Source organism: Physella acuta, unplaced genomic scaffold (assembly GCF_028476545.2).
Source record: "Physella acuta isolate Inbredline_101_S28 unplaced genomic scaffold, ASM2847654v3 ptg001366l, whole genome shotgun sequence".
NCBI lineage: Eukaryota > Metazoa > Mollusca > Gastropoda > Physidae > Physella > Physella acuta.
This window is the reverse complement of record NW_026732881.1, coordinates 1-144,179: the sequence shown is the minus strand read 5'-3', so window position 1 is coordinate 144,179 and position 144,179 is coordinate 1. Positions and strand designations below refer to the sequence as shown.

General features: G+C 37.3%; 5 protein-coding genes across 7 annotated transcripts; 2 read left to right on the top strand and 3 right to left on the bottom strand.

Moving 5' to 3' along the window:
- Positions 1-4,388: 4,388 nt before the first annotated feature.
- Positions 4,389-5,426, top strand: LOC131927037 (thyrotroph embryonic factor-like). Its single transcript, XM_059282694.1, has one exon. It carries the CDS (start codon positions 4,389-4,391, stop codon positions 5,424-5,426), a length of 1,038 nt encoding a protein of 345 aa, XP_059138677.1.
- An 11,657-nt stretch (positions 5,427-17,083) lies between these two features.
- LOC131927036 (uncharacterized) lies at positions 17,084-17,494 on the bottom strand. Its single transcript, XM_059282693.1, has one exon. It carries the CDS (start codon positions 17,492-17,494, stop codon positions 17,084-17,086), a length of 411 nt encoding a protein of 136 aa, XP_059138676.1.
- Positions 17,495-69,981: 52,487 nt separating this feature from the next.
- On the bottom strand, positions 69,982-117,200 carry LOC131927035 (regulator of G-protein signaling 22). Of its 3 annotated transcripts, XM_059282690.1 has the most exons (31): positions 116,980-117,200; positions 108,887-108,975; positions 107,762-107,946; positions 107,258-107,398; positions 106,350-106,486; positions 105,277-105,496; positions 104,585-104,661; positions 104,079-104,148; positions 103,144-103,372; positions 102,174-102,322; positions 101,042-101,227; positions 99,363-99,454; positions 98,295-98,496; positions 97,483-97,500; positions 95,229-95,306; positions 94,280-94,437; positions 93,151-93,310; positions 90,129-90,239; positions 88,107-88,308; positions 87,185-87,282; positions 86,614-86,760; positions 85,696-85,858; positions 84,666-84,794; positions 83,515-83,880; positions 81,256-81,399; positions 79,146-79,337; positions 77,113-77,211; positions 75,913-76,096; positions 75,239-75,384; positions 72,805-72,819; positions 69,982-71,890 (listed from the first exon to the last, which is right to left on the bottom strand). In XM_059282690.1, exons 1-31 carry the CDS (start codon positions 116,996-116,998, stop codon positions 71,756-71,758), a joined length of 4,341 nt encoding a protein of 1,446 aa, XP_059138673.1. In that variant the 5' UTR covers positions 116,999-117,200; the 3' UTR covers positions 69,982-71,755. The 3 variants fall into 3 exon arrangements, with proteins under 3 accessions (XP_059138673.1, XP_059138675.1, XP_059138672.1); XM_059282692.1 differs by lacking the exon at positions 72,805-72,819; XM_059282689.1 differs by lacking the exons at positions 72,805-72,819; positions 97,483-97,500 and adding an exon at positions 74,777-74,815.
- Positions 117,201-118,374: 1,174 nt separating this feature from the next.
- Positions 118,375-123,542, bottom strand: LOC131927033 (histone acetyltransferase KAT8). Its single transcript, XM_059282687.1, has 4 exons — positions 123,278-123,542; positions 121,558-121,765; positions 120,461-120,664; positions 118,375-119,604 (listed from the first exon to the last, which is right to left on the bottom strand). Exons 1-4 carry the CDS (start codon positions 123,496-123,498, stop codon positions 118,957-118,959), a joined length of 1,281 nt encoding a protein of 426 aa, XP_059138670.1. The 5' UTR covers positions 123,499-123,542; the 3' UTR covers positions 118,375-118,956.
- Positions 123,543-123,645: 103 nt separating this feature from the next.
- On the top strand, positions 123,646-138,301 carry LOC131927034 (UDP-galactose transporter senju-like). The gene is made up of 7 exons (XM_059282688.1): positions 123,646-124,015; positions 129,990-130,107; positions 130,494-130,540; positions 131,335-131,474; positions 131,973-132,146; positions 132,840-132,978; positions 134,481-138,301. Exons 1-7 carry the CDS (start codon positions 123,841-123,843, stop codon positions 134,873-134,875), a joined length of 1,188 nt encoding a protein of 395 aa, XP_059138671.1. The 5' UTR covers positions 123,646-123,840; the 3' UTR covers positions 134,876-138,301.
- Positions 138,302-144,179: the final 5,878 nt, after the last annotated feature.

Below are 144,179 nucleotides of genomic sequence, written 5' to 3'. Positions count from 1 at the left end.
CTGAGATTACTCGCCTTGCACTAACATTACCAGAGCATGACGAGTGGCTTCCCTTGGCGGTGGCGGTCGAACGTTCTTTAAGGTCTACCTGAGACCTTGAGTTGGTCACGGGCTGGACTGGGGGGGGGGGGGGGGGGGGCGGGGCGAGGAAACACTGACCTGGGATCAGGGCGAGCCCTGGGTCAGCGTGACCCAGCGGGCTGGCGTGCAGTATGGAATGTTGTAACACGCGGTGCAGGGGCATGGTGTGGTCATTACGTGCGGTTGTGGGTGTGGGGTAAAGGGGGGGGGGGGGGGGTGAGATAGGAAGGTGTACTATGAAACGACTTACAGTTTTTTAAAGAAAAATTTCAGCATCAGATAAAACGTTTAGTCTTTTATACAATAAGTTATACCATTCTTACATACTTGCGAAATACATGGAAATTATATATATATATATATATATATATATATATATATATATATATATATATATATATATATATATATATATATATAGGATAATCAATAAGCGATTATATTATGATATAATTTTTCTTTTCATTGGCAGTTTATTCCGGTATTACAAAAGGGCTTATATCTGTTTAAGGATTAGATATTGGCCTGCTAAGTTCCTGTATACATATTCAGATTATCTCAACTTTTGTATAACCTAAATAAAGCTAACTCTTAACGTCTCGTGTTTATTTGTAAATTGCATTTATAAAAAAAACTGCTTATATGACAATATTTTAACAGTGCTTTTAATTCACAAAACTCGTAAAAAAAATCATCCCCAAAAAATCAAATAAATGCATGTTACCTTAACTTTCATAAAAATATGATTTTAATTCAATTAAATATATATAGAAACCCATGTATCTGTTACATGTCTTTAAATATAGATGCACCGTATATTGTAGGTAGTGTATGTAATAAAAATATATGTTGGGTTTTCGTATTTACTTTATAATATTTGCCTGACGTTACAGACGGACGGACATAACTTAAGTGCTGACTCTTCGCGGGCAAGTCCATTTCACTCCCCCCCCCTTCCCCACCTCTCCATGCACAAGCAAAAACCGACTGTCCAATGGCCAGTGCAGTCCATTCACGGCCCGCGCAGTTTTCTCGGCCAGTGCATTGTGGTCCCCCCAAAACTGACCACAGCTCCAGATCTGCCCAACACACACACCACACACGGACGCAGTCGGCTTGACCGCAGGTTGTGCACAACTTTAGTCGACCTACCAAGTCACCACAACTCATCGGTCAACGCCATCTCAACCTCCACGTCTTCAACAAGATTCTTATCCAAGGATTTTAAAAAACCTACCATGTTTCCATAACCGTTTTTTGGTTTTGAAAACTATTGGAATATAAAGTGCCTTAAAATTAAAATATAAATATTTTTTTCGAAATATTGTGTTTTATAACAAACTTTAAGAAACGCTCTAAAGAATCAGACAACGTAGAATGATTTCCGTTGCATCCTGTTGCAAAGATAATTGCTTAAATTTCACACTTCACCCATAATGTTGTGGAGGAATATTAAAGACTGATCACGTGATAACCGTTGGATCTCTTTAACTTTGGGAACATCAAGATTTTAAATTTGTGGTGATACAACCAGATTTTCGGTGTTTCGCTAAAGCTTCTTCATTAGCCCAAGACAAAAGTAAGTACAGGCTGGATACATTCATAAATGTAATCATTACATTGTAATGAGTTGAAGTTCGAATCTCTTGAAAATGTAATCCGTTTAAGTTAAAATATCTTTAAAATGTAATGAGTATAAGTTTGAATCTTGTTGAACTGTTATGAGTAAACTTTTAGATCCTCTTAAAATGTTATGAATACTTGTTTAAAGGGGTTTAAAAATGTTAAATTTATATTGCATGTGCTTTTATAAAGCCGCATCATTAACTTAGCTTTCAAAAGAAAGTAACATTTAAATTTTTTAATCCAATTCGCACTTACACACACACGCACATGCATACACACAAACACACATACACACACATACAACTTTTTTCAATAAACCTAGTTGGTTATTATTTATTATTTCCTCATGACACTATAACATAAGCCGGTCACCTATAATTTAATTTCTTAGAATGAAGTCAATTAACAGTATTGTTTTGCTGTAAATTAATGTAAACTAAAGTTTTACCAAAATGTCAAAGAAATGAAAAGGTTCAAATATCTTTTAAGTTAATGTTTCAAAGACTTTTTTCTGAAAATATGCATTTACAGTATAACAGAATTCTGCGTTCTAAAATCACCAGCTTTATTAAATAACCTTCGTTGGCCATTCTCACTGTATAGTCAACTCAATCCTATTGAAGTTTTAAAAACGCGAAAATCCTCATTTATAACCGTGAACACTTTTTTCGCGATAAAATATTAATTTGAAACGCATGTATATTTTCGCCGCGAACCTTAATCTAAGCCTAGTCTGTCACCCTCTGCATCACCTACGGCATGCATGAATCTAATTTACATTGCAATCAGCGAAATTAGCATAATGAAATGAGCTACACTGAACCCATTTAAATAAGATAAAGTAAGGGTCAAAGGGTAAGATGGCCATGGGCCTGGGGCATGCCGTACTGAAATGTTACAGACGTATTATTGTAATAATCTAACGAGGATTAGTAACTTGTTAATCTTATAATCTAGCGGAATATAAAATAGCTGAACTTTACAGCAACAACTACGGCTATGTTTAAAATAAAAAATCAACAGTTTATTTAGGCGTGTGATACGAACTCTTCAGATCAGCGGTCTATATTAAAGAATAATGTATGAATATCAACATTACGATGCATAATGGTAGAGTTAACACTTTGATATTCTTTTTATTTCAAAATCATTCTTGCTATGGATTGTGCTAAACAACTGAATGCTAAGATAGGGGGCGGTCTACGAAATGGTGCGGCAAAGAGAGGCAACAATTATATTTGTTATTCAGCAAAGCAGTGCTTCTTCCAGACTTTTTCTCCGGGGGGGGGGGGGGGGCACTTCAGCAATTTTTTTTGGGGGGGGGGGGGGGGCAGACTCTGCTAAAAGTATATATTTTCTATATAAATTCTATTTCGTTCCCCCCCCCCCCCCCCCCCCCCCCCGAAGAGATGCATCGAAGAAACTCTGCAGCAAACTTCTGTGGTACTACTCTTTAGCATAACCAAAGCCACCCAGATCTCCGTTTATGTATCGTCCGCACCCCTCCCCCAACGTTGTACTAGCCCCACCCCTCAGCACCACCTCACCCCCCCTCTGCCCTTGACGATCACGCCACTCCCCGCCACAGACTAAAGCCCCCCCCCCCCCCCCCCCCCCCCCCGCGCCGACTTGCAAGATTTCATCACTCCACCAACCAGACCTGTCCCACCTCCCCTCCACACCTCCCTCCCCGCGGTAACCAACCCTAACGGTTTTATCTTTCCTGTGGTCTGCTAGTAAATGACCTTGAAGCTGACCTTTGAAACGTGTAACCTAGCCTCGCCGAAAAAAAAAAATTGTCTTACGCTTCGCTTACTTTGTGGGAGTTGGGCGACTCGACCGAGACTAGTTGGCGAAAAAATCGTCATAAGCACTTACCATATCTACGATCTCACCTCAATTTTCGGACACAACTGTAAAGATAATGGTCAGCCAATGTCCATTAGCGCCGTCTATTCGGCGGGCGTAGATTTGATCGGCCGGAGATAGTCAAAAATAGCCGGCCGTTCGCAAACGGTCAAAACTTACATCGCGAAACGTACACCGTAAGCATTGGCAGGCTTGTGTTATAATGTTTTAAGATTTCTCATGTCTATTGTACAGGCGTATTTGCTGTACATATAGTGTCTAGATGTAAAGGCGCAATGGTTTTGGTTTACAATAGCAAACAATACCGCTTTACAGCTGTTGGTAAAGAATCGTAGGATTGAATCTTAAGAAGTCGCTACACTCGAAATACATTCCTTAGAATTGTATTTAGAATATATGGGGAATATATATATATATATATATATATATATATATATATATATATATATATATATATATATATATATATATATATATATATATATATATATATTTATATATATACTTTTAAAGTTTTGTTTGCCTGAAGATTTTTATATTAATTAGGCTACTTATTGAAAAAGATGTTGTTTACTTATGAATTTTTCAGCCTGGATACCTTGATGAATTTCAAATAATTATAACTGTTTAAATTTAGACGGCATGAGATAATAGTCTGGTTTTGGGAAGCGGTACATTTATCTGTAATGCTACGCCAGTGTTAAATCTTCTCAAACTAACACTGTAATTCCCTATTTGTTCAAATATATTATATATAAAGTTCTCTGTATAACTTATTGTTTAATTTCTATCTGACAGGACCCTCAATGACAATGTCGGACGGAGTCCTAGACCTGAGCGTGTCCTCCTATGGCGTGGCGGCCAAACGCACCCTCCAGCCCTTCGAGCACTTCAGCAGTGACTCGGGACGTGCGTCCTCAGACAGTACGTCATCCGAGACCCACGAGGACGTCAAGCCCCGCATCAGGGCGTCACCACTCACTATGGCCGCGCCATCGCCGGTGAACCCCCCGTACGACACGTCGAGCTACGCCACCGGACCTGTGGCATTCCCTACCTCACATTTACGAGATCTACCCCACATGGCGCACATGCTACGTCCTGCGTCTTCTTCAGCCAGCCCGCCCCACCCGGCTAATCCAGTTACCATGGCGGCCATGTCTAGCTTAAACTCTAACCCAAACTCCCCAAATCAAGCAACCTCTCTCATGAGCGATGATCCTAGTAAACAAACACTCACAGACAGAACCGCGGACTCCCGTCTAGCAGCGATGAGACAATTCAAAATGTTCCCAATGGACCCCTTCAACATGTACAACAACCCCTTAATGTCGACCCCCGCCGGGACTCTATCCCCGACCCCTGCGGCTCTCCAATCCCTCTACGACACCGTCTCCCCCTCAGGATTCCCCAACTACCCCCTCACGCCCTTGACCTCTCACCTTCTACAACGGAAACGACGCAACGACAACCGCGACAACCCCGGCTCATCCAGCACAACCCCCTCCAAACCCCCCAGCACCGCGATGGCTGACGGGAACGGAAGTTCGGGGGTCAGCACGTCCAGTCCTCAATCTCCCAGAGACGAAGATTCCAATGGTAGCGACGGCGAGAAGAGGAAAAAATCCGGATCCTCTATAGATGTAAAGAAAGACGAGGCGTATTGGGACAGAAGGAGAAAAAATAACGAGGCGGCGAAGAGGTCTAGAGACGCCAGACGACAGAAGGAGGAGGAGATTGCCATGAGGGCGGCGTTTCTGGAACAGGAAAACCTGAAACTACGAGCCCAAGTCGCCATATTAAAAAACGAGACAGCGAAACTACATTATATGTTATACAACAGACTTTAGACTGACTTTGTAGTTTTGAAATGACATTTTAGAAAAAAAGGTTTACAATATATCTTGATAAATTGCAAGATTAATATATAATCGGCTTAATTTTTGTTTTAAACTCGAATATATTCGAGGTAATAGGCTTATATAAAGTGGGAAAATATATATCTAAAAATATTAGTAACGGTTTGAGGGAATGTGCAGGTTCGTGTTATTTGAACGTCCCGGAGTCCACCCAGTTATAATGGGTACCTGACCCATGTTAGGGAAAGTAAGTAAGGGCTGGCCATAGTGCTGACCATACTATCCCTTATTATTCAGATGTCACTAAAATATGTGAACTCTGCTTCAACGGTCCCATGGACCTTCAGGTTCGATATGGTACTTTTTTAAAATTAAATAAAAGCATAAAATAATAGACAGATGAACTAGTGCCATGACTGAAATCTACCTACTTTCCCACTGATGTAACAGGAAGTAAACAATAGCCATCCAACTGATGTCTACTGCATCAAAGTTTACCACCATTTTATGGGGTTAAAATGTCATATTTGTATTGCGATATTTAAAATACTAAGTTCAAAAATGGGATTTATATCTCTTAGTTTATGCTTGATCTTATACCATCTCATAAACTATTTTTATATAATTTGTACATCGAAATTTTTTATAAAACATAGCCCTATCTGACAGGGTTATTGTTCTTACTTATAAAACTGCTGAATCAGCTGATTTTTATATACCTCATCTTCAAGGAAGTTTTTTTTTATCTTGACATGCTACGGGTATTTTATTGTTTATTCTATGGTAACATTTTACTTACCATACCGTAATTTTTATCAAGCGATGTTTTTACTTGACTATACAATTATATCGATCTTTAAAAATCAATACATTAAAATATTATTGTACGTAATTATAACTTCTCAGGACTTGGCCTATTGATTTTATTGGGTATCGATTTTTGCTGGCTTTAAATGAATCACCTACGTGCCACTGCATAAAATATTGATGTTCTTGTAAACCGCATGCATTTTATTTTTATACGTTATTTACATTAATAATTTAGCATATGATAATTGTTTAATTAAATATCTGAATGTTAATTACCTCGTCCACGACAAATAGTTTTATTGTTGACTGAAAATATCTAGGTACATTATAGCGCTACATTAAAACTCTATGTAACTTCTGTATTTTTTTAACTGAAAGAAAACTCCATATGATAATTGTTTAATTAAATATCTGAATGTTAATTACCTCGTCCACGACACATAGTTTTATTGTTGACTGAAAATATCTAGGTACATTATAGCGCTACATTAAAACTCTATGTAACTTCTGCATTTTTTTAACTGAAAGAAAACTCCATATGATAATTGTTTAATTAAATATCTGAATGTTAATTACCTCGTCCACGACACATAGTTTTATTGTTGACTGAAAATATCTAGGTACATTATAGCGCTACATTAAAACTCTATGTAACTTCTGTATTTTTTTAACTGAAAGAAAACTATGTTCTAAATCTTAAAGCAAAATCATTATTTGCAGATTTTTTATAAAAATAAATCTAATTTTTTTTTGCACTGAACATTAACCATAAAACTGTTATTCATTAACCTTATTTTTAGTTATAACATTAATTGTTGAGGATTTATGTCCTAAATTAAATTGTTGAATGGGAAGTCATTAATTAAAATGCATGTTAAGTCATAATTAAAGTGTTGATTGTTAAGTCATAAATTACATAATTAAACCCTGTGACACTATAATCAAGTCAAAAATCTGGACTTGACTTCAGTCAAACTTTGTACCTGTGAACTTTGTTTATTTTTTTCTTTACAGCAATATGTTATTCTTATGTTATTTTTATGTTATTCTTATGTTATGTTAATGTTATTCATATGTTGCATAATATTCAATGAATTGTATTAAGTTATTTGTGTTATTTTTAAATTGATATCTTCTAAACTGTCTATGATACAAAAGGAATGATACAAAAGGAACCTAGCTTTGGGATAATTGTTTCTTGTTTTTTTAAGTCGATGTATTTCAATTAACACGTCTTTAATTCTTAATCTTACTTGTATTTGACAACTCAAGCTTGTAGTATACTTAATCGGTTTAAAAATATATATTTACCTTTTTTCTTTACTGTTATTTTTCTTCATAAGTATATTTGCTAATCTGATTTTTTATGTGAAATATTGTTACGGTTGTGTTCATTTTCACGTATTACAAATGTTATTATCTGTTAATTTATTCATGTTATTTGTGTTTGTACATATTTTGGTTATTTTTTTTTTCATTGCTTAAATCTTACCTGATTAATTTTAACTATGACTGAACCGATATTGAAAAATAAAAATAAAAAAAAACACTAAATTTCATCTTGTTTTTTTTTTAATTTCATGGTATGATGTCATACATTTTAAGCTAGTAACTTTTCTTAGTAAATAAAAAAGATATGGATTGGTTAAAAGATTGAGAAATGAATATACGAGGAATTGGGGCTACTTCACTTTCTTCCACTTAGGTGAGTTAATCCATGTCTGAACCCCAATCAGCCGTAGATATCTATCTGGATAATCTGAACACTTTAGCTAAACTATTTTTTATACTCGTGTATTCAGCGACAAGACAAATCTTTTAGAAGATCACTTTACAACGAATTACTACATGCTTAACTAAACATGTCACAAATTACACTCATACAGGCTTATTGCTATAGTCTTGATTAAGTAGCGATATTATTTAATCAGGTTAATTACTCGGACTTACTCTGATGATTAACACATTCATAATCATTACGTAACGACATTTCGCGGAAGAGTGGCGTAAATTCGGTTGGGTTTTTATGAGTAAATCAGGTCGGTGTAAATTGCGAACTGCGAAGTTTCGTGAACAATGTATCTATCTGTTCAGTGGTCATTAGAGAACAAGGTTTGTCTCCCTTAATTTCGTTTATCGCCCCTTGTAACTGACGTAATCAAAGCGTTCACGCATGCGTGTCAACCACGCCGGTGAGTTCACGCTCACTGCACGCGAGCTTTGAAGGTCTGGCGTCACAGAGATAGGTCAACCAATAAATCGTGCTGGTGATGTCACATGATCTAAGACAGCGAATCACTGTTGTGAACTGTCTATCCTTTTGAAGTTTGATGTTTGCCATTAACATCCTAGTATTAGACTTTAAAACCAGGTGGCCAAATGATTCACACATCTTAGGGACACACCTAGCTGCGTAACTAATTACCGCATTTTATGGCAAAGTGTGTAACATTGTTGATTGTCAGCAGTTTCTACTGGCATTTCTCAAGGTGAGGTTATGGTGGGGGGGGGGGGGGGGGGGGCGAGGGTAAACGGAAAAAAAGTCACAGGAAAAAAAAACACAGAAAAAAAAGTCACAGTTTTTGCTAGGAAAAAAAGTCACAGAAAAAAAGTCACAGTGGAAAAATTTTATCGGAAAAAAAGTCACAGAAATAAAGTCACAGAAAAAAAGTCACAAAAATCTTTTTAGAAATCTTTTTATTAATTTGATAAAAATTGTAAAATTTTGTATGTTTATTGTTGTGGGTTGTATTTTTTGATAGCATACATTATTTATAGACGTTACAAACATTATGATTTATAACAATTGTAAGTAAAAAAAACTCTAAGATAATAAACACAACAATCTCAACATTTGTTACGTATTTAGATAAATACGCGGTAGAAAAGTTAATTATAAAAGAAATTTAGGCACATTTTGCCGTAGGCTATTCTCTGGTCGGCCTCTCCTCAGTAGGCATTGTCCGAACATATTTTGTGGTGTTGACGTTATGCGTCATCGACAGCCTTTGAGCCTTGTCGGCTTTCTGTTTTGATCCTAAGTTTTGTTATGTAATGAGCGTGATAAATGTGGGCAGTAAAGGTGGTTGAACTAATCATAACTATTGTTGCCATGAGTTGAGGGCAGCAAGTCAGATGAACTTACCATTTCACGGTAATTTAATATTGGTATTTAAAAAAAACACGATGAAAAACGTGGACTCTATTAAATGCTACTAATCTTAAGTTTAAAATAATTACAATCTACATACTTCATAATAAATATATTTAGATGAATTATAAAAATTCCTATGCGTATACAGCCTACACACATTACATTACATTTAATTAATCCTAAGTTAATTTGCACTCTCTAAATATTTAATACATAAAAGGATAAACAAATATCATGCAAATATATATTTGTGACTTTTTTTCCTGTGACTTTTTTTCCTGTGACTTTTTTTCCTGTGACTTTTTTTCTGTGTTTTTTTTTCCTGTGTTTTTTTTTCCTGTGACTTTTTTTCCTACAATCGGGGCGAGACAGTGCTCACAAAAAACACTGTCCTGGACTAAAATAGAAAATAAATCTAATTTATGTAGAAAATATACACTTTAATCAATGTTCACCCCCTCGGAAATTTTCAGTGCGCCCGTCCCGGAAGTTTCATGTAAGTATTGAGTATAAAACTGGAATAATCAGCAGCTCTATTGAGATTTAGGTTATTGGAGGAATACAACGCGAAAATATGTAGATTCTACTACCAAAAGAAAACACACATAAGAGACCTACGCAAATATAGTACTATTCGAAATAAAATGTGTTATTTAAACTAGTGACTTTAAATAAAATAAAAACAACAACCTTTAATGACGCTATATATTTTTTTTTTAGTTTATAAATCTGACCAGCATTAATATTTTTAAAATTTCAAGCCAATCGAAGAATCAAATATTCTAATAAATTGGCTAAAGAGATTAAAACATTTAAAACAAAAAACATGTCAGAAATGTATGTTTTTGGGGATATTTACTTAAGAAATTAATTTGGAGTCCCGAAAGACAATCAGAAAAACAAAAACACTTTAGCCTCTTCAAGAGGAGGTTTGATCCCATTATATTTTCGGAAAATTAAAAATATATGTCGCTTTAAACAAACGCCAACATTTTTAGAAAGATGTACATAATGCTTTAACCCTATACAACAACAACAGCTGTAGTTAAGGGAACGGAAAAAACAAAATGTCTTTTTAATTAAATAAGTTTTAAAAAATGTATCCAAATTTGGTAAAAAGAACAAAAGAAATCTCAATGTACAACTGCAAGTATTACATGGTTATTCAGTTAGTGTGCTAATACACTCGTTGCTCTACGTTGGCCATCCTACACAGCACGATGACCTAGGTCATGCTGACCTTCAGCGTGATATAACCAGTGATGCGCAAACCGCAAGAAGCCCGGTGGTGGGGGTGGAGGGGAGGGGGGGGGGGGGAAAAAAAAAACCCCACCAAGTCGAGGTCAGACATTAAAGACGGGATGATATAACACGCTAACAGTTGCCGGTCGGTAAATGGGAGGGAGGGGGGAGGAAGGAGGGAGGGGAGGTGAGGAGACAGCAACACGAAATGCGTGGGTCTGTTTATTGTCCCGTAAGGAGGGGCGCGGTCAAGCGGTCATTTGACGTGGACGGTAACCTGATATGTGTGGTCAACATTGGTTCCTGATGTCATGACTGCAATCACTGCAATAATTGTTTGTTGTTAAATGGTTGGTTGTGATCATACCATTGCTTTGTGATCTAATTATTGTTAGTTATTGTTTGTGGTTTATGCATCAATATTGCCTATACAAACAACACAAAATACATCACATTACACACAGAATACATCACATTACACACACAATATAAAACACACCTCACTTCACTTCCCAAACTAAACACCACACATGTAACACCCCCACATCGGCCACCCCACACCACAACACCCCACTGTAAAATAAACTGACAAAAACGTGCTAGAAAGAAACTCGACCAAGCGTTATGAACACGTGTTATCCCATAACACATCGCCGACCAGCACTTTAATAATGCCGAGTCAGCACATTTAGTGTGGCCGATTTTTGTTGGCTGTGAAATGTGAATAATTTGATAGAAGCAAATGTGATATACTCAAGTAGTTCACACTTTCCAAATGTTAACAAAACATACTTTTAAAAGATAAACTAGTGTATGCTTCGTTTGTAAGGAATAAGAAATTACATAACAGACTTTGTAAATAATAGTTTATGAATATTGCTTTTTTTCCAAATTTCACAATTAGCACGGACTATATTTAAATAATAATTTTTAGAATGTTTGTTCATAATCTATTTGTTTTATGAGTAAACATTCACTTTAAAAACATAACATATTATTCATAATATATTTGCTTTGTTTATTTTCTAAATAAAACATTTGCTTAACAAACACAACCGAATGTTTATTTTAGCTTTCTCAAGTCACTGATGAAGGTCCACATAAGACAAATTACTTTGGCAAACAGTAAAAATGTAGCCTTGAGAACAAGAATTGACGCAAGTCGTAATTTCAGTCCACCGCGATTAATAGTTACCATTTACACTTTCGAATATGGCGCTCCTTGGGGCAGATGAAGTAGAGTTCATCTGTTTCTGTACCCTTAAAGAAACAGCGTGGTCAGCACTTTGCCATGCCACTTTTTGTTTCCCAGGTACCGCAGGTAAGTAGATTTAAGGGACGTTCTACAGACACAAGCCCGGGATCCGAACTCGAGACTTTCGGTAAGCACCCGTGTGCTCTACCACCCGACCACACCGTGACTTACATAAACACTAAATGTCGGAATAGTGAAATTCAGTTCCTGTACCCATTGAGAACAAGTTCAATAACACACATAAAAAGGTGACGTCATTCAACGACCTAACACAAACTCCCCCACGGTGGTCCACCCCTTCCATTGACGTCATCTCTACTCCTCTAATGGACGCCCGACTGTCAAGGGGGGGGGGGGGTGCCATGGAAGTCTGTTATCTTCCTAAGATTAGACAAAACTACCCGAGATTCACTAGACCATGACGGGGCGTTACACAACCCACCCCGGCCTTGATGCGCCCGAGACTGCGCCCCGTCCATTCATGGGCGATCACAATCTCCCCTACCTGGTCGTCTAGCTCGGCTCAGACGAGATGATAATCTTCCGTTTCCGGTGAGGGCTGAATTGATCTTTGGTCAATGGGATCAGGGGAGGGAGAGGAAGGATTTAGTTTCTTATAATAAGAAAGGGCTGTGATGTGTTAGTGTGGGTTGGGGGGTTTATGTTGTAAAATTGGAAGGTGGTGTGATGTATTTGTGATGGGTGGAGGGCGTTATGTGTTTAAAACGAATATCTTGAGTGATGTATTTGTGTGAGTTGGGTGATTTTATGTTGTAAAATAGGAAGGCGGTGTGATGTATTTGTGTTTGGGTGGGGGGCGGGCATTAGGTAGTTACGATGAAATCTTGTGTGATGTATTTATTTAATGGGAGAGAGGGTTTTTCCATAGAAAAAATTACATGTGGTGTATTTGTGATGAGTGGGAGGCATTATATATTTAAAACAAGGTCTTGCGATTTGTATTTGTATTGCTGTATTTTGTTCAGCTCTGCGATTTGTGGTGGGGAAGGACAAATGAACATTTAGTGTTTGTTTAATATTAGATTTGTTTTAAAATAATCTTCAAATGTTTTGATTTTTTAAAGTCATTTACCATAAAACATTATGCAGATACTAAAGCACATTAATTGCTTCTTACATTTGAAGTGTTTAGCGAATCTTCGCTCCATCACCTCCATAAAAATGTTTACGCACCCCCCCCCCCCCCCCCCCCTCGGAGCTTCATACACTAACACGAGCACAACAAGCCTCCGTTTTATTTTAAACATTTCTGGTTTACGATTGTATGTCGAACAAAAATAAAGCAGGATCATATGATTGTTTTAATTAATATTACAATAAAATTTAGCTTTTCGGGGAGACACCACACACATGTCTATTTTTTTTAAAATTCTGCAAGTATAAAGGCATTTAATATATCCATATATTAATTATAAGTATTTTGCAGACAATTAGAGATTGTGCTAATCTTACATGATAAGTAAGATTGCCATGTGAATGATGAAACGGTGTGAAAACAAAGATCTCTATAAATCTCAACAACTCTGCTTACTAAAAAAGAAAAATGTATTATCATATTTTTATTTCTTAAACAACACAATAAATTATTACGTTAGATTCTTGTAATGGGTAGTACACATTTTTCAAACACTCATCTCTATGTAAACAAACTACGCATTTCATCTAAGAAATTTTCAGTAATGTGTTTTATAAGTTTTATTTCTGTTGGAGCGTTGGTAAAGAGAACACCGCTTAAAAATATAAAAACATATCAAAGAGTTTATTGAAGTTTTAGTGTGAGCTATATAATTATTTTTCTGATAACATTTTTTGTTAAGAGGTAACCATTTTAAAATAGCACAATAGCACCTCCACATCCAACCCTCCCCCCCCCCCACAAAGACATTATTCCAATGTCCAACATTCTCAAATTTATCACGGAATAGTCAGAGGCACACAATAGCTGACGTGTCGGTGGATGAGCACGTGCAAATTTTAACTCTCACGTCCCGTAAACCAGACTCACGTGCAAGCAAACACACACACACACACACACACACACACACACACACCGCGCGCACACACACACACACACACGTGCACACCATTCGATGCCTGCGCCCTTTATCTCCTCCACGCAACATCTCACACCGGTCCTCGTTTGTTAAACAACGTCGCGTTATCGCCGCGATGATGTGAGCGAGACGTGACCTTTGACCCGACCGCTCACGTAACCCACTGCTCACCCTCGTGCATGTTTACCCCATCCCCCCTGTCACTCCGTCTTCACGAGTTACCAGCAGACGTAACCCCCCCCCCCCCCCTTTAACTTTCTCAATCCTAACACATCCAACGAGCATTTCTGCAATCCTGCGTCTTCCTCGCCCGCGTCTTCACATTTCCGTGACGCAATAATTATCATGACGCAGGCTGGAGCGACACCAGATAACACAAACCACTGAAGCGTGAAGTGAGTGATGAGTGAACAGACCCGAGCCCTGAGTGAGGGAACCGCCAGTTATGTGCCCGCAGCCTCCAGGAACCCGGGTCACGTGATAGAGTTATTGTAAATATTCCCGACCTGGCATTTTTACGACGTAACGTTATCAGCCGACCGTTAAAGTGACAAACATAGATTAACCCCCCACCCGCTGGTGAGTACTTGAAACCAGGTTCATTTGTTGGTTTAATGAAATGTGCTCACTCAACCGTGTCGTAACGATAATAGATCTAATAAATTAACTTTCATTTTCTTATAAACAAATAATGTAAAGAAAGAACTTGATACCCAGTTAATATTTAACATAAAGTATTTTACATGTTATAAGCTTAAAGCGAGGCAATAAAAATAGAAACAGTGATCAATTAAAAAGAAAATTAAAAGCGGACTGTCTATCACTGGTTTGAATTTAGTTTGAACAGAGAGTTTCTTCCAGCCATCTCTCCCCCCCCTCCTCCAAAGAAAGTCTAGCGCCCCCCACCCCCGAACGAGATGGAATTTATATAGTAAACACATACTTTTGCTAGTGCTCCCCCCCCCCCTTCCCCGGAAAATGTAGACCGCCTACCCCCTGAAAATTTCAAGTGCCCCCCCCCCCCCGCGTAGGAGAAAAAAGTCTGAAAGAAACACTGAACAAGAAAATGAACAAAAGTAGACAAACGTCACTGCCATGATGTTAACTGTATAACTTACGACATTACTAAATGGACTAATGTCCAACGTTCTCTTTAAGTGGAAAACACGTGTTCAGTGTTTATTTTGTGCGCGCGGTGTTATAAAAGTCTTATACAAAGAAACATATATTTTACAAAATGCGACCTTGCAGTTTAGAGGGAACATTGCTCATATGATATGACAATGTACGTGTTTGATATATATCTCTATTGTATTAACAACAGTAAGTTCTTCCTAAACACGAACATATTTCACTAACCATTGACAATCAGTTTCAATGGAGATATTTAACACACCAAAAAAATCAATTTAAAACATTTACAATCATTAATTTCTCATGTGTCGTAGATCCGTTTGTACAATACTATTTTAACTTGTCTAAGAAGAATGAGAATGCTAATTAATTTATAAATTAAAGCTCAACTCACATATTCTTTGTCAGTATTTTCTTTCTTTCTTGCAACAGCATCCAACTTCTGTATAACTTACAAACTGATCAAATTTAATGCGTTATGTTTTGGTTTTATCATAAACACAACTCACTAAATTTTATTCAAACTACTCACATAATTCTACCAACTTGAGCATAACAATAACATCTACAATCTCTTGTACGATAAGGTTTAGAGATTATACAACAAAGTCGTTGATTTTTTTTTACTAGCGACCTCAGTAATAGCTGTTATCAAAAACACATGCCTCACCCCTCCCCCCACCACCCTCATAGCTTTTTAAAGTGTGTTTAACCAAGGTGTGGACAATATTGACCTAATGCCCTAAACAGGCTTGTCCAGGCTCTATTCACCCAAGCGTAACACAAGAGAGGGGGGAGGATAATAGTGACCAATACTCGCGTAAGATGACCAATTTTTTTCCTATCAAGTACCTAATCCATCTTTCCAAGTGGCGTCTAAGGCTCTGATGGTCCCACAATAGCAGGGGCTCCCCCGTGAAGGTTTACAATACCCCCTTCCCCTCCTTCTTCCCTCCGCCGTTTCGTTGATGGAGTATTACGTAGGGTTCTTTAATATGATCGGTGGTTCTTTTTGTGTGGGTGTGCGCGGTGTGGTGTTGGGTTGTGGTTCTTGGGGGTTATTGTTAGAGGCGGCTGGTCAAGTAAACGTTAGGTTAAAGAAGTGGGTGGGGCTGACACCTCGTGGGGGACTGGGGGGAGGGGAGGCAGCCTGATGATAAACTGCTGGTTAAACCAAACTGGTTACGGTGGTTATGTGGTTAGATAATGATGGGGGAGGGGCGGTGGTTTATGTATTGAAGTCGACGATATGTGTTGTTTCTTTCCGTAACGCCATTCACCTAAGCAAACTTTGTTTAGTTAGGTTAGTGTCCGCATGTAACACTAACCTCAATCTTAACTTAACCATACCCCAGAGGCTCAACAACACAGGATTAACAGCCCTGTATTTGTCTCATTATTAACCATCTCTTTTGACTGGATATAAAATCTTGCTCGTAACATTTACTTCTCTCCTTCATTGAGCTTGTTCCACTCCAACTGGAGCATAAATCGTCCACAGCATCCTTCATTGTTTGTATGTTTTTGCAATGTTTCTTCCATTACTCTCCATCTTTTCCCCCTACTTTTCATCTTTTCCCATACTTTCCATCTTTTCCCCATACTTTCCATCTTTTCCCCCTACTTTCCATCTTTTCCCCATACTTTCCATCTTTTCCCCATACTTTCCATCTTTTCCACGTACTTTCCATCTTTTCCCCATACTTTCCATCTTTTCCACGTACTTTCCATCTTTTCCCCATACTTTTCATCTTTTCCCTCTACTCTCCATCTTTTCCCCATACTTTCCATCTTTTCCCCGTACTTTCCATCTTTTCCCCTACTTTCCATCTTTTCCCCATACTTTTCATCTTATCCCCGTACTTTCCATCTTTTCCCCTACTTTCCATCTTTTCCCCATACTTTTCATCTTATCCCCGTACTTTCCATCTTTTCCCCATACTTTCCATCTTTTCCCCGTACTTTCCATCTTTTCCCCCTACTTTCCATCTTTTCCCCATACTTTCCATCTTTTCCCCGTACTTTCCATCTTTACGCCATACTTTCCATCTTTTCCCCAAACTTTCCATCTTTTCCCCGTACTTTCCATCTTTTCCCCGTACTTTCCATCTTTACGCCATACTTTCCATCTTTTCCCCCTACTTTCCATCTTTTCCCCATACTTTCCATCTTTTCCCCATACTTTCCATCTTTTCCACGTACTTTCCATCTTTTCCCCATACTTTCCATCTTTTCCACGTACTTTCCATCTTTTCCCCATACTTTCCATCTTTTTCCCGTACTTTCCATCTTTTCCCCCTACTTTCCATCTTTTCCCCATACTTTCCATCTTTTCCCCGTACTTTCCATCTTTTTCCCCTACTTTCCATCTTTTCCCCATACTTTTCATCTTTTCCCCGTACTTTCCATCTTTACGCCATACTTTTCATCTTTTCCCCGTACTTTCAATCTTTACGCCATACTTTCAATCTTTTCCCCATACTTTCCATCTTTTCCCCGTACTTTCCATCTTTACGCCATACTTTCTATCTTTTCCCCAAACTTTCCATCTTTTCCCCGTACTTTCCATCTTTTCCCCGTACTTTCCATCTTTACGCCATACTTTCCATCTTTTCCCCCTACTTTCCATCTTTTCCCCATACTTTCCATCTTTTCCCCATACTTTCCATCTTTTCCACGTACTTTCCATCTTTTCCCCATACTTTCCATCTTTTCCACGTACTTTCCATCTTTTCCCCATACTTTTCATCTTATCCCCGTACTTTTCATCTTTTCCCCATACTTTCCATCTTTTCCCCCTACTTTCCATCTTTACGCTATACTTTCAATCTTTTCCCCGTACTTTCAATCTTTTCCCCGTACTTTCCATCTTTTCCCCATACTTTCCATCTTTACGCTATACTTTCAATCTTTTCCCCGTACTTTCCATCTTTTCCCCGTACTTTCCATATTTTCCCCATACTTTCCATCTTTACGCTATACTTTCAATCTTTTCCCCGTACTTTCCATCTTTTCCCCGTACTTTCCATCTTTTCCCCATACTTTCCAACGTTTCAATGAGACTGATCCTGGTGTTTTTTTTTTGTATTCGCGTTCATTATTTTCTACTCACATCATTAAAAATCTTTCGCCTTTTATGAAGAATACTAGGCATGCTGCCCAGCTTCGCTTAGGCTTTCGAAAACATTGAGAATTTGAATGCTTAATTAATTCGCCCGAAGGTCGGTCTACGACCTCAAGAGTTATGAAGAGGTTCCTCCGTGGACATTTTTTTTCGATTTATAGCTCATATAAGGTACCGGTCAGTCGAGGTCAGTTTTGACCCCCACATCGTAGACTTTTCGGCCAACCGGCCCCCGTGTTCTGTCGCACCAAGGCAAGATCATGCCAAATTTGAAGCGCCTGCGGCGCCGGGAAGTGCCCTATCGGACACCCGACAATCTAGATCTAGAGCTAGATTCCTAAAAGAATTTTTTTTTAAGTTTAGCCCGAGCATAATAAAAAAGAATACATTAACTAAGCTGACTTGCTGTGTCTCGAACCCGCACCACCTGCGTGGTTTAATGTACACTAACATCTCCGCTATTTAGGCACCTTATAAAATACGGAGAATGAAAGACGTATTTTAAAATCTTAACTTACGCGAAAATGCCTATTCTTTCAAATTAATTTTTTATCCCAAATTAGCCAGTTCATAACAAAGATTTTGTATAAAATAAATAAGTCTTGAAATAGTTTAGTCCTAATATAGAAATTTATTTTTGGAATTGATTTTAGAGAAGTTAGAGTCTAAATCTAGATCTTAGCGTCTACGTCTAGATCTAGTTATTGCGTAGATTTAGATTTAGATTTAGTCTAGATCTAGAATCTCTAGATCTAGAATCCAAATACATAAAATAAATTTTATGAGTTTAGGCCGGAAAAATTGTATTGTATACATTTCATAGTGTACGTAGATCTAAATCAAATTTGAATGAAATAGTTCATTTCTTTTCATTCTAAACACGGCAGATGACGTCATTAGTTAATGTATAAGCAATAGTGACGTCACAGTTTTATGCGTTCTTTTTCACATATATTAATGCTTTTCCGGTTGCATAAATAATACTGTTTCTCTATATTCGAATACGCCTTTATTTTTTATTTTTCTTCTTTAAATAATTTTGTGGTTATACATTTAAAACATCTAACATATTTTTTTCAACAAAAGTCCGTAAAAAGTTCTCGATATATCGCTGCCGATTCTGACGTGATGTCCGGCGAAAATTTTTTGAGAGAGAGAGAGATGTGCGAACGTGGGGATTTATATATTAGGATATTTGAAAATAATTTACACATATAAGAATTTACTTTAATTTATACAATTGCACCAGAAGATTAAATGTTTCGAAGTTGAAAAAAAAAGCGATATATTTTTGTTAACAACAAACAACTGACTTCCAGTGAGTTTGTGCAGTAACACTAATCAAACTAAAATCCAAAACAAAAATCTAAAAATAAATCTAAAAGAAATATCTATTATGTAACGAATTATATTATTAAGTGACGGAACAACTCTTGTCATTAACTTTTTTTTTCTAAGACGCAAACAAAATCACAAAAAAAAAAAAAATTAACAAAAATAGTTAAAAATTAACAAATTAATGAGTCGACACGGTTATTACAAATACAAAAGTGAAATGAAAAGCTTTTACATTTTCAAATTAATTTCACAATTTTACCATTTAATGTATTTGATGTATTTATACATTTAAATCAAACTGAAATAGCGTGTTCTATTAATTGCTTTGAACAGAATAGCAGAAAAAATCTTTGATCAAGTAAATGTTATCTGATGGTTGCTAATGTTTCCCAGTACGTGAGTTCTTGTCGCCATGTCTTACATCAAATACATCCTTACAACAACACAGCCTTTTGATCGAATCCTATTCAAGTCAAACCAAATCCTATGTGACGCAACTCTATTCAGACGTCCGCGAGTAACGGTAACCCTATCATTAGGATTATCCCCCTTGTTAAATAGTCGTTAAGTTGGCAAATGACCGGGTTACAGGGGCCAACAAGGGCGGTATGGGTGGGCGGTTGTGCTGGGTGAATACCCGGACTAGTACTTGCTTAACAACAAACTGTGAGGCAGTGAAGAACTATCTAGAACCATCTAGATCACGGGTCAAGTGATCTCCAGACACGGGTCAACTGACCACTTATCACTGGTCAAATTGCTGGACTTAGCTTACATTATTTCACCCAGTGAAGCACAATGTACAACACCCGAGGTGTTACAAATGTTCTCCCCCCCCCTTTCTAAAAAAAGTTACGTTTTATAAAATAAAAAATCTTAATATTTTAGATTCTGTTGGTTGGACGCAGAAACCAAACACATCACAAACAGATCACAAACAGATCACAAACACATCACAAACACATCACAAACACATCACAAACACATCACAAACACATCACAAACACATCACAAACACATCACAAACACATCACAAACACATCACAAACACATCACAAACACATCACAAACACATCACAAACACATCACAAACACATCACAAACACATCGCAAACTCATCACAAACACATTACAAACACTTCACAAACACATCACAAACACATTACAAACACATCACAAACACTTCACAAACACATCACAAACACATCACAAACACATCACAAACACATCACAAACACACCACAAACACTTCACAAACACATCACAAACACATCACAAACACATCACAAACACATCACAAACACATCACAAACACATCACAAACACATCACAAACACATCACAAACACATCACAAACACATCACAAACACACCACAAACACTTCACAAACACATCACAAACACATCACAAACACATCACAAACACATCACAAACACATCACAAACACATCACAAACACATCACAAACACATCACAAACACATCACAAACACATCACAGACACATCACAAACACTTCACAAACACTTCACAAACACTTCACAAACACTTCACAAACACATCACAAACACATCACAAACACATCACAATCAAATCAAAAACACATCACAAACACATCACAAACACATCACAAACACATCACAATCAAATCAAAAACACATCACAAACACATCACAAACACATCACAAACACTTCACAAACACTTCACAAACACTTCACAAACACATCACAAACACATCACAAACACATCACAATCAAATAAAAAACACATCACAAACACATCACAAACACATCACAAACACATCACAAACACATCACAAACACATCACAATCAAATAAAAAACACATCACAAACACATCACAAACACATCACAAACACATCACAAACACAGCACAAACACATCACAAACAGATGACAGTAGCATCCCAGACACATCAATACACACAGGAGAGGCACCCAACTGCCTATTCCAAACAAACCCAATCACACTAGGAAATGTGCACATGTACTTCAGAAACATCACAAATAGATCATAGTCACCGCAGAAACATCGTAAAAAATCATAGTAACTTGAGAAAAATCACTAGCACATCACAAACAGAGCAGAGTCACTATAGAAACATTACAAACAGATCATAGTAACTTCAGAAACATCACAAATACATCATACACAAACGATCGTCACTTCAGAAACATCACAAATACATTACAAACAAACGATAGTCACTTCAGATAGCCAACCTTACCAACATATCACAAACAAACTACATACACTTTAGAACCATCACAAACACATCACAATCACATCAACCAAACCCCATACAATAATTCAAAACGTAACGCCCCTCCCCCCCCCCCCCAACCTCATGCAACATCTCACCAATTTGAAACCACGTAAGCCGCACTAAAAGCCCATCAACCTACTACTTAGCACCGGCTTCACCAAACGCACACACCATCTTTAATACTGTACACTCCTCCGCCGACAACTCCCTGAATGTAACCGACCATAACCGCGTCTTTCATCTCCCAAGGGCTCCCCATTCACCTATATGGCTACTCTTAGGTCAGTAATGCCCAGTTTAATAACAGCAAGGTCTATTCGCGTTCGACGGTTTTTTCTCGCTTCGTTTCAACTGTAGTGGTGTGGTCAGGGGCGAGTAGGCCCGGGGGTGGGGCGCCGTGTTCCGCCTGGGTTGCGGTGTGAGATGTATCTCTTATCTCATCTGAGGTAACAAACAAACCTGTCTCTGTGGGGATTGGTCATTTGACAGCAAGAGGCTAATGGGGCGAGGGGGACATCGCTGTATACAAAACATACCCCTTTCTCTTATACTCATAAAACACCTCTTTAGATAGAACAATGTCATCCATTTATAAAACACCTTGTTTAAAAAATAGATTAAAGCCAAGATGGGGAGGTGTGGGAATGAAACACGATTTTTTATAATAGCCAACCCTGGTTTGTGTGTGAGTGTGTGTGTGTGGGGGGGGGGGGGGGTAGTCAACATACGTTATAATCGCTGAAGTTTAGTTTATCACACAGGGGACCTTACCTTTATTTATATGTTAATATCAATAGTAGATAGCATTTTCAATTTTAAAAGTTATGATAATTTAAACCTTGTTACTTAGTTAAATTAAAACCACCCCACAAATGAAATTAAACCTTTAATTAAACCCTATGCAAATTGAAACCCTCATGTTGTATAAATCAAAGCCTCCCGTACGCATAAATTACAATTCACCGCATCTAAAAGCTTACCACGAAAGGTAAGCACATCTTTAAAATGATAATGAATTGAAACGCAAAATTCACTCGAGTTCCCCACAGTAAAATAGAAATTAGAAACCTTAAATAGTTGGTATGAAAAAAAAATGATAACTAATTTAAAAAAATCCCATGCCTTTAATTCTGGACAGACTTGCCCCTAAACCAGATGAAATACGTTTTAAATATTCCCTAGTTGGGGATTTAAAAGAAAAAACATTAACTTCTCTTTATTATATTAATATAAAAAAATTTATTAAGACCTTTTCAAAAGCCATATTTCATTGAAGAAGCTTTAGAAATAATTTAATTTGCTATGAATAATTTTGTTTATTCTAAAGTAATATTTATTTCTCTATTTTATTCCAATTGATTGGAAAATTTTATCAAATCACTATTTTTTAAAGAATCAAAATTATTTAGGTAAATTCCAGTTAGACCTACTCCCTAATTAGAATGTAATTCTTTCATTACGACTTATTACACATTTTCACTATGGGGAAAGAATAAACAAAAAAAAATAACAAAAACAACAAAAACAAAAAACAACTAGAAAGCGTTTCTACTCATTAGGTCATCGTGACCTAATGATCCAACCTGACGCCATCTTGTGTAAGCCACGTCAGCGAGTGACGTCACGCCGAGGTTACGGCCGGGGCAAAAGGTAACGCCGTATAACGGGGCAACCTCTCGGACACCGGCGCGTTAAGGTAGGTCAGCTCTATCACCGCTGGCGTTAGCAGCCCAGGGCTAAATTTGGAGTTGTTCACAGCAAGAGTTACCTGTGCTTGTGTCGTCACGTTTACTACTTACTCATACACGCACACACTCATACACGCATACACTCATACACATAGAGATACTGCCGTTTTGCAGCGTATATGCCAGTGTTTGCATCCTAGTGAGTTTTTTTTTTTTTTTTTGGTAGACCGTTGCGTAGCATTCGAACATTCTGTGTTGTCAATATATCAGTTTTGATTATAAATTATAATCCGGGGTTCATGTCTGTTGAACGTTCCGTAGTCCACCCAGCTCTGATGGGTACCTGACTCAAGTAAAGGCAGCTGGGCATAGTGCTGACCACATTTTCCCTTCATTAAGTCGATATCACTAAAACAGCTGAACACTACTTTACCAGCTCGTCAGGTACGATAGGGTACTTTACTTTACTGTAGTTATAAATTGTAAATGTATTTAATGCCAAAATTACGCAATTGGTGGTAACAGACTATTTCAAAATAAAGATTTAAAAAAATATGATAAACATATTCATCATTTACAGCAAATAATTGAATTTAAAGAAACGACATATTTTTTCGTGTACTAACAAACGGATATAAAACGGTACATCACCTTATTTTAACATTTACCATTTATTTAAGTTAAGGGCTACACTTTTGAAATCTGTCTTTAGTATAATAACCATTCCATTAAATTATATAAAAAGTACATGATATAAAATTTTATATGCTTAAATAATTTCTTAATTAAGCAACGAATCGTAATTTAATTCTATTTGCAATGTAGTTTTCACTATCATTAGGATATTATGAATTTTAGTGATAAGTTTTTTCCCCTGTTGACTTTGATTTCGTAAAATGGGAAGTAACACAGACAATTTTTTTTTCAAATAAACAATTTGGAAAATCACTTTAAATTCACCAATTTAATTCAACGTGTTATATTTTATCCTGATATAAATTTATTTATATTCACCAGTCTTACAATGCCCGTAATTTTTTTCAGCAAAGGTTACAAAACATAATACAGTCATTAACTGCAAGTTTAAAATCTGGAGATTCCATTTTGTCATACGGTTCTACAGAGTCCCGACATGCTGCTTGACTTAAAACCCGCCATACAAATACACGCAGTGGCATAGCGAGGTCGGATGTCACCTGGTGCGGCAACTTAATGGTGTCACCCCTCAGAGGCGTAGCGACCCTTCCAGGGGACAAACTTTCAAACTTTCAATTTTCGATTAGCACCCCCCCCCCCTCCAACTTTCGATTTGCACCCCCCTCAAACTTTCGATTTGCACCACCCCCCTTCAAATTTTTCTCTATATATTTTGCTATTTTTTGCCTTGGTGTCACCCCCCTAAATGGTGTCACCCGCCCCCCCTCCCCTCGCTACGCATCTGAATACACGTATTTTATTTTAGTGTTTATTAGGCCACATTATCAAAGTGAGCTCATCTGATGGTTTTTTAGTGTCCTAACAGAGATATACTGAATGTCCTATAGAGTCCTACCAATATTATATGTTATGCATATATTTAGAGATCCAGCATGGTCCTAAAAGTAGTTAACGTGATGTCCTCTAGTATACTACCCATGATATGCATGATATCCTGTATTATCCTAACATTTACCCAGAGGTCCTAAATTTACTTTATTGGATGTCCTCTAGTATCATACCCATGATATGTATGATATCCTGTATGGTCCTATCATTTATCAGTAGGTCCTAAAAGTACTTTGTTCGATGCCCTGTAGCATCATTGCACCAGTGGTGTAGGCAAGGGGGTTGGGGGGGGGGGGGGGGTTATAACCCCTTCCATGGACCCTGACCCCGTTATATATATATATATATATATATATATATATATATATATATATATATATATATATATATATATATATATATAGGATTATATACGTATGGAAACATTTTTGAACCCCTCCCATGACCAATTCCTGGATACGCCACTGCCTTGCACAAAGTACCACCCTTACTATACAGGTTACCTACAACGATTCAAAACATTAAAAAAAAAACGTATGCCATCTCAAGGTTTGTTTTATCTCACACCCCATGACCCCCCTCCCCCTCTCACACTCGCATGATCAACCAAGCGTGAAATACCCAAATCCTTTGGAGCGCCAAAATTAATGACCATCAACGCTGACCACCTAGCGGGAAAATTTCCCTTACCCCCAGCTGTAGGTCGTTAATTCCCGCCGCCACGCTGGATGACCGCTGCTGCCTTCTAGGGGCTGGCTGTGACCGCTCCTTACGCAAAATGCCCGGCGCTTGTTCAACATTTATCCCTGGTGTAATACTGTACCCAGTGGGGGCCAGGCACTAGGGGGTGCCCGTATACATCAACGGTCTCAGTGTGGTACGTTCACCACACAAGATTTATAGACCAGTCAGTCCATTTATAGAGAGTTAACTGCGGGAAAACTCATATCCAGCATATATTGTTATAAAATTAAAACCATAAATATACTAGTAAGTTTAGCCCGTTGTAGAAACAAATATACGGGATTTTAGGAAGCTTTCTATAATACACGTTTTTAGACCGTAAGGATGTTTCTTTTAATATAAACTTAAGCCTTATTATAATATTTAGTAATTTACAATTGTATTAGCTTAGTGGACACTTAGTTAAAACGTATCGCTTTGTAAATAGTAACATTTGAAATGCTGATCATCACACTGCAATACCGTTACAAATGATGTTATTGGCTATATCCATTTTAAATATTTCTTACCAGGAAGTCGCATCTTATAAAAGTGTACTTTGTCACACACTTTGGTGTTACAGCTACGAATACACACGTCTTAGGTGTAACTGTAACGAAGATGTAAGTTTAACAGTTACGGTTATACTCATATTTTACGTTTATATATGTTAACCTTATGGCCTAAGGATAGATACCTAAGGGATACTTTGGTTTATTGTGGTTATTAACAATTATCATCAAGGTATAGTTGATGAGAATGGGACCAGTTCATTTTATTTGTATTACTCGATTTTTTTTTCAGGTAGAAACTTTTATTAGAGGTTTTACACTAGTTACAGGTAGAAACTCTTAATACAGGTTTTACATCATTTACAGGTAGTAACTTCCGGTATAGAATTTAACCAGGTACATGTAGAAACCATTAAACTAAATATATATATATTTTCTTGTTTATTTTGCATCAGACATGTAATTTACAGCATCAGTTTGCCTTGCATGTTTGCTTTAGTATTACAGATATTACTGATACAGATTTACAATAGTAATACTTCTTTCTTACTTGTAGCCTACTTTCTTTTATTTAAGATGGTTTACTTATACAAAGATCTAATACAAAAGGTCTAACTACAATTTTATTTAAAAAAAAAACAACCTGAAAATGTAAATGTGTAATTAAATGATGATTCAATGGATTTTTTTTCCATCGACGTGGTGGGCTGAGGGGGGTTTGGGTTTTAAACAACCGGAAAGGTTATGTTGATAACAATGAGAAACATTGAATCAAACATTCTTCCCTTACACACATCTAGAATCTATATCTACAGCAGTTAATATAAAAATATTACTAGATTTATTAATTTAAACAAGTAATTAAAAGAGTCTAGTGACAATTTTAGCGCAATTTCCTTATGTTATCTAAAAATAGCTCTGTCGTAGCGTAAATCAAAAGCAGGGTTAGTAAAACCATTGGTTAGTTATTAAAACGTTTTTTATTCATTTTTTTTTCAGTATTTTACATGTTTTATTTACAATAGAGTAACATGACTAAAAACCATTGCGCGCCTAGCTACCGAACGTGATGTCGCAGGCATTGAATGTGATGGCGCAGCTATTGAACGTGATGACGCGTGTGTTCGGTTGGATAAAATGCCTACTAATTCGGTCCAAATTTTAATTAATTCAAAATTTTTTTTGTGACCGAACGAAATGATATTTTTGAAAACTTTCTTCGGCAATATTGTTCTAAATTATGGCAGGAATCGATTGGTACATGTTTCAAGTCGCTAAGTGGTCTGGTTGCCGAGATATGGGCCAAAAACTGCATTTTTTTCTAGGTTTTTTTGGCTTTTCCGGGAAATCCATGAAAGAAACCCGGAATTTTTTTTGGCCTATGTTCATTCTGGTAACTTGCTTAACATATTTGCTTTTGGAACTAGTCCTCGATATTGCTTCATTGAGGAGGAGATACGACTTAAAGCTGCGAACACACATCCATCCATCCATTCCCAGAAAAGACGAGTTAATAAACGCAATTCTCCAGAATGGAAATTGCGCTAAAAAATATTTTAGGATAATTGCTAGAATGTTGTGGACAATTCCACACTATGAGTTGTTGACAATAAATTCAATGGATTAATATTTTAGTTATATTACTTAAAAAATTGATTATTATAATGTTTATGTAAAACGGTTATTTTGAGGATAACTTAAAAACTATTAGTACTTGCTCATATTTTATGACCAAATGGATTTTAAATGTTTATGTAAAAGGATAGTTTATTGAGAACTTGATTAGTAGCCGTCTTTGGTAGCAATCTGTCTGTATCCCTCCAACACGCTCACACTATCCAGTTGTTTCCCTTAGTCAACGCAGTCGAGTTCTTTCCCTTAGTTGACAATGGGGGTTGTGAACTTTCATGTAATTACATTTCACGTTGTCGTGATGGACGGCTCCACCTCTGACCCTTCACTGGCCCCGACTACCTACACCTGTCTAAGGCCAGGGAGATAAACCCTAGGGGTGGGGGAGTGGGGGGTGGGGTGATTAACCCAGACGTACATTCTGTCTAGGTAAGGGGCGCAACGTTACACCGGGGTCACGGAGTTCACCGCCCCCCACCTGATAACGTAAGCTTGCGTGGCTGTGTTGTCCGGACGACCGGACGACCGGCCCCAGGGGAGCCGGTAATTAGTTGCTTGTTTGACCGCGGTGTTTTACTTCTACTGATAGGCTATTGGCCTCAACATGGGGGACAACTCATCCATCACAACCCTTCCTCCTACATCTTACGGAAATTATATACATGTATATTTATATTTTATATATATATATATATAATATATATGTTATTTGATATATATATATATGATATATATTTGTAATATATACAAATATATATTTGTATATGAATTATATATATAAATATATATATATATATAAATATATATATAGGATATAAAAATATAAATATATATATATATATAGGATATATAAATATAAATATATATATATATAAATATATATATATATATATATATATATATATATATATATATATATATATATATATATATATATATGTGCGTGTGTGTTTATGTATTTATATTCTTAATATATACTTATATACTACTTATATACTACTCATTCTAACTAAATAGAATTGGGTAGAGTTCATGTGTTGAAACAACATAATTATTGATATACAGCAGGGGTTTCCAAACTTTTCAGACCGAGGGCCGCATTAACTATCAAATTTCAGTTCCGGGGCCAGTTTATTCCAGGCATGTTTTTGATTTCTCTGGGCAAAGTTCCTCAGCCATCACCAACAAACGATTTTTCCTTAGACAAAAAGATCTCCGCGGGCCGGATGAGAGGACTTCGCGGGCCGGATGCGGCCCGAGGGACGTAGTTTGGAGACCCCTGATATACAGCATAAGACAGTAATAACTAGAGAATGTTAATAAGCGTAAATTTTAATGACATAGCTCATTATCTACGTCAGTTGGTCTTAAACAATTTCATCCAAACATTATCTGCCCCCTCCCCCCTTCCAGACACCCCACTCACGCCTCCGCCTCTATTCAGTTGGAAATGACTCACGAACGAAGAACAGTAAACATAAAAAAAAAAAGTGTCTCACCAAGTCGCTAGCCTTGAACCCATCAGTAATGTATCATACTTTATATACTGTAAGCAAGAAAAAAAAACAACTTAACCCTTAAAATTGTTTAAACTTAGCCATGAGGCCAGGGTCACGCTGACCTTTGAGGTGCCAGTCTAGCAGTGACCTTGTGAACTAGCGGCATGGGGGCCGGGGGGTATGACTTTAATGATGGAGATGTTGGCCCGGGGAGTGTGGGGCTGGTATCTACGTTAGATAAGCACCCAGACAGTAGAGGGGATGTATTTTCATAAGTCACGTGATACGGGGGTTACTCGCTGGTGTGTGTGTGTGTGTGTGTGTTTAGGGGGGGGGGGGGGGGGGTAGGGACCATTTCAATGCTGGAACGACGGACGAAAATTATGTTTGACCGACTGGCAAAAATAATCTTGGACCGACTGGCAAAAGTAATCTTGGACCATTTGCCCAAGACCAATTTTTAAATGAAAGAAATACATAAAAGACCATATTATGTCTGAGAGATAATTTTTTTTTTTATAAGCTATTTACCAGGCCCACGTTTTAATTAACATTCACCAAAGCGACCATTTATCTTAATGATATTAGGATAATTATGTATGCATCGTTTTTGTTTTTAATTTTTATTCGTTTATTCCCTAAAGAGCTTCAAGGGTGAAAACAGATATCGGTTTTGGAGTTACTGTTTTTAACACTTTATTGAATTTGCGAAAACTCGTCTTTGTAAATGTTGTAAAACAGTGTTGTAAATGAAACTAATTTTATTGGACAATATTGTAAATGAAATTAATTTTATTGGACAGTGTTGTAAATAAAATTAAATACAACATTTTGAACATAATCCAACATAACGACATGATTAAGGTCTTTATCTATTTTATATCTAGTCTCAAATAAGGCGGTCGGATGGTAGAGCTCACGGCTGTTAAGTCTTGAGTTCGGACCCGGGTTCGAGTCCCAAGTCTACCCCGTTGGGATGGGTCGTGCTAACCACACTACCCCCCCTCACTTTTTCAACTGACCCATGTGTCTCGGGCACGAACTAAAAAGGTTGGTGATACCACATCAGCTTCTTGTGACAGAATCGGTTAGCAAGACGAAAAAAAGTATTATCAGCAAACACAAAAAAAAAGCAATTTACAAAAAGCTCTTTGAAATAAGATCCCGCACGCCTTCCATACATTCCTCACACGATTCCAACCACCCTCGAGTGAGCGGTGCTAACGATTCCAGACAGCATCAGCACGTGCAATATGTGCCGTCACAGCAGCCGGGGTCAAGCGGTCAGCGCGGCCAGAGCCAGGCCCGGTGGTGTAGATTAGCAGCAGATAGCCGTCTGCTATCGTGGACGTTTGATGTATGTTGGACGCTACAGCCGTCTGCTTAAAGGTGGACCTACATCGTCCAGTTAGGTCCGGTAACGGGCTGTTTGAAATCCAGAGAATAAAGACCTACCGGGCAAGTGAAGTTTATGTCAACAGATACTTAACATATATTATTTATATACATATAGAGAAAGATATGGGATAGTACTGTATACAACAAATAATCATCACAGATACTTAACACATGGTATTTGTATACATATAGAGAAAAATATGGGATAGTACTGTATACAACAAATAATCATAAGTCATCAGAAAGATATAGGATACAATAAAATTCTATGTGACCATTCCATTGTATTATTCTGAGTTAGATACCCCCGTGGTCATACATATTTCTGATGTACATAAATAAACAGTCATTAAACAAAAATGCTGTACATAGCAAAATAGCCATCGCATATAACTTGTGTAGATATACCAAAAGTCTTCCTTCAATCAAGATAGCCTACAGAAAATATTGATATGAATTTCCAGAAGGCTAATTCATAATACAAATGTAAAAAAAAAAAAATGGGGCAAAAAAGCTTAACTGATAAAATAAGAAAACTGAAAATTTTCTTGTTTATTAAAGTGAAGAAATTAGCGCTAATATTAATCAGAAATTTCAATTTTTTCCAAACATTTTTCCTTCACAATTTTATCAAACTTATAGCTGTAATTTCATAATCATTATTGGCACAATTTGATTATCTTTCATTAAGAACCTAAGAACGGATTTATTAGATTGTAAGCTTATCTTAAACGTATCTATTTTATAAAAATTATAACATAAATAATTATAAATATATTAAACACTATAAATATAAAAGTTACTCTATCTTTGATTTTTTAAGAATTTGTTAACTAAATAAAAATTATCAGTTGTTTAACTAAGGGAGATAACAGTGTTTTTATTTTCAGTCAACAGAGTATTCGCCCTTAGACACAAATGTTTAAAAAAATAAAATAAAAAATGCCGGAATAATTTGTTCATACAACATCTGGTGTAATAGGTGAATAGTTGCGAATAATTTGTATAAAATAAACGCGAACATACAAGTTGATATATAAAAGAAGTTACCAATTGACATTGGTGTAGAATCGTTTCCCACTGGTAATGTGAGGTTCACAGACAGTGACCACACATATCAGATGGTTAGGAGACATTTAAAAAAAAAATTAACAAGAGACAAATCTAACACAACAATGATAATTCAATGCCCATTATGTATATTGTAACAAAATAAAAATGACATTTAATAAACAAAATGACATGAACTAATCCTTAACATTAAAAAAATCTAGTACACTACTAAAATATATTGTGCTTTAACACAAAAAAAAAAAAGTTCAAGGTCCGCAGACAAACTATCATCTCACGACACAAGCTGCCAATCACACGCCAACACAAAAAAACACCACTTTCTACTGTTTACCACCACACAAAAAAACCTCTAAAAAAAATCCCACCAGCGAATCCATTCACATCCTCACCTGCAATAAATCGTTCTAAAAAAAACAAACCAAAACCGCTTCCACACTTCACATAAACTAATATCACGATAGACCACTCCGAGCTGAAATCTCCCCCTAGTTAACTCCCCTGGACTTATTAAAGAAACATGTATCTTCGTAAACCAACAGAGGGCTTTTAACGTCTTTGTGTGGCCGATCCTTCAAAGGGACAATACCATCTTCACGCCGCCCGACACACCACAACTGATGCGTCGAAATACAAATCTTCCATACAATGCATCAGAAAAGTCTTTGACGAAAAAATCGTCTTCAGGTTTACCAAAACGGCAAAAAAAAAAAAAAAAATTAAAAAAATTTCCCACAATGCATCTAATGTGCATACACTACTCGAGGCTTTTTATTGTAACTAGTCAAGGAGCACTTCTTTAGTTTTCTTTTTTATTTATAACGACGCCTTCTTAGGGCGATCCCCCGCGGCCTGTGGTCAGGTTTCAATGCTTGTACTCACCAGTTTACATACTATTATGTGCCGAGGGGAGGACAATTGTTTCGTTGTTTGTCGTCGTTTAGACGGACAGATGATATCTTGTTTCTAATAACAGAAGAAAAAAAAAACAATAAAAAACACATAACAATAGATGTATTGAAATCTAGATTGAGGAAAAAATACCACGATAAAAATAGTCTATTATAATATTAGACATGGGCGGCGTGGCCTAGTGGTAGAGAGCTAGACTGGTAACCGAACGTTAGTACAATGTCACTGAGTCCACTCAGCTCCGATGGGTACCTAACTCTCGTTAGGGAAAACAAATGCGCCTGGGCATAATGCTGAAAACACTATCTCTTCATATGCCGAGGTAACAGTGTTTCTTCCAGACTTTTTTCTCCGGGGGGGGGGGGGGCACTTGAAATTTTCGGGGGGGGGGGGGGGGGAGTAGACTTTCTTCGGGGGGGGGGGGGGGGGGCGGACACTGTTAAAAGTATAAATTTTCAGTATAAATTATATAAATTTCATTTCGTTCGGGGGGGGGGGGGGTAAAAAATTTTCGGGGGGGGGGGGGGGGGGCAGTAGACTTTCTTCGGGGGGGGGGGGGGGGGCGGACACTGTTAAAAGTATAAATTTTCAGTATAAATTATATAAATTTCATTTCGTTCGGGGGGTGGGCCCCCCCCCCCCCCAAAGAGATGCCTGGAAGAAACTCTGCGAGGTAATCTGAAACAGATGAGCTCTACTTTACCTGCCCCATGGGCACGAACGGGAGTAGATGAAGATAATATTACATATGCTTTATAAGCGATGTACTATACAACATTAATACCATTAAAATATAACAAAAAACTACAATTAAAATTTGACTAAATTACAACACAAGCGTTCAAATTTTAAAGGTTTTTGGTTTTAGAACCATTGAATCTGGACTACAAGTTTTACAGCATTGTTCTGAACGATACAATTATTATTTCTGCTTTATTTTCTACTGATTGCTCAGCCAAAATGGGTACCTAACGCAGGTTGGAAAAAAACCAACGACCGACTTGTCATTTTCATGGCCGAACTAGCATGTTAGAAACACGTACACTCTACTTCGTCTACCAAACAAACAAACCTTCAGACAATTTAGCTTCAAAATGTTTAGTATTTACACTTAATTATAACAATATAATGTAATAAAATCTTGACGAAAGATAAGCCTCACCAAAAACATATATTATTTTTACATAGCGTGATGTATGAAATTCTACTTTAAAGTCACTCCTGTTTTTTTAATATAGCAGTTGCACCCTCTTCCCCCTTTCATACCCCTCACCCCCCCCCCCCCCCCCCCCCCCCCCTTACAATCCTCCCACACTACAATTTTCAGCTAAGCATCGCCGATAATTATATTCAAGTAATCTACCTGTCCACGCCTAGCTAAGACTCAAGGTGAAACCCTTACCTCTAGCAGACGACCGCACCCCACACCCCCCCTCTCCCCCACCTCAACCTCTGACAGCTGCGCCATTCACACCCCACTGCACCTCTTTCTCGCGGTCACCCGGCTGACCCCTGCCCTTCGACCCCCGTTCTCCTGACGTCTTCTTCACACGCCCTGCCACCTCTTATGCGCATGCGTGTTCAATACTGCGACAAGGGAGGCAACGATCACACAAAAAAAGCGAGACAAGTCGGACACATGCAAGTTGTTCAGACAAGGGGACAGCACTCAGATTTACATTAATAATGTATTTTTGCGTTGTGGTTTATAGCCATAGAAATCAGGTAAAAGAAAAGCGGTATTTTTCATCCCTAGAGACTACCTAGGTCTCGCAAAAAAACAAAAAAAAAAAAACAAACAAAAAAAACATAATATTTTCTCATGTTTCAAGAAATTATGTGTCGGATGTATACAAAATATATATATATATATATATATTGGAAATTAATGCAAAAAGAGTTTTTTTTTTTAAATTAAAAAAAAAATACAGTAGATTTCAAAATGTATATTATGAAAAATATTTATATCTGTAATATATATTATTATGAATTCAAAATAGTAATAAGGGAAACAACCATCAAATAAACTCATAAAAGTCTTTAAAGATATTTTGAAATAGAGCTGTAAACAAACGAAAATAACAATCGTTATTTACGACACAAAAAATGAAATCATTATAAAATTAATATATAATTCTTCTTACTGTTATATTATTTTTAAGCTCTGCTATTATTATAGATTAATATTTTAAACGTGTAACCCTTATTGAAATTTAGTGTGAAACGCATCAAGTAATGGATTTGTTTAAATCAATTAATTTGTCTGCACACAATAGGTATTGTACTATAACCAATTTTGTTAAAACATATTGTTTTCAACTCATCTTTTCTCATTCGTGCCCAAGATACAAGTGGAAAATGAAGTAGAGTTCATCTGCTTCATAGTCCCCGGCATATGAAGGGATAGTGTGGTCAGCACTATGCCCTACCACAGGGGTCGGCAACCTTTTGGGACAGAAGAGCCAAAAGTTACAACTTACAAAATTTCCAAGTTTTTAAAGAGCCGCCAATATTTTTATATTATTATTATTAATATTGTGATCTTTAATTAATTAGGATTTAGTATATATTATGTATATATATATATATATATATATATATATATATATATATATATATATATATATATATATATATATATATATATATATATATATATATATATATATATATATATATATATATATATATATATATATAATATATATATATAATATATATATATATTTGTGCAAAAAAAATAATCTCGCAAGGGCGGCGCCCCGGGGGGGGGGGGGGGGGTAGAGGTGCGATTTTTCTCTATATACGGTAAAAAAATTGTATGCGGTTCGACACAGTTTATCCGAGTGCCATGAAACTTTGGGGAGTAAATGAAAATACTCTGCGAAAAAAAAAATTCTTATGGTCGGCGCCCGAGTTAGTGCATTTTTTTTTTGTCAATACATGTTTTGGCGCCCAGAGTTCCAGAGCGGCTATGTTAGTACTTGGCATCCGTTAATCGGGCGTTCTGCATTGCCAAGTCGTAAGGGGTACTACTATATTCAGCGGCAAAACTGCAACAGACACAACCGCCGGCACCTCGTCCATTTTACGACCGAGGAGCCCCGGGCTCACCTGCGAGCACTATAGCGCCTACATTCGGTTTTTTTTAAAAGTCTGTACACTATAGACACGATGGGCAACAATACGTTCATTTTAAACAGCGCGATAGGCTATGGATACAATGGATTGCTATAGTCGATCACTAAATTGAGTCACTGCAGGGTGCGATTTGGCGCCCAGTGCTATCCCGTGAGCACTAAGCGCCTACCTTAGTTTAAAGGAGCACACTACAAAACGACATTCCGACATTCGATAATTTAAACCGAGCTAGGGGCCGTACGCGGCGACCCGGCGGTAGTGTTCACGAGAGCGCCACTTACCGTCGGTAGTGATTAACGGTGATATTACGGTGAGTGATTAACTTACACTCAAGGCTTTCATACAGCACGCCATGGTGGTAGGCGGTAGTGTAGGAAACCAGTGCCCCGATAAATATGATCCAAGCACAGGCATTCTTTATATTTAAATAGCTCACGTTTAAGGAAACAAGTAAGTAGTTCTACATTGAAATATCGAGTAACTAAATGTTCTAATATAATAGCGAGTATTTAATGTTTATATTTATTATTATATCGTTCATTACTGAGTGTTGAAGACTAATACATTTATGAGTTTTAAAAATAAAATAAAATAATTATTTATGTTTGTGCGTCGAGCTGAAGAGCCGCATCTTGACACCTAAAGAGCCGCATGCGGCTCGCGAGCCGCAGGTTGACGACCCCTGCCCTACCACTTTGGTTTTCCCACACGTGAGTTATGTACTCATCAGGGCCTACTGGATATTCTACTGACTTGAACCCGGATTCGAACTCGAGACTTTTTAATCGTCCCATTAATTTTCGCTTTGATCTTACCTAAAGAAAGAGAATTCGCATCAACGATTTAACTAAAATAAATTTGTTGACATTAATTATGTGCTGGGGGACTATTTGTTTTCACAAAGTAATGTTGGTTTATAAAACTATTCTTGAAATAGAATTGAAACCAAACATAATTATCTGTTCACAATAAGAATAAATACATTTATTTTATTTACAATTACTCAACAAAGCAACTGAAAATATTTATTCAGCGTTTTGTTGATTATATTTAGGTTAGGACACACGTTATACGGGACACTTTTACCAACAGCCAAGGGCATCAAATGCTATACGTCATGCCTAATGGTCAACTTCTTTAACAATAGATCTTAATTTTAAGGATTCGCCTTTATCTCCCACGAGTAATAAAAAATACCTTACTCCAACGAAAAGTTGGTTACTTAAAATATTGATGTCCTTTTATTGCAATAGGAATTTTGGTTATGAAAATGTTTGCGAGCAATGAATGGCAACAAAAAGTTGCCTGTGAAAATTGTTCCAATCAGGCAATCGCGACAAAACGCTAAAGCACGCACGTAACTTCAGTTGGCCGTTTTACAATAAATAACAACAATGTAACACATATCAGACCTACTTAATATAAGAATGTAAAAAAAAAATCAGTAGTATTAGGCGTCAAGGTGGAACGGCGTGGCCCAGCGTTAGAGCGCTAGACGGCTAATCCGAAATTCTCGAGTTCAAATCCGGGTTCAAGTCAGTAGAAAGTAGGCCTAACGGATGGGTACCTAACTTCTGTTAGGGAAAACAAAAGCGGCGGGGCATAGTGATGACCACACCATACATGTATGTGCCATTGTTGTGAGCACACGCACACTCCTTATGGGTGATCCGATGCGTAGCACAACATATAAGACAAACAACCACAAACGGGTTACAACACAAGACTGAATGAAAACAAAGGCTCGTTAAAAACTAAAAGATTTTAATAGTATATACACTATCTACACCTAACACAGTCTAGTCTAAACACAAAATACACAAGCTAGTAAAACTACGATACAGTGGCTAAATACTAGTAGAGACCTAACCTGTACTAACCTTGGAGATCTGGACGAAACTGAGGCAATCACACACGTTTACATACACCTTACATACCCTTTCATAAACTTGTACAAACCGGATTATTACAACTCACGGCACGAGAAATGAACAGGGACAAACGGAATAGGGTAACAAGTACAAACAACATTCACCCCCATTCATCCCCTTCACTCGTTCACTACAGCCAGATCAAGAAACATGCACTCTACTTTATCTGCCCTATGGATGGCTAGGTCTGAAGAGGATTCTTTACTGTGCGTCAAGACTGCTGTCAACTACCACTGGAGAACACACTAGATGGTACGAATGTGAAACTTTACAGATCCACACAGATCCACACAGATCCACACACAGCCACACATAATCCACACAGATCCACAGATCCACACAGATCCACACAAATCCACACACAGATCCACACATAATCCACACATAGTTTAAGAGAGCCACACAGATCCACACAGATCCACACACAGCCACACATAATCCACACAGATCCACACAGATCCACACAGATCCACACATAGCCACACACAGCCACACATAATCCACACAGATCAACACAGATCCACACAGATCCACCCACAGCCACACATAAGCCACACAGAGCCACATAGAGCCTCTCATTCAAATAGTCACCGAAAAAGTATCACCCAATAGAGAGAATCAGCCAATCTCACTCACAAACGGATTAAAGAATTGCCCGATTCTGGCCGGAAGAAGATGCGCATGCGTATGTGTACTAGATCTAAATGTTGTTAAAATGTCAGACACATTTCCGTTGTTTAGATATAGGTTTTGGCTTTCGAGTAGTCACTTCGAAAAGACAATGGTAAAACCAGTCTTCGTAATTTTAGTTTTGAGACAGTACGGTATGGTGTGTAACAGCGACGATAAAAGTTAAGACAGAGACGACAACAACAGTTGGGAGACGAAGAAATCAGAGAATAAAAACATTACAACACACACACAAAATAGAGAGACTGGCGCTAATTTTGACAGACTTTACTAAGGCTATTACAAAAAGACACAGCAAAATCATGGCAGGATAGCAGATAAATCCACGTATATTGGCTGCATAGTTTTATTTCAAATGAGTAACTTTTTTTTTTCTATTCCATATCCCGAGTCAATTTTGAAATGATGACAGCACCATGCATTTCTGTGTTGGTAACTGAACATTATAAGAGCGAAGACGTTATTAAAATGTTTTAGTGTAAATTAATGTCTGCATAATACGATACAAATACTTACTTGATAAGGGTCAGCTGTCATTGACGCAGAAGCATCCGGAATATGGGTCCTACTTACAGGAATCGCAAAGAACCGATTGCAATAGAGAGGAGATTTTGCGTTTTTATACTCCAAAATGGGTACACGGGATGATGATAATAAAGAAACAAATGGTGACATTTTGTATTGGGTTTGAACCATCAATAATTTAGAATATCAACTTAATAATATATTATTACATAATCTATATATATAATTCTCTTCTGGGAGACGCTAGAAAACAAGCTGCAAGCGCGCCTTGCAGTCCCCTCTCTCTCTATCACTACCCCCCCCCCCCCCTCCCCCACATGGTCTGGTGAGCTGTGGTTCACGCTAAATGTTTACATCCGGGTTTAGTGACGGCTATTAGGGGCAGATAATTTAGTTTGAAACTATTTTAAACTTAAGAGGAGGTAACTAAGAGGAGGCTGCTTTCACGGGGGGGGGGGGGGGGGGGGTGTAGGGTAGGGGTTGGGGAAAAGGGGGGTTAGTGTTTTAAAGCAAATATTTTCAGTGGCAGCATTGGTACTGTCGAATTCATAAATTGTGAATTACTGAAAAGTAGAAAATAAAACAACTAAATAGCGGCGTATGATACGCCGCGGGTAGGCTCGTAGTGTATATTTTGTTATGTTAAATTGTTGAATAAGTCAAATGCAGGTTTATAAAACACAGCTCCATATTGGCACATATCAAACGTATATACTTAATTAATGTAATACAAAATCACATCACGCATTATGAACAGGAAACTACCTCCCTTTTATGCATGAAATCAGAGTAAGGGAAAGAACTTGCTATTAAATTGCATAAAGTTAGTAGATAAGATTTGACGTTGATAACACAATAAATTTGAAATATATATCTACAAGTGTTTTAAATTTTAGGGCGATGATTATTATGTATATTCATAAATAACAATACAATGAGTAAGTTTTGTAAAATTAAATTCTAAATGTTGTAAATATATGATTAAAAACACATTAGTCTTAATCTGTTATCGTTTATACAAATAAAGTATATTTTCTTTAACGTTATTGTATGTCTGGATCAACTGTTTCAATTTTTTTATAATATTTAAAAAAAAAAAAAAAAAAGAAAAAAGAAAAAAAAAAAAAAAAATTTCTATATCTGTCAAAAAAAAAAGTATTTCTATTCTGTCCATGGGTGGCTACAGTGTGAACTGTAGACCTCGCAGTTGAGGATGAGGCACAGTGAGCTAGGCAGTCGGAAGAAGACGAGTTTGCACACTTTAATTTAGTCTAGTTCTTATGCCCTTTTATTTTCTCCATTTAATTACTATATATACAATTGATGTTTTCTCCATTTAATTACTATATATACAATTGATGTTCATGTCTTTGAAGCTGTGTAAAACCATCAAATAAATTATTATTACTATTTTAAATGTTAAAAAAAAAAAAAATTTAAAAAAAAAAAAAAAAAAATGCTATCTCTCATCAAAACTTTTTCATTTTTCTAAGATCAAAGTGTAGTATCTGTTATGGATCTACATAAATCTTAGTCATTTGGTCGGCTAGCCCTTTTTAGGGCTGGCTGCCGGGGCTGAGAAGTTGGTCATCGAGGCATCGAATGCAAAAGATCGTGTGGTGTTGCGCCCACACATCCCTCGATTGCACATAGCTCTCGAGAAGAGTCACCTAGTACTTGTACTATGGTGGCTTCAATGTACGAGTGGCTAATAATCAATTCTTTTCAGCTAGACGACGCCTACCTAGGAGCAATCTTAGGTAGGATGTTCCGTCCCGACACCATTGAACCTATACTGAAAGCTCTACAGGAATCAATAAAGAAATGATAAATCTAAAGAGAAAATAAAGAAGCATAATTAAAAAAAAAATAAAGAAGCAAAATTACAAGAGAAAATAAAGAAGCAAAATCATTGAAGATACTGAAAGGCAAGAAAAGACAAAAAGAAGGAAAGTAAAGACAAATTGAAACAGGAAGTAACAAGAATCAAGACGGAAAAGCAGATTCAAGAAAGGAAACTGAAGTCTAAAGGCAAGAAAGTAAAGACAAAAAGAAACAAGAATCAAGACGTGAAACTGATTGTACATTGTATGCTATTTCATGTAATTTTCATGTAATAAAAATGCGACCTATCCGCACAGTGAGCTCCTTGCTCGAGTGGAGTACACTGTGTTGAGGGAAAATTAAAAAAAAAAAAAAGTTCAAGTTATTAAAAAAAAAAAAAAAAAAAAAAATATTGCTTTTCATTAATCCCACATTTATTTCAGCCCTACTTACATGTCCCTCAACCCTCCACGCCGATAACAAAACAACCTGAACAATTATTTAATGACACGTTTGTATTTCAAGGCTTAAAAATAAAATTGTAATTTGACGTTTTGTATTAGATCTTTGTATAAGTAAACCATCTTAAATAAATGACAGTAGGCTACATGTAAGAAAGAAGTATTACAATTGCAAATCTGTATCAGTCCTCACAAGCCGATGATGAAAACTGTAATACTAAAGCGGACATGACAAGGCAAACTGACGCTGTAAATTATATGTCTGAGGAAAAAAAAAAAAACCTACGTTGCTATGTAAACTATTCGTTAAAGTTATATACAAAACGAGCCATTATTATATTTAAAGAAAATACTTTTTTTTTACGTTTTGTTTGTAAAATAAAAGAATGTTATTTCAATTTTTAAAAATTAATTGTTTGTTTAAGTCTCGAGTTCGAACCCTCGGGCAGATGAGGCTCGTTAGCTGGGGACAGCCACTCTTCTAGGAGAGACAACTCCAAAATTTAAAAACAACTGCTGCCTTGTAGTTTGTTCTTGGGTGGACAAAGGCTATGGAAGCTTTTCCAAAAACAAAAGCAGGCTGAAATCGGAGTCAACGGCCTCAATGGCGCATAACCAGTTGACACGTAACGCTTAATTGTGTTGGAGGCGTGGTCGAGTCGGCAAAAAGCTCATGGTTGATAAATTCGACAAAGTCTCGAGTTCAAACCCACTGCAGATAAATCTCGATCCCCTTCAACACTAATAATTAAGAACGAAGAAGAAGAAAGAAGAATTGTTTGTTTAATACACATAAAAAACCGACCAATTATGAAAAGTAGACTTTGTAAAAAATAAATGTGAAATAACGTTTTTTTTAAAATAAATGTGGGGTTGGTATTGAAATGAAGTGGTAGGGGAACTACAGATCAACACTGATGTCTCTATCAAGTGATATCTTACACAATAACAAAAAAATACAATATACCACAATACACCACACACACTACAAAAACACAATACACCATAAAAACACAATATACCACACACACCACAAAAAACAATACACCACAAAAAAACACAATACACCACACATGCAACACACAAAAACACACCACACAACACACCACACTATACACCACACAAGCAACACACAATACACCAGTCACAACCCCACACAAAAACACACCACACATTACACCACACAAAAACACAACTCACCACACTTTACACCACAAAATAAACTATACAATACACCGCACACTATACCAAACGATACACCACACAATATGCCACACACTGAACCAAACAATACATCACTCAACACACCACGCAATACACCACACAATACACCACACAACACACCACGCAATACACCACACAATACACCACACAATACACCACACAAAACACCACACAATACACCACACAATACACCACACAAAACACCACACAATACACCACACAATACACTACACAATACACCACACAATACAACACAATACACCACACAATACACCACACAAAACACCACACAATACACCACACAATACACCACACAATACACCACACAATACACCACACAATACGCCACACAATACACACCACACAATACACCACACAATACACCAACAATACACCAAACAATACACCACACAATACACCACACAATATGCCACACAATACACCACACAATACACCACACAATACACCACACAATATGCCACACACTGAACCAAACAATACACGACACAATACACCACACAATACACACCACAATACACCACCCAATACACCACACAATACACCACACAATACACCAACAATACAGCACACAATACACCACACAATACACCACACAATACCAAACAATACACCACACAATACCAAACAATACACCACACAATACACCACACAATACCAAACAATACACCACACAATACACCACACAATACACCACACAATACACCACACAATACACCAACAATACACCACACAATACACCACACAATACAGCACACAATACACCACACAATACACCACACAATACCAAACAATACACCACACAATACACCACACAATACACCAACAATACACCACACAATACACCACGCAATACACCACACAATACACCACACAATACACCACACAATACAGCACACAATACACCACACAATACACCACACAATACCAAACAATACACCACACAATACCAAACAATACACCACACAATACACCACACAATACCAAACAATACACCACACAATACACCACACAATACACCACACAATACACCACACAAAACACCACACAATACACCACACAATACACCACACAATACACCACACAATACACCACACAATACACCACACAATACACCACACAATACACCACACAATACACCACACAACACACCAAACTCTATCCGACACTAACCCCCACCCCGCACCGAATCTCGCCGCGTTGTGTCATTGGCAGGTTTCTAGGTCACGTCATCCCGCAGTAAAAAAAAAAAAAAAAACCCTCTTAAAACATAACCTTTTCAAGCTTCACGGGCAGAGGTACCGTCCAGCAATGGACGGCAGATGGTCAAGCCAGTCAGAAGAAAAAAAAACACTGCAAATGGACAAAGGGATGCACGTTTGTGCTTTTTTCCGATTCTACTTTTTTTCCACCCCCCCCCTTCCCTCCCCCCTGCAGTGATTGAAATGATGCGAGTGTTGGGTCAGCCGTTGGTCAGTCTTGGACCGGTCACGGGACCATTTGTAAACGTTAGCAAGCTTTTTGTTCGTATTTTTTTCTCCACCTCCCCTCCCTCCGACCGTATAGTTTTTTTTTCTTCTTCTTTTACGCTATTGCATTTGTAAAGGGGAATAATCCAATCAAGTGCATGACGCGGCACGGGCAGAGTGTAAGGGCCGATAATCAGCTTTGAGCACCGAATCAGAAAATGGCATCTTGTGACCCCACGAGGTCATTTTTGCTTTTTGCCATTGGTTTAAGTTTTTTTTCTTTTCGAAGGCAGTTGGTAGCTGAAGAGGGGGTGGGGGGATGAAAAATAGTTTTGAGTGTGGGGTCAAGTCTCTCATTAATATCACCAAATGACAAACTATGTGTCAAATCGGTATTAATGGTCGGTGCGTATCAGCGCAAAACGTAATTATTTCCCATAAAAAAATAATTCTATGGCTTTTTTTTTTAGTACTCCAGTACTTTTTTAAGGTAATAAAAAAACAGAATCATAGCCTTCTATTTCTACGAATTAAAATTAATCAACTTTAAAATTAAATATTTTGCAAAATTATTATTTTTTTAAGACGATGTGTCTTCTTAATTTATTTTCATAATATTTTGTTAATACTAATATTTATTAAGTAAATATCTTTTGCTTGTCTCTGCATTATGTTAAGCTGTTTATGCATAATTTATTTGTCGCATTTTGTCTTTGATCACGTCAACATTTTGGGAAAAGAAACTTACTTTTAAGCAGAGAAACTATTGAATATTAAATATAATCTTTTCGTCATGTTTTAAAAGGAAGTTGAAAAATCGAAAAATCACTTGCCGAACCGAATCAATACAAGTCTTATTTGAAAAGAAACTTGACTTAAAGAAACCTTCAACTTGTCAAATCAAATATCGGCGTCGATTAATTATTTTAAGGAAATGGCGTCGTGATCTCACTGATAAAGTAGCATGTTCGGACTCCCAATGACTCTTCTAGTGATGCTTGTGAAATAAAACTGAGACGCTTTTTCGTACTATATTTTTATGGCTAGAGCTTATAAATCAACTTTCGGAATCGCTAAAATATGTTGTTTTTTTTACTATTTTAGAATACTGGTGTAATATTTTGATTCTAAACGGATAATCTTTTTTATTATTAATAATTGATAACTCTCTCTTAAGCTGATTTTGGTCGCGTGTGAAAGTCTCATATCTTCACCGACACCCCACCCCCACCCATTCAAGACACCCCCACCCCCATCGCCCCACCCCGTCACGTTTGTCGATAATTTGACACCTCTAGTGTCCAGTCCGTGCCTTTTTTGTTTCAAGTTTTTTTTTTTTTATTGATGCACGTGTCGCAATCTGGTACCATGTGCGCTGCAGGTTTGTTTGTAGCATATAGTGGTGCAGGTTCGCCAGTAGCATTTAGAGTTGGGGGTTCGCTAGTAGCATTTAATGCTGGGGGTTCGCTAGTGGCGTTTAGTGCTGGGGTTCGTTAGTAGCGTTTAGTGTTGGGGGTTTGCTAGTAGCATTTAGTGTTGGGGGTTCGCTAGTAGTATTTAGTGCTGTAGGTTCGCTAGTAGCGTTTAGTGTTGGGTGTTCGCTAGTAGCATTTAGTGTTGGGGGTTTACTAGTGGCGTTTAGCGCTGGGGGTTCGCTGGGGGTTCGCTAGTAGCATTTAATGCAGGGGATATGCTACTAACATTTAGAGCTCTAGGTTTGCTAGTAGCATCCAGAGATGCATGTTTGCTAGTAGCATTTCGAGCGGTAGATTTTCTTGTATTTAGATAATTAGGATCGGTTAACTCTATAATACTTTTTGTGATGTCTTTGTCAGATCTGAATCGATTCAACTAGACAATGTAAACAACTATTTGATCTTTTGCCCATTGAGACAAAATTAATCATAGAATACAAAACAAAAATAAACCTTTACAATTTTTAGATGCAGTTTTTTCTTTACTATATTTGGTGGTTCGGCTGTCATGACAATAATTCAGAACATACACGTAAATTCTGCTTCTCCACCATTTGCAACGCAAAGGAATCAAAAATGTTTTAAGGAGCTAACGATATTTATCTTTTACTTTTGGTACGGTCTATTTTGGCCTTCCTCTTCTTGAATACTATCCGTTGTTTTTATTTGTGCACATCAAAAATATATCCAAGACAACTGCGCCAACAAAGATCGTCTCCCCTTATCGTTTCCCTAAATTTGATTGGTTAATCTTAAAGGTCACGTGTGTAAGCTGTGAAAACATGGGATGCTGTATCAATTTTCTGCTTCTGGTAGAAAGAAAAAAAAAAACCTAAGACAAAACCGCCTGGTAAACTGTTTTCTTCATTAGCCCGTCCGTCAAACCCCTCCCCGGGCCTCCCGTAAACAACGTCCACTCCCCGCGTGCAGCCAGTCTCGTGCCCAGCTCACGTGCGAGCTAAATTATCCCTTAAAACAACTGGACCTCCCTCGCAAACACCCTGACGCGTGCTGTCTTTCTTAGCCATTGTTTTTTTTTGTATCTTTTTTTTTCTTAACCCTTGACCCGCCCGTTTTTTTTTTCTGCATGTTTTGATACATGGATGAGTTAGGGGTCACGCTTCAAAGGTTATGGTCATTGAAAGGTCAAGCTACAGCAAGCAAACAACTCGTGGAGGGGAGGGAGGAACAACGTATATTAAAAACAGTGTATCAAGCGTGCTTTATTCACGTACTCATTTTTAAATTTGTTTTTCGTCTTTAGTCAAAAACTTCTCCAAAGCACGATGCTTAAAAAAAAAAAAAATAACCACACGTCCAAATTAAATAGGCGCTCATCTTTGTTTTGTCTTGGTATTTCTGCATGCAAATATTGGATGCACGAACACCCTTATAGACATCTTAAGATATTTTTTTCTACTTTACTTTTGCATGCTTAAAAAAAATCAAAATCCACCTTTGTGGTGAGTCGGTTGGTTTTTTTTTTCTTATTTCTTTTGATACCCAAGGATAGCTCGGTACTTTGTTCAAAGAATGAAGCGTGTCGACAGCCACTCCGCTAATTTGACAGCAGTCCCCACCGCGAACTCGACACAAGAATAGGGGACATAACTAAGGAGAAGTATCCATCTTTTCTTACAGAGTACCGCGCGCCTTAATTGCAGCCCCTGTAAAGCCGATGAATGGCGCGGTGATCTATAGCCATACACCCGCACAAAAAAGGATAGACTCATATTTTCTAAGATATCGCCTACAGAAAGAGATGTGGGCTTTTAATGATAGTCATCAAGTGAACGTGTCGTTAGAAGAAGGGTGGTCAGCGTGGACATTGGTCAGTAATTAAAGACGTGTGCGGCCACGTGCTTTGGCACCTGCTTAAGGAAAAAAAACGGGTGGGGGGGGGGATTCTTTTCTCAAAATAATAAAGAAACCTTAATAAGTTGGTGAAACATTGTCAAAAAACTTACAAGACGAAGGAACAAGAAGCCGCGCCAAATATGCACGTGCGCACCGTGCAACTCGCACTGACGCGCAATTTCTCTTTGTTCGTTCTATAAGTGGAAAATATGCATTTAGCACATCTTTGTCCTGTATTGCTAAGTACTTTGTTTCTTTTCTTCCTATACCAACCATGCGTTTAAATATTTCCAGAACTCCCAAGACGACGCGCCGAATGGACTTTTCTTAAGTGGATAGCCCCGCTATTTTGTGTAGAAAGATGGGTCTTCACAAATATTGACCCCGGGTTGTATGTAAATCTCGCGCGCCTTTTGTGAAGAGACACAACAGCGGTGATTGGGCCGCGATTGTTGCTGACTATTTATGTACATTTTAATAAAATTTCGGAGGAATTCTTTAGACAGGTGTCCAGTTTTGGCAATTTTCTTGACCTATGTTTGACCAATGCTGTTGACTGACCATCTTCTGCAAGGGGAGATAATTTGGGAATGTTGTTTGGGGAGACAACCGAGGGGTAAATGGGGATGGCATAGAAATTTTAGAATTATCTGCCCCTGGCTGGATTGGAATCGTTTCACGGCCGTTGAGTATAAAAGGTTATAGAAATATTTTGTAAATTTTAAGATTTAGACGAGTTATAAAATTAACATTCTCCCCATAAATACTATGCATACATATGAGCTATATGTGAATTTAATTTCGTTCAATTACTATTTGCAAGAAGAATTTAGTACCAAGTCCAGAGTTTCTTTCACACATTCATCTCTTCGGGGGGGTAGGTGGGGGACGTACGAAGGGGGGGGGGGGGGGTGGTACCCTCCCTGACCACTTCTACCGACCCCATCCCCGGACGAAAGATATATTTAACCTTCGTTTATCATTCATCTTTGAGTGAGTACCAAATAGTGGCTGCATGCTAATTCAAAACACCGTGAGTTGGTATCAGTAAAATTCCCACCCCTCAGCTATAACTTTTTACAGGGACCTCAAAGTCCGCTGTTTATAAAAATACTAATTGTAATTATCGATGAGATTAACAGTAGTCGTACGACGGTGGGGCTTCGGTGAGAGGAAAGGGGGGGGGGTTGAATGAATGATATAACACAATTTATTTTCGGTATTTTATAGCAAATAAAAGAAATATCTATGATTCTATTTTGTCAGGGTCCATTAACCAGATGATGTAAGATGTAGTTACTAATAATGAGAAAACACATTTTTCCCCCAGAACTTAAGTTTTATTCGAAAGAAGCAAAATCAATACACCGATAGGAAAGAGCTATTTAAACAGATTCCAGACCTCCTCTATCAATCTATGTATCCAACAGTAGTAACAACTACAAAGCTTCGTCTAGACATTGTGACGAACAGTGGACCATGTCCATAGTGCGACTCACTAAATCAACGGATTACATGTGACGTCATTTGTGCACGTCATTTGACTTGGTTGTCTTTACGATTAGGATTAACACGAAGTAAAGCCGACAAACTTAATTCCATGTTATCATTAAACGTTACTAATATTGGCATTGTTTTATTGTATGCATCTGAATTAAAAAATTGTAACTAAATACACACATACATACGTGTTTTTATATTCACGTACACATATACATACGTCTTTCCAAATACACATAAACGTGTATTTTAGTATCTATCTCTGTATAGTTTATTTTCATACTTTTTGTTTCATTTTAAAAGCTTGTTGTTATAAAGGTTTTAATTCTTGCATTTTCATCTAACATAATTTGAAAGAAATCGTTGCATTAGAAATGGGTTGTCAAACGCATCCAGCTTCCCACGGACATTTAGACACAAGTAAAAAAAATGCAAAAATAAACTACTTAATTATATTTTAAAGCAACAAAAAGAAATAACAGCTTTACAAATAAGATACGTCAAAAAATCTCTACTTTCATAAAATCAAGATTTAATGTTGAAAATTGTTTTTATTAAAAAAAATATTTTTATTTGTTTGAGCTTTTGCTAGTCAGCACTTTCTAAATTTAAACGTTCGGGTATTTCCAGCAATTATTTTTCTATTTATAAACCGCGTTCTGTTGTGTGACAATACGACACAATACAATGGGATTTTCGCCATCTCGTTTTCTTTTTTCTTTAATTCCCGTCTTTTGTTTCGCTATTGTTCACCACCTGCTTTTTTTGGGATTCCCCGCGCAGTTTCGGTAGCCGTTTCCGGTGCGTTTCTTTATCGTTTTATTGAAGGTTTGTAAAAAAGAAGGAACTGACTCCCCAAATGAAACGAAACGGCACAATCGTTTGCCAATCATACACCAGCAACTGCCTCCCGTTTTTTTTCCCTTCTCAAGTCAGTTGCAACAATTAGTAGCAGACACCATGCCCGGGATGTGACACCAAGGGGGGGGGGAGGGGGGGGAGGGGGGGTCAAGTGGTGGAGGGGACCCAAGTTCAGGGTTGGGCTATCTAAAGGTTGGAGGGTGGGTGCAAAAAAAAAGATTTTTTTTGGTTAGAAAAGGTCATTAAAAACAGTGCGTGCAAAAAGGAATAATAATAAAAATGAATGGTGGACACAGGGTGGGGCGGAATATCACGGCACAGCCCGATGTTGCACTCAAAGAAATCGTCTGCTTGCAGTGGACTAAATTGGGGCTCACATCTGTATTTGATTCTCGGCTGCGGAGAGGGCCAGGGCCCAGGAAATGTAAATACTGGACTCTTTAGTGCTCTGGCCAATCATAAAGTCAGTTTTTGTAATTATACAGTTTAGCAATGCATAGAATTACACAAATCCAAAACAAATTAATTTTTTTTTGCATGGCAATAATTTTTGCTATTTATACATTATATATATATATATATATATATATATATATATATATATATATATATATATATATATATATATATATATATATATATATATATATATATATATATATATATACATTATATATATATACATTATATATATATATATATATATATATATATATATATATATATATATATATATAAGGTGTGTAATGTAAATATTTTTTACTGTTAAGCATATATGTATGTATGTATGTAGTATCAATAGCAGTACTTGCAAGCTACAGTTAAAATTGGATACAACTCAAGGAGTTACCAAGCTCCTTGATGTATTTATCTTTGAGTGTGTACCACACTGTGTGACGCACTCGTTGAAAACATTTGAGTTCATACCAGTAAAATACCCACCCCCATGGGAATAGATTTGTACGGGGGTTGTAAATACAGCAGTTTATACGCTGTGTTTCTTTCAAGCATTTCTTTGGGGGGGGGGGTAGAGGAGGTGCGCCATTTTATAACGGCGTGGCCTAGCAGCAGAACGCTAGACTGCTAACATGAAAGTCTCGAGTTCGAATCCAGGTTCTAGTCAGTAAAATGTCCAGCCAGCTCTGATGGGTACCTACCTCACGTTAGGCAACGTAAAAGTGGCTGCGCATAGTGCTGAGCACACTATCCGAGGTCGTGAACTCTACTTCACTTGCCCTATGGACCGTCAGGTTCCAAAAAGGAACTTGACCTTTCGTTACTGTATAATCTTCACCTCAATACTTGTTATAGATATGCAGAAACTTTCTACCATGAGACCAGTAGGTTCGAATCTAACGTGTGTAGTTTGTTTTTCTCTTTCCATGTTACCCACTCCCCACGAATATCTGAGGAGTACCACGTGATCATCCCCCAAGTGAATGCCGTCCCACGCCCCCACCCCCCTGCACGATTACCCAAACTGTTTCTCTTCTTCCATTTCCGGTCAGTCACCAGACCTCATTATGCAAGTCGAGGGTGGGGGTGGGGGAGGGGTGGGGGTGAGCACCTGCCATCAGGGTCAACGGTTCTCACGCACGGAATACCAAACAGCAGATTACAAAGGTGAAGGTCACTCTCTGGACATGCAGGTTCTGACCAGTGGTCACCGTGTTTTTATCTCTGGGTGCGGTCACCTGGTCTGCTTGAACAACTCGGCTAATCAAGCTAATTAGTTCATCTCATAATCACCTAAAAAAAATAAACCTCTTTGGCAAGATAAAACTACTATTTCGTAACTTTTAAAAAATAAATCACATTCGTTTCAACCACCATGAAATAATAACAATTCAATCAAATCAAAAGCTTTTCTTTACATATTATATCTCAAAAGGTATGGTAAAGTAAAGAATCCTCTTTAGACCTAGCGATCCATTGGGCAGATGAGATAGCATTCATTTGTTATTTGTTTCTTGTTCTCGGCATGGAAGGTATACTAGGTGGTACATAGTCTAAAAGAAATTTAAAGTCTATTTTAGCAACCGCTTTCAGTCTTTTTTAGCAAACAATTTACAAATCAACTTAGGCAACCTATTTCGAAGTCTATTTTAACAATAAATTTCAAATTGTGAAGTTTTATTTAGCAACCAATATCAAAGTTTATTTTAGCAACTAAATTTAAAGTATAATTTAGAAACTTAAAATAATATATATTTTAGAAACCAGTTTCAAAGTAGTCTTATATTTTAGATAAACATTTCAATGTATTTTACAAACCAAATTCAAACGATTGTTTTTAAAAACCAAATTCTAAAGTAGGTTTATATTTTTTGAAACCAAATGTAAAGTATATTTACGAAACCAAGCCTAAAGTATATCTTGGAAACAAAATTTAAAACACATTTTGGATATGGTGACGAAAACCATATGTTTACAATGCTATCATTTTTTATGCTTTATTTTCCACAGCTGCTTTGAAAGGATTTAAATTTTATTTCACTGCGCAGGCCCAGGTTCTGCCAACCTACGTCACTTCCGTTTCACACGGTGAACTTCCCCGACACCGGACACCTTTGCCCTCACCCCCCTCTGTGCCTCCCCCCCTCGCCCCGTCAAGAATCTAGCTAGTTTTCATCATCACCGGTCATAATCTCGCCCTTGGACTGACCGCTTGACCACTGCGAGATAACCCACGAATAACAACAGAGACATCTGCGAAGTTACTCCCCCTGTGCAGCAAGTTTTCGCATCCGCCATTTCGAGTTATTCCCCTTTCCATTCATTCCTTCTTTCTTTCCCCCGACCGTTCATTTTTTTGTTTCTCCGTCCCCTGGGGGTAAAGATAGAACAGGTTTTGTAACAAAAGGACGCAGGGTGGGGGTGTAACAATAGTTGGTGTAGCGTTATGGGTGAGGGTGGACTACTGACGGGGCTATGATTGCACAGTATCTCACGTCAAGTTCTGTGCCGTGCATGACAGGTAAAAACCTGGGGTATTAGGTTGTCGTGTATTGCTAAATCTGGGTTGTGGGTTGATATAGTCTTCAGTTCAGGGTTTCTTCCAGGCATCTCTACCGCCCCTTCCCCCCCCCCCCCCCCCCCTCGAACGAAATTAAATTTATATAATTTATATAGAAAATATATACTTTTAACCATTTAACAGAAGAAAGTCTACCGCCCCCCCCCCCTCCCCCCGAATATTTCAAGTGCCCCCCCCCCCCCTTCCCGGAGAAAAGAGTCTGGAAGAAACACTGCTTCAGTTAAAGCTGGGTTGTAAGATAATAGAGTCATCTTATAAATATGGGCTGTGGGCTAATAGAGTCACCTGAAAAATGTGGGCTAATTTAGTCTCCTGATAAATATGGGGTGTGGAGTTTGGGTTAATATAGTCACCTGAAAAATGTGGGCTATGGGCTAATATAGACATTTGATAAATGTGGGCAGATAATTCAGGGTAATTGTAGTGTTTAAAAAATAGTATGTTTATGTGTTCATGTTTGTGTACGCTGCTCTCTCTCTCTTTCTCTCTCTCTCTTTCTCTCTCTCTCTCTCTGCCTCTGTCTCTCTCAAACACGTGAGTACACACATACTAAAATACGCACGCACACACACACATGCATAAACAGTGGCACTGAAGCACATTTGTTTTGACATAAAATAAATTTACCCCTCTCCTTTCTTTCTTCGTCATCTTGTAAACCTCTTCCTCCTCCTCTATTTCCTCCCTACCTCTGTATTTCTCTCACTCCCTTCACATTCTCCCCCAGCCCTCCCTCCTCCCCCCCTCCTTCCACTCCCCCCCCCCCCTCCACCACATCAACGGAACGACAACTCGGACATCTCCCAAGTGACCAGATATGTAATTAAGGCACCCCTCTCCGCCAGATTGCAGGTAATACTTCCGGTAGCCACCCCTCAATGACGCCGATCATCTTCTAACCCCGGGGGGTTTAAAAGGATTTCACTTCTGTCCGGTTAAGGTTAGGGTTAGCCGTGATGCAGTTTTGGTCAAGCTGACCACTGCATAGGCTGCCTTTCGCCACCGGTCGTATGCTTTTCATCACCCCCGTCCTAGGCCTTCAAGACATCCGACACTACAGACTCCAGTGAAACCTGGTTTGGCTGAGTAGCCGTTTTCAGCGAAGCGATGAATTTTCAAGAAATGTAAAAAAAAATATTATATTTGGCTTTTTGTATATTATTACACTCTAATTACACACAAGCTAAATACTTATATTATTTTTTGTGTCGATGTCCAGAAATAAATTAGTATTTTTCATGCTAAACATATTTTTAAAAAATCGGCAAAGTACTTTTCTGAAAGTTATGTTTTTTTTTACATGGACTGTTGTAATGTAAAGAAAAAAAAACATAATAGTATTATTTTTAAAAAGTAATTCAGAGAATTTAAAAAAAAAAATTATTTTGTCAAGAGAAAATAAATTTCTCTTTTTGAACCAGGCAATCCATGGGGCAAGTGAAGTAGAGTTCATTTGTTTCTGTGATCTCGGCATATGAAGAAATTTTTAAACAAAATCCTTGACATATGATCGGCACTATGCCCAGCCGCCTTTACTTTCCTTAACATGAGTTAGGTACCCATCAGAGCTGGGTGGACTCAGGGACGTTCTTGAGATATTCAGTTTAGCAGTCTAGTAAAGAAGCTCACAAAAATTATTAGCTGAAAGTTTGGAATCATATCGTAAAAAAATATATAAATCATATGTTAAGTATAATTTTTTTTTCCGTTTTAGCTTAATTAGAGAAAAAAAATAAAATTAATAATTATTAATTAATAAATGTTCACTGTTGTTAGCGCACAAACACTAGTTATTATTTTTCTTAGATCCAATAAAATACTTGACACGCTATTTTAATTTCTTCTTAAAATTCACGATTTTGTAAAAATAAAATATTTTTACATTCGCTAGTTCGGCGAGCGAGCTGTGCTATTACCGGCAACGAACGGTAATTACGGGCGAGTATCTCACCGGCCGTTGCAATAAAGTACAAGAGTTATCCCCTTTGACTGGCCCGCCGTTCACCCGGGGCCTGCACATTGGCTTGCATCTTCCGGCTCGTATGCCGGGACCCCAGAATAGATTTTAATAGTGGGATGACGCGGGGGTCGGGGAAGGAGGGGGTAGGGGAGGGGTCGGGCGGTCATTAGTTTCTTCTATTTCCGCCAACAAAAGACGGCTGTTTGTTAAGACGATTTCCTGTTCCGACATTCATTTTTTTGTTTGTTCTTTCGACTTTGTTCAACATTTTCTTCTATTGAGTAGCGGCCATTGTTGTAGGGTTGAGACCTTAGGATGAGGGTGGGGAAAGGGATGGGGTGTGTGTGGGGGAGGGGGGGGGGTAGAGACTGGTCGGGTAAACTTTGGCAACTTCACATTACACTTTCTCAACGACCAAAGAGGCGACATTTGCATTTCCTTTCTTTAGTATTTAAACAAGTCACCGTGCTATACTTTTCAATTTGAAAGTTTAAAGCATGCCGTTTTATACTTGGCAGAAAAATATAAATAATAAATAAATAACTAAAAATAGGAAAAAGAAAAATAACAAATTCAACTGTACTATTTTAGACAAAATAAATATATTTGCTTTGAAATATTTTTTTTATTAAAGTACATTTTTTTTAAAAACTCAACCAATAAAGCTGAAGAGAACTTATGGCAACAATATTTATCAAGAATCCGTGTCAGTAAAAGTAGGTACCATTAAGCTGAGTAAACTAAAAAAAAACATGATTTATTTTTATGCTTTCTTTAATTGTTCCTAATTTATTTTTTATTTTAATTTTTAAAAATTGATTTTCAAATTATTGTTATAATTTGAAGTAAAAATCTCTTTATTTTAGTATGAGATACGTTGATATGGTGTTTGGGACATAAATGTTGATTTCCAGTGTTTAGTAAATTTGCGTGTTTGAAATTGAGCTCGGATCATTGTTTACCTTATTCACTAGCTAAGTTTATGAAACGTCAAATAATTCACGTAATTCTTTCTGGTTTGTTTAAGTATTTTTTTTTACGTTTGTGTGCATGTCTGTGTATGTGAGTATCAATGTATGTGTTTTTATGTCTGTGTATATATGTTTGTGTGTTTGTCTATGTGTTTGTGTGTGTCCATGTGTTTGTTTGTGTGTCTATGTGTTTGTGTCTATGTGTTTGTGTGTCTATGTTTGTGTGTGTGTCTATGTATTTGTGTGTGTCTATATGTGTTACTACCTCGCTTGTTATGTTCTATTTTGTTTAAATAAACAACAGAATTAAAATATTTCTCTATTGCTATGTGCTCAGGTTTCACATCACTGCCTATCTGAAGCCAAGATTGGAAAACAAAACCCAAAGTTGGGCTAATTCTTATAGTACCTACCGTAAATACTACACAATTTTACCCCGAATTTCTAATGATATTAAGTTAAAACTAAACATTTTGTTTCATCATCAATAAAGTGATGGTACCGTGAAGATGTCGAATAATTAAAAAAAAATCTGTCCGTATAATTAATTCATGCATTGTTGATTTGCAATTAAAACCCCCGACCACCGAGAAACGGCAGGTTGACCCGCAGGTCACGAACTCTCCGCCCTATGACACCATAGCTCGCGCTCCTGTCCCAACATTGTACTCACCCCTGATCCTTATGGCATGTGCGGTGCTATATTTAGATCCTGGCACCCATACTACAGACATCCTGGCAGAAGTCCCCGATTCCAACTGACGCCCACACAAAACTTGTCAAAATATTGGAACCTCGAAATCTTCTGGGAGTTACATTTTCAATCCCCGGCACCCCAACACCCACCCTCCCAACTATTCAACCCACGATTCCAGAATAGTCTTATTCTGGAAAAGGCCGCTTTCAATTATCAATTAGACCGGAATTATCAATTATCTTCCAAGTGTCGCACAACGTCTGCGTCGTGTAGTGGTAACATGCTTTGTGTTACTGTCGGGTTCTTCCGACGTGGAGACCCCAACTCCAAAATTTTGGATTGGCCGGCAGAGGAAACCGTACCCGGTCGCTAGTGTGTCTGCCGGTTTGTCATTAGTTTACCCTCGGCTCGCCATTGTCCGGCAACACAGGTGGTCGGTTGGGTAATGCACGTGCGCAATTTTAGTCGTGGAGTTACCCGCGAGGGTCAGAGGTCACGGCGGCCGGGTGATGTATTGTCTTGCGGGGAGCCCTATTGTCCGCGGCCAAGATGTCACGAAGAATCGACAGATGCAGTTCCGTCGTCGCGCAACCCGGCGGTGGAGTTGAGCGCGGTCGTCGAGAACTAGACGGGTAATAGTGTGGTGAGCAAATACACACGATACTGCTCAAACACAGAGGTGGGGGAGGGAGAAATTGTTCGGGTCGAGGGGTTTAAAGACGTTTTCATGTAGCAAACCATATCCGTCTGGTCGTTGGTGAACCTTGACCTCACGATTCTGAATAATTTGAGAAATGTGTTCACACTATAACAAAAAAAAAAAAAAAAAAAAAAAAAAAAAATTAGATCGTTTAACGAGAGAACAAAAACAAATCATATTCTAACCAAATTAATAAAGATGTTAATACACAAATAATTTAGTTAAAACTTATGCTTTTGAAACTACCAGTCCATGTGTCAGGTGAAGTAGAATTCATCTGTTTAGTGACTTCGGCACATAAAGGGATAGTGTGGTCAACACTATGCACGGCCGTCTTAGCTTTTCCTAACCTAGGTACCCACCAAAGCTTGGTGGACTTAAGTACGCTCTACAGACTCAACCACGGGATCGGAACTCGAGGCTTTCGGGTTTAAGCGTCGTGTGCTCTACCACCCGACCCCGCCATTTGAGCAAGACAAGTAAAAGTGTGTCAAAACTGTAATAAATTATATCACATCTATTATATCAGAGTCTCTTGTTGCGTGGTGGAAATGCTTTTAAATCACAAACTTGTGGTTGACAGACCGTAATACTAACATTAGCCATATATTTGGTTTTGATCAACACACTGTAAAGACAATATAAGATTGATACATTATACGGGGAATGGTAATAGATTACACTGCATATCGAAATGTATTAAGTCCTTTTTCTTGTATTATAAAAACAAAAAAAAAATTGGTTTCAATTAACTGGGTTGAATAAGTGAATGTTATTTATAAATACTTTAATATTGTATTTCCGTTTTAAAAACAACTAAAACGAGCGATTATTCAGGAATTTAAAAAAAAAAAACGGTTTCAATATTTATTTACTACAAGATTATGAAATTGATGTTTGAGAACTAAAAGAACAATTTACCAATAGAAGGACAACAGGGCGTCAGATGTGCTCGCTACAGCTTCACTGTCATGTGTCAGTGACTACAATTTAAACTGTCATTAACGACACGTTAAGTGTGACTGACGGCAAACTAAACTGTCAGTGACTGTCTTGCCAGATGCTATTGACAGACAGGTACCTGTGAAACATGTCAGATGTTGTTTTCAATTAAGACGCCCATCCCTTTACGCCCCCACCCCCCCATCCCATACACTCCCCCCACCCCCGGGCCCCCACCACTCTTCCATATCACCCCCGACACTCATTGTTCACGTGCGATATTCTTGTCCACGATTGACCAATAATGTCGGCTAGAGGTCATTAGCCAGGTCACCGTGACCGCGGCGTCTGCACGCCCGTCTTTGCAAAATAATGCTTGATTCCCCAACAATAGAATACAATTAGATCTCGTTCTATGAAGGTGCACGGTGCAGGTGAAGTAGAGCTCGTCTGCTTCATGAGAACTTTTGCGAGCATAATTAGGGAAGTTCTAGTTTTCAGAAACAGGTGAACTCTACTTCAGTTGCTCCATGAACCGCCAGGTTCGAAAACGGAGCTTAACTGTTAAAAGTGTCAGTGTTTTCAAACTCTTGAGCTTTTCTAACATCCTGATCGAGCTTTGAGATAAAAAAAAAATAATAACATCACTCTAAAATTTGCGTTAAATATTTGTCTACATCAGGTCGTAAATTGGGATCACTTTAAGCCGTATGTCTTATATACTACCTTTAGACACACGTATTTTGAACAATATATATATAGGTTTGAATGCAAGTTTAGACTTTCCCGTATAGTGTATTTTTAAATCTTTCATTCAACGTGTCTCCAAGCTACCCAACCAAGCTACACCAAGACTGGAACAAGCAAACAAAAAAAAAAAACTGACCAATTGTTTGTTTTTGAACGAATATGTGGTGTTTGGATATACCACAAGACAACTGAAACACAGCAACTGTCTACCCCTCCCCCGCCCAGTTAAAAACATATCCCCCGCCTGTCACGGGGACACCGTTACTCCCCAGGGGGGTGGGGGAACATGTGCTCTACCTGCTATCTAACACCTTCCAAAATATTTGCGATGGCCCGGGGATGTGAGGGGCGGGTGTGACCAGACCCCATAACAGAAGGTATCTGTCGTTGTTGATAAGATGGGGGGGGGGGGGGGGGGGGTGAGGAGGAAAAAGGGGGAAAGGGGTTAATACTGTCATGCGGGGGTTTATGTGGTGTTGAGAATCTTTCTCACATTTTCCTGTTGGTACCTAAGGCACACGGGGCAGACGAAGTAGAGTCCATCTGTTTCAATGATTTCGACAAACAGGGGGTTGTGTAGTCAGCACTATGCCCAGCTGCCTTTTCCCCCAACGAGTGATAAATCAACCATATTTAAGTCATGACATCTAGTTTCAGCTAGGCATATTTAAGTCATAAATTGGAGTGGTGATCTAGCCATATTTAAGTCATGATTTAACGTGACAAGCCAGCCACAGTCAAGTCATGACTGCACGTGACAGATACACGAAAGGTCCTGCGCTGTTCAGGCAGAAATAAACATAACGGAAGTGCTGGCCTAGGTCAGCGTGACCTCGTGACGTCAAGGCCTGTCTATAAGTGACCGGTGCTGAGATTATTTTTAGGCTGAGCTGAGAGTTACCGCGGGAGAAACCAGCGCATCACATTCGTACAAGGGAGGAGGGGGTTGTCGGTGTGGGAGAGAGGGGAGGGTTGATGATGTGGAGTGGGAGTAAGGTGGGGGAAGGGGTGATGTGAGTGGGTGTGGAGTATCTTTTAACAGACTGCTCGTAATTCAATTCCAGTATTTCGCGACTCAAGGTCAGGCCTCATTTAGCACGGTGAGCATACTTTAAGCTTGAGGTGGGGGGAGGGGGAGGTAAGGAGGATGGACCTGAAAGATGAAAGATGTGAAGTGATGGTCAAGTATGAGCATGATCTTTTTATAATAACCATACCAACAAAATTGAGGCCTTATGTGTCTTGGGTACAAAAGGAAAAAAAATGCTGATATCAGCAAAAAAATGTTTTTTTTTTAAATGTAAGTAACGGGTGTAAAATTGCTGGTCAGAGGAGGCACCTTAGCAGGGGAAAGCACCCCATGTATGAGAGACAACTCCAAAATCAAACAACTGCTGCCTTGTCGTTTGTTTGTTTTTGGATGGTACAACCAGCCATCGGGGGCATAACAGTTGATATTTAATTAATTAAGTTAATTGGAGTAGATGCGGACTAACATTAAAAGTTAAGAACGAAGAAGAAAAACATAGAGGATAAAAATATTTATTATTTTAAAAACTTCTTCCCTTCAATTATACCCGTAGTTAGACTTACGTAAGGGTCGGCTTGGTCGTGTCGGTAAAGCTCATGGCTGCTAAACCAACAAATCGTGTTCAAACACCCGGGCAGATGCGGCTTGATAGCTGGGGACAGCAACTCATCTAGGAGAGAAAAATAAAAATAAAATAAAAAAAACAACCCACCCAGCTGTTTTCAGTTAGTTACTTGACGATCAAAGGAGTCAACGGCCTATACGGCGTACAACAGACTGAAACGTAATACTTAATTGTGTTGGAGGAAATCCCGTCTAACATTACAGCTAGGAACGAAGATGAAGAAGAAATAAGTCATACTTACATTTTACTGTCGTGGCAACATTTCTACCATAAACGCCGTATTTACAAGAAACTTTAAACAAAGCCGATGTTAAGCCATTTAAGCTTTGAATATATAAGAAGGATTTCCGATATTCTAATATATCGATATAAATAAACCCCAACATCCTAGTCAATCAACAAGCCATTATGTGTCTGAATTATCCTTGTATTTACTTTAAAACCGGTACCACGCTAAACACACTCTAGACATAATGTGTTTGTGTTCGTTTAAATGACTCTATAGAGACACGTTATATGACTTTACATTTTGACATGGAATATGACTTTATATTGTGACAAGTTATATGACTGTATTTTGTGACAAGTTATATGACTGTATATTGTGACAAGTTTTATAGCTGTATAGTAACAAGTTATATTACTGTATATTTTGACAAGTTATATGACTATATTGTGACAAGTTATATGAAAGTATAATTACAAGTTATATGACTGTATAGTAGCAAGTTATATGGCTGTATATTGTGACAAGTTATTATGCCTGCATATTTTATCATAATATATGACAATACTATGTCCCACTGAATTATCAATCACAAGTAAACTGTATGTTTTTGTTTTTTGTTTTATATTTTATCCCATTCTAACAGTTTCAAACTCAATAACAACGAATAAAGAATCGTCAATCTAATTTTAAAACAATAATTTCAAGACATGGTTTTAATAGATTAAATTAATCTTGTTATATTACAAATTGTCAAAATCAGGAATAACGTCTTCATGTGCTGTATCTTAATCTGTAGAAGATCAAATTTCCCCCAGACAATACCCCCAGGTCATCGCTTCCTTCGCGTCGGCTCGACTCACACTTAATCACCCGAGAGGTCACCAACCTTTTAAACTTGCTTACGTCACGCCGCCATATTGACCGTGAACCCGCTGACCCCGGGGATTAACAAAGCTGGACAATCCCCGGGCTTTTAATTAGCGTCCGCGCCAAGTCGAATCTTCAGAAAAATCTGGGATTCAAGTCAATAGCCTCGCGCGAAATGTGTGATAAAGTTCGGGAATATCCGGACTCTAGGAATAGACTGCACTGTGGGAGAGACTAAACAATAAACAAGCTTGAACTGTGTTCACGGGAAATAAATACAAACCTTATAATAAAACAAAATGCAGATTAAAGGAAGAAATATATTTTAAAAAATACCTTTAGTGCTCTTAAAGTAATAATTTTTATTTGACGAAGGCTAGTGAGATACAATTTAAAATAGATTGTACCTAAGTTTAGAGAATACATCCAATACAGTATATATATATATATATATATATATATATATATATATATATATATATATATATATATATATATATATATATATATATATATATAGGCTGCATATATAGTCCCATGTATATATTTCAAGGCTCAAACAATAAATTAACAAAATTAACTAACCCCGTATAAAATAAGGTACTGTCTTTTTTGTCTTTTCAAATCTATAACAATGCTAAGTTACTGTTTTTTTTTGTATGTTTTTTTTAACCAGTTCTTACTTCATTAATTGTGCCCAATGGTGAAATTCCTCAACTTGCATCTCCTTAGAGAACTTTCTTTTTCTTTGATAATTTTCATTTCCAGCTAGCAGATTATGTTCGATGTTTATCATAATAACTGCACGGATCAGCGTTCAGCTTTCTACAAGTCTTGAGGCTCAGCTAAAGATTTATTTATATATCGTAAGCGTAACAGGGTTTTTTTATAACTCAGGGGAAATAATCACAATTTCCGACTTAAAATAGAGTTGATTTAGTTTAGTAGATATAGCTAAAACACATAGAGACAAGAAGATTGTAGTTATACAGTAAATGAATATTTAATTAAGTTAAAGTTATTCTTAGATGACGTCATCTATCATTGTTTTAATTCTTTTATTTAATTAGCGTTATCATTATATAGTACAACCCATTTCATGTTTGCTTTAGCAATGTAAATATATAACATAAACCATTTTAGCAACATTACTTCTAGACTTAGCCAAATTTTCATAAGCTGTTTGTTGTTATTTTCAAAAATAAAAAAAAGTTATTTTTAAACTACATATATTATTCTATGTGTAAGTAAACCATCTGAAATGAATGAAAGTAGTCTACAAGTAAGAAAGAAATATTACTATTGTAAATCTGTATCAGTCCTCACAAGCCGATGATGAAAACTGTAGCACTAAAGTGAATATGCAAGGCAAACTGACGCCGTCGATTACATGTCTGAGGCGAAAAAAAAAAAAATATACTTTTCAAATTCTACTTTCATAGCTAAATGAAACATAATTAACCAAGCGTTTGATTATTAACACTCTTACTCCACCGTTGTCAACGGATTATCTTTTGCGTTATATAATAAAAACCTTTCAGGAGATCCGGTGACGTAAGATAACATAACACGGTGACCATAACCACAGTAAATACGGTGCCGCCTGCAACTCTGGCCGAGACTTGCACGTTCTCTGCCGAGATTTTCAGCATCTTCTGCGCCGACTGCTCGCTCCTGACAAGCAGAAGATTTGCTGTGATATCCAGGATGAGATTATCACGGTATGAAGTACACCGGAAGTAGAGAGAGTTGTTCTGGAACCTGCAGTTGCAGGGGCATAGATGTTTGGGTGGGGTGGAACTTGACGTTGTGGGGGTGGGGTATGTCAGGACATTGGTTGTTGTTGTTCGGGTTGGCGTTGGTGATGATGTGGTACGTTGGGTAGTGGTAGAAGTAGTAGTGGAATTTGGTTGTTGTGAGGATGGTAGTTTGTCTGCTGTTGCAGATGTGTTTAAGACAGCTGATGATGTGTTTTTGATAGATAACGGTGATTGCCAAATCGTCGATATTGTAGAGTCGGTTGTAGTGGTTGAAAAAACATACGATTGTGAAAAAACTGAATACGTAGTCCCAGCCAATGACGTTTTTAAAATATCGATTGGTGTTTTTGAAACATTCCGTATTACAATTAGATTTGACTGTGATGTTGTTAAATACGCCAATGATGTTAAGACATTGACAGATGATGTTGTTGCGAGAGTTGAAGATGTTGTAGAAGACTGTCCGGTAACAACATCACTTGATGGTTGAGATGATTCTGCGGCTGTTGTTAATTTCCCTGATGTTGTTTTTGGTATGGTTGCCCACGCTAAAGATGGTGTTGATTGAGTAAATGTTGTGAACGATTGAACATGATTTATTGACCCTTCTAAGGATGTTATCGAAGTTAATGAAGAAGTTATAGAATATGTTAATGATGTTGTTGATGCAGCTAATGTTGAAGATGGTTTAATTGTTGGTGTTATAAAAGACGCCGCTGATGTTGTTAATAATAAAGGTGATGTTGATAGAGATAATGATGTGGGAGCTAATGTAGGTTTAGTCACTACTGTGGTTTCTCCAGAGCTCATGTCCTGAGCTAAACTGTATAAATCCCCACTTTGGTCAGTAACGAAGGTCGAATACAGACTAGACTTTTCCAAGTCTGAAAACGTTGCTGATGCTTCTAAACTTCCTGTTGCCAAATCTGCAAATACATCGCTAGTTAGTGAAGACGTAGACTTTTCAAACGTAGACAGTGATGACGTAGACTTGACAAACGTAGACGATATTACCGTTGATGATTGCACAACCGTTGACATTGAAGAAGACGCAGGCGTTGTTGAAATGACTGAACTCGAAAGTTTAACTTTTGGTGGATCTGGCCCCCACCCTAAAGCCCATACCGTGACTTGCCTCACGGGAACGTACACAATCCCAGTGAACGTGCAATTTATCGCAGTGAAATTCACCCACTTGCCGAGATTAGAAATATCCTTGTCCGCAAAACTATAACTTCCGTTTCCGATAGCTGTCCATTTTAAGTTCGTGACTAAAATTCCGTTCAGTAAAATACTTCCGGTGCAAGTTGATTTTGAAATTAGCAACACGCTTGTTGAGTTGGAGGGCACTGTTATATAATTTGATGCCCAGTTTTCAACGGGCACCATGATTAAATTATCAGCCCCGCCGTATATAACTTCCACAACTGTCGGTTTGTCCGTGTGTATGAAGGCCGCGCCGTGCTGTTTCATTGTGTAGTACACACTACTCTCCAGCTGAGATTTCAAGGTCAGATCTCTCGGGTCAACGGTCACGGTCGTGTTGGGGTCACTGAAAGTCACTTTGACGTACGTCGTCGCTCCTGTGGTTGGACAATCGATTACGATGTAATCGTAACCGAGCAATTTCGCGTTCGGCAAATCTTGGATATCGTACTCGGTTATTGCGTTGTTCGATACGGTGACGTCACCGGATAAGACGGCGACTGGACCGGATGCTTGAACCTGACTTCCGGTCATGTCGGTGTTGGGCGCCAGAATCTCTATGGACTCCCAGGCGCTGAGGTTCTTCTGCAGTACATCGCCATTGTAAAAGGTCGTGTTGTCAAAACTCACGGAAGTTGTCGTTGACCTTGAACTTGAACCTAGCCAAAAGGTCAATGTCACGTTATTCGTGTATTCCCCATTGGTTATGATCACGACGCACGTATTTGAAGGACATTCCGTCACCACAATGTACTTCACAGGAGACACACTCGACGGTATAAGTAAAAAGTAATCGAAAAAAGTAGTCCCGGAGTAAGAATGAGCTAGAACGACGATATCACCGGAAGAGGTAATCCGCAGCACCGGAAAAGGTAGAGTTGACAAGGTCGAGGTCAAGGATGTGTTTAGACAGTCGGCGAAGCAAGCTCTTCGCGAGTCCAAAACTTTCCTCAAAGAGTTCAACAGCGTGCCGTTACTGTAGATGTAAACGTTGACGACAACGCTGATGTTGTTGCCGTTAGACATAGACAGGTATTGTAGGTAGGGGAGCTGTAGAGGGAGGCTGCTAGGGAAGGCTAGGAGGAAGTCACGCCCCTGTGAGGTGGGGAGGGTGCCTCTGGGGAGTGATGACGTCAGGAGCGCGAGCAGCAGAACGGTGGTGCCGGTGACCTTCGGACGTGTCATCTTGTTAGAGGTTGGCAGAGAGCTGGAACAAGGACCAGAACTTGAGAATAACAGCTGGAGTTACGTACCCTGTAATTATTATTGATACAGCATTGAGCTAGTATTTGAAGAAAAGACACTTACTGTTGATATTTGATCATATTAAGTATATATATATATATATATATATATATATATATATATATATATATATATATATATATATATATATATAATTAATTATTTATCAAACAGCCTTTTTAGTAAAGAATATTATGATAGATTTTCAATCATAAATGTTAGTTCAGTATTTTCAACTCTACAAAAAAAAAAAAAAAAAAAAAAAAAAAAAAAAACTTTTATTACAGTAACAAAAAAATGTATAAAAATAAATTTCACTCACCCAAATATTTCTGAGACTTCTACCTTGTGCAGTGTGGAACCCCACTCACGCAACTATTGATGCACGTGCTGACGGCCAGTACGAAACAATGACCTCACATCCTGTTTGACAATATGATGTACTTCCTGCCACAGTGTCATTACCAGAAATTAAAACAAAACTGTCATGGATCTCAAACACAAGAAATAGAGTATCGAACCTTTCTTCTTTGTATCGAACCCGTCTTAACATTCATCATTTCCAGTCACTATTACATACAAAAGAGAATAACGATTGTAATGATGTATACCGTTCTTGAAACTTGTAGCCAAAAGGTTGTCCAAAGCGTCAATGTTGTCTAAACTCGGTTGTTAAACACAGATTTATATCCTCCAACACGGGTCGATGCTCTTTTTATTCTTCGCAAACATTTGTCCACATCTAGAAATCGATTACACTGTACGAGAGTTTAAATACCGGAGACTTGAAGCTGTTTGTTTTGGAGACGCGGGAGATGGTATCGATACCGCCCCGGTCTTTGATTGTGAACAGGAGTGGAGCACGTGCAATTAGCGTGTCATTGTTCTTATAGGGTGGTGGTGAGGAGGGGGTGGGGGGGGGGGTGGTGGTTTGGAACTGACAAGAACTAGCGTCAAGTCAAACTTAATATTCAGCATTCAACATTTAACATTTTAGCAACGGATAGTGAAAATAAAAAATGAAAAAAAATAAAAAATAAAAAATAAAAAACACAACCGCTCACTAATTCAATGCTGAAGAGAAAATAATAATAATAACAATAAAAATAACAATAATAATCATAATAACAATCATAATAACAATAATAGCAAATTTATAACGTTAACAACAATAGACACGGAGGCCTTTTTCTCACAATGACCGTTATTTAAAAAGAATAATTCCAACAACATTTTAATAAAACAACAATTAACCTACATGTTAAAGACATAAAGGAAAACTGCATTTTAAAATGTGGAGTAAAGCAATAATATTTACATAGCTATAATACACAATAGAATAAAATATATGAATAAAACATGTTGCAATGACTAAGTTTAGCAGGTCAAGAACTAGCTGTACATTTTGTGTTGAATATATTCTCAGTTACATATAGCTTATCCTGGTTGGAAATGATGCCCCAAATTAGAACCAGAGGAAAACAAGTTGTATATGGGATGTGTAAACTATGACGACAATTTAATGTTGTGTTGTAATAAAATAGGTCTGATAAGTACGAAGGGCTGATTCGTGACACATTATATATATATATACGAGTTGCTTTAGTACTATATTTTTACCTATTGGAAGATAAGCCAGTCATGATAATAGAGGACGCTGTTTTGTTTTGCTGCCGCTCCAAACTATAGAATATGGTCTATCATGCCCCGGATTCGAACTCGAGAACTTTGGCATTCTCCTTATTTTGATTTGACACGCTTTCTTTGAAAAAAAACCCATATCAATGTTGCAGATATAAATCTATGACTTGCGCCTGTTTCTAGTTCGATTCAATAATGGAATCTTATTAAAAACGGGGTGTTAGGTCATCGGTAGTTAACTAAGTACATACACGCCTTGGTATAAGGGGTCATACATTTATGACGTCCACACGGAGGAGGGGGGGGGGGGTGAAAAAAAATCAACTTTTGTGGACTCGTGTGGACTGGGGGAAGGGGGGGGGGGGGTGGTTCTGGCCCATGTGGACATCCACATATTGAATTAAGCATGGAAGCGCTAACAATTTAAAACAAACATATAACTCGTACCCTGCATATAAAACGTGAAATTAAGTTTCTAAAATTATTGCAAAGCGTGTCGTCACATTTTCTGAAATCCCCATCCAGCCCCTCCATAGTGAGACGTCATTTATGGACGAACCCTAATTTAAAAAAAAAAACAGAATAGAAGCCATAAACCCCAGGAGGCCTTGCGACTTAATAATCTTAAAAATGCTAATATTGATCATCAAAATACATTCAACAAGTACAGAGAATTATATTGTGTATGTTAACATAGTACTGCGAACTCTGTATGTATGTTAACATAGTACTGCTAATCTATGTGTATGTTAACATATGTGTATGTTAAAACAGTACAACTAACTCTGTATGTTAACACAGTACTGCTAAATCTGAGTGTATGTTAACATAGCACTACTAAATCTGATTGTATGTTAACATAGTACTACTAAATCTGATTGTATGTTAACATAGTACAGCAAACTATGTGTTAAAATAGTACTACTAAATCTGTATGTAAACATAGTATTGTTAAATCTGAGTGTATGCTAACATAGTACTGCGAACTCCTGTCTCCTCTTGTTGATTTCAATGCTACTCAACGTATCAGTCTTCTGTATCAGGAAATCACGACGATAAGATCAATGATAAGATCAATACAGAAACATGACTGATCATGGATGGTTTAAAAAAAATGTAACTTGTGGGTAAGGATGGTAGGGCAGAGGGTGGGAGGAGGGGGTGGGGTGTTAAATATGTGCGTTTTATGGTGAGAAGAGAGAGAGAGAGGGGGGGGGGTAAAATTTGTGCGTTACTGTTATATAACGACGCACTATCCTTGTATACCCCATGTCACAGAAACAGCTCAACTCTACTTCGTGTGCTCATGAACGATTACATTCGAAAAGGGGATCAAAACTTTTTTTTTTTACAAATCATTTTTAGAAGAACCCTGAACATAACATCACTTGATATACATAGACCTAAAACATCAGCATGTAAGGATGTAATGATACAAGCCACCATGATAGGAGATTATCCTGATACTAATCACCCTGAACACTCCTTGTTTACACGTTACACAAACTATCCGCCACACCAGTTGTTTAACTCTATTCCATATCACCAGCAGATCAACAATCAACTTCCTCACAATCTTCAATCAGATAAGCTCAACAGTACAATCATCAAAGATACAATCATCAAAGATACAATCATCAAAGGTGGAGTTCCATTTGGCCAGCACTTAATGACAATTTAATTTTTAATTTAACAAAAACAAGAGCACACAGGGAATGTAAATAGACGTCAACCTAATATAAACATCAATAAAAAAACATATTTTCATCCGATATAAAGAAATCTATTATTATCTAAAAAAGGCCTATAGAGGAGGTAGAAAAAGCAAAAAAAAAAAATGGGTACATTTTTTTAATAACGATAATTAATAACGTTTTTAAAACTAGTTCATCAATTCTTAGACAAGGCATAACATCCATTAGCTTGACAATCTATAAACTTAGGCAGATCTTGGGGAGTATATATATATATATATATATATATATATATATATATATATATATATATATATATATATATATATGTATCTCAATGTGTATTGTAAATATAATCGAATGGAAGAGACTTTAACCTCTACGTCGTTACTAATTGCACTAATCGTCAGCTAAAGCAAATCGTAAACCTAGCTCTAGTCTTAACACAACAACAATTTATAAGTGTCACTTTCAGACATTTTTTTTCCGGGAGTGGAAAATAGTTGTTAAAATATTTTTTTTTATAAACACTATAGGACCCTCCTATAGAGATTTTTTAAAAAATTAGTTCGGGGGGGGGGGGGGGGACACACCGATGAAGGGAACCACCCCCCCCCCCCCCCTCCCCACCGCCCTGAAGAGTGCCCAGAAAGAAAAAAGACTTCTGGGTCCATTTTGATGATACGCACTCTCTTCAACAATACACTATTCAATTCTCTGTTGTATTGTTTCGCCACTTTTTAGCGGGACCTGTTCGGCCAAGTTTTTAGCAAAAACACAGGAAATAACAAACACATCTTTTTAAAAAAAAATAACACTGGTAAATTTATTCTCAAAAATATAAACTGTCAAACAATAAATAACGGTTACATCGACAAAGCATATCATTCATATAAACATATCAGTCATGGTGTGGTTTTATTAACGTTTAAAAACTTTTTTTTTTCCCTTTAAATTTGCATAGCGTTCTTTGAGACAGATTGTTTTAATAAAAACCGCAGACACTTTAAGTACCTTATTGAACGAAGGTTAGCCTTGCAGAGATATTTAATTACTAATCGATTTTGTCTGGCTATTACAATTACATAACCGGCAAGAGAAATGACAAACTAATAAAAAACGAAGTCGAAAAAAAAAAATTTGTTTACGGAGGGATAAATAAAGACAAACCCAGGGGAAATCACCCACATCTGCTGTTACGGTTCTTTGACAAACTGTTGTTGATGGAAAGGATATTAAAAGGGATAATATTATTTTACGGCCATATTAATCGAACACAAACAAACTGCTTTAAGTTATGCTGCATGTGTAAATTAAAAAAAAAAAACATTTTTTTTTTTAAACTTGGAAAGAAAAAGTTATAAAGCGAACACAAAAAAAAAATAATTATTTTAGTGTTTTGTAAATTATATTTTTGGAAAACTAATGTTTAAAATTAAACTATACGTTTTCTCCCCTAATGTACAACGCGTGGCCTAGAGGTAGAGCGCTAGACTACTAACCCGAAAGTCTCGAGTTCAAATTCTGGTTCAAGCAATTCAAACTACCCTGAGTCCAACCAGCTCTAATGGGTACCTAACTCATGTTACAGAAAGTAAAAGACGGCTGGGCATACTATCCCATCATTTGCCAAGGTCACAGAAACAGCTGAACTCTATTTTACCTGTCCCATGTGTTGTCATATTAAACAAGAGAACTTAACTTACTTTTACTTTATAGCGCGTATATTGGAAAAGTCAAAATAATTTTCCCAGAAATGAGAGAGGAAAAAATAACAGAAATCTCAAATCCTGTTCGCTATACATTTCTAATTGAACACAGCAAAATTATACCAGTAAAATATACAAGTTATGCAGTTACGTTATACATATCAATTAAACAATGTCATTAAGTTTTATAGATCGATGAAACATTGCAATTAAGCTCTACAGATCAATAAAACATTGTAATTAAATCACACAAAGTGTGAAAAATAAATGGTTAATGTTTGGTCCTTTCAATCAAGCAAATATGCGTTATTAGGTGAATTGTTGTCCATTTATGGTTGAAATTGTGAGAAGTTAAGGTGGTGTTAACTTTATGTTCATTGTTCAGTTAGCGTTCAATATCTTGCCAGCTAGTGCCCATGTTGTAGGCGGTTTGAATTGTGTCGTTTATTTCTTGTTTTATTTTACAATTTTTAATATGTGGATCAATTATAATTAATGTTTAGTAATTTAATGTCTGAGACAACAGGGATGTCAAGGGAGATTCCAAAATTAATAGCCGGGGACCGGTCAAAATGGAAGGGTATGGTGGAGGCCTTATGCTCCATAAGGAGCAAAGAGGACTAAGTCAAGTAAGTCGATTTTGATGCCTATTCATGCTTTTTGGATACTGATTTTATTTTGATCACATTCAAGTAATTGTGGTTAAAATGTGATTAATTTTTTTCAACATGTGGTCAGTTGTGGTTTTTTTAAACGTGTGGTCAAGGTTTGCTTATGTGGTCAACGTGTGGTCAATGTGTGGTCAATGTGTAGTCAAGGTTTGTTCATGTGGTCAACATGTGGTCAACGTGTGGTCAACATGTGGTCAACTAAATCAACGCTCTTGTTATCTGGCAACCAACGAATTCTTGCGTGACGACCCCCTTGACCTCTGACCTTCCGGCAGTAAGATCCCAGACTTGCTTCCTCTCCTGTCCTTTAGGTCTGGCACGGGCGTGCTGTTTACACTCTCATCAATATCCTGCAGGAAATATTAGCAGACGGCGTTATTCCAGATCTATTTCAGTTACCGTTATTCCAGGTCTTTTTTAAAGTATTCATGCAAAATTAAAAAAAAAAAATTACAAGAAGAAAAAAAATTGACGTTACTGTAGGTGTAAAGGGTTAATTGAATAATCTAATTTTTTTTACATATAAATTAATTTTGTAAAAAAAAAAAAAAAAAAAAAAAAAAAATAGGTTTCTATAGTAAGGGAGACAACAATAAATATAGCGTACATTTAAAATCGTTAGAGTTACCTTCCTTACGGTTTATCTATTTACTTTTAAAAAAAAAGCTTTTAGATGGTGATAAAAATATTTTATGGTCATAAATTGAGTCATCCATAAAATACGTCACACTCCTAGTGGAGGTGGGACGTATATTTTTGCCGATACGTGAGAACGGGAGGGAGGGGGGAGGGAGGTAAGAAGGTGTTTATGATAGTATGATGTCACACTAGCATTTTAAAGAAAAGTTGCTAAAATGCTTCTTTAGAAACTAATCTCCATTAAAATTACTAGTAAAAATTTAGTTTTTAGTGTAAAAATTGATGTCATGAACATTGATCACTAAAGCTTAAATATAATTACATGTTTAAAAAAAAATTGTTTCACACAGTGATAAGCAATTTATATACAAAGGGAAACAACTCAATTAATCTTTTTGGCGAAATTGTCTTCGTTAGGTTATATCCCCTTTCAAAATAAAAAAAAAAAGGATTTGTCGACTTTTGTTAATTTTGGACAGGGAAAACCAGCCTGGTTTATTTTTAGTAACGGTGTGTGACGATGGGACAGGGGGTGGTTGATGCAACTAAAAAACAACAACAAAAACGCGAAGTTTATGGAAGACACTACATATAGGTAAAAACTTCAAGACAAGAATCTACTTACAAAGTTTTGGACCGGCTGCAGTAATCAAAAGTAAAGCGTTTCATATTTTTATCAAGAGAGAAACAGTTTAGATAGAATATTAGTTAGGGTAAGCACACATATATTAACTCAACCAAACAGAATTCTGGGATAAATGATATTAACTGAGTATTTATAGCCTCACATTTAGCCTCAAAGTTTCTGGTACAAATATATATATTTAAATTTTTCAGTGGAAAGTTTATTACCATTTTTTTTTCATTAAGCATGATTAGTGTGCACTTAAACTGTAAGCTGTTTTAATTAAAGCGGTCATACTGAAATTTTATATGTGGATTTCTTCAATTTAACTGCATATACAAAAAGTGTATATGTATGTTCTTTAAAGCCAAGTTGAGATGCGGTATGTAACCATTACTTTATATACTAATGACATAACGTTCAAAACACACACATATACTTATCAAAATCACACATAAAAATATGATGTCATATATAAAATATCAGGTATGAAAAATCACCCCACACTGTGTTAAACACAAACACACCGTTAACTAACACACAAACACAAACAGTCCTCAACACACTGTGTTAAACACCAACACACCATTAACTAATACACAAACAAAAAAACAAACAGTTTTCTACACTGTGTTAAACACAAACAAACCGTTAACTAACACACACACAAAAACAGATCTCAATACACTTTGTTAAACACGAACACACCGTTAACTAACACACAAACACAAACAGTTCTCAAAACACTTAACCAACAACACGCACTGTTAACTACTAACACACAAACACAAACAGTCCTCAACACACTGTGTTAAACATCAACACACCGTTAACTAACACACAAACACAAACAGTCCTCAACACACTGTGTTAAACACCAACACACCATTAACTAACACACAAACACAAACAGTCCTCAACACACTGTGTTAAACACCAACACACCATTAACTAACACACAAACACAAACAGTCCTCAACACACTGTGTTAAACATCAACACACCGTTAACTAACACACAAACACAAACAGTCCTCAACACACTGTGTTAAACATCAACACACCGTTAACTAACACACAAACACAAACAGTCCTCAACACACTGTGTTAAACATCAACACACCATTAACTAACACACAAACACAAACAGTCCTCAACACACTGTGTTAAACATCAACACACCGTTAACTAACACACAAACACAAACAGTCCTCAACACACTGTGTTAAACATCAACACACCATTAACTAACACACAAACACAAACAGTCCTCAACACACTGTGTTAAACATCAACACACCGTTAACTAACACACAAACACAAACAGTCCTCAACACACTGTGTTAAACATCAACACACCGTTAACTAACACACAAACACAAACAGTCCTCAACACACTGTGTTAAACATCAACACACCATTAACTAACACACAAACACAAACAGTCCTCAACACACTGTGTTAAACATCAACACACCGTTAACTAACACACAAACACAAACAGTCCTCAACACACTGTGTTAAACATCAACACACCGTTAACTAACACACAAACACAAACAGTCCTCAACACACTGTGTTAAACATCAACACACCGTTAACTAACACACAAACACAAACAGTCCTCAACACACTGTGTTAAACATCAACACACCGTTAACTAACACACAAACACAAACAGTCCTCAACACACTGTGTTAAACATCAACACACCGTTAACTAACACACAAACACAAACAGTCCTCAACACACTGTGTTAAACATCAACACACCGTTAACTAACACACAAACACAAACAGTCCTCAACACACTGTGTTAAACATCAACACACCATTAACTAACACACAAACAAACAGTCCTCAACACACTGTGTTAAACACGAAAACACCGTTAACTAACACACAAACAAACAGTCCTCAACACACTAGGATCAGACACGGCAGATAAAACCAACAACTCAACACATTTCTTACGATCGTTGGACCCCGGGTAGGGGGAAGTGGTGTATACAACTGTTATACACAAAGACAAGATTTTTATTATTACTAGATCAAAGAGCAATTTTTACACAATGTACAATTGTCGTCATAATAATTCTATTAAAAATTTGAGGAAGGAGCAATTCGTCCTTACTGCTAGCAAACTGCACATCGGGCAATAAAATTGTACAATTAAAATAGCTTAAATGTTAACTGGTTAATAGAACTTTCCTCAGTCATTCCCCTCTCCTTCGTCCATATATATATATATATATATATATATATATATATATATATATATATATATATATATATATATATATATATAAAATGTGTGTGTTTGTGTGTATGGTGTGTGTGGTGGTGTGGTGTTCACACTACTGTCAGCGAGTCTACAACTCCCCTCCCCCCCACACTACAACCATCTCACGTCTACTAAATACACCCGATCCTCACCTTGAACTTGACCCCCTCAGACAGCGAGATGGAAAAAGACGGCACCGCCCCTTCCGGTATTGAGGGCAGACTGAAGTCGGAGCTGGGTGCCTTGTAGTTCTCTATAGTCTCCAGACGCTTCTTCAACATCTTCTCGTACTTCGTCACTGTAACACCAGGGTAGATCGTACATAGGAGGGAGTCAAGGAGTCAGGAGTCACAGAGTCGTTATGTCAGTATTAAATATTGAGGAGTTATAACAATCGAGAATCACAGAGTAAGGAAGTCAGGATTTAATTAAATTTGGCGTTAGGCCATTGCATTTATGAAAAGAATTTTTAAAAGATTTAAAAATAAAAAGACCTATTTTTTTTTGTAAACTTCGATGAAAATTGTATTTATTCAAAAATTTTTAAATATTTAAAAGTATTTTTATATGCCAAGGGATAAAACTCAATTAATATTTACCGCAAAATAATAATAGATGAGTTATATCCCTTTGTTCACTTAACAAATAAAATAAAAATTAGGAAATAATTTGACGACTTATATGACGTTATATTTTCCTGGGAGTGGAAGGGGGGGGGGGTAATATTATGACTAAAGGAGACGAAAGGAGGGATGGGTTAAAAAATCGGGGCAAGGTCCTGACGTCACCAATAGACGACCCCACACAAATAAGTTATACATCGCACCTGGTTTTTTCTGCAGGTCTACCGGTGTGGAGATGGCCCTCTTGAAGCCCGCCCAGTAGAAGAGAAGTTCCTTGAAGATGTGGACCTGAGCCTCGTCAAACAGGGTCGGCCATTGTTCCCTGCCGCTCAGGTACTTCTGGGCGTTCTTGAGGGCTTTCTGGTGCAGGTCTTGGGGGAGATCGATCTGATTGGGTCATCGATACAACGTGATCAGTTTTGTGATAGATCGATACAATGTGATCAGTTTTGTGATAGGTCGATACAATGTGATCAGTTTTGTGATAGATCGATACAATGTGATCAGTTTTGTGATAGATCGATACAATGTGATCAGTTTTGTGATAGTTCGATATAATGTGATCAGTTTTGTGATAGATCGATATAATGTGATCAGTTTTGTGATAGATCGATATAATGTGATCAGTTTTGTGATAGATCGATACAATGTGATTAGTTTTGTGATAGATCGATACAACGTGATCAGTTTTGTGATAGATCGATACAATGTGATCAGTTTTGTGATACATCAGTTAGGATCAATATGGTTAACGCATACTTCTAGCGGTCATCTTGCAACGTGGCCTAGCGGTAGAGCGCTAGACTGCTAACCCGAAAGTTTTGAGTTCGAATCCGGGGTTCAAGTCAGTAGAATGTCCCTGAGTCCTTGCAGGTCAGATGGGTACCTAATTCACATTGATTGCCCCATGTGCCCTCAAGTTTCACCTTACTTCTATGTATCAGTAGTACAATAGGTGATTGATTTAAAGTAATCAGCTTTATGATCCGTTTGATTGGTCAATTAACTTGAAGTTACATACTTCTTTGATAAAGCGACAATACAATTAGAAATCGATTAAATTTATTTTAATTAATCGATAGGGAAAATATTTAAGAGTTTGTTGTTGTTTGTTTTTGTAATCAATCATAAACAGTTAATCAGTTGTTCAATAACTTTATTTGGTTATACCGGGAGGAGGATCACATAAAACTGCTTAGGCTTTACATCCGCTAACCTTCAGGTCACAGTAACAGTGGAACTCTACTTCACTTGCCACATGGACCGTCAGGTTCGAAAAAGGAACGTAACTTTCCCTTATCATTACCATTGCATGCCCTACCCCTTCTCTAGCCACTCCCCAACCCTACCCATCCCCACCCATCCCCTACCCACATAATGACCTATCCTTGAGCCACACCTACCTGTAGACTAGGGAGATAGACAGAGTCTAAGAAACAGGCCACAATAGACTGGACTTTGCCTTTCAGTAGCTCAGGGTCGGAATAGCCGTGACTGCCGTCCTGTCATTTACAACAAAAAAATAAATAATAATAATAATAATTTTTTTAAAAATAAAGATTAAATGCACAATGTAACACACCCAATATAAATTTATTTCTGTTACATATATTTGAGATGGCAACTTGATTTGCGTGACTTAATGGTCCGCTTTTGTTTTGGCTTTCAATTCTTCAAACATCCACCGATATATTTTTTAAAATCACATTGATTTGACTAACGTACTGTTAAATTATATGGAATAGAATAAATGGGTCTACGACAAATTCCCGAAAGACACTTGCCCGAATGCCGTTTGCCCGAAGGCCGATTTCCCGAATGGACACTTGCCGGAATGGACACTTGCCCAAATGCGACAAATGCCCGAATGCCACTTACCCGAAGGCCGTTTGCCCGAAAAATGTTAATATTAGATAATAAATAATATTACTAAATAGAGATTCTTTATCAAGTTAAGTTTGAAATTTTGATAATAAACACAAATCTAAGCATAAAAGCAAATTTGTTTATAATTTTAAAATTTCGATTTTTATTTTATTTTTTTCAAAATTGAGAAATGGCTGTAAAAAATCTTTATTCTTTAATAAATTTAAAGAGATGTTGGCGGCTATGTCCTAACATTCTTTTGATGTAAGTTTTGAACACCTTGTTTAGCCGACGTGTTGCGATGGTTATATAGCGCTTATGACATGGTGTGGGCGGCGCGGCGTCTCGCAACATTGAACAGAGACGCGTTTGTTTGATTTATCTTGTTATGTAAAATTGTGGGGTGATCATTTCACAACAGAACGAGGCGTGGTATAGGCGGCGAATTTAAAAACAAAAGGTAGTCAAATACGTTTGATCTTCATTTAATGCACCTTGTTTAGACAATGTTTTGAAGCGATTACTTAATAAAGAAAGCAAAATTCATTTTAAAAACTTGTGATAAACGAAAAAGGTATTTTTTGTCTGGTTTTATAGATGGAAGACAAAGTATGTTTCTACACTTTATATAGAGCAAATACAAATTAATTTAAAATATCTGCGTGGTAATACAAAATATTATTTTTTTTTCCGTTCTTTTTGCGTAGATGTTTATCAACATTTTCAATTTAAATTGATTACGAATGATTATTTGGTAATATATAATGTTAACATTTTTCGGGCTAACGGCCTTCGGGCAAGTGACATTCGGGCATTTGTCGCATTCAGGCAAGTGTCTTTCGGGAAAACGTCCGGCTCCCAGAATAAATAAACTCTATACTTTTAAGCTGTCATACATGGTGAATGATAGAGGTAAAACTAAGTTCTTGTGTTCACACATTTCGTTTAATTTTAAACCGAAGTTTTAAACAACTAAAGCAGATTTAAGTATATACAAAAAGCATAAACTTATCCTATCCACCATTGCCTTACACTTTTTCCGCCACCACTCCCCCTTAAACTTCCACAACTCGATAAAAAAAAACAGATCCTTGTCTATCTGTAACAACCCCCCCTCCCCCCTTACCTTAAACTTCTGGACCTCGATATAAAAAAACAGATCCGTGTCTATCTGTAACCCCTCCCCCTCACCTTAAACTTCTGGACCTCGATATAAAAAAACAGATCCTTGTCTATCTGTAACCCCTCCCCCCCACCCCCTTACCTTAAACTTCTGGACCTCGATATAAAAAAACAGATCCTTGTCTATCTGTAACCCCTCCCCCTCACCCACCCCCACCCCTTACCTTAAACTTCTGGACCTCGACATAAAAAAACAGATCCTTGTCTATCTGTAACCCCTCCCCCCACCCCCTTACCTTAAACTTCTGGACCTCGATATAAAAAAACAGATCCTTGTCTATCTGTAACCCCTCCCCCCCCCACCCCCTTACCTTAAACTTCTGGACCTCGATATAAAAAAACAGATCCTTGTCTATCTGTAACCCCTCACCCACCCCCACCCCCTTACCTTAAACTTCTGGACCTCAATATAAAAAAACAGATCCTTGTCTATCTGTGGCATCTGGTCAGCCTCCCCGTGCTTGAGCAGATACTTGTAGAAGTAGAGCATGTGGATGGTCAGGTGACCCATGGCGGACTGGTTCAGACAGTTCAGGAACTCAATCTTGTCATCTCTCGTGGGCTGGGCGCGGCCTGTGTGCTGTACACACGTGAGGAAACAACACGTGAATTAACACACTGATACAGTGACCTACTGACCTACTGACCCAGTGACACACTGACCTAGTAACACACTGATACAGTGACCTACTGACCCAGTGGCACACTGATAGTGTCCTACTGACCCAGTGACACACTGATACAGTGTCCTATTGACCTAGTAACACACTGATACAGTGTCCTACTGACCTAGTAACACACTAATATAGTGTCCTACTGACCCAGTGACACACTGACACAGTGACCTACTAACCTAGCAACACACTGAGGCCGTCCTCCTGTTCTAGTATTATTGACCCAGTAACAAATTTATTTTTGTTTACTTATTTCTAAAAATATCTTTTTACATAGTAAAAGCTCATTAATTATTAACTTTATCACGATTTTTAAAAATAATCTCGAAGTACGACTTAATGAAGGAATTGTTTTAGCCTTTTAGCGAAACAAACCTGTTTCTAGAAGACAAAACATTACACATCCAAATAGCAAAAGAATGTGCTGAATACAGATGATTAAAATTAAACATTTCTCTATGAAATATCTTTTTTTTTTTAAATAGTAAGGAACATTTTTATCCTTTTAATTTAATTTAGACATTATTAAAACATAATCACAAATGTAGAATTATTTTTTTACAACAATTTTAACCTGATTTGTAATAATATAAATATACGTTTACACAATATTTAATACAATATCCATATCCCAAGTTAGTAGATTCATGTTAGATATTGCAGTAAAATGGTTACAATGAAAGTGATACGTTTAATCATATATTCATACATTTGGCTAATAACATTCTTTAATTAAAGATTTCAGTATGATTTAAAAAGGAATTAAAATTATAAAGAAATGGAATGAATATCAGGTAACTGATTATATTCGATTGATCGATTAAACTTATATAGATGTTTACTGTTGACTTTTACAAAAGTTTACTAGAATTAGTCTGTTATTTGGCTTTCACAAATCTGCCACAAATGCAATTAGATTATGGTTTTTCAAAAAAAAAAAAAGAAAATCTGCCTTGAAGATGTAGCCTATCTTTAAGCTAGAGCATAAATAAAACAAAGTATACAGGTATGACATTTCATGGGGTACTGGTACAATTACATCACGAAAATGTGATACCTGTTGACGCAGGCTAATCTCACCAGTAATCAATTAATCTCAAATACCTAAACTTTAATTGTTCACATTTTTAAATTAATCAAAACCACTGAAGCTGAAAACACATTTATCATTGATCTAAACATAAACTAAACTCGGATCAGGTTTTTCCACCTCTTCTTCACCCTAAACTTTACCCTTAAACTTTTTGTTAAATACAATATTGAATCCAATCTTAAAACACTACCATCACCCTGTGTGTAAAAATCCGTTAGTTATGGTGCACTAATAGTAAAATATGACGTGCAATAAAATTCAATACAGATATATATATATATATATATATATATATATATATATATATATATATATATATATATATATATATATATATATATATATATATATATATATATATATATATAAACATGAAACACATGAGGTTATGTAGAAATGCATGCTCATGCAGGTTTTGTTATACTTGTGCAATGGTAATGGTAAACATATATTTCCGTCAGAAATAGAGAGATATACATAAGCATGCGTGAAATATTACATTTTTATATTTGTTTATTTTTAAAGATTTAATTTTTTTCTCAAACAATACGAAATTAAAAAAAACAATCATTATGTAAATTTAAAAAAAAAAAAAAAATTAGCAGCCGGTATAAGTTGCAAGATAAATAGCAGCATGCAAAGTGGAATACACGGCAGGATAAAAATAGCACAAGACCACAGCCGAGCTGACCAATACAAGCGGCCAGTCAAGCACACGTGACCAGGCTGACCTTCTTCTTGGCTCGTCTGCTGGTCGGCAGGTGGAAGCTGCGGTTGCTCGAGTGACTCTGGGGTCGCTGTGACCCAGGGGTGGGGAAGTGGGGCAGGGGCGGCACCACGTCCTGATCCCGGGGGTCGACAGGTTTTTGGGCGCCCTGGATAGCACGGGAACAGTCAATATGTCACAAGGTATTTTAGTTGGATTTTTATCTGTCACTTCAACATATCACATTGTATTTATATCAAATTATACTTATATCACACTAAATTTATATCCCAATATATTTGTATCGAATTACATTAATATAACAGGATATTTTAGTCAAATCATATTTTTGTAATTTTATATTTATATCACATTTTATTTTTATCACATTATATTTATATCACATTATAATTATAACACATTATACTTATATCACATTATATTTATATCACGTTATAAGTATATCACATTATTTTCATATTACATTATATTTTTGGGTTTCAACTTACTCATATTTGATATATGTACCATTAATAATTGTATAATCTATATATATAATTCTCTTCTTCGAGCCGTTAGAAAACAAGCTGCAAACGCTCTCCCTACCTCCCCACCCCTACATGGTTTTAGTGAGCTGTGTTCACTCTAAATGTTTACAAGCAGAGCCAACGATTTTAAACGTAGGGGGGGGGGGGGGGGAGGAGGGGGGAGGGAAGGAAGGGGGGGGTTATGGTCCTTAACGAGCTACTTATAGTGTTTTAAAGAAATATTTTCAGTGTCAGCGTTGGTACTGTCGAATTCACAAATTATGAGTTATTGAAAATTAGAAACAACTAAATAGCGGCGTATGTTATGCCGCGGGCCGGCTCGTTTACTTTATTTTAGTAAAGTGTTAATTTTTAAACTAATACTAATAATAATTAATACTTGTTTTGTTAAAATTGAGCTGTATTTGCTAAGTGCTACAAGGATATTTTGTACTTAATTTTAAAAAGTTATTTATTTAAAATTATATTTACAAAATTAAAACACAAATGTTGTATTACTACGTTTCTTAAATCATAATTATCTTTTTAAAAACAACTAAAAACATAATTTTTAGTATAACAATTTTAGATAATATATACCATGTTATTTTAAATATAATGTAACAAAATCACATGTTAATTTAATACACATGTTAGATGCAGTGCTATAGTATCATATATGAGCACCAATATAAAGACAACCCAGATATGTTTATTTATTGAAATGTTGGAAAAAAACAAAAAAAAAACATTAACATAATTTCAGTTCTATCACAGCGTTAGAAAAAGAAAAACTCGTAATTATTATCATTGTTACTTTTTATAATAAAAGGCAATGAGTGTTATTTTAGTACAGATTAACCCAAATACCGATTTAGAGATTAAAATTTTGTCACTTGCATTTAACTCTTGAGAGGCTGCTAACCTTTGCCCTCAGTCTATCGTCACGTATCCATATAAAACATGAACTGTTCAATTAAAACTTGAAATAAAGATTGAGTAGCAACCAGATGTTTCACCACAATCAAACATACCTAAACAAACAATCTCGTCGTTGCGATTATCACCAACCCAACGAACCCCCCCCCCCCAAGAAAGTCTACCGCCCCCGCGAACGAAATGAAATTTATATAGGAAATATATACATTTAACAGTGTCCGCACCCCCCCTCCCCGAAGAAAGTCTACCGACCCCCCTCCCCCCGAAAATTTCAAGTGCCGCCCCCCCCCCCCCCCTCCCGGAGAAAAAAGTCTGGAAAAAACACTGAATGTAAAGTATCTTCTCGAGCATAACGGTCCATAGAGCAGGTGAAGTAGATCTAATTGACAGAGGGTTATTGCTCTGCTCCTAGATTATATACATCGACAATGCAGAAAATAATTAACTCAAATTTCACCCTATCCCATAATTCCAACTCAGTCTCAAAATTAGTTACAAGTTTATACTTAAACCTAACTATAACCCCAAACCTAACGACAATTATGGTCACCATATCAAGAAAGTAAGGTATGCATATCGACAACAAACTTTTATATTCGACTTGGTTAAAACCAAAACACAGTGCAATATATTTAGAAAATGTGCAACACAAAAAATGAGTAAATAAAATAAATACATGAAACCCAATGTGTGTTAAGTTTGGATTAGTTCCATTTGTCTGTTTTTGGATTAGTCCCACGTGACTTGTTAAGTTTGGATTAGTCCCACGTGACTTGTTAAGTTTGGATTAGTTCCAAGTGCCTCCGCCACCAGGTTACCTTACGAAACCTTGACCCCGCCTCCACTACCGCCTGCAAGACCTCTTCAGACTCCGCGATGGTCTTCAATTTCTGACCTCTCTCCTTCTGCTCCGGCCTCTTCTGGTGACTGCGTGTGTCTGTGGTGGTTGATGCGGTGGTTGTGGTGGTTGTGGTGGATGTATTACCACCATCACCAACATGCATCTTGTGATTTTTACCATCGTGCGCTGCGGTGGTCGTGTCGTGTTTCGAACCTGTATCTTTTGAGCGAGTGGCTCTTGCGGTTTGCTCTCCTTCCATGACATTGACCTTGACGGAAGTGAACTCGAGTTCCCGGAGCTTGTCGAGGCTGTGACTGGTGTAGGGAACTTTGTTGCTCTCCTCCTTGGTGGGCAATGTGTTGAGTGTGACATTAAGTTAGAGACGTACAGATAGAAACTAACAGAGACAAACTCTCGGAGTTTTGTTGCTTCAGATAAGACTTTTTGTTTGTGTTGGTTAATAAAAATTATAATTGATCACAAAATCTGCTGATGTACAGGAATTTATAAGGGAGGGGGGGTGTCTTGAAAAGACAAGGACTAAGTTATTTAGGGGCTATGGACTAGAGTTAGGGCTGGTTGGATTTACTGGCTAGGATTAGTGATGATTAGGGGTTAAGAGTTTATTAAATATTTCATTATGACTGAAAAGCCAGAATCTATTGAAAATGAGTTTGATATTAAAAATACATTTTATTGGCAGATATTTACCATTGAAAGAAAAAGTACTTCAAGAAAAAAGTACTCTTCTCGGTTGTTTCGCCCCCTCCCCTCTCCCCTCCCTCCCCCATTTTCTGATATTGTATTTAAAATATAGTAATATAGTAATGTAAGTAAATTTTCACTAAAGGTGACAATAATCTCTAAGTTTTTGTGTAGCGAATTCAATTACATAAAAGTAATCTGATTTTATTAAAAGTCTGACCTAATTAAAAGTATTGCATATGACCTAATTAAAATGTTACATTTGACCTAATTAATTGTCATATATTTGATCTATTACAAAAATACGTTTTACTTTTAATGAAATATCTCGAATGTTGCGTGATAATTTCAGCTGAAAATCCAAAACATAAAAACGTTAAACAACCTTGACATTCAACCAACAACCTTGACCTAGTGACCTACCTTCCCCTTGAGCCTCTTCTTGTCCCAGCTGGACATCATGGCCTTCTCACTGCTCATGCGCATGGTCAGCTCCGACTGGGTGATGGTGGCCAGATTTTGGGGTTCGATCCCCAGCTCTTCAGATCGTTTCTGGAAGTTGGGTGGTCGGTAAGTTAATGGCCGGTCTATTGAAATGGCCAGTATGATGGGACAAGTCTATTGAAATGGCCAGTATGATGGGACAAGTCTATTGAAATGGCCAGTATGATGGGACAAGTCTATTGAAATGGCCAGTATGATGGGACAAGTCTATTGAAATGGCCAGTATGATGGGACAAGTCTATTGAAATGGCCAGTATGATGGGACAAGTCTATTGAAATGGCCAGTATGATGGGACAAGTCTATTGAAATGGCCAGTATGATGGGACAAGTCTATTGAAATGGCCAGTATGATGGGACAAGTCTATTGAAATGGCCAGTATGATGGGACAAGTCTATTGAAATGGCCAGTATGATGGGACAAGTCTATTGAAATGGCCAGTATGATGGGACACGTCTATTGAAATGCCCAGTATGATGGGACACGTCTATTGAAATGCCCAGTATGATGGGACAAGTCTATTGAAATGCCCTGTCGGAAGGCACTGAAGTTACAGGCTAATTTAATTTAATGCCTAGTCTGAAGACACTGCTTACACAAAGGGAGAGGGGTACCAACATGTGGGAAGGTACTGACGAATAACTTATGACATTTTTCAGATGGGTAGTCAATACATTATATGAAGATTATTTGAAAGAGGTTAAGTTTTAATTCAAGCTAATTTAATTTTGGGTGAACAAATGTAATCTTTGTAATATCTTGTAACCATTGCTCTAGCAGTTATCAAGAGGTTTTAGCTATTCTGAATTTTTCCAAGTTTCATTTACAGAAGGTGGAGCTTCGCATCCCAGTGCACCCCACCTAGAACCGCCTGTGATTATATTGTAAACAAATTAACAAAAAAAAAACATAAACTTCTATGATGTAGAACTAAATGAACAATCACCAACCAGCATAAACTCCTTGAACACCTCCTCCACACGGGGCAAGATGGCGGCGTGGATGTTCTTCAGTACGGCAGACGACGGCCGGTCTCTCTCGTCTGCTACACGGGCAGCTAGGTCGTCGTTGTTGAGTGGGACGTACCGTTTGCCTTCAGGGTCAAGGTAAAGCCTGGATCGAACATGTTTATGGATGTGTTTATTATTATTATTTTTAAAATCTTTTTAAAAGTAGTTTTTGGTTAACCAATCGAATTTCAAACGAAACAAAATAAACACATAAGAGTAATTGCATGTACAATTGTTAATTAGGAACCCTTTCAGGAAACTTTATAATATTAAGCAATGCTATGATTTTTTGAATTGCTCAAAAATCCTCGAACTCCTGACTGACTCACCGAACCCATGGGATTCAATCGAACCCAAGTTAAGAACCACTGGGAAAGATATAGAGTAAGTGTGAGTGATACATTTATTGTTATAGTCAGGATATAATTAAAACCACCATCCACACGGCCTGAGCTGTGTGTATACGAACACCCACATGGGCACCCACATGAGCACATACATGAACATCCACCCAAATGAGCAACCACACGATCACCCACATGGGCACCCACACGAGCACATTAGCACCGACATTAGCACCTACATTAGCACCGACATTAGCACCTACATTAGCACCCACCCGAGCACCCACATGAGCACCCACACCAGCACCCACATGAGCACCCACACCAGCACCCACATGAGCACCCACACCAGCACCCACATGAGCACCCACACCAGCACCCACATGAGCACCCACACCAGCACCCACATGAGCACCCACACCAGCACCCACATGAGCACCCACACCAGCACCCACATGAGCACCCACACCAGCACCCACATGAGCACCCACACATCAACCTGAGCAGTACTCACTTGGAGATGTAGTTGGACTGCATATCTTTCCTGGTTTTGTTGTCGTTGAGAGCGACGTATGCGTCCAGGTCGTTGTAAAGTTGTATGAGGTTGTTGATCTCCTTGTCGTCATCTTCGGTCACGTACTTCTTAAACATGGCCATCACGCTAGAGACAGGGGACATAAGCATTGTCAACAGAAAACAAAAAAAGACAGAAATACATAACAATATATATTATATATATATATATATATATATATATATATATATATATATATATATATATATATATATATATGTATATATATATAATTATATATATATATAATTATATTTATATATATATATATATACATATATATATATGTGCATATATATATATGTATATTATATGTTTATACATACATATATATATATATATGTATATATATGTATATATATGTATATATATGCATTTATATATGTATATGCATATATTCATAAATGTATATAGACTATATATATATATATATATATATATATATATATATATATATATATATAGTGTATTATATAATGTATTATATAATGTATCATTTCTGTGTACTCACGGCTTGTTCCCTGTGACCTCTAGTATAGAAGGTATTTTGTCCATCTTCTCCAGGCCCATCCCACCCCCGGGCTGACCGTCCTCAAACATGGAAGAATCCTGGTAGGGAGGGGCAAGACATAGGTGATACATCATACATGTGTACACGGGAATTGTAGGGAGTTTGGTAGTAGTCTTTGTTCTGGTAGGTTTAGAGATTTGGCGTATACGAAATTTTACAAAAAAAGTTTGCAGTTAATATATATTTTCTGGTAGCTTTGGAGATTTGACATACACGACTGAGAGTTGTTTTAATCTAGTTCATTGTTCTATTCGTGTATCTATTTTAAGGAACGGTGTGGTTCGATGGTAATGTATACAATTAATACCCCGGAAGTCGCGCATTAAGTTACTAAGCTGACGTCTTTAAGATGTTTTGGTGTCCGCCCAGCTCTGATGGGTACCTAACCTGCGTTAGGGAAGTTCGATTAGAAAGAAGTGCTAATCAGATTATCCCTTATGATGCTGAGATCAGATAAAATGTTGCACTCTACTTCATGTGTCTCATGAACCGTATACTGTATTATACTTCTACTTAGTTTTATCATTATCGCAGTAGCGTAGCGAGGGGGGGGGGGGCGGGGGGGGGGACATATGTCCCCGGGCGCCGACCTTAGGGGGGGGGGGCGCCAAATTGAAAGTTTGAGGGGGGGTGCAAATGAAAAGTTCGAGGGGGGGGGGGTGCAAATCGAAAGTTTGAGGGGGGGGGGGTGCAAATGAAAAGTTCGAGGGGGGGGGGGTGCAAATCGAAAATTTGCTCTCGAGGGGGCGCCAAATTGGAAGTATGTACCCGGGCGCCGGGAAGGGTCGCTACGCCTCTGTATTATCGTCATGAAACTACCTTTAAAAGTAGATGTCAAGTTGATTTTATATTTTCTACTCACACTGCCGTGCCTGTCCCTCTTCGATGCCCTCAGCCTGGCATAAGCTGCCCTCACAGCCTTCCTCCTCTCCCTCTCCATCTCCTTCCTCCTGGCCAGCGCCTCCGCCCTCTTCTTCGCCCTCTTGCTCTCGTCCATGTCCTCTGCCGTCTCCAGCGCCTTAGTCAACCTCCTGGCTCTCTCAGACGCTGTAGATCCCGGCGTCCTGTACCACAAAACTGGACTTGAGACATATTTTATCTTAACTACCCGATCATTAAACGTGTAGTGATGTTAAAAGTAAAGTAAAGTTTTCTTTTCTAACCTGACGGTCTATGGGGCAAGTGAAGTAGAGTTCACCTGTTTCTGTGACCTCGGCATATGAAGAGATAGTGTGGTCAGCACTATGGACAGCCGCTTTTACTTTCCCTAACGTGAGTTAGGTACCCATCAGAGTTGGGTGGACTCAGGGACAGTCTACTAACTTGAACCCGGATTCGAACACGGGACTTACGGGTTAGTACTCCAGCTCTCTACCGTCCCATTATAGCGATGTTAATTTGAGAATAATGCCCCAAATTACTAACAGATAAGAGGTCGAGTCAATAAAGCTCTTGGTTGCTAAAACGAAGTGTCTCGAGTTCGACACCGAGAGCAGATGAGGTTTGTTAGCTGGGGACAGCCACTCTTCTAGGAGAGAACACCAAAATCAAACAACTGCTGCCTTGTAGTTTGTTCTTGGTTGGATAAAGGCTATTAAAGCAAATCCAAAAAGAAAAGCAGGCTGAAATCGGAGTCAATGGCGTATAACCAGTTCACTTAAATGTATTAGAGGGGATCCCTTCCACAACAACACTTAGAATGAAGAAGAAGAAGAAGAAAGACTAACAAATATATTGCGCTTAAATTTAAAGAAACTGCAGACTTTCGTTAACAAATGCTTGTGCCACATATTGAACATTGTGTTGCCTGAGAAAGTTTCTAAAACAGAATTTATGGTAAAAACTGCGCAAATACCATACTGGTAAAGAACTAAAAGAGAGCGCAAATGGGGATGGATTGGATGTGCCTTGGGCAAACCAAACAATAACATCACCATATATGCATTAGATTGGAATCCCGTAGGAAATTGGAAATAAGGTAGGCCAAAGCAAATTTTAAAAAAAAGTAAGTTATATATATAAATATATATATATTTATCATTATATATATGAAGATATATATATATATATATATATATATATATATATATATATATATATATATATATATATATATATATATATATATATATATATATATATAAAAGTTCGACTAAGAGTAAAAGTTATTAAAAAACGAACTCACATTATTAAACAAATATTGCTTCTAAGTATGAGCCAAAGGCAAAATCATGCAAATGATCGCCATAAAATAATTGTGAATCGATCAGCTAATCGAAGTTAAATACGGTATTCAAAAGGTCAGGTAAAAATATGATAAATTGGAAATCGAACTGCTCAGAAAGGTATCGATATATCATGATCATTAATCACTGTCGTGGTGTAGTAGTCGAGGAGAAAGATCGATCATGCTGATATTCCTGTTACGTGCAGAAATCGATATCGACAAATTGTTGTTTGATTACTAGTGGTGTATTTTCTTTGATGGGCAGAGCGAAAAATATTAAGATAAAATGTATATTTGTGTCCATTTCAGTGTAGTATGCTCGTGTGAGTAGTTCATATGCTAGATTTGTGAATACTGTAGCAATTGTGGTTAAGGGCAGGGGGTAGGGTTAAAGGGGGGTGGTGGGGTTGAGAGGGAGGGGTATTAATATTATGATCTTTTATGACCACTGCCAGTTAAAGAGACCACAATATTGAGACCATGTTGATACAAGGAAAGCACCAATATCTATTTGTTTTATTATTTGCAATCATGTTTAACATCTCATCAGACTATGTTCCAAAATAAATTTTAAAAAAAATGTATAATATAATTGCTGTCAGAAAATTCGAATAGTGAACAGAAGAAACATAACTTTTTAAAAACCTGACCACTCACCTTCTGACCCAAGGTCGAGGTCGTTTGATGACGACATCATATTCTGTTATTGTGATCTCAATGGCATCAGCTGTACTGGGTGGACTCTCTACACCCGTCTTTACTCGGCAGCTACAAAATTAAGTGCAACAATTTGTAGTCACAGACAGTATAGACTCATGATCGTACGTGAGTAAGTAAAGTCTCCTTTTTAGCCTTACGGTATAGGGCCCATGAGGAAAATAAAGTAGAGTTCACTGTTTAAATGAATTCGGCATATGAAAGGAAAGTGTAATCAGCAATATGCCCAGTCAACTTTATTTTCCCTAACTTGCGCCAGGTACCCACCAGGGCTGAGTGGATTCATTGATGTCCAACAGATTCCAGATTGGGATTTAAACCCGAGACTTTCAGATTAGCAGTCGTGGGCTCTACCATCCGTCCACGATGTCCACCCTAACTACAAACTTTCGATGTTTAAAGCAAAAGCAAACTGTGCTAATTTACTGTGATTAGGTAACATGTCATCATAGGTGGGCCAGGCCATTGAGTTTTGACAATGGGAAACGGAGGAGAGGGGGGGGGGGTAGGGCTGGGAATACAAACATATATTTGAGGGACGGGGGGAGAATTTCCAGTCACTCCTCTGTTCCACCCAGAGCAATACAAAAATAGGCTACATCATCAAAATGTTACAATATATTTATTTAAATAATATTTATATAAAATAAAATGTTACAAATAAGCAAAACATAACTTCATAAGCTTACATTTTTGAAAAACAAAAAATCCTATTTTTTTTTTAAGGGATGGGATCTATGCCCCCACCCTCTCCCCATATATACAGATCAGCCTATGCATGTTATTAGAAGTCATCTAAATTAAAACACATTTTTATACAACCCGGCACTTAATCTAGAACTGACTTGATATCAGTACTCACTCTACTCTAGAAATGACTTGAGCTAGGTACTCACTCTAGAAATGACTTGAGTTAGGTACTCACTCTAGAAATGACTTGAGCTAGGTACTCACTCTAGAAATGACTTGAGATCAGTATTCACTCTAGAAATGACTTGAGCTAGGTACTCACTCTAGAAATGACTAGAGATCAGTACCCACTAGAAATGACTTGAGCTAGGTACTCACTCTAGAAATGACTTGAGCTAGGTACTCACTCTAGAAATAACTTGAGATCAGTACCCACTAGAAATGACTTGAGCTAGGTACTCACCCTAGAAATGACTTGAGATCAGTACCCACTAAAAATGACTTGAGCTAGGTACTCACTCTAGAAATTACTTGAGCTAGGTACTCACTATAGAAATGACTTGAGATCAGTACCCATTAGAAATGACTTGAGCTAGGTACTCACTCTAGAAATGACTTGAGCTCAGTACCCACTAGAAATGACTTGAGCTAGGTACTCACTCTAGAAATGACTTAAGATCAGTACCCACTAGAAATGACTTGAGCTAGGTACTCACTCTAGAAATGACTTGAGATAGATACTCACTCTAGAAATGACTTGAGATCAGTACCCACTAGAAATGACTTGAGCTAGGTACTCACTCTAGAAATGACTTGAGATAGATACTCACTCTAGAAATGACTTGAGATCAGTACCCACTAGAAATGACTTGAGCTAGGTACTCACTCTAGAAATGACTTGAGATCAGTACCCACTAGAAATGACTTGAGCTAGGTACTCACTCTAGAAATGACTTGAGCTAGGTACTCACTCTAGAAATGACTTGAGCTAGGTACTCACTCTAGAAATGACTTGAGCTAGGTACTCACTCTAGAAATGACTTGAGCTATGTACTCACTCTAGAAATGACTTGAGCTAGGTACTCACTCTAGAAATGACTTGAGCTATGTACTCACTCTAGAAATGGCTTGAGCTAGGTACTCACTCTAGAAATGACTTGAGATCAGTACCCACTAGAAATGACTTGAGCTAGGTACTCACTCTAGAAATGACTTGAGCTAGGTACTCACTCTAGAAATGACTTGAGCTAGGTACTCACTCTAGAAATGACTTGAGCTAGGTACTCACTCTAGAAATGACTTGAGCTAGGTACTCACTCTAGAAATGACTTGAGCTAGGTACTCACTCTAGAAATGCCTTGAGATCAGTACTCACTCTAGAAATGACTTGAGCTAGGTACTCACTCTAGAAATGACTTGAGCTAGGTACTCACTCTAGAAATGCCTTGAGGTCAGTACTCACTCTAGAAATGACTTGAGCTAGGTACTCACTCAGGAAATGACTTGAGATCATTACTCACTCTAGAAATGACTTGAGCTAGGTACTCACTCTAGAAATGACTTTAGATCATTACTCACTCTAGAAATGACTTGAGCTAGGTACTCACTCTAGAAATGACTTGAGCTAGGTACTCACTCTAGAAATGACTTGAGCTAGGTACTCACTCTAGAAATGACTAGATCATTACTCACTCTAGAAATGACTTGAGCTAGGTACTCACTCTAGAAATGACTTTAGATCATTACTCACTCTAGAAATGACTTGAGCTAGGTACTCACTCTAGAAATGACTTGAGCTAGGTACTCACTCTAGAAATGACTTTAGATCATTACTCACTCTAGAAATGACTTGAGCTAGGTACTCACTCTAGAAATGACTTTAGATCATTACTCACTCTAGAAATGACTTGAGCTAGGTACTCACTCTAGAAATGACTTTAGATCATTACTCACTCTAGAAATGACTTGAGCTAGGTACTCACTCTAGAAATGACTTTAGATCATTACTCACTCTAGAAATGACTTGAGCTAGGTACTCACTCTAGAAATGACTTTAGATCATTACTCACTCTAGAAATGACTTGAGCTAGGTACTCACTCTAGAAATGACTTTAGATCATTACTCACTCTAGAAATGACTTGAGCTAGGTACTCACTCTAGAAATGACTTGAGCTAGGTACTCACTCTAGAAATGACTTGAGCTAGGTACTCACTCTAGAAATGACTTGAGCTAGGTACTCACTCTAGAAATGCCTTGAGATCAGTACTCACTCTAGAAATGCCTTGAGATCCTCCTTCAGGAACCGAACCCACGCCTTCTCCAGCTTCTCCACGGCGAGGATCTTGGCGTGGTCAAAGATGGAGGCCTCCATAAACTCGCGGGCCCGTTCCAGGCAGTGCTGGAGGTGTTTGGTCTCGTTCTCTGGCAGCTCTGTGGGGGGGGGGGGGGTGAGGGGGGGGTGGTGATGATTGGTTGCGATTGGTGTAAGAAGTGTTTGGTGATTAGTGGTGGTTGATAGTAAGGGTATTTAGTGATTGATCGTAATCAGTGGTAGTGGTGTTTTGTGATTGGTGGCAGAATTTCTTCCAGGCATCTCTTTGGCGGAAGACGAGCCCCCCCCCCCCCCCCCACCTCCCGAACAAATATAATTTATATAGAAAATACATACTTTTGACAGTGTCCGCCGTCCGCCCCCCGAAAATTTCGTTCCCTCAACCCCCCCCCCCCCCCCCCCCCCCCGGAGAAAAAAGTCTGAAAAAAACGGATTGGTGGTGCTTGATGATTGATAGAGCTGTTTGGCTTTTGGTGGTGACTGGTGTGAGAGGTGTTTGGTGATTGGTGTTTGTGTTTTGGCTAGAATGGTATTGAGGGTGTTTGGGTTTCGGTGAAGATTGGTGTTCGGATGTCATTGGTTTTTGTGTTTTGTTTTAATGGTAAATTGGTGTTAAGTACAAGAGGAATTGTGTTGTGTTAAATAAAAGGTTTTTAGTAGCATATGATTCTTGCTGGGGCCAAGTTTTTCTTATTTTGGCTTAAAAAGTAAAGTGAAAACCTTTCGGACCGGTTGTTCAGTAAAGCAGATGAAGTAGAGTTTACCTGCTTATGTGAAAGAATAAATTATCTTAGGGAAAGTAAAAGTGGCTGGGTATAGTGCTGACCACACTTTCCCTTCATATGCCGAGGTCACAGAAACAGGTGAACTCCCCTTGAAACAGGTGAACTCTACTTCTCGTGATCCATGGACCGTCAAGTTCTAAAGGTAAATTTACTTTAAATTAACATCGATGTTATGGCGGGGGGGGGGGGGGGGGTTAATAACAGAGGGGCAATAGACAGGAGTTTGAGGGGGGGGGGGTGATGTCCTACAGCTATGGACGTAAATACCACACAGGCACTGACCGATCTTATGAGGGCTATCACGTGACAGGAACTTGTTGTAGATGGCCCAGGCGTGGCACAGCCGGAGCAGCCTGTCCGACGACCTGTCCTGGACTGACCCGAAGTCTGTCACAGCCTGCCAGAACAGCAGGCTGTCCACGAGGCTCTGGTCCTCCTGGCTGTTCAAACCACACACACACATTCTTCAGTACATCACGTGATCACATGATTTATTTAAATAACTTTTTTTTAATTTTTTTTAAATTTTTTTTTTAGGGGGGGTATTTAATAGTGAATACAGATACTATTGGCCTAGGTGGGTTTTTTTTTTAAAATACATGTTTCGTGCTTTTCTTTTCTATCATAAAGGCCTGATAGGCAAAGACATAGTCCATTTTTTCCAATTAATGCTGAGCACCTATTAAAGCTGATTGAAATTGCAACCTTACACACGTTTGAAGTAGATAAATAATAAAAATAAATATTTAGCCTTGAACTTTCTGTAACAATACAACCGACATAATAGCCATTCGCCTAATTATTCCAATTCTTTCCCAACAAGGCTGCTTCAACTCAGGCTCGTAAAATCCCTGACAGTAGTGATAATAAATAATTTGAATATTTGAATATTCGGACCAACAATTAGTATTGTGCATCAAAACCTCAAATAAGAATAATAACATTTTCGGTGCGTGATGTCACATATCTCTAATACTCGACCACATCACTCTCGTAATGAAAACACTGGTCAATAAGGGGGAGCGACGGGATGTGGTTCGGTCAAAGGCGTAGCGACCCTTCCCGGCGCCCGGGAACAAACTTTCGATTTGCACCCCCCCCCCCCTTAGAATTTCGATTTGCACCAACCTTCAAACTTTCAATGTGTTTTTCCAACCCATTTTGGCGCCCCCTAAGGTCGGCGCCCGGGGACATGTCCCCCCCTCGCTACGCCTTTGGGTTTGGTTCTTACCTGGACAGGTAACGCTGGAAGGGACCTCCCGCTTGTTTGTCTGCTGATAGAGCTAGTACAAATCTTTCTTTGGTCGACCTGAAGGGGAAATAATATGATCTATATTTAGTCAAATGGTATGTGAACACAACATGCGCTTCACCTAGTGAGTTAAGTGAGTGATCACTTAGGTGGCTCGCTGTGGTCTAAATTTACATTACTACATTGTCAACTTTATCATGAATATATGTTTCATTTTTTTTTGTTAAAGAAAAATAAAATAAAAATAAATGTGAAAAGCGTGGTTAGATAATAGTGTAAAGGTATACATAATATATTTATTTTTTAGACAGCCTTGTGTGTATTGAAGTAAGAATCAAAGATAATAGTGTAGAGATATAAATAATCTTTTTGTTTTTAGACAGACTTTTGTGCTTTGAAGGTACCTTAATTTATACGTCACATAAAGTACATCTTTAAAACGTGAATATCACACAGAAAAGAAAAAAAAATAATTTTTAGCAAGTGTTAGAAGTTTTAAATTAAGGTTCACATCTATTTCAAAGATTAAAATTTAAAAAAAAAATTAAAAAGTTATTTTATCTCTTTTCAAATTTTACTTTTGCTTAGATTATTAAGCGTTTATCTCAATGCAATCGACACAAATATTAGAAAGAGGTCGTAAAATATTGCTCGTATATTGGGTGTCAGAACGCACAGTCAGATAATCCATGATAGAGAAAAATGCAGCATCAACCAAGATGCTTAATACGGGCAGAAGATACGCACAGAACAGGGGCGCATAAGATAAAAGCTAACCACACACACAAGAAAAGAGAAACCTTAAATTAAGCAAGAGATCAAAACCAAGGAATACGAATTAAAAAAAAATAGTTTTAAGGAAAGGCATTAGCTGCAAAAGTAAGTGGCTAATTAAACACACATTGGTAAAGCTAAGGGGTAAGTTTCTAAATTTAGAACACAATGTTAAGCTAGACGCATGCCAAAACTGTTAGGGGCAGATTTCTTGTGGGTAAGGGGTGTAGATATTTGTCCATTAGTGGGGAAGGGGTGTAGGCATTTGTCCATTAGTGGGTAGGGGGTGTAGGCATTTGTCCATTAGTGGGGAAGGGGTGTAGGCATTTGTCCATTAGTGGGGAAGGGGTGTAGGCATTTGTCCATTAGTGGGGAAGGGGTGTAGATATTTGTCCATTAGTGGGGAAGAGGTGTAGATATTTGTCCATTAGTGGGGAAGGGGTGTAGGCATTTGTCCATTAGTGGGTAGGGGGTGTAGGCATTTGTCCATTAGTGGGTAGGGGGTGTAGGCATTTGTCCATTAGTGGGTAGGGGGTGTAGGCATTTGTCCATTAGTGGGTAGGGGGTGTAGGCATTTGTCCATTAGTGGGTAGGGGGTGTAGGCATTTGTCCATTAGTGGGTAGGGGGTGTAGGCATTTGTCCATTAGTGGGTAGGGGGTGTAGGCATTTGTCCATTAGTGGGTAGGGGGTGTAGGCATTTGTCCATTAGTGGGTAGGGGGTGTAGGCATTTGTCCATTATAAGGGAGGGGGCGTAGAAATGTGTCCATTAGTGGGTAGGGGGTGTAGGCATTTGTCCATTATAAGGGAGGGGGCGTAGAAATGTGTCCATTAGTGGGTAGGGGGTGTAGGCATTTGTCCATTATAAGGGAGGGGGCGTAGAAATGTGTCCATTGGTGAGTAGGGGGTGTTGGTATTTGCCCATTATAGGGCAGGGGCGTGTTTGTATTTGCCCATTATAGGGCAGGGGGTGTAGGCATTTGTCCATTAGTGGACAAGGGGCGAAAACATTTGTCCACCATTTGTGGCCACGTATGGAGTTGGCCGTGTCTACATAAATGCGGTGTTTACTTAATTAGATCATACTACTTGAATTCATATTGCCAGAATCACAGCAATATAGCATGCCTTCACAGTCTTGCATTGATTTTTTTAAGACTTGATGACGTAAGCTGGGGTTAATTAATTCTGTGTTGACACCACTTAATTACTCCTGGAGCATTTCGATTAATTTATTTTCCAATTAAGGCGTGTCAATGTATGCAAAGGTTAGCAACTAGTCTGTGTTAAGGATTCTACTTTACTGAGACACAAGATGGTCTTGGTTTAACTTATAGAGCTAATGTTAGAGCTATTACCTGATTAAAATCTACAATCGTTAACAACCTCTAACAATCTACAACCGTTAACAACCTGATTAAATCTACAATCGTTAACAACCTCTAACAATCTACGTTTACCTGCTGTGTGTGCGAGTGCTGGGGAGGTTTTAAATTGGAGGTAAATAAATAGACCTGAGTGTTAGAGTCAAGTTTATAGTCAAGCTTAACTTCCTGCTTTCTTCCAGAATTTCAGTTTCTTTTTCGTTTTTGGAAACAATAATTTAAAAAAAAAATTACTGAGCTAGGTCAGGATTAGGTTAAGTACCATTTCGAAGCTGAATGTCCATGGGGCAAGTGAAGTAGAGTTCACCTTTTTCAGTGTTCACGGCATGTGGAGGGACTGTGTGGTCAACACTATGCACAGCCGCCTTTATTTTCTCTAACGTGAGTCAGGTACCCACCAGAGCTGAGTTCAATAATGGAAATTCTACTGACACGAACCCAAGATTAGGTTATTTCTCTATGTTTTTTTTTTTTATTACAATTAGAAAAAAAAAACAAAGAGTTTTTAAACAATGAGAAAAAAACAGCTAAAATTAAGTTGAATTTTGTTTTTAATATCTAAATTTGACGTCACATTCTCTGATCATCCCCTTGTCAGATTTCGGTAGGTAAGTCAGGCCCCATCCCATATGAGTATAAAGTAATTTATGACCCTTAAGGCAATTCAAACAGGTAATGGGTCATCCATTTATGACGTCCACACGGGGGGGGGGTCCGAAAAAAATTGACTTTTGCGGACGTGTATATACTTTTAAAGGGGAATTAAGTTTGTGGACGGGGGGGGGGAGGGTCCAAAATCCAAAACAATTGAGGACGTCATTAATGGATGACCCATAAGGTTAACCCACGAAACCCAATCACAGACAAGGGATGACCGGAAACGTTACCTCTTGGATGTCGGGGCAGGTCGCTTTGACCTGGCCGAGACCGTTGACCTCTGCCTGGGGAACATCCGCCTGAGACTGGCGGTGCTGTTGTCGTAGACGTGCATGCTCAGGCGGTTGGCGTAGTCCCGGGCGTCCTCTGGCAGCACGGGCATAGAGTGGACCAGGGAGATGGAGGGGAACATGGGCTGGGGGTGGCGGTCACCTGGAGACAAACGGGGGGGGGGGGGGTGTACATGAAAGTTGATTTTTAATAGCAAAAGTAGTGGAGGTATGTTAAGTTAACCAGGAAGATATAGCTCAGAGCAGGGGTTCCCAAACTTTTTTTACTCAAGAGCACATTCTAAAATATTGGTAGGGTGGCGGGCACCACCTATTTTAAATCGACAAACTCGTTCCTGAGGCGTAGCAACCCTTCCCGTCACCCGGGGACAAAACTTTCGATTTGCACCCCCCCCCCCCTCAAACTTTCGATTTGCACCCCCCCCCCCCCTCAAACTTTCGATTTCCACCCCCCCCCCCCCTCAAACTTTCGATTTGCACCCCCCCCCCCTCAAATTTTCGATTTGCACCCCCCCCCCCTTTAACCTTTCAATAATGTTTATGAAATAAATTCTGTCTCTGTCGAATAGTGAGAGGCGGGCACATACGAATCGTTCGGCGGGCGCCATGGCGCCCGCGGGCACGGGGTTGGGAACCCCTGGCTTAGAGAATAGATTTTTTTTTTTTAACTGTCGAAAATCAACATAACACATTTAAAAAAATATATAATTTAATATACAAAAGTGGAAAAAGTACTTTAACCAAAAAAACAAACGGAAAACAAAAAGAGAATAATAATTTTAAAAACATGAGAAATAGAAAAAAAAGTAGATATTACACAAGTAAGAATAAAAAGACATAGTAAAAAAAACTTATACACTGATGAACATAGAACAAGACTGTCGGTTAGCATTAAGAAATGCAAACATTAAATTGTAATTAGAATGACTACATGTAATGCTCGTGAGCATTAAGAGAAGAAAACGTTTAAACTCTAGTTGCTACCTGTAATGGAAACGTTTTAACTACCTGAATGGCTAGACCTGGAGCTGACAGGTGTGGCACAGATGGACTTGTAGGGTTGGGACATAGGGTCCTGGTTCTCTTCATCTTCGTCAAAACTGTAAACATGATAATGTCAAGTTTGTAATGTAAGAATGACAAGTTTTAAAACAACATGAGAATGTCAGGTTTCTAACAACATGAGAATGTCAAGTTTCTAATGTAAGAATGACAAGTTTCTAACAACACAAGAATGTCAAGTTTCTAACAACACAAGAATGTCAAGTTTCTAACAACACAATTATATCAAGTTTCTAACAACATGAGAATGTCAGGTTTCTAACAACACAATGATGTTTAAGTCAAGTTTCTGATAGAGGAAAGATTATGCCCACTTTATATAGTGTAATAGGCATTTCAATTAAAAAGTTTCACTACATTCAGTCACTCGTAAAAAAAAAAGTCCAATTTATGTTGAGAACTAATTTAGGTTAGTTGTACCACGTGACATTCAGAACTTCTGCAGATTTTAATCGAAAAGGACAAAAAAAGACCATCTTAAATTAAAGCCTAATCTTTTTAAACTACTCTTCACCCATTAAAAATAGCAAACTACAAATAACTTTAAAAAAAAAAACATCAAAGTGTGTAATATTTCTGTGTTTCACTTGCATATATATTAAAACTACTGCACATCGAAATCTCCAAGACAACAATAGCTATCAAACTGGACAATTAGACTAAGACAAAATCTTACAGACTAGACAATTAGACCAAGACAAAATCTTACAGACTTGACAAGACTATAGAACCAAGACAAAATCTTACAGACTAGACAATTAGACCAAGACAAAATCTTACAGACTGGACAATTAGACCAAGACAAAATCTTACAGACTAGACAATTAGACCAAGACAAAATCTTACAGACTGGACAATTAGACCAAGACAAAATCTTACAGACTAGACAATTAGACCAATACAAAATCTTACAGACTAGACAATTAGACCAAGACAAAATCTTACAGACTGGACAATTAGACCAAGACAAAATCTTACAGACTGGACAATTAGACCAAGACAAAATCTTACAGACTAGACAATTAGACCAAGACAAAATCTTACAGACTGGACAATTAGACCAAGACAAAATCTTACAGACTAGACAATTAGACCAAGACAAAATCTTACAGACTAGACTATTAGACCAAGACAAAATCTTACAGACTAGACTATAGAACCAAGACAAAATCTTACAGACTGGACAATTAGACCAAGACAAAATCTTACAGACTAGACAATTAGACCAAGACAAAATCTTACAGACTAGACAATTAGACCAAGACAAAATCTTACAGACTAGACAATTAGACCAAGACAAAATCTTACAGACTGGACAATTAGACCAAGACAAAATCTTACAGACTAGACAATTAGACCAAGACAAAATCTTACAGACTGGACAATTAGACCAAGACAAAATCTTACAGACTAGACAATTAGACCAAGACAAAATCTTACAGACTGGACAATTAGACCAAGACAAAATCTTACAGACTAGACAATTAGACCAAGACAAAATCTTACAGACTAGACAATTAGACCAAGACTAAATCTTACAGACTAGACAATTAGACCAAGACGAAATCTTACAGACTAGACAATTAGACCAAGCCAGAACGGACACAGCACCCAGTGCGGCTCACCTGATTCCTTTGGTCATCTCACAGTGGATGAGGAACCTGGGCACCCAGTAGGCCCTGAGCCGCCTGAGCACGTCGTACTGGGTCCTCAGGAAAATCGTGTGGCTCAGGCCCTTGTTGGTGGCGGCTTGAGTGATCTGGTCTAGGGCGTCAGACGTTAGCTTCAGCTTGTACTTGTCCTGGATGTTCCTGGTGTCAATATGGAGGGGGTCAGTACATAGGGGTCGATATAGAGGGGTCAATACAGAGGGGTCAATATTGAGGGGGTCAATACAGAGGGGGTGAATATAACAGGGTCAATACAGAGGGGTTAATTCAGAGAGGTCAATATAGAGGGGGTCAACACAGAGGAGTCAATACACAGGGGTCAATACAGAGGGGTTTATTCAGAGAGGTCAATATAGAGGGGGTCAATACAGAGGGGTCAATACACAGGGGTCAATACAGAGGGGTTTATTCAGAGAGGTCAATATAGAGGGGGTCAATACAGAGGGGTCAATATAGAGGGGGTCAATACAGAGGGGTCACTATAGAAGCGGTCAATATAAAGGGGCTAATACATAGGGGTCAATATAGAATGGGGTCAATACAGAGGGGTTAATATAGAAGGGGTCAGTACAGAGGGATCGACACAAAGGGGTCAATATAGAAGGGTCAATATAGAGGGAGTAAATACAGAGGGGTTCGATACAGAAGGGGTCAATACAGGGGGTTCTATAAAGAGGGGGTCAATCTTTTTTGTTTCTTCCCCTCACTCTCCTCCTACCCTTCCCCCCCCCCCCCCCCCCCCACCCCACTGCTTATCTTTTGCCACTCTGTCGTATCATCAAGCCTTATTTTTCCATTTTTCGTACATCCAAATCTTTTTTTTCTAGACTTAATAACCTATTTTATTTTTTTCTCCAAGGTGGGGGGGGGGGGGCGATTGATTAGAGTATTATTTTACAGATAACATATAATATTATTTTCTTTCTAGGGAGTGGGGGAAATTCAGTGCACCCACGAAAAGATGCCAGAAAGAATCTTTGTCCCCGTTTATTATATTTGTACACCCCCTCTCCTTTTTAACTTTTATTTCATTATCTCTCTTCCTCTCTCCCTCACTCATATATATTTACAACAGAAACCATCTTACCGGAAGTGAGCGTTGCGCATGTCCATGTTTTGATCGTCATCAAAATCCTCCATCGTGTCCTTGAAGTTCTCACACTCCAGCCAGAAGGTCAGCAGGTGCTCGCCTGAGGTGCCTCTCAGAAACTCACGGAATTCCTCGAACGTCTTGTGCTGGTGGCGATCGTGGGATTCCGTTAATACTTTTACCAATGTACGTTACTAGTTTGTTTTAGTAATGTGTGTTAGTAATTTGTGTTAGTATTGTGTGTTAGTTATGTGTGTTAGTAATGTGTGTTTGTAGTTTGTTTTAGTAATGTGTGTTAGTAATACTAATCTGTGTTAGTAATGTGTTTTAGTTCTGTGTGTTAGTAATACTAATCTGTTTTAGTAATGTGTGTTTGTAGTTTGTTTTAGTAATGTTTGTTAGTAATGTGTGTTATTAATATTTCGGTTATGTGTGTTAGTAATGTGTTTTATTCATGTGTGTTAGTAGTTTGTTTTTGTAATGTATGATAGTAATGTTGGTTAGTAATGTGTAATATTAGTAATATTTTAGTAATATGGACGAGTAATGTGTTTTAGTAATATGTTTATGTTGCTTGTTTAAGTAAAGGGCTTTATAAAAAGTTGTTTAGTAATGTTTTTCAAGTAAAGGTTTAGGTGACATATTTTAGTAACGTATTTAAGTAATGTCTTTCCATAACGCGTTTTAACTCCATTACAGCAATTCAAAGGTAAAAGTTACAATGAAGTTGTGAGCACAGGTTTATAAAACAAAACAAGTTTAGATGAACTTATGAACGGGTTTCGATAAAAAAAAATAAACTTAAGATCATACAAGGAAAACAAGGACCGTATACAAACTGCTTTACTAAAAAGAAAAATGTGTCCCTACGAGCAGAAGAACACAGAAGGACTGTGTACAAACTTCAGTAACACGACAAATCGACCGCAACAGCAATCAAAACTAACCAACAAGGGACGCTACTCACTGATCCGAGCATTCGCTCCTTGACCTGTTGCACGGTCATCTTCAGCCTCCCCTCCATGTTCCTCACGTCTGCCTCTGTTTGGGCCTCACTGATCCCCTCCTCCTCAAACTGGACATAGTGCTGACCGTCCGGTTCCGGTTCCGCCTCGCCGAAGAATTCCTCGAACGGCTGGTACTCGAACCCAGGCATGCCAAAGTAGTCGTCGAGATAGGTGGGGGCGGAGAGGGCCCTGGGGTAGAGAGGCGATTGGTTGGTATATGTCATGTTGATGTCAACGTACGTGTAATGTCAATATGTCATGTCATCTGACAATTGTCATGCCAACGTACGTGTTATGTCAAGTAACTTGTCACTATCCACTGGCATGTCAATACATATCAGCAAAGAGAAACAGTGGTACTAGTATTTACATTTTATTAAGATAACTCTTAATTTCGGGTTTAATTAAAATAAAGCATTGGTAATTAATTAACGATGATTATTTACAAATGACATTTTAGTCATATATCAGCACAATGACATAGAGTCAGGAAAGTAGACAGGATAGAACTAAGGGTGTCAGAAGTTTAGTCAAAAGACGAATGCCACAGTGGACAGAGATGGCAGTAGTGAACTGATTCCTTCACTAATTAAGTAACAGCGATATAACTAAGCATCGAGTTAGAGAACTTTCTCTTTTCATCACATGAAAATATTTTTTTAATTAGTGTTATTTAAGGTGTTGTCTAGAGAAAAAAACAACATCAAAACTCATTTCTTTTTCAATTTAATGTTTACTATTTACAGATGCTAACTTTTATATGAGACGTTCGATACAGACAGTATCTTTTATATGGGGCGTAACTCCCAAAACAGATATAATATCATTCATATGGGACGTAACTCTAATTACAGAAACAGATTTTTTTTTAATATGGGAGGTAACTCGCGCTAACCTTGCTCCTCTGATAAAAGCCTCTTCTGTGGTTGAAGGCAGAGCTTGACTCATTGAAGATTTAGCGCGGTCTTGGGGGAGAAAGAAAAACAAATTAAATAATCAGTTTCAGATTCGCAGTACACAAAAAATTGAAATGTTCTATTCATATAAACTTATCAAGCGATAATTAAAAAGGAAAAAGTGAATCAAGCTAATTACAGGTGATTAGCCTAATGGTAGTGGTGCAACTTTATGCAAGACGTTAATGAGACATTTTATTGGAACAAACAATATCCTCAAAAACACAAAGATTTTGTTTGATTAAATTTGTGGTGAACTGTACTTTATGTTTCTCTTTACTTGAAAATTAAACTTTTGGTCTAACTCTTAAGTCTTACCGATTAGAGTCTGTTTTCAGTTAAGGTTAAGTATGGAGTTAGGTTGAGAATAAATATCAATATTTTCAATACCCGGAAACGTCTGACGGAATTTTCTAATAAAAGATGCAACAAAAATTACACTCACCATATTGTTGTCTGCTCATGTTCCGTGTCTGTTCACTCTTTGGGGTTTTAGACGCGACATCCGGTTGTTCTGACAATCTAGAAATTAAAAAAAAAATACAACTTTAGAGTGGAATGGCGTGGTTGCATGGTAGAGCGCACGATTCTTTAGTTCGGATCTCGGAGTAGAGTGTGTAGGACGTCATTGAGGTCACCCAGCTGTAAAGGGTACCTGATTCATGTAAGGGAAAGTAAAGGCGTCTGGATCTATAACTGACCACACAACTCCAGTGGTCACAAAACAATCAACTATATACTTTATTTACCCTACATGCTGATTAACGTAAAAGGAAAAAAAATGTATACAGAGTAGATATTTGAGTTCCAGAAAATTTTTGCAGAAAATTAAATCACACATTAACAAAGGGACGGTGTGGTTGAATGGTAGAATATTCGAATTCTATCTCTAAAGTCTTGAACTCGGATACGGGGCCCTAGTACACCCAACTCTGATGGGTACCCGACTCACGTTAGGGAATCCAAGGCGGGCGGGCATAGTGCTGACCACACTATCCCTTCAAATGCCGAGCTAAAAACAACAGGTGAACTTTACTTCGCCTGCCCATAAACCGCATGTTTCAAAGATTAATTTACTTTTCTTAACATCTTTAACGTTAGCAAGACTTAAATGTATCGGCATTGTAAAAGACTGACCTTGTCCTTTGTCGACGACCCCCTGGGGTCTTGCTGCTAGACGTCAGGATGCCGTTTTTCGTCTCGTTGTGGGCGCGCGGCACCAGCTTCTCCTGGAAGTCTTTGAACCGGAAGCTGGAGGAGGTGCCGGTGGTGGTCGAGACGATAGCGCTGTGAGATTTGCTGGACGTCTGGTAGGGGGTGTTGTTTTCGGTGGGCGGGGCGTCAAACTGTTGGTTGTCTGTGGGGGAGGGGGGGGGGGACAAGATTTGGTACATGTTAGTTAAGTGGTGAAAGAGGGGGGGGGGGTAGAGTCTTAATTTGGCATCGGTCAAACGGCATGACATGAAACCGGGGATTATCTGTCAGGATATGTTCAGAGTTTTGGGTTAGAAAGTTATGTTTGAGGCAGCAGGGGAAAGAAATAACGGATGGGGATAACGCTGGCGATATTATCCCATTGTCATTGCAACAGATGGACTCTACTTCATCTGCTATAAGACCGTACAGTCTGAAACGAATTTTGTTTCATAACAAAGACATGGTATAGATAGACAAATTTGGATCCCGGGCAGATGAGGCTTGTTAGCTGGGGACCACAGTACATGTAACTGAGAAAATTCCAAAATAATAATTTGAGAAAATACTGCTGCATTGCATGTTATTTTTTGGTTGATTTAAAGCTGTGTAAACTAATTCAGAACGAAAAGCAGACAGACGGGTTGTATGGTACAAAAGATGTTGACACTTAATGTTTAATCATGTTGGAGGAGTTACCTGCAATATTATAGGACCTAATTAAGGAAAAAATAAGAAAAAAGACTGAAGACAGAATGACTGGCTATATGTTGATACGTAATATTTTAATTATGTTGGAGGAGTTCACCTTTATTAAAATAATATACTAAAGAACGAAGTAAGAAAAAAAAAACTGAAATCCCCAAATGTAAAAAATACACTGACAAAACCACCCGACATATTTCGTTAATAACAGCCATCAACATAAGCATAATTTAAAAGCCTACCGTAGAAGAAACCAACCGCATATTTCGTTAATAACAGCCATCAACATTAGCATAATTTCAAAAGCCTACCGTAGAAGAAGCCAACCGGCATGGAGAGAGCTCGACTTCCCGGTCTCTGGTACCGGTAGAGGGCGTTGTAGTCCAGCCGGGCGAAATCTTCCTCGAAGTCGTTCAGGTTGTTGTTGCCGCTGTTGTCGCCACTGATGCTGCGTGTGGTAGAACAATGGTGAGGTTAATTAGTGGTATGAATTAGTTAGCTGGTATAACGACATTCGGTTTGATATAATTATATGGGACGGTGCAAAAGTCAATTTCATTTCACTCTAATATTCGAAATGTAGTCCCCCTCCACGATAACTAAGATATAGTCCCCCCCACCATATCTAAGATACAGCCCCCCCTCTCCAAATTATCTAAGATGTAGTCCCCATACCCTAAACGTAACTAAGACGATAAGTAGCCCCTACACCACCCCTACCAATAGTACCTACGACTTGAGATGTAGCCCCTCTCCCTCCCCGTCTTAAGATGTAGCCCCTCCCCCAAAATAAGACTCGAGATGTTGCCCCTCACTCTACTTAAAACTTGAGATGTAGCCCCTCCCCCTTGTCAAGACTTGCGATGTATGCCCTCCCCTACCTAAGACGTGAGATGTAGCCCCCCCCACCTACGACTTTAGATGTAGCCCCTCCCCCTACCTACGACTTGAGATATAGCCCCTCCCCCTACCTAAGACTTGATATATAGCCCCTCCCCCTACCTAAGACTTGAGATATAGCCCCTCCCCCTACCTAAGACTTGAGATATATCCCCTCCCCCTACCTAAGACTTGAGATATAGCCCCTCCCCCTACCTAAGACTTGAAACATAGCCCCTCCCCCTACCTAAGACTTGAGATATAGCCCCTCCCCCTACCTAAGACTTGAGATATATCCCCTCCCCCTACCTAAGACTTGAGATGTAGCCCCTCCCCCTACCTCAGACTTGAGATATAGCTCTCCGACGCCCGGCTGTATCCCCGGATGTTCCGGCTGCTCTCCCGGCTGGTGGATTGTCTCTCCGTGTCCAGGGGCCGCAACAACAGCTTGACCAACTTCAGCTCGCGGAACAGCTCGGCCCTAGGTCAAAGGTCAAGGTCGTTAGTAGAGTTAGTGTTCTTCTAGCAAACACACGCATACACACAGGTACAGTGAAATATAAATGTGCGAATACAGCATACAAAGACAAATCACACACATAAAGACGTACAAACACACAGGTAGGCCCTACTCAAACACACAGAAACACACATACATAAACATACACACACAAATACAACTAGGCCCACTTAAACACATGGAACCAAACACACATAAACACGCACAACCACAAAAGTAAGCCCACTTAAACACACATAATTTCACACACATAAACAACCACACAAACACACTAGAATGCCTACTAAAACACACAACAACACACACAAGCCCACACAAGAATACCTGAGAAACAACGTCAGCCTCTCCTGCCGGGCCCACTCCAGCATACGATCCCTGACGGCGTCTGTAGGGCCGAAGTGTAGGGAGGGGCTGAGCGGGGGCAGCACCCCACAGGTGTCGGGGGTGGAGCCATCGATCTCCTCAAACGCCCCGGTCAGTCGGTTGTAAAAAATAGCTTGAGGGAACACCTAGCAACAGTAGGGTGAGAAGCGGTTTATGTATTGCTTCATCACAGGCAGAGGCGTAGCGAGGGGAGGGGGGGGGGGGTCGGGGTACATATGTCCCTGTGCGCCGACCTTAGGGGGCGCCAAAATGGCTTTGAAAAACTAATTGAAAGTTTATGTAGGGGGATGCAAATTGAACATTGAAAGGTTCTTCCCGAGGGGGCGCCAAATTGAAAGTTTGTCCCCGGGCACCGGGAAGGGTGGCTACGCCTCTGATAACAGGAAGTTCTGTTTTAATCGATAAATACTACCAATGGAAAACTAGTTATTGCTGGCAATACCACCAAAAGTACCACATTTTTTTTCCTTTAAATACTGAACATAACTCTAAAAAAATAATTTTTAAAAATATATAATTAAGTTATCATACCCTAATACGCGAATTACCGGCGAAAGCCTTACAAATAGGAGAAAAACATTTAAAAGTCTACACAATAGTTTTGATCCCCGATGTAATTTGCGTGAATTTTAATTTTAGTTTTATATAATAGACTTGGGACTGTGTGGTCGAATGGTAGAACGTTTGACTGCTAGCCCAAAAGTTTTGGGTTCGGATCTTGGTTTCAACATGTGACATTAGGACGTCCCCGAGTCCAACCAGCTAAAATGGGTACCTGACTTGCGTTGGGGAAGAAAAGTCGGCTGGGCATAGCACTGACCAAAATTTCCTTTCATATGCCGAGGTCAAGAAACATATGAACTCTACTAACCCGATCGCTGGGTCTAAGGAGGAAACTTTATTTGTTGCTTTTTTTTTACCCACCAGACTTAACTGTTGGCGTATTAGAGATTCGTTTGGGAACCGAAATTGACACTTTCGGGTCAACAGTCGTGGGTTCAACCAAAACAGCACACCTTCCCATTGTAAAATTGTAAAACTCTCAACAAGTGTGCCGTGACTTACCGGCAGAGCTAAGAAACAGTTGAAATAATCCAGGAACAAGTCATCATAGGCCAGGAGGTCCTCAATGTTCTCACCTGTAATGTCCAGAGCTGAAAGTGTAACAAGGACATCCCAATTATCTTACAAAACGCATGACATTTTCATTTCAACCACATTTTTTTAAAGAAAATTATAAGACTAAATGGTAGGTAAGTACATGCTTCTTGCTAATTGTTGATAAGTCCTAAAATTAAGCTAATTATTGTGTATTCACTAAAATTACATATAGAATTAGAAATAAGTATATATATATATATATACATACATATATATATATATATATATATATATATATATATATATATATATATATATATATATATATATATATATATATATATATATATATATATATATATATATATATATAGGCCTATATACTCACACTCCATGTATGTAAAGCTACTCTAACTTAAAAAGACATACAGAGTTTTGAAATTATGCAAACTTAAAATGGGAGAAAATGACATTTGCAAGAACGGTAACTCGGGAGAACGGTCAGCCATTGATTCTTACTGCACCGTGTGTGTACACAGCTCAGGAAGGGGACGTAACTTCGACACCGTGTGAAAAGGGCGTTAATCCTCATTTAGATACATTCTGATGTAGGATTGAAATCCTGGACATAGTAAGCCAGGAGCTACTCCTTATTCCTGGCACCCACGGCCCACTACCTTGCGACTTGATTGATAGATTATTTATTGTGTAACACGCACGATTTACGGATTAGTTGAGATTTGAGGTATAAAATCGACTTAATCTGTCAAACGTTGAATGCAAATCCCGGATTAGTGGGACTATGACGAGTGAACAGTTGCGTGGAAAAGTTGCGCGCAGGTTGCTGGCATGGTAGATTATTTGCAAGTGGAGGTGGTTTTATGATTGGAATCAACTCTGAAAGTCCAGCAATGTTGTCTTCATTATATTATTGAAATAAAGTAATTAATTAAGTAATAAAATACTTAAAAAAGTACCCAAATGGTGCAATGGGATTTAGGGAGGGGGGGGGGGGAGTATTTGGCGGGATTTTCAATATGTTTTTTATTACGGCGTGGTTTAGTTGGAGAGCGAATGATAGCTAACTCCAACAGTCCTGAGTTCTGATCCCGGGCAGACGAAGCTAGGAACAGCATCTCATCTAGAAGAGAAATCTCCAGTTAAACATAATCAAGCAATAATTTGGAGATTGCTCATGTGTGTACATTAGCTATGGAAGCAAATCCACAAATACATAACTGTTGGGGGAAATTGCGTTCATAATTACAATTAAGAAAAGATTATACCAGACAACCGAATTTTCTAATAACCAAAAAATATAGTTTTTGTTCGCAAGGATCAGTTTAACAGTTTTGACCAGGGGTCTCCAAACTAAGGCACGCGGGCCGGATGCGGCCCGTGAGGTCCTCTCATCCGGCCCTCGGAGATCTTTTAGTCCACGGAAAAAAAAAGTTTGTTGGAGGTGGCTGAGGAAAAATTCAAAACAAACTGAAAATGTAGCATTGGGTGCAAATAACATTGAAGTAAATGTGGCCAGTTGCCCAGCAAATGACCTCCTTAAAGACAAGGAAGACTTTCCTAATATTAAAACTTTTACAGGTGCTCGACCACACCGTTTCCTTTTGACTTCAATATACTTAGCTACATTGTAGCTAACATTTTGATTCTATACAAATACGACATAGGATACACTATATTATATAATGTCTACTTGATATTGTTTAAAATTAATATAACTTATGACAAACATATAAGTAGTACAATTATTGTTTAAAACCCTTTACCACAAACATTATTACAATTTAAAACAAAAATTTTAATAGTTGTGTTAATAGCATACCTGATGACGATATAGAAGACATCTTAATAAAAGAAGAACTAGTCAAATTTTCTCCAACATAAACAATGGCTTTGTTTAAAAACAATAATAAAAATATTTCGCCCACACACAATAGCCTACACGTGAATTAGTTTCAATTTTTAAATCTTGGAGCAAAACCAACTCATCATCCCACTCGAAACAACAATATAGTAGTCGAAAAATAAATCCACTTGAATACATTCAAATTGGTTTTTAATTCTGTGGAATTGAACACCCCGAAGAATCGATTCATAATACCAATACGCAAGGTTCGATTACCCCTTTGTAGAAGTCAGGCCGAGTCAAGCTCCACCTGAAGAGAAATCCGTTACAAAAATCGATACCTCAAACGACAATAGCCATTTATCTTCGACACTAGCAGGGTATGACCCGTCGTTTTTAACGCATGTGGATTTAAACTGAATTTTTTTCCCTTTCATACGCAAATCATGAAGCGTGTGACGTTTCAACCTAGGCTATTATTATTGTGTGTGGTAAATAGGGGTAGCTCTTTGACTGGAGTTGGTGGGGTTAAAGTTAAAAGTTTCCGTACGAAGTCTACTAGAGTGTATCGCGCTTGCCACTTGATGTAACAAAAATTTGCTAATTTTAAAGTGCGCACCGATTTCAATGTTACCCTAGAGTTTTAATTTTAAAGAGGTTGGTACTTCTCCTTTAAGAACATTGAGTATATATATATATATATATATATATATATATATATATATATATATATATATATATATATATATAACATCAAATGTGTGACACCATAACAAAAAGGGGAAAAGACTGATAAAAGCACCCAGACGTTTCCAAATTTAGGGGGGGGAGTTATAATAGATTGACGACAGAAGCCTGTGGTTGTATATAACACATTTAATGGGTCTAACTACCACGATGGTAATACACAGAGAGGACGGAAGGAAGTACACAAGGGACATCACTCAAGATAACAATATTATAAATATAACTAATACAGAAGAGTGAGTTCCCTTGACCTCACAATTATTTCAATCTATTACATCCCTTTACCCTTAGAACACAATAACACATCTCTCAATAGAACAATTGATAGTATCCTAAAATCACCAATTATATTGTAACACGAACACTATGGTAGATTACATCCTTACAAACAATGCACAATATGCTACAACATAATCAAGATACAAAACAATAATGTCAAAGTCCTTTTGACCTTTAAAATCATAGGTCTAACTTATTTGGGACCTTGATTGTCCTGCTTGACCTTCTCAGTGGCTTTTGATTTGGTGACTCAATATTCTGACCATCTGGATTCTCTATCTCAGGAGGTCTAGGATTTAAATCATTAACTCCAGAATTTACATTTTCTGACTCCAGACAACTTGGTTCACTCATATCAACAGAACTTGGTTGTGAAACAAACTGAGTTGGTGTGAACTGTTCAGATTTGGTGGGATTGATAGATTCACACTTATTATCTGCACAAGTTATTTTTAACTTTATAAGACACAGGTCCTGTACATTGAACAATTTGACCTGGTATCCATTTTTCCTTTCTCCCATAATTTCTTAGATACACATTCTCATTAACACCAAATTCTCCTTCAATGAATGTTTTGTCATGATTTAATGGAACTATTTTTGAATTGGCATCTGAAAGTATTAAATGGCAAAAATCTTTTTCTTTCTTTTGATGTTACCCTTTTAGTTTCTGAAAGTGCTAATGATGTTAGCAAAGTTGTTTGATGATCACATTCCTTCTTACTAATGTATTTGAAATTGCCATATCACCATAATCATTTATTAAGTTACAAATACTTTGTTTAGGCAACTCTGACTGATAATGGACTGCATCTTCTCCATCTTTTATATTATCTTCACAAAGGGTTTTAATTTCTTATTTTATATGGCCTTAAGTCATCATTCACAGACTCTTCAGGCCAACCATTCATACAGTACTCATATACTTTTATTAAGCATTCATCTTTTTGTGTTTCTCTTTTAATATCATTCACATTTATATTGGAGTTATCCATGATAGTGAAGAGAACAAATACATCTTCTGGTACATAGCTCAGGCTTTGGTTTTTTTAAAGGTAATCTACTAAGACTATCTGCACTATTCTCAGATCCAGGTTTGTATTTCAATTCATAATTGTATGCAGTTAGTGTGATAGCCCATCTTTGAATTCTTGGTGAGGCATGCTCAGGTAGGGTTTTGTTTTCTCCAAATAAACCTAGCAATGGTTTATGATCTGTAAAGATGGTGAACTTCCTACCAAACAGAAACTTATGAAATTTCTTAACACCAAAAATGATGCCTAAGCCTTCCTTATCTAACTGAGAATGATTTTTCTCAGCCTGGTTCAAAGATCTACTGGCAAAAGCAATGGGTCTGTCACCCTTCTCATCCATGTGGGACAAGACTGCTCCTACACCATCTGGTGAAGCATCACATGTTAATATAAGTCTTTTCCCTGGGTCATAGTGAGTTAGTAAGGTGTCAGCAGACAAAGCCTCTTTTGCTGTATTAAAAGCAGCTTCTTGTTGTTTACCCCAGTGCCAAGTTGCATTTTTCTGTAGCAGCTTGTACAGTGGTGATAGTTTACCAGACAGATTCCCTATGAGCTTTGCATAGTAATTTATCAAGCCCAAAAAAGCTCTTAGTTGTTGGGTATTTTCAGGTTTGGTTGCTTCTTTAATGGCTTTTGTTTTCTCAGGTTGAGGTCTGATACCTTGTTTGCTCAATATATAACCAAGAAAACTAATTTCTGTCAACATGAATTGACATTTATCTTTGTTTATCTTTAAACCTTTTTCACCAACTATTTTCAAGACTTTAACTAGTGTTTTAAGATGTTCAGTGTCATTCTTACCAGTTATGTACACATTGTCAAAATACACACAAACATTTGGAATATCCTTAAAAATACTGTCCATGACAGCTTGGAAAATTCCAGGGCTAGATGATATGCCAAAACATAGTCTTTCATATTGGTAGAGTTCTTTATGTGTGTTTATTGTCGTATAGACTTTTGAATCTGGATGCAGTTCTAGTTGAGTGTAAGCATGACTAAAGTCTAATTCAGTGAATTTGTCTCCTCCTGCCAAATTCAAAGAAATTTCCTCAATGTTAGGTATAGGGTACCTATTTAGCTCTATTTGCTTATTCAGTGTAGTTTTATAATCTCCACAAATTCTTATAGAACCATCCTTCTTTAACACTGGCACAATGGGTGTCGCCCAATCGGAATAGTCTACCTTCTTTATAATGCCATTAGATTCCAATCTACTTAGCTCATTTTCAATTTTATTCCTCATTGCATAAGGTGGAACTCTAGCTTTGCAGTATCTTGGATTTGTGTCTTTAATGCTTAACTTCACTGTTCTATCATTTAGTAATCCAGAGTTACCAAAAACACATTTATTTTCAGATATAACTTTATCTAGTGAAGTAAGACTAGATTCTTTTACATTCTTCAATGAACAAATACTCTCCCAATTTAACTTAAGATCACTTAACCAGTTCCTACCTAGTAATGGCGGTCCATTTCCTTCAACCACAAGAAGAGGAAGTTTAACACTTTGACCATTATAACTTACATGAACCATACACTCTCCTATTACCGGAACATTGTCACCAGTGTATGTTGTTAGACACTTGTGACATGGCTGTAGAGGCACTGATCCTCCTGTGACAGCGTCAAAATCTTTCTTTGTGATGACTGTTAGAGATGCTCCAGTGTCAAGTTGGAAGCTGATGCTCTTACCGTTGATATTAACTGGTACATTGATGGGAGCATGACTTATTGATTTAACAGAGAACAGGTTGAAATCCGGCTGCAAATCAATTTGAGCATTTTCACAGGTAGAGTGGTTCATTGGTTGGGTTAGGTAGTCTTGGTGAGAGTTAACATAGTGCTGCCCTTGGTTGCGGTACTGTCTTGACTGGCTAGATTTAGCAACAGACGAAGACTTTGCAAAGCAGGCCTTGGCAATGTGACCTTGCTTACCGCACTTATAACAAGTTGCTAACTTGAACTTGCACCGATGAGATGCATGGGGACCTTTGCATCGATGACATTTTTGATAATTATTACTAGATTTAAATCTAGGATTTGAACGAGCAGGCTGTTTAGCATAAGTTGGAATGCTCTGATGGGGTTGATGTTTATTGACTAACCTGCTGTTTACTGCATGGATCTCTGAAGGTGCTAAAGATCTCGCCGTATCTGATGACTGCTGGAATGACATTGCAAGTTGTATTGCTTTTTCCAATTTTAGATCTGACTCGAGCAGCAACTTTCTTTGAATATCAGGGCTGTTTACACCTGTCACAAACTTTTCACATAATCTGTCAGACAGCGTGTCTCCGAATTCACAAAATTCACTTAAATGACGTAAAGCAGCAACATATTCTGATATTGACTCGTTTGGTTGACGAGTCCTACTGTCAAATCTAGCTCTACATAAAAACTTTGATGGGGTAGGCGCATGGTGGTCTGTTAGCAATTTGCTCAGCTCGTTAAAGCTCTTGGTAGTCAGACTAGCTGGTGCGCATAAGTCTTTTAGTAGCCTAAATTGTTTAGGCCCTATGACTGTTAACAAAACAGCTCTCTTTTTGGCTTCTATCGTCACGTTGTTAGCTTCTAGGTAAAAGCTTAACCTCTCTAGGTAATCTTGAATGATTTCATCATTCGCATCAAATTCTTTTATTTGGCCATACAGCGCCATAATTCTAGAAATAATTAGCTAATAAGCTCTAGCAAACCTCTTTTTTGCGTAATTAGGTGCTCTTTCTAGTAGATGTTTATCCTTCGTCGCCAGTTATAATAGATTGACGACAGAAGCCTGTGGTTGTATATAACACATTTAATGGGTCTAACTACCACGATGGTAATACACAGAGAGGACGGAAGGAAGTACACAAGGGACATCACTCAAGATAACAATATTATAAATATAACTAATACAGAAGAGTGAGTTCCCTTGACCTCACAATTATTTCAATCTATTACAGGGGGGGCCTTTTTCGACAAGTGGATAAGCTATATTCAAAGTGGGAGGGGGGAGGGGGTAAAATTTATAATTCGCCCCGGGCGCCGAAATGGATAGCTACGCCTCTGCAATGTATCTAATGGTGTAGGGTCCGTTATTAACGACGTCACCCTCTTTTGGGTCGTGGGCCTATTCTGTAACGATACATGACGATCACAGAGGGAAGAGGCTATAAATAGTTAAGAAAAGTATTGAGTCTTTTATGGATGATCCCCTAACGTTATTAGTTTCAAAATATCAAACAATGGACAGCCATGCCCGCATTTTCTTAAAACTAACATGGACTAAAATGGTACTGCAATTCCCAGTTGTTACTCTCTGAGAATCAACACTAAGCAATAACGTTCTAACTAACAAAAAATTTGACAAAATAAGAAAAAAATTATTATTAATATTTACGAAATATCTAGATCTAGATCTATAGATCTCTAGGGTTTTAGTCATCCACGTTACTTGATATTGCTATCTAGGTTCTAGATCTAGCCCTATAAACAGAGTTTCTTCCAGGCAGAGCCCATCCCCCCTCAAGAAAGTCTACCCCCCCTCCGAACCAATTGAAATTTATATAGAAAATATATACTTTTAACAGTATTCTCCCCCCCCCCCCACCCCCCCCCCCCCCCCCGAAAATTTCAAGTGCCCCCCGGAGGAAAAAAGTCTGGAGAAACCCTGCCTATTATAAAAGTCATTAAAAAAATAAATAAGCATATAGAACCACAATGTGATTAGGGTTGCCATGTGTCCAGTTTTGAACTGGACAGTCCAGTATTTGAGCAGACTGTCCAGGATAAAATAAATATAAATACTGGACAAGTATATGAATAATACTCTGTTACCCCCCCCCCCCCTTCTTCTGCTTTGCGGCATACCTGAGAAGGGAAGGATGGAAAGGTGTCCAGTATTTTCGGAAAAGGTATCTGGCAACCCTAGAGCCTAAATAGGTGATACGGATAATTGTAAACATTTTGATAAAAATTGTTATCAAAACGGTATCTAAACATAGATCTAGATCTAGTAATCAAATGAATTAGGGCTAGATTTCTATAAATAATATTAATGTTAGGTACTGAGACAAATTATTATTAGGCCCTATAATTATTAACCTACTGAAGAAAAAATCGATGGAGTTAACAAACACGAAATGACTAACCTCCCTTAGACTTCGGCATACTTGAAACGTTTCAGCAGAACTGAAGTATCATAGAGTCTATATCTTCCTGCTAAAATTTAATCCAAAAAGAGTATGTTACTTCGTGGTCAAAAACAATGCTCGTGTTATAGATCTAAACATTTCAACTTTTAATCCCAATAAAATAGTCCATTTTGTTATCGAAAATAGGCTCAGGCACTAGACGCGTTGCTAGGTGCCTTGGGCCGCCATGTTTTATTGATCTGAAGGTAGAACGTGATCTAGTTTTGACTCCATTCGCATTTTTAAGTTCTGACATAATAATAATCGTATGGAACAGTAGTCTTCCATGAGTACACGGCTAATTTTAATTATACGCCGAGGCAGATTTAGAACTGACAGGTTAAGGGGATTCATTTTATAAATCAACATTTATAAGACAATTAGTCTAAATAAAATTATTAAAATATTGAATTTATTTGCAGTAGCCAATGACTGTACTTTTGTCATTTATTTATTTTGAACTTTCACTACTATTAGTACTAGGCCTACTGTACAAATAAAACATATAATTTCATAGCTGTATTTAAAATGCTATATCAATTAAATAACAAATAACATTTTAATAGTAAGCCTACTCTGTTTTAATACTAATTTATTTTTTTTATTAAGTAAATAGTAAAATGCACGAACAAAAAAGTATAATTTTGAGCCCATGACATACAAAAAATATAAATTTTGCTAATTTCTGGATTAATTTAATTGAGACTTGTTAATGTTTACTCGGCCATCTCTTCCTGTGTGGTGATACTTGACCTGCCTTATGGATCTTAAAGTCTGAAACTTTACACATGTAATTCTACTATAGCACACACAAATGAAGGGAGGAATGTTGTGGCTGGTTTAGCCTTTTTTGAATCATTTCACCAAAGGCAATGAGAAGTAGTTGAGCAGCTGGTCAACAAGCTTATGGAGCTAACAGTGCTAGCTTATCTTAGCCTTTCAAGTTTGAAAATCAATCACAGATAGTTTGGACATAAACCTACAGCCCAAAATCTGACTTCCTCAGCATTGTCCAATCATGTAGACAAAGATGATGTAGTAAATTATGAAACTTTAAAGATTACTAATTATATCTTGATGCCTGCTATCACATTTGATAATGATAGCCTGTTCTTTTTTTTTTTTACAATTTAATGCCACAAAATTACTTAACGTATTTTATTTTATGTAACTATTTAAAAGAAGGAAAAGTTTGTCCTAAATTAAGTTTGACTGCCTATGAATGCTGCTAAAATGATAACCACTGGTTTATCCTTTGTTTAAAAACATCCAAGACTCAGGTCAGACTCTTTAGCTTCCTTTATATTTATCCATGCTACTGTATAACAAAACAAACAAACAAAGACAACAATATTCACATTGGAAACTTGATTTATTCTTGATATTAAAAAAATGCCCAGAAGTGTACAAAAGACCAACAACAATGAGGATGAAGCTTGTTCAACAATTTGTGTTCTAATTCTACAACTACAACAATTGCTATGTACACTGAGTTAGACACCTTTTATCTCAACTTCACACATGAGAAACCCATAAACACAGGGTAAACAAAGTATTCTCTTCTTTCTTTGGATAATCAATAGGATGTTGAAAATGAATTGTAAAGCCATTATTTTTACTTTTTAATAGATCAGCTAATAATTGAAGCAAAATCATATTTTTTAATGAAAAAGTTGAGTACTTGGACTTCAAATGATGGAGCTTTTTAAAATTTATAGATGAACTTGTAACTGAAGCAAGTCCATCGGATTTGATCATAGTCATATCTAAGTCGCAATGACATCGTGTTGACTGCTATATTACCCTACAGCAAAATTGACTCTAACAAGATATCATCGTGTTAACAATCATGTTAACCATCAGCGATGACATCTACGAGACTTTTTCGGTACATGAATTCTAATTGACTCAAACTGCCTTGTCACCAGACGGCCTTCACCTCTTGGCGACCTTGACTGCAGGTTTAGCCACCGGCTTCTCCCACCTGAGGCAGGTGGGGTCGACCGTGACGCTCTGCCTCTTACAAATCTTCTGATACAGCTCCTCAATGAGCTTGGGCGTCACGCACAGAATGTGGTTCCCTTTCCAGTACTTGATCAAGTTGAGTGACTGCAGCGTACTGACCACGTCGCTGTACGATATGGAGGTCACCTTCTCCAGGTCTCTCATGCTGACCTTGACCCCCATCTTGTAAATACAGTCCAACAGAACTGCCGTCCAGTAGCTGCGGTAACTCAACTTCCCCAAGTCAGATAAAGGCTTCTCCGGAGACCCAACCACCCCTTCTATAATAGACAGCTCGTAGCTCAAGGCAATGAGAAATTTTCCGTAACCCTTGCGCTGGTGTGGCGGCAAGGTCAAGATACAGGCCAGATTGTTGCCGTCTGGAGATTCTTTTTCCTTGGAGAAGTAGCCAACAAGATGGCAGCCGTAGCGGTCCACCTCCACCAGGATGTAGAACATGAAGGGTTCCACGTCAAAGTACAATGTTTTGTGGTCCAGGAACAGCTTGGCCAGAAGACAAAGGTTTTGGCAGTAAATCTTCCAGTCCTTGCCGTCAACCTCGAACACGGAAATTGTTCCCTGGAGGAAGAAATATTAAAATGATATTTTTCATTTAACACATACTACTAAGGTTTTCTATATTTATTTTAAAATAATAAAAACCAACAAATAATTTAACCCGCATAAGTTTTGATATGAGAAAGAACCAGCTAAATTAGAATCTAAATCAACACACGCAAGCATTGTCAAAGAAGCAGTGTATGCGTCACAAGTAGATACATAAGAACAAAATCCAAAATTTCAAATGTCTTAGTTATTTGCAACCTTAAACGTGAAAAAAATATTACCAAGATCTTTGCATTTGCAACATTTATTAATTTTATAATAAATTATAACATTAAACCTAAATGTCTTAATTTTTTCAATTGAAGTTTCCATTTTTTATTTATTATGTAAGGGTAATGAGCATACAAAATATGGGTCAGCAAGGTCGGGTCAGTAAAGCACATGGTTGCTAAACCAAAAAGTCCATAGTTTGAACCCCTGTCCAGATAAGGTCCAATAAATGGAGACAGCAACCCATCTGGGGAGAAAACTCCAAAACCAAACAACTGCTGCCTTGCAGTTTATTCTTAGTTGGACTATGGAAGCAAATCGAGAGAGAAAAGCAGGCTTAAATCAGAGTCAACAACCTATATGGCGTATACCAAGTTTTGACGAAATACTAAACTGTGTTGGAGGAAATCTTGTCCAACATTACAATTACGAGTGAAGAAAAAGATGACAAAGTGTATATCAACTATAATCTTGTTCCTCTCAGCCATTGAGGTAGATGCTCTTAGGTCTCTTATGTGTACCTAAAAGTGGTATATGTTTGCCCTCCTACCTTTGCTAGGAAACATGTTTTAATGATACTAATATGGGTTATGTATACCTTTCTGTAGATTTCTTTTCCCGGTGGGTGTCTCCATGTACACTGGGACTGGTGGTAGCGGAAGGACTTCTCCAGCTTCATGTACTTCAGGCAAAACTCACATATCCAAAGCTTCGGCTGTTTGCCGTACTCCTCAGGGTAGGGGGAAAAGTACCATGCATCAATCTCATACTTGCCAAACTGAATTTTGTCAATATACTTCACCTAGAAAAGTAAAAAACAAACAAAATTGAAAGTTTTCTTATAAAATGTATTATAACAGGTTTAAATCTACTATAGCACATACACTGACAGTGACTTTTCTTAAATCAAGCACTCAAAAAAATCAAAACATTTAACCTTTAAAATGTGCAAATTAGTTCTATATTCTTTTCTATGATATGACACTTTAAAAAGTTTTTTAATATTTATAATTAAAAAATAACATTAAAAAGATTAAATGAACACAATAAGCATTATACAGGAAAAAGGCATTTTACAAACAAGCATAAAAAGTATCTAACCTAAAAATATGTTTTTTTAAAAATTGGCACACCTGTAATACTCTAATTTCAAGAAAAATAATCTCTAATGATAAAAATTTTCAATAGAGTCACTGGAATTTTTTTATTTTCTGATATCACTATATTAGTTACATTATAATTGAAGGCAGATTTTTACAGAAGTGACATTTTAATTAGTTTTAATCTCACTTATTATAGAGTTTGAGATTTATTTTGAAAAAAAATTCTTAACTTCAAAAAATTCTTTTAGAAAATTGAAAATCATTATAATAGAACATCAATAACATGAAAAAAGTTATTAAAAATTAACAATTTCCCACTTATAAAACCTTTTTAAAAATCTCTGCGCCAGCAAAAGTACTATTAGTATTATTCAGAAATTGAGGTGCTGTAGGCCTATATTAACTATAGTTCTGGTGCATTAGACGATATCACATAAAAAACGGCAAGCCAATAACACAGTTAAAAGGTTATTTGAAGTAGCACCAGAAACCTTTTTGTCAGTGAATACAGACAATACCAACAAGAATTTAATAGCTTAACTATTTAAATTTTAGTGCTATTGAAAAAAAAAAAAAAAAACAACATACAAACCTTTGTGATAGCTTCATGTTCTTTTTCCAGAGCTGCTGTTGTGGGGTCCATCTCGGCAAATGTTTTTTGAACATGGTTGATTTCATCATGCTTGCGCTTCTGATTCCTGGTAATCTTTCTGTCTGTTCCATCAGTAAAATCTGAGAGAGAGATGGTCAGTTCCCCACTTTTGCTTTGTGGGTCTTCAAGCTTTGATTGCAAGTCCAACCTAGTCAACAAAGATAAGACACAGATGAATTCATGCCTAAATTGTAATCTGGATGAATAGTACCCATTTAGTTAAGTAAAAGAAACTTACTAGACCCTCTTACTCCTTTTTTTAGTCGATCAAACAAATTTTTAAAATAAAAATATTTTTTCTAGTAGCTTTATAATTTTAATTAGGGCCTAAGGTCTAATTTTTTTATGACATAATGGTAGAGCTATGCGCATCTTTTTCCAGCTAGAATTGACCTAAAAATTTGTCCATGTCCCTATATATACTACTATATAATTATAACTTATTATAAGCCATGTACCCAACTCTGATATTGGCACTATAATCAGCCTTTAGTGGCATATAGGGTAATATCACGATATAGCGTCGGTTATTATTCCGTAATTGTACAGCAGTAAAAAAACAGTAGTCTGTCAAGCCGTTCCAGAAACGACTGGAAATACTGTAAACCATCATTTATTTCACGGCATATTAATTTTAATACATAATGTTTAAAAATGTGCATAGATTGATTTTAGTTGGATTTTAAATACTGTTTTGCTAATTATTTTGTATTTCTAATTATTTTAAGTGTATGTGCTTAATTATTGCTGCTACTAAACATTGTTCTAGTTCTACTTACTAATTTTAACTTTAGGAAATCCATGTTATTTTACTAGACCTAGTTGTCACAAATCTTCTGCACATTTTTTTTCTGTGATTCTTAAAAGAAACATTAATGAAGTGACTACTCAGAAAAAAGATTTTTTCCCCCAGAGCATCTCCATTTGGTTGGCAAAAGATAGTTCTGCACATGCGCATTGACCTTAATAGCTGAGCTAGGGTTCTGCAGATTGTTGGTAAATGCATGTGCAGTACCATCAAAAACATCAGGAAAGCTGTAGTTTCCATTGCGCATGCATATCTTTTTCCAGCTAAAAATGGCCAAACATTAGGCCTAACTATTAGTAACTAAATACAACACTTGACTTTAATACTAATAATAATCATATTTAAATTTAGGCTCTTGTTGCTAATTTTTTGACAATTAAACTTTAAATTAAATCACTAATTTAAAGCACTTGACTTTGTTTTTATTTCAACGGTCAAATAAAGTCTTACAGTAGTTTACAAAACTCAACATCGGATAGCCTAATTTCCGACGCTATAGCAGGGGTCTCCAAACTTTTCAGTCCAGGGCCGCATTAACTAAAATTGATAGTTAGGGAGGGGGGGGGGCAGTTAGTTCCAGATATGTCTTTGATTTTTGAATTTTTTCTAGGCAAAGTTCCTCAGCCATCACCAACAAACGTTTTTTCCGTGGACAAAAAGATCTTCGCGGGCTGGATCCGGCCTGCAGGCCGTAGTTTGGAGACCCATGGCCTGCCCTATACTCTTTTATAGTATAGACAGGATAGTATTTTACTAGATCTAGAATTAAATTCTACTTTTTAAAAAAATAAAATTCTTTAAAAAGAAGAATGGTGGTTTGCATTTGCAACCAAAAGTGAAAAGTTTGTTTACCTGTCCAAGTCCACCCATTCATCAAGTCTCCTATCAAAGCCTTCATAGTGCACATACAATTCTTGTGTTCCAGTTTCACTTTGTCTAATCTGAATTATTTCAGCTGCATGGAGTGAATTATCACACCTTTTTACCAAATAGTGTTCTCCAATAACAGGCAACGAGTGATTTCTATCGTTGTTTTCTTTCTCTGAGTCGTTCTTCCTGTTTCCTTCGGCCATCTTTTAATAATGGCGTGCGTCTAACCTTGACCCAAGTGCTCTGATCTAAAAATAATAACTTCATATAAAAAGCTACAGCCATGGCAGATATAATAAATATGCTATAATTATTTCAGCGTGAACACAAACGCATTTACTGCAACTTAATACGATTTTTAATCATATAGTTTCATATGGTGCCTGGATCTATTGGGTTTTATATTTTCAGATCTAGAAAATCTATATCTAGTTTTCCCGAACCAAGCACTTAACTACACATATACGGTAGGTGTAGGTTCAAGTTCTAGGGGAGGCCACTTGTAAAACTTGTGAATGTCGATGTAAACTAAAAAGTATAAGCGGATGCATAGGCTTCTTGGCAACACAGTTTTGATATTTATTAAACCTCGCGAATTCTTTTTAAATTTAATTCGATTTCCAAAGAACGGCAAAATGGGTTTGATATCCGCTGAGCTTTTCCCAACGAAATTGAGTTTCGTTGTATTTATTACATACATGGGATTGTTTATAAATCAAGGTAAGCAAATTTTTGTCTTGGGTCAATCTAAAAAAAATATTTTTAATATTTTGAATGCCCCCCCCCCCCCTCCGAAAAAAGAGTTTAAACTTTATTTTAAGTTTTCTTTTAGTTTTTTAGTAGGCTATAGAAGAATAGATCTAGATCTAGAATCTAGATCTAGATTCTAAGTTGGTTATTTTGTTTAATTAGACCTAGATTCTAGATCTAGGCCTAGATCTATATAAATATTATAGTAAAAAAGTATTATAGCCCTGCCCTAGGCTAGGGCGCCAGGTTAGCGGCTTAGATTTTAAGAAATAAGAATGCCTAAGAAATATATTATAATTATAATTAAGATGAATTGTAGAGGCCCAAAAACCAACAAAATGGCATAAACAAATTACTAGATCTAGACTACCTTTAGTAGATCAATATTTTTTATTTATATTATTTAAATTTAACCAAACGAAATATGGCCTAGGCCTACATTAAAATATTTTAAAGTTATGCAAATTTTATTTTGTAGGCCTACCACTTCTACAACTAAATTTGTAAATTACTCTCTAGGCTTCAAGGCCTAGATCTATTATCAATTATATTCTTTTCTTATCCCTATTAGTATTTGACATTTGACTTGCAGTTTACATTAAGTATAGTAATTATAGGTCTAACTATAGAACTATAAGCACATGACGACACACTATTTTGACAGTTTTTACCTACCCCCTCCCCTCTGTCACACTTTATAAAATGCCAGACCCCCCTTCTAAAATAACACCAAACATCAGCCTTCAACCCCCTCAAAATTGCAGTTTAATTATTTTTTACATGGATTTCTTACGACAAATATTGACAATATTAAATATAGCATATAATATCAATAGTAATCAATTTCTATTACAATTTACCAAAACAGATTTCTGGATGTGCAAAATAACAACTAAAATTCATTACTAACATAACATTTTTAAAATGCAAAAAGGTGTTTACAATGCTTTGATGAAGTTATTAACTTGGTTATCAATTATCTCCCTTACACATGTCAGGAATTTGATTTCAGGTTTATAATGTCATGTTACAGAGAAGATAACATTTAAATATACTTGTAGAAGTCTGCTTGGGAAAATGTGTTTATTCTGTCTAAAAAGAAATCAAGAACTATTTACTCTTAAAGTTTTCTCACTTATATTTTCTGAAATTGGTGATTTGTGTTTGTGTATACTACTAAAAGTCAACCCTTCTTCCACATTGGCACTATCCTTAATTCCACCTGTATTTTGGTTAGCCTATAGGTCTATGTCTAGTTTTCTAGTACCTTACACCTTCTCTGTTTAAAATACATTCAGTAATCAAGTAATGTTGTAAAACTGCACTAACCATACAACCTCAGTTTATCAGGTGAAGTAGAGTAAATAATGGGATTTAAATAGTTTTATTAGATTGGATTTTATTATAAAAAAACAACAGCTGTGTTCATGTTTGTTTGTTAAAGCAGTTGTTGAAACATCTACTCAAATGATCATGTACCTGAAACAACTATAGTCTACTGCAGTTTGTGTTGGAATTTATGAACTCTCTGGTTTAAAACTGTACCAGTTCAATAGACGTCCATCTGTTTTATTCTTTAGAGTATTTTACTTATTTATTGAATGTATTGAAAGTTTCAGTGCAACAAGAATGCAAGAATTGATTTAGTGTAGGATGTAACATTATATTTTAATCTTGCCTTAGCCTTGGAATATCTTTGTATGGCTAGGTTTGGCTTAATGGCTATCTGGTGATACTTAGAGGTTCAATACAGGGATTAAGGTTTTGTTATTTGGATAGAAATTGTGCAGTTTGTTCTTAGATTAGTATTAGGTATGTGCTTTATGTTTTCTCTTTTTCTTTATATATCTATGAACAGCAAAGATTTAGGATAAGAGGATAAGTCATTGACCTACACACGATAACAGCAATGTCAGTCGTTGACCCACACAAACACAGCTGTCAGTCATTGAACCACACAGACTAATACATCACACACACACAAACACATCACTCCCCCCCCCCCTGCCCCCCCACACTGATACATCATTCTCCCACACAGTTATAATCATACTGTATAAACAAATATGTATATATGTATGTATATATATATATATATATATATATATATATATATATATATATATATATATATATATATATATATATATATATATATATATAGGCCTAAAACTTCTGAGATTTATATTATTATAATTTTTATTTTATAAATTATTCAAATGAAAACAAAGTAATATTTTTCTAAAATGTATTTTCTGCATGTTTTGAAGACAAAGGAAAAATATATTTAGACTCCATTATTTTCAGAATGCTAGGATAATAATCATCATTGTAGTATTACAGGTGTGTACCTGGAGGCAAAGACCCTTTATTTATGGTTAAGTCTATAATTGGTGGATGGTAAGCAAAAGGGGAGGGGGGTGGTTAGAGCTGGTAGTTGGTCTATAGCTGTGTCTCAATGGAGGCGAGCGAGTTGACGAGATTCCTTCCATAATGTTGTTGTCATGGAATAAAAACGTGCTTTTTAGATTTAGACCGTAAAAAAAAATAAAAAATAAAAACTTAAGCCTAAAATTAATTTAGAAATTTTATATTCTTAGAATAAATGCTATAAAAGTTGCAAATCCAGAGAACTTGAAAATAATTTGTTGAGTTTAAGGCTACATTTCTATTTATTTTCATCAAGCCTAAGTTATAACCGGATGTTTCACTTTCGTAAGACAAATATTGATTGGCTGTACAGTAACTTAGTAATCGATAACTATTTGTTTACAAAACTTTGCAGATCAAGTTTTTAAATTACAATGCAAATTTAAAACCCCATGACCTAGTTTTCTATTTTTAGCTTACAATGTGTACAATAAAATCTATGGCAGCCTATCCAATAGCAGGATGCCATGTTTATGTCGCCATTACACGTGAAAACCAAATTGTTTTTGCTTTTTTTTAAATTTTTATTTAGTTACCGAAAATATTATAAACATCAAATACATCCAATCTTTAGTAAAGTCCGAAAAAAACCAGACAGGCAGGATTTTATAACCATATTAATTGTAAATACGCTGTGCATGATTTTTTAATGAATTTATACACCTCTCAAATACCTTTGAGACTTTTCTCGCTGGTGTCCATTGTTTGCTGATATATAGCTGGGTCTATACAGGTAGCTAGTCTTTAGTTAGGCTATACAGGTAGCTGGTCTATATTTAGGCTATACAGGTACTGTATAGCTGGGCCTATACAGGTAGCTGGTTTAAAGCTGGGCCTATACAGATGGCTGGTCTATAGTTAGGCTATACATCTAGCTGTATTGCTGGGTCTATACAGGTAGCTGGTCTAAAGCTGGGTCTATACAGGTCGTTGATCTATAGTTAGGCTATACAGGTAGCTGTTCTATACTGGTAGCTGGTCTATTGCTGGTAACCGATCTATACTTGAAGCTGTGTCTACAATTGTTGCTGGTATATACTGTTGGCTGACCAACAGCTGGGGCTATACCTGGCAACCACTCTATACCTCAGGTCTGCTTAAAAAAAAAGTCTAAGCAGGTCTGTTACACAAATTATTGATGGTTTCAGTATTGATCGTGAAACATCAACAAACCCTAATCTCCCTGCGCTGGATTACTACCTGCCATTGTTGCCAAGCTGTGATGTTTTAATCTGAAATTCTTTCAACAGTATCAGCTTGTACATCTGTCCCCTGCCTCTCTCTTTATCTTTACATTTTATTGACTTTAGATTTCAGGGGAGATAACTCCCAACGATTGGTTTTCAAAAGTAGAAACTACAATTTTTTTTTCCCACATTAGCAAAGTTTATTTTGTGTTTTGTTACTTCATATTTGTTTTTTCTGTTAGTTTTAACTTGAATTGTTAGCTACACTTCCAGTGAACACGTAACACAAAAGCCTCATATCCTCATAGTATAATATGGATCTGTTTAACTTAGCCACTACTCCCCATAGCATAACATTGACCTGTTTAGCCAAACTGACACCTCCACATAACATTGACCTCCCACCTCCCCAAAACAAAACTTGGGTCAAATAAAACAATAGCCTTGAATCACCTTCCCTCAACACTATAATGTCGTTAAGTGAAAGCTTAAGACGTCGACCTGTGTAAGTTTGAACATGCATTATTGACTTCCTCAGGTTTTAATTAGCCAGCTCCTGTCACCTCCAGTGTTAATTGTATTTTTTTAATTGATCAGCCCACTTATAAGACACAGACACTCTGCGGACACAGACACACTGCTGACATAGACATCTTGCTGACATAGACATGTTGCTGACATAGACATGTTGCTGACATAGACACACTGCTGACATAGACACACTGCTGACATAGACACACTGCTGACATAGACACACTGCTGACATAGACACACCACTTACATAGACACACAGCTGACATAGACACACTGCTGACATAGACACAATGCTGACATAGACACACTGCTGACATAGACACACTGCTGACATAGACACAATGTTGACATAGACACACTGCTGACATAGACACAATGTTGACATAGACACACTGCTGACATAGACACACTGCTGACATAGACACACTGCTGACATAGACACAATGTTGACATTGACATGTTGCTGAATTGAGAACACTTAGCATGTAGTATATTTATTGCGCTGATTGTTATTCAGTCATTTTAGGTGATGATGTTGATAGTGTTGATGACTGCGTGAGGTGATAATGTTGATATGAGGTTGATAGTGTTGATAACTAGTACTGTGAGTTGATGAGTTGGGTGGTAATTTAGAAGGATGTAGACATATTGACAATACAAAACACACAAGTTCAATTAAGAAACTGTTATATTCAGAACCTATATCGATTGTAACAAATGATATACAAGACCACAGTCCCACATGGCCACAAGACTAGTGTTCGTCTGACTCTATTCTCCTGGCCACAGTTTTAGCAGCAATTAACCCAATCCCCTGACTGACCCCATGCTCCCTAACCTAAAAATACATTAAATCTGACCTGTACCTCTGAGAGAAACTTACCAGAACACTAATCCTTAACTATTTAAATTTGTATTTGCTTAAGGAGATTACAATCAAACACAATAGGGCCATTGGTATAACAACTAGTATGGTATATCTAACCTACGACTATACAATACAAAAGTAGATTGATGGACAAATCCATATTTAAAATAAAAACTAAACTTTATCTGCTCTGTGCCATGGCACCCCAGTTATAACAGGGGTAGTTTAGTGACTTGTTTGTATTATTTTATACGAGCCGGCCCGCGGCATAACATACGCCGCTATTTAGTTGTTGTTTTTCTACTTTTCAGTAATTCATAATTTGTGAATTCGACGGTACCAATGCTGACACTGAAAATATTTCTTTAAAACACTATAAGTAGCACATTAAGGACCATAACCCCCCTTCCTCCCCCCCCCCCTACGTTTAAAATAGTTTCAAACTAATTTATCTGCCCCTAATAGTCGTCACTAAACCCGGCTCTGCTTGTAAACATTTAGAGTGAACACAGCTCACTAAGACCACGTAGGGGTGGGGGTGGTAGGGAGCGCGTTTACAGCTTGTTTTCTAGCGTCTCCCAGACGAGAATTATATATATAGATTCTTGTACACAAGTCATATCATTATACACTAGATACAAATGTGTTGATACCACACAAATGTTGACACCCAACTAATGTTGACACCACACAAATAGGGACACCCACAACATTATTGACACCACCTGAAGATTAACCCCACATATCACCATCTATGCAAATATCCGTTACCCACCATCACTGACGAATCCCAACATCACAGATAACCTCCCAAAGTGTAACAACAGACACACCCTCACACCAGCCATGCTCACTCTTACATACTCACATTATTCAGTACATACATCTATCTCTACACCATTGTTTCCCATTCTGTCTTCCCCAGGTATCTTAGTGACAGCCAGCAAATCAAAAGACAACACCTACAAATACAACATCGTGACAGTTGTCTTGCTCACAGAGACTCTCAAGCTTGTTGTGGCTGCCATTCTCTTTGTTAAAGAGTGAGGAATGCTTTGTTCAGATTGTCTGCAGTGCTAACTCTTTGAAACGCTGTCTTTGAAATACTGCCTTTAAAATACTTATATTTATACACTAATAATAAACGGTGCTCTAAGCTTAAAGTATATATACATATATATATATATATATATATATATATATATATATATATATATATATATATATATATATATATATATATATATATATATATATATATTTGTAGATAGTTAGATAGACAGACAGATAGATATAGATAGCTAGATAGATATATAAAGAGAACTAGATAGATATATTGTGTGCATGTATATTATTCCACCTCCATATCCAGGTAAGGTTATGGCTTCTATTGTAACTTAATACCTTACCCATTTTGCTTTGTCCCCAGTCATTCAGTTGTAAGCCTGTTTGAGGACCTGGTGAAGTATAAAAGAGGTAAGGCACAATGCTGTGCTCCTCTGTATAGTGTAATGAGATGTGTAAGAATGTAATGCTGTGCTGCTCTTTGTAATGTAATGTAAGAATGTAATGGCACACTGTTGTGCTGCTTTGTGTAATGAGTTGTGTAAGAATTTAATAAGCCCAAAGTTGAATGAGATGTGTTGTCTGGTGAATTTGAGCTGTATGCTGTATTTTAAATGAGGGCTTTCCATCATTGGTATAGAAATATGAATAGGTTTGTATTGTCTTGGTGTAGGGACCTGTTGTGTGTTTGGTTTGGTGTTTGGTGTGGAAATATGTAGGGTGTTTAGTTTGGTGTTGGTGTGGAAATGTGTTTGGTGTTGGTGTTGAAATGTGTGGGGTGTTTGGTTTGGTGTTGGTGTGGAAATGTGTGGGGTGTTTGGTTTGGTGTTGGTGTGGAAATGTGTGGGTGTTTGGTTTGGTGTTGGTGTGGAAATGTGTGGGGTATTTGGTTTGGTGTTGGTGTGGAAATGTGTGGGGTGTTTGGTATTGTATTAGTTTTAGGACCCTGACACACGTTAGGGAAATTATAGTAGCTAGGCATAATGCTGACCATGGTAGCACTTTTTGTATGTCGAGGTAATTGAATTATACAGGTCTGTTGTAACTTTTGGCATCAACGGAAGAAGATGTTGACCAACTTCTTAGTGTTATTAATTAACCATGACTGTTTAGTATATATAAAATAGTTGGTTTTTAGTATGGTCCACATCTTTGCAGTTGATAACATAAGCAAAAACTAATTCCCCCTTGTGCCAATGTTTCAGTGCTTTGTCTGTATTTTATTCCTGCTGCGCTCTACTGCCTCTACAACAACCTTCAGTTTGTCAACCTGTCAGCCTATGACCCCACCACATATTACCTGCTGCTCCAGTTCAGAGTGGTGGTGACAGGTGTTGTATTCCAGGTAGGCTGTTCCTCCCGTTCTATTTATAGATTTCTGAGAAAACTAGGTCACTTAGATATCAACCTTTTGTAGTTTAGGCATATCATTTATTTTTATCATAACTTTACTTCTAAAAACTTGAATCAATTATTATGGGAAAGTATAAATAAAAATAGTAAAAACAAAATTTTATGTTTTTAAAATATGTTACAATTTATTTTTATATCAATACATTTTTTTTTATCAAACTTGCTTTAACTATTCAAATGAAAGTAGCAAAAGAAATTAAATGTATTTTACTTCTTTTAAAATAGGCAGGTATATTTTATTTTTCCATTGATGTTATCAAATTTTTTTTTTATAAAACAATTTTTAGACAAAATTCACTTTAAACCTGGGTTTCTTTAAATGTTTCAGTTCTACAATGCCTCAATTGATTTTGTTTTTATTAACTTTTTACATCCAATGTCTAACAGGTGATATTGTCGTTATAAATGTTTTATATACAACATCTAACAGGTGATATTCAAGAAAAAGCTCAGCTGCATTCAGTGGGCGTCACTGCTTATTTTGACGATCGGCTGCATCATCAAAGAGGTCCGCCATGATGTATCCAGTGCCCAGGCCAAGGAAGTGGGTCCAACCTCGTTCATGGATTACCTGGATATTCATTTACTTTTTATATTTTTCCAGGTAAATTGAAACTCTTGTAAATTTGAGATAGAATTGTATTAGTTGTTTGTATGAGTTGATCATTTGTTAAGCCCATTCAGTCAACTTTTTGAAAAAAATATTAGTTATCTTCTATGTTGGTTAATAAAGCAATTATATACAGTATTTTACACAAATTATTTTTAAAAAAAAACAGATTATTTAAATATACTCTTTCAACATAAAAAATTTGAAATAAAAACCAAGTATGAGCCAACGTTTTTTTTTAAAACCTCTTCTGTTAAATTAACTAATTAATAAATAAATTAATAATGGAATTAAAGATTTGCATGTGGACATCCCATGATGAGGTTAAGCTAAACAGATCTAAGATCTTTATGGTTTCAACTAGTTTTGTTTCACTTAAACATTTAAACTTTTATCATATATTTATTCTGTTATGTATAATCAGTTCTAAATATTGACAGCAGTTTGTATAGTGTTTTACTCATGTCACAGTTTCTGTATAAGGGGGTCGCTAAAATATTACTGAGACTTCTTGAGACTATTGTTTTCTTGTTTTCAGTGCATTTAAAAGCTTAAGATTTGTATACTTGTTTTCTTTTTCAAATTTATTAATCATTTGCAGACTGAAGACAAATACAAATTCAAACATATCCATTTACAACTTGCGTCTGGGCAAATGATTAAAAAAATTTTTTTTTGATTTCTCAGGTATTTTCCTCCTGTATAGCCGGTGTATACAACGAGTTTCTGTTGAAGGACACAGGTGTGGATGTGCACATCATGATGGCTAATGTGTTTATGTACTTGAACTCCATCGTGTGTAATATATGTGTGCTGGCGTTTAAGGGTGAGTAGATGCTATAGGGTGTCTAGAAAAACTATTCAAGAGAAGAATACGCAACTGAAAAAACTTTACAAACAGTCATTTGAATAGAATGATGTAGACTTACATTATAGCATAATCAAAAATTTTCCATGATATATGATCTAATGAAAGTGTATTGGTTCTGTATAATGAGTTTGTATTTTTCACTTTTTTTCTGTTGGTGCACTTTTCTGCATGCACATTTTTCTTTTACATTTTTCTTTTAGACCATGCTGACACGCTGTGCAATGGAGGCCACCTTGTATCAGTGTGACATAGTCAAATTGAAGTAGTGTGACAAAAATAGCTGCCCTATAGCAGTGTGACAAAACTATCTTTTTACTGTGCGAACCTGGCAGAGTAAATGTTAAAGAGTGGGAACAAGTGATTTAACATTTAGCCAAATTCTGTATTTTATGGGACGGCGTGGCCTAGCAGTGGAGCCCTAGACTGCTAACCCGATTGTTTCGAATTTGAATCTGGGTTCAAGTTAGTTGAATGTCCCTGAGTACACCCAACTCACAATAGGGAAAGTAAAAGTGGCTGGGTATAGTGCTGACCACATTATCCCTTTAAATGCAGAGGTCAAGAAACATATGAACTCCTCTTCATCTGTCCAATGGATCGTTAGGTCTAATAAGGAATCTTTAATATACCGTATTTTTTTAACTCTGTTTTATCTTAGGCCGCATGAGAGGTTTACACAATAGGAAAAAGGAAAACACTGCTAGTTTCACTTAATCTTTATTATTATTTTAAATGTGACATTATAATCCATTTTACTTTGATTCAATATGTCTTACATGTTGTGTTGTTGTTTATAGGTTTGTGGTTATTAAAAGAATTGTTAAATAACACAGTAATCCATTAGCTCTCACTAGTTTAGGAATTTAGTTTTGTATGTCCGTTTGTATTTTAAAGAAGTGGTTGTAAAAATAGTAACTTAAAAGAAATTAGAAATGCAGATTTTTTTTATCAAAGTTTGCTATTTTGTTTTGTTTTGTTGTCACCCCCTTTGATGGTATCACCAGGTTCAGTCCACACACCCCACCTCGGCCTTGTGATGTGTTGCATCACACTATTAAGTCACTCTACCACATAAACCACAGTTTCCACAATAAACCACTTTCTCACAACAAGCATACACTTTTATATAAACACAATGTGATTAGAGGATGATAAAAAAGTTTTTTATTTTAAACATTTAATGTTGTCATATTGCCCTTATTTCTTCCGGAGATTTAATTCAAGCTTTTGGCTACAATGAAGTCATGTCTATAATTGTTTTGTTTCTTTAGGAGATTTAATTCAAGCTTTTGGCTACAATGAAATCATGTCTATAATTGTTTTGTTTCTTTAGGAGATTTAATTCAAGCTTTTGGCTACAATGAAGTCATGTCTATAATTGTTTTCTTTCTTTAGGAGATTTAATTCAAGCCTTCAACTACAATGAAGTCATGTCTATAATTGTTTTGTTTCTTTAGGAGATTTAATTCAAGCCTTCGGCTACAATGAAGTCATGTCTATAATGCAGCCCAATGTCCTGGCCATCATATGCAACAACGCCGCCATCGGCATTGTCACCAGCTTATTCCTACGCAGCCTAAACTCCATCCTAAAAACTTTTGCCAGCGCTCTGGAACTCATGTTCACGGCCGTCCTGTGCTGGATGATCTTTGGCATCCCTGTGGATCTGTACACAATCCTGGCCATCTTTATAGTCAGCTTGGCCACTTACTTGTACGCACAGCACCCCGTGGTCAACAAAGCAAGGACTGACATGGAGATTGAGATCAAGAAAGACTACTCTAACGTGCCCAATCAGGGGCAACAACCCCTGTCGCCCACCCACAGACATAAAACATTGCAGTCTGTCTAATGTTTATGCAGCTTGTTAGTGTTTGAGTGATGGATGAATTTTTTAAAATTTTAAAATGACGTTATATGAATGTTTAGAATATCAAGCGAATCACCTTTACTATATTTTAATAGTAAAGCTAATATTTTTCTGACGTGAAAGATTGTTAAGAGAAATGTTGACACGCTTTTTATTTTAATGTCCATTTTTTGTCATAATAATTTTAGCTTTTGCTTGAAATGTTTTCCTACGCCCAATGAACATAGATAGTAATGTGATTTTAGGAAATTTTAATTTCAAGGGAGGTAACTTGCTGTTGAAACCCCAGGCTGGTCTGGTTTAGATTTTTTGAAAAACATTTTTAAAATAACTTTGATACCATTTATGAAAGCTTGAAACTGTTGTGAATGAAGGGATTCTTGTCTTTCCTAGAGTATAAAATTGTACAACCTGTTGAGTTACATATAGGACTGATGTGCTACCGCAACGAGCAAGTGATATATTTATTTATCATGTGGGCGTGTATGGTCTGTCCGGGACAGAAATTTATTGTTTTACCCTGACATTTGTATGACATTGTGTTGTGTTTTTTTTTAAAGATGCCACAATAATAAACGGTTTTCTTTCGTTCTTGGTCTGATAGAACATTTGGTTTTCTTAGGTCATGTGATAAGAAGACTATTGTTATTTTAAAAGAAATTTCAAATGTAAAGCAGGCCTGTATGCTAGTTACTGCCATTATTAATTAATTACGAATCATGGCCTTATAGAAAGTTTTGTTTTGTCACAACTTATGACTAGTAGACTTGTTATATTTTTTAAAATTTCAAATATAAAATAGGCCTGTAGACTAATTACTGCCATTATTAATTAATTACAAAGCATAGTCTGATAGAATTTTTGTTTTTTTTATGACTGTGATTAGTAGACTAATGTTATTTTTTTTAAAAATTCAAATATATATTAGGCCTATATGCAAAATAGGCCTACTGCCATTATTAAATAAATATAAATCAATATAATTGTTATAAATTAAAAATAAACTTATACCTTTATTATATATTTTTTTTTTAAATTAGTTTATTAGATGTTAGGATAATTAATTACAGTAAGATTAATTGCACCGTTTGTTATAAATTAAAAATAAACACTTACCTTTATATTATAGTGTATTTAAAACACATTATTTTTATTAAATTATAGGATAATTAATTACGATAAAATTTATTACACCATTTGTTATGAACTTGACAAGCTTCAGTGCACAGTTTGTCCAACTGCTGTTGGTGTATGTCATCTGCTGGTTGCTTCTGCTGAGGTTGTCTTTGCTTCTTATAGTTACCTCCCCTGGTTGCAGCTCTTTTTACCGATTTTTTAAAAACTTGTGTGCTCAGTGGTTTTAAAATAATTGTTATATAATCTTTGTAATCAAGCATATTATTTATGCTAACTGTTTGAAGAATGATAAAGTTTTCTGCTAACTACTCTTCTTTTTCCTTTTTATTTTTATGTATTTTTTTTTATTATTTTGTAGTATTTTCCTTTTGTATTCCTATTATTTAAAATTAGCATAATTAACACACATTTTGTTCATTTTAATTGCTTGTTGTGCTTTGAGTTTTATTTTTACTTTTTTTAAGCTGCTACTTCCTATTGCAAAATCTTGAAACTTTCTTTATAAAAGTTGTAAGAAAAGCATTTTCTACATAGCCGCTTTAAAAATTGGATTTTTTTTAATAACATTTTATTTGTTTCATAAATCTTGTATTTACTAAAAACTATTTTGTTTACAAATAGACATGAACTATGTAGCATTATATGGCAGGGTACTGTAACAGTGTTTGTGTAGAAACTAAAAATCGGGCCACTTCAGGTATACAATGTTGTCAGGATTTTATATTAAATCTATATCAACATATAAGCGATATATAGATAATAAGTCATTTGCCTTCAAATTTAAAACATTTTTTATTTTATTTTTTTGTAAACTGGAGAAAGTTTTTTTATCCATGTTTTATAAGATTATCCAATTGGATAATGAATGGGGTCATCCACTTTTTAATGTTTTTACCCCCCCCCCCTATTTTTCTCCACTATCATCAAAGCCCAACCCACCCCCTTAACCTTAAACTTACTTCACGGAGTTCCTCCCCCGACCCTCTCCACTGTATAATTCTAATGAAACTTAACAGGATTTTAACCAAATCTGTCTTAAAATTAATACAGAAGAAATGTTTTCTACAATTTTTTTGTGCCACACCTCACCTCATCCCACACACACACTCACAATTCTGGCATCCTACAAGAGTGTGATATCAATGGGAGACCACCCTAGATACAGTTATCTATATTTCCTTTTTGTAACTCCTGAAACACATCGAGCCTTACTTTCATGCTAAGTAACCCTCTAGCCTTTCAGTAGTTTACAAGCTTATTTCATTCCACAAAGTTTTAAAGTGTGTTTCTCCAATATACTTGCAGTTATTTACCGCATTAGAAACTTTTTTAATAATTTTAATTAATTTTTTTTAAGTTAAGGAATCAAAATATAGTTTAGCCTTTTACCAAAAATAAACTTTAATAAACCTATATATATATATCCCCATTCAGTTTGTAATTAGTAATCAGGTAAGTTGTATTTTAAAAAGTTGGTATCCTGGAAGTCACAATTCAAGCATTTAAAAAATTTATATGAAGTAGTATTTCAGTGGGGATGACTTATGATTTTATACAAATGTTTTCTATTGTTAACTATTTTCTTAATATATTCTTGTTATTTTTTGTGTGGTGTTTTAACCCTATTTTGGCTCATATAAGAATAATACAAATGTTATTGTAGCTCTGCCATATCAAATTATTACTACTGCTTGTTAATAGGCTTAGAATAAGGATTATGTAAAGGATTAGGGTCAGGATTAGATTTTATGAATAACAACATTAGGGATGGGGTCAGGAGAGGAATTAAGATTAGGGTTAGGATAGCGCTGCTTACACAAACTTAGTATAAATAATCCATGCTAGTGTTGCTTCTTCTGTCTGATAACTATACCTCATCCCTCAACCAAATCTGCAAGTATAGCTGCACTGTACATTTCCCTACAAGGCTGTATACTATTTTTAACCCAGATTGTGTGAACATAAGGTCAAGTATATTATCAACATTAACCTATTTAAATCCTGGGAGCCATCTTGTTATGTTTGTTTTAGCTCTGGTATTTTTGCAAGGTTTTAAGAAACTTACATTATTCAATTAATGTCACCTTCATTCCATAATGTGGAAAACATATAAAGCCCTTTACCTTTTTCTATGACATATCTTCCATTTTTAAATTTAGAATTGTAATTTTTTAAAAAAGAAATAATTTGGATTGATTTATAATTATGTTTGTAATGAAGTTTTAATGATTTATTTTTCACTCTTTTAATTAAATGGAAGAGGATTGCTTATTAATATACTTTGTGTTGTTTTTCACAAGAATTTATTTTTCAGTTTACGAACAAAGGGATGTTATTCATGGTTTTATTGAAAAACTTAAGAAATCTAGATTTATTTCCCTTTACAATATTTAAAAATAGAAATTAGTAATAGATATTACTATGTTACTAAAAATAACCTAGTCTTTTCTTTTTCAGTGGTTATAAACTAGAAAAGCTCCTTCTGTATTGAGGGAAGCGTGGCTGAGGGGTTACTTCGTTGTAATAACACTTGAACCTAATTCAATGCCTAGCGGGTACCAACCTGCTGAAACCTCTGGCGCTATAGTCCCTCGTCCAACGTTGTTTTTTCACATATTCAACGAGTTTAAATATGACAGATGAAATATCATTTCACTCTTTACTGTGCAACTAGATTTTTTTTAAAAATATGGCTGGTTTAAGGTAATTTTGGTCTTAGTGTCAATGATGAAAAATAAGGGTGGGGGATGAATAGGTGAGGGTGGGGGAGGAGGAACGAATGAAGATGGGGGCGGGGGAGTAATAAGTGTATGTGTGGGGTGGTTTTAATTAACGCGGCGCTTGTGTGGGAAGTGAAATGGTGGTTAAACAGCACACGTTAGGTGGTCTTTATCATCGTTCTTTATTGTAATGCATTGATGGGATATCCTCCAACACAATACATTAGTATTACGTGTTAACATGATATGCGCTATATAGGCGGTTTACTCCGATTTCAGCTTGCTTTTCTTTTTGTATTTACTTCCATAGCCTTTGTTCAACCAAGAATTAACCACAAGACAACAGTCGTTTGATTTTAGAGTTGTCTCTCCTAGATGGGTTGCTGTCCCCATCTATCGAGCCTTATCTGCGTGGAGGTCTGAACTCGCGACTTGCTTAGCAGCCATAAAGCTTTACCGACCCGACCACGCCGACCCCTTAGTATGGTGGTGACATGAATGACTCGATGTATCTAATGGTGAGACTGGTGGTGACACCTATAGTGGCTTGGTGAGACCGAAGGTGACATAGAAGCTTACATGTGGTGACATGCTGAATGTGAAGGTCTTTAGGTCAAAGGCAAGTTTCTCTCCAAGAGATGGGGGGGGGGGGATGGATTGCAATCCCCTTCCCCGGATCATATCCACCGCTCTCCCCTAAACGTACATAGAAAAAAATATCGATTCCCCTTTACAATATTTAAAAATAGAAATTAGTAATAGAAATTACCGTGTTACTAAAAATTACCTCGTCTTTTGTTTTTCAGTGTGTATATAAACTAGAAAAGCGTCTTCTCTAGTGAGGGAAGCGTGGCTGAGGGGTTACTTCGTTGAATTAACATTTGAACTACATTCAAAACCTAGCGGGTACCAACCCGTTGAAACCTCTGGCGCTATAGTCCCTCGTCCAACCTTTTTTTTCATATTTTTTTTTCATTTATTCAACTTGTCAACTTGACTTTTAATATGACTTAATATAATAGAAGCTCGCGAGTGGTGACATGCTGAATGTGAAGGTCTTTAGGTCAAAGGCAAGTTTCTCTCCAAGAGATGGGGGGGGGGGGGAAATTGCATCCCCCCCCCTCACCCTCCCCGGATCAAATCTACCGCCCTCCCCTGAACGTAAATAGAAAAATAATATGCATTTTATAAAGAAAAAATACAGGCTACTTAAAGCAGTGTCCGCCTCTCCTCCCACGAAGCTTTGTGTGCGCCCCCGGGAAGTTTAATATGCCCCACCTCTCCTAGAAAAAAATATCTGAAAGAAACCCTGCCAAGGACTGAAGCACTCCCCACATTTTCTCACCAGAGTCGATCCAATTATGGAAGAAGAGTTACTGGTGACCCACTCCCAAATCTTCTTTCCTACATACTTACAAACGCCAAATTATTCTACTTTAAAAGTCTCAACGTTCCATGATCCTATTGATCGTTGGCTAAACCCGTCCTTCTAGCCCTAGTTTTATAACTCATGGCACGCATTACAGCAGTAGTTCAGACAGAGTTTCTTCCAGGCATCTCTTCAATCCCCCCCCCCCCCCCCCCGCCGATCGAAATGAAATTTATATAGAAAATATATACTTTTAATAGTGTCCGCCCCCCGGAAATTTTAGTCCCGCCCCCCCCCCCCCCCCCCCCCCCGAAAATTTCAAGTGCACTCCCGGAGGAAAAAGTCTGGAAGAAACACTGATTTCAGAAGATACATTTGCCTTTAATTTGAAAAAAGAGTAAAGCCTACACAAAAATATTAAAAAAAAAAAGTAAAAAAAAAATTGACCATTTTACTGCAGTAGTTCAGAAGATTAATCCGCCTTTAATTTTGAAATAAGAGTAAAACCTACACAAAAAGACAAAAGGAGCAAAAAAAAAAAGATTTTACGATTTTACTGCAGTCTTTCAGAAAATAAATCTGCCTTTGATTTAAATAAGAGTAAAGCCTATACAATAAGACAAAAAAAAAAAAAAAAAAAAAAAAAAGCGATGATTTTAGCAACTTAAGCTCGTTATGTGGTGTAAGCCTATTGGCCTGAAACAGAAGCTACAAGTACAAGTGACTTACTGGCATTTCAAACATGCGGCGTCACTATGACGTCGTTTCTGTCCTATGAGTATTTTCATTTCCGGTTTAGTGATGCCAGTAATTTCTTTTTTTTAAATATAGATTTAATCGGGAGATCTTGTCAGATTTTTGTGTAGGTACCTCCCACTCAATTTTAGTAACGAGCCAGATTTGAAAGGATCAGTTCTAGATTTCCTGTCTTAAGAAAAGTGTGTGTGTAGGTAGGATGGATGTTGAGGGGGGGGGGGGGGGGGTAAAGAACCACAACACAAATGAATTCTCATTCCAGTTTCTATTTTTAAACTGCCATCTGACGTATTAGGTTATAGGAAAAAAAAATAAGAAGCCGGATCGTTTCTGTATCGTGACCTAAAATTCGATGCTTAGTCACACGTCACACATTGTAGCACGCGATACTTCCCGAATTTTCTGAAGTCACGTGACAGACATGTGACCCCTTCCCTACTTTCTGAAACAAGATGTCCACCTTACCTGACCCCTGGCGAAATTGCTTACGTCATCGCATTTAACCTCGTTAAAATTTCTAAGTTAAAAATAGAGTTCCTTATCGCACTGCTGGCTCTCAGACTTGTATTAATACAACGTCTAAGGTTCAAAGAACTGGGGAACTCTAAGGATAGATCATACCGCAGGCAAACATTTCGTCTATGGTAATGTACGTATTTGCCTGGAAGGCGACTTTCAGAGTTTCAGTCTCTACGAAGAAACTTCCGTATGCCATTTCCATTTTCTGGGACAAACTTAAAAAAAAAAGCATAAAGTATATAGGGTCGTTGGTAAATGACGTCACATTTGGAGGGGGAAGGGGTCCGTAATTTTAGGACGATTTGTGATGAGGGGAGGGGCAAGGGTTGGTGTGTGATGTCATTGTACAAGGGAATAGGGTCTGGCTTTTGTGACGATGTGTGACGAAATAAAAGGGGAGGGGGGAGGGAGCTAAAAATTTTAGGGGGGGGGGGGTCGGATTAAAATTTCCGAAAGTATATATTTTCTTTTCTACTTATAGAAGAAACACTTGTTGCGTACCAAAGCGTGCATTATCTGAATGATTTTACTACTCAACCTGATTTTTTGTTTGAAACTATTTTTCTTTAGTTATTTAAATAGTAGTGTATTATTATATATTTAAAGATAATCATTTATTTTTCCCTTTTTAGTGCATTACTACATAAAAGCTTGTCATTAAAACGTTTTTATGTAAACATTTCTCAGTACTTTCAATTATTATTTTCTCGTATACGAGAGAGACCGATTAACGACAGACAGAGGAAGCAAGTTAAATAAAAGCTTGTAAAAATATTATTGACCAGATAACTGGCCCGTTGAGGGAGAGATACAACGGGCGCATTGGGGCATTTGTCCCATTCGGGCAAGTGTCCATTTGGGCATTTGTCCCATTCGGGCAAGTGTCCATTTGGGCATTTGTCCTATTCGGGCAAGTGTCCATTTGGGCATTTGTCCCATTCGGGCAAGTGTCCATTTGGGCATTTGTCCCATTCGGGCAAGTGTCCATTTGGGCATTTGTCCCATTCGGGCAAGTGTCCATTTGGGCATTTGTCCCATTCGGGCAAGTGTCCATTCGGGCATTTGTCCCATTCGGGCAAGTGTCCATTCGGGCATTTGTCCCATTCGGGCAAGTGTCCATTCGGGCATTTGTCCCATTCGGGCAAGGTTCCATTCGGGCATTTGTCCCATTCGGGCAAGTGTCCATTCGGGCATTTGTCCCATTCGGGCAAGTGTCCATTCGGGCATTTGTCCCATTCGGGCAAGTGTCCATTCGGGAAATCGGCCTTCGGGCAAACGGCATTCGGGTAAGTGTCTTTCGGGAATTTGTCGTATAGATAGATACATAGACAGACAGCGAAACTAGTATTATAGATAAACAAAAACACAAAAATATTTTAAAATATACCACAAGGGAGACAATTTACTAAAATAAAAAAATATAACATGAATAGAAATGGTAAAGCATATTATACTAAGTACAATTTTATCTATAAAGTATATAATTTACTTAAACATTTTTTTTAAAAAGTTATAAATTTATTAGGATACTTTAACAAACTAATCATACTTTAAATGATATTTTAAAATATAAACCTTTAATTTTTATTGCGTCATTGTGTAAAGATATTTGGGAATTGTTATCCAGATGAGTTGCCCAATAAATAAAAATATAACCTTAATTTTGGCTCCTTCAACAGAAGGACAACAGATAATAACGAATTAAATATATTATCTCAAATCCAATTCCCTGTGCGTGCTGAATTCCTGAGTATAATTGAGTAGCCCTTAATTTACTTTCGAACTCAGCATCTGTTCAATCTTGTCTCTTGTGTAAGACGGTTCTAGTGCAGAGTATTTTTTTTCATGATTCCCTTCGCTCTGCCACCCCCACCCACCCGCAGAACATCAACCCCCCCCCCCCCCTGGGAGGAAATGATAAAAAAAAGTATAACTTGTTTAGAAAATACATACTCCAAAATAATTTAAGAAAATTTAAAAAACGCATAATCTATATATATAATTCTCTTCTGGGAGCCGTTAGAAAACAAGCTGCAAAGCGCGCCTTACAGTCCCCTCTCTTCCTCTCTTATCGCTACCATCCCCCCACCCCCCCACCCCCCACCCCCTCACATGGTCTGGTGAGCTGTGGTTCACGCTGTTTACATTTTACAATCATAGAGACGGGTTTGGTGACGGCTATTAGGGGCAGATAATTTAGTTTGAAACGATTTAAAACTTAGAGTTGGTAAGTAAGAGGAGGCTGCTTTCACGTGGGGGGGGGGGGGGGGGCGGGGGGGGGGGGGGGAGGGGGGGGTTTAGTGTTTTTAAGCAAATATTTTCAGTGGCAGCATTGGTACTGTCGAATTCACAAATTATAAATAACTGAAAAGTAGAAAAAACAACAACTAAATAGCGGCGTATGATACGAAGCGGGTCGGCTCGTGTGTATATATATATTAAAGTGGTGAAAGTATATATTTTCTATACAAATTCGATTTTGTTCCCGTCAAAACAAAATGTCTGAAAGAAACCACATTCTTTAGCCACCAAATTTGTTTTATTTTCAGTGAATTTTCAGTTATTGTATCATAAATATTTTCCTACTTGAAAACTAAGTAATGTAATAAATTTTTCTTAAGCTTTGGGCTTAGCAGCAAGGATTTAAATAAATCTGGACAAAACATAAGTAATGATATTGGGCAATGGCAGAGCAAAAGTGATTACTTTCACTCTATAACTCCGAATCACCTGTTCCCCTTGTGCCCAAGACACATGGGACAGAGATGATGTAGAGTTCATCTCT

Bases quoted from the DNA above. Each gene is read 5' to 3' on its own strand.
- LOC131927037 (XM_059282694.1), top strand. From the start codon at position 4,389: ATGTCGGACGGAGTCCTAGACCTGAGCGTGTCCTCCTATGGCGTGGCG.
- LOC131927036 (XM_059282693.1), bottom strand. From the start codon at position 17,494: ATGAAAAGTATGGGGAAAAGATGGAAAGTAGGGGAAAAAGATGGAAAG.
- LOC131927035 (XM_059282689.1), bottom strand. The intron at 83,881-84,665 runs GTAGGTCACTAG...TTGCCCACCAAG, and splicing joins AGAAGAGGCTCAAGGGGAAG to GAGGAGAGCAACAAAGTTCC. The intron at 75,385-75,912 runs GTGCGATGTATA...CTGGTGTTACAG, and splicing joins AGACCTGCAGAAAAAACCAG to TGACGAAGTACGAGAAGATG.
- LOC131927033 (XM_059282687.1), bottom strand. From the start codon at position 123,498: ATGGCCGAAGGAAACAGGAAGAACGACTCAGAGAAAGAAAACAACGAT. The intron at 120,665-121,557 runs GTTTGTATGTTG...TTACTTTTCTAG, and splicing joins AACATGAAGCTATCACAAAG to GTGAAGTATATTGACAAAAT. The intron at 119,605-120,460 runs GTATACATAACC...TTCTTCCTCCAG, and splicing joins GAAAAGAAATCTACAGAAAG to GGAACAATTTCCGTGTTCGA.
- LOC131927034 (XM_059282688.1), top strand. From the start codon at position 123,841: ATGCATAGGCTTCTTGGCAACACAGTTTTGATATTTATTAAACCTCGC. The intron at 124,016-129,989 runs GTAAGCAAATTT...TGTCTTCCCCAG, and splicing joins GGGATTGTTTATAAATCAAG to GTATCTTAGTGACAGCCAGC. The intron at 132,979-134,480 runs GTGAGTAGATGC...TTGTTTCTTTAG, and splicing joins ATGTGTGCTGGCGTTTAAGG to GAGATTTAATTCAAGCCTTC.